Source organism: Phaethon aethereus (assembly GCF_964289735.1).
Source record: "Phaethon aethereus genome assembly, chromosome: 13".
NCBI lineage: Eukaryota > Metazoa > Chordata > Aves > Phaethontiformes > Phaethontidae > Phaethon > Phaethon aethereus.
Genome location: NC_138589.1, coordinates 1,976,518 through 2,112,204, shown reverse-complemented (window position 1 = coordinate 2,112,204; position 135,687 = coordinate 1,976,518). Strand labels below are relative to the sequence as shown.

General features: G+C 56.6%; 7 protein-coding genes across 7 annotated transcripts; 4 read left to right on the top strand and 3 right to left on the bottom strand.

Annotated features, from left to right (window-relative positions):
- Positions 1-4,570: 4,570 nt before the first annotated feature.
- Positions 4,571-12,138, bottom strand: CFAP263 (cilia and flagella associated protein 263; the record flags this gene model as incomplete). The annotated part of the gene is made up of 9 exons (XM_082005486.1): positions 4,571-4,633; positions 6,165-6,320; positions 6,874-6,981; positions 7,623-7,778; positions 8,315-8,395; positions 8,829-8,984; positions 9,997-10,158; positions 11,496-11,622; positions 12,074-12,138. The coding sequence occupies 9 exons, from the start codon at positions 12,136-12,138 to the stop codon at positions 4,571-4,573; spliced, it is 1,074 nt and encodes a 357-aa protein (XP_081861612.1).
- A 5,402-nt stretch (positions 12,139-17,540) lies between these two features.
- On the top strand, positions 17,541-41,658 carry CSNK2A2 (casein kinase 2 alpha 2; the record flags this gene model as incomplete). Its single annotated transcript, XM_082005803.1, has 11 exons — positions 17,541-17,644; positions 17,855-17,966; positions 28,900-29,001; positions 29,859-29,909; positions 36,181-36,240; positions 38,399-38,482; positions 39,610-39,720; positions 39,931-40,032; positions 40,354-40,454; positions 41,148-41,296; positions 41,498-41,658. 11 exons carry the CDS (start codon positions 17,541-17,543, stop codon positions 41,572-41,574), a joined length of 1,053 nt encoding a protein of 350 aa, XP_081861929.1. The 3' UTR covers positions 41,575-41,658.
- A 9,697-nt stretch (positions 41,659-51,355) lies between these two features.
- Positions 51,356-61,779, top strand: CFAP20 (cilia and flagella associated protein 20; the record flags this gene model as incomplete). The annotated part of the gene is made up of 6 exons (XM_082005633.1): positions 51,356-51,439; positions 57,947-58,026; positions 59,110-59,221; positions 59,571-59,759; positions 60,771-60,881; positions 61,774-61,779. The coding sequence occupies 6 exons, from the start codon at positions 51,356-51,358 to the stop codon at positions 61,777-61,779; spliced, it is 582 nt and encodes a 193-aa protein (XP_081861759.1).
- Positions 61,780-69,343: 7,564 nt separating this feature from the next.
- On the bottom strand, positions 69,344-73,853 carry MMP15 (matrix metallopeptidase 15; the record flags this gene model as incomplete). The annotated part of the gene is made up of 10 exons (XM_082005713.1): positions 69,344-69,807; positions 70,058-70,173; positions 70,291-70,441; positions 70,682-70,820; positions 70,946-71,169; positions 71,291-71,452; positions 71,663-71,970; positions 72,080-72,202; positions 72,421-72,569; positions 73,728-73,853. The coding sequence occupies 10 exons, from the start codon at positions 73,851-73,853 to the stop codon at positions 69,344-69,346; spliced, it is 1,962 nt and encodes a 653-aa protein (XP_081861839.1).
- A 2,273-nt stretch (positions 73,854-76,126) lies between these two features.
- USB1 (U6 snRNA biogenesis phosphodiesterase 1) lies at positions 76,127-80,055 on the bottom strand (the record flags this gene model as incomplete). Its single annotated transcript, XM_082005700.1, has 7 exons — positions 76,127-76,231; positions 76,528-76,611; positions 77,486-77,591; positions 78,768-78,821; positions 79,337-79,520; positions 79,704-79,855; positions 79,958-80,055. The coding sequence occupies 7 exons, from the start codon at positions 80,053-80,055 to the stop codon at positions 76,127-76,129; spliced, it is 783 nt and encodes a 260-aa protein (XP_081861826.1).
- Positions 80,056-95,230: 15,175 nt separating this feature from the next.
- CNGB1 (cyclic nucleotide gated channel subunit beta 1) lies at positions 95,231-125,205 on the top strand (the record flags this gene model as incomplete). The annotated part of the gene is made up of 32 exons (XM_082005632.1): positions 95,231-95,441; positions 95,805-95,862; positions 95,980-96,109; positions 96,336-96,378; positions 96,549-96,630; positions 96,719-96,800; positions 97,184-97,223; positions 97,570-97,720; positions 97,827-97,902; positions 98,462-98,498; positions 101,767-101,941; positions 103,604-103,634; positions 104,478-104,596; positions 106,648-106,771; positions 107,068-107,110; positions 109,275-109,410; positions 114,902-115,000; positions 115,963-116,120; positions 116,279-116,458; positions 116,839-117,047; positions 117,919-117,969; positions 118,053-118,139; positions 118,450-118,514; positions 118,920-119,042; positions 119,932-120,073; positions 120,318-120,477; positions 121,100-121,197; positions 121,283-121,366; positions 121,772-121,890; positions 122,506-122,652; positions 123,086-123,272; positions 124,990-125,205. The coding sequence occupies exons 1-32, from the start codon at positions 95,318-95,320 to the stop codon at positions 125,203-125,205; spliced, it is 3,576 nt and encodes a 1,191-aa protein (XP_081861758.1). The 5' UTR covers positions 95,231-95,317.
- LOC309409672 (uncharacterized protein) lies at positions 103,905-104,252 on the top strand (the record flags this gene model as incomplete). The annotated part of the gene is made up of 1 exon (XM_082005871.1): positions 103,905-104,252. A coding segment is annotated over one exon (348 nt), but the record flags the coding sequence as incomplete, so codon positions are not given.
- Positions 125,206-135,687: the final 10,482 nt, after the last annotated feature.

The following is a 135,687-nucleotide window of genomic DNA, read 5'->3' as shown; positions in this document are numbered from 1 at the left end:
TGCCCTGCCACAGCTGCTGCAAGCAACACCCTCAACGGTCTCCATGTGTGCTTTGATAAAAAAGCAAAGTTTCCATCCAGAAATGTATTCAAGCCATGGAGCTGGATAAGTAAGCCATGCAGCAGATCTCCCATGCAATAGCGCTACTTGCCTGGGGTCATTCACTACTGGCCACACAGTCCCAGGCCATGTTCTCTGAGGATGGCAAACACCATCGTCTCTGGGTGTTAGATGGGTTTGCTCACGTGTGCTCACTGTCTGCTATCTGAAATTAATTCAACCAAGAGGAATGTGCTGGTGGCCTCATTCTGCTGTGCGTGCTGGTACCTGACCCATCCAGGGCCGTGCACGCCTTCACCATGGGAGCCTCCAATGCAGCTGCTGCCTCCAGCACAGAACCAAAACCATCCGTCATGGCACTGGAAGTTTTACATGATTACTCGGAGATGGTTCAAATTTTGCCTTGAAGACAAATCTTGCCTTGAAGATTTGTCTCCAAGGCAAGATTTGAACCACCTGTGAGTAATTCTGTAAGACTTGAAGGCACCAATGGCCAAAAGTCTTTTTCTTGCAGAATTCCTCAGCAAAAGACAAGGTGCATCATTCCTGATGGGCACCCAGCCAGAAAGGCTGTCACCAGAAGCCAGGAGTCAGGACCTTAGTGCTAAGCCTGGCAGCAAGGGAAGCAGTGTGATCTGGAAACACAAAAGGAGAAGCACAAAATCCCAAAGAGATGGCTTAAGAGACATGTTGGTGCACAACAGGGAACCAGGCTTGGGGAAGGAAGCGGCACTTGGCTCTCAACCATCTCACTGCTCTTTGGTAACTCAAGCTTTAATCAAAGCCCTTGCACTGGCAGTGTTGTAAGTACCACACAGCGTTTGTTCTTCTAGGTGGTAAAGTGAATGAACGTGTCTCAAAGGCTGTGAAGGTCATGCTGTACAGACTGGTTTGGCTGGGTTGGTGTTTTACTGCGGTCAATAGATTTTTATCAGATGTTTTTACTTGTTAAATTTTCCTCAGTGGTGGGAACAATCCAGCAAGCAATATAAATGATGGAGCACCAGGAGACATGCAGCCAAGGAGATCACTTGTTTGGCTGGATCCCCTCCTGCACAAGGGAGGCTTTGTGCAAGCTCACAGAAGCACTGTGTTCAGCTTGCTGTGGGCAGAGCTGGAGGCAGGCTTTGGGCTTTGTCTCTGCGCAGAGTCAGACCAGCTTCGTTCACGGGGCTTAAAACGCATTAGTTCCGAGGTCGCGGCCAGGCTGCTGGGGGGCTGTGGCTCCTCACGAGAGGTGCCCGTCTCCCAGCAGCAGTGGCAAGGAGGCAGCTGGTCCTTTGGGCAAAGGAAGATGCCTGGGCTGTCCTCGGGGATGGTCCCATGCTGCCCGTGAGAGCTGCCACGGGGGTCACGCTTCTTTGGCAGTGCTGACCTCCTCTGAGACCTGCAAAGCAGGAAGGGGCCAGTGTCACCAAGCTGGCCGACCCACAGCTGATGGGTCAAGGACATGGGGTGGTCACGGTTCCACCAGCACCTGGTCTCATGCAGGTTGTCTTTGACCCCTGTGGGTTCAGATAACAGGAAGTAAGTCAAGTCGTGGTCACAGTGAGGCAAGTGCCAGGCACCTCCAGCTCCAGGCAGCGTCACTGTCAGCTGCCAGCGTCACCTTTGGAAACGTTCTGTTTGTGGTGATACCAGCATCACGTTGGAAGAGCCCAGCCTTTGGTAAGGCTGCCACTCCTTGCCTTGGAGTGGCACCCCCATGGGGAGGGCAGGGAGAAACCCACCTCTCAGATGTTTTCCTGGCTCTTGCAGGGTTAAGTGGCCCCTTTTGGCACAAATCAACTACAAACAGGCCTTGGGATCATCAGCTGCCTCCCAGCTGATTCCCATGGCATTTCAAATACAACATCACAAGAGCCAGGGATAAACACACGAAAGGCCCTTCTCAGTGGGACAGATAAGCACAAACAGACTTATTGCAGGAACAGAGAGAGCACTGAATTTGCTATGTGCAGGATTGGCTATATCTAGGGAGAAGAAGACAACCATGAACAACGGTTTCCCTGGGATGCTGCTGTCCTAAGCATACCACGGTGTGGACCTGCCCTCGCTAATTTTGCATATAATAAACATGAATTCAAATGCTGGGAAGAAATCAGTTCAGCTGACGCTGCCCTAGTCTGTATGCAGGTTTAAACATGCGCTGAAACCTGGATTTCCCTCCAGCCTTCTCCCAGCACTGTCTCCTTTCCCCTCAGCTGTCCTTATCCCCAGCATTGCAGAGGGCACCCGAGGGGTTGGTCCGGGCATGCGCATCCACAGCCACTGCACAGCTTGCCAAGGAGAAGACCCATCCAGGGATAACCTGCTGGGAGCGTCAGCCCTCCAGGAGCCCCAGTGCCTTTGCGTTCTGCATCTCGCCGGTTCCTTTCACCCATGGCTGTTAATTAGTGCGTACAAGGGGTACTGTAATTTCTCTTTCTCAACAGTTTTCTCATCCTTGATGGAAAGGAGGAGGTTCACATCCCTCATACCATCCCACCTTCTCTGTCCTGCTCTCCAAAGGCACACTTGGCCTTTCAACGAGCTGGGAAGGGACTTCTTGTCCCCACCGGGCCCTCCCCGCTGGAAAGTGCAGCCACAGGCAGCTTTAGCCGGGTGATGCCCCTGTAACGGGTCCTGCTACCCTCCAGGTCCCCTAACCACCACCCGCGTGCGCTTTGGGGTCCTTCCGTTTTTTATAAATCCTGTGAAGCAGCACCAGAGCTCCTCCTGCCTCCTGCTGCTCTTGCTTCTGCCTACAGGGCAGAGACTCCAGTGGCTGCACAGAAAGGGAAGCAGCAGCACGCAGGGCAGCAGGAGCTGCGCCTCAGAGATCTTTTCTGTGCAGGCAGATGCGCTGCAAGAGCCTCGTGCAGCCCCCTCTGCCGTGCAGGAATGCCAGCAGGGTCCTGTGAGCTCACAGCACAGCTTGTGCCCACATCCTGCTGCCCGTGCGCCGCTGCAGCGTTGGGTGCTGAGCAGTGCCTCCTCCCCGTTCTGCTCGACTCCAGCTCCAGGCTGGGAGAGCAGCCAAAACACTTGTTGGGCTTCTCCTGCTCAGTCCTTAGAAGAAATGATCCCTTCCGCGCAGCTTGCGAATAGCAGGCAAATAGCTCAGACGCTGCCTGAGCGTGTGACACCCATCTCTGCACGAGCTGCAGGGTGACCATCTCCCTGCAGGCCTGCGGGCACAGCCGCTAGTCCCTGCACCTCTCCCGCTGCCAGGGCCTCCAAGGGCCTTTGATGTGGCCAGGGTCAAAGATGCTCGGGAGGCAACACCGAGAGGGGTTCCTTGTGGTACATACCAAAGGATCAGGAGAGGCGCTGGGCTGATGGGGGCACGGGCAGCCACAGGGAGCAATGTCACTTCATCCGGGGCACGCAGGGACATCATCAGCCCAAGGCAGACAGCCCCCTGAATCAGTGGTGCGTTGCTGCCAGTGATGATAAAGGACCGAACTGTGGTGATCTGCCCTCCTCTCACCCCGGTGAAGTCCACGGCCACTCAGAGCAATGGCAGGAGGGACACTGCTGAGACATAACCCTGCCTTTTTTGTCTCTCAAAAGGGTGATGCCGGCAACTCCATCACGTGACAGATTAGAAGGACTCATAAATGGTTCCTGAAAGGCATTCTCAGTGAGGGCGGCATGAGATGCTATGGACCATTCGTGTACACCCCAGTGTCCTACCACAGTGACTGGATCTTGGCCACCACTGAGAATAGTGGACCACTCACATTGCCCACACTAGTCAGGGCACCAGCTGATCTGCAGGCTCCCCCCAAAGACTGGGAAGAGGATTCCAGACCTGTGCTGAGAATATTTCAGGCAGTTGGTTTCAACCCCAAGAAGGAAAAGACAGACCTGAACTCATCTGAGACTGGGCCATCTGAGATGATTTATAACTCCTGCAGTGGGAAAATGCTTCCCATCTCCAGGGGACACTTACACTTGCCCCAGGTGCTTGGGAAAGGGGTAGCTGCTCCCTTCTTGCTGTTCTGTTTCTTTAGGTAAACGAAGTATCAGAAAGCCCGCTTGGTTCATGCATGCCATGTTGACATGATTTGCCCTATATGCTCACACTGCTCCACTCTTTTCTGTTATTGGTGCACGCTCGGAGGTGTTTAACTCCCACATCTCCCAGGGAAGCCCCTCTGGTTCTTCCTGCATTAAGTGATCATGAGGGCTTGCCCAGAGAGAAAGGACAGTTCCTGAGAACATGTCAGATTTGATCACTGCTTGTGGTGATGGAGGGAGGGGTGAGCACGCAGAGCAGAGCTGGCTGACCTAGCAGGGCCTCCGGAGGGGACAGCCAGCAGAGACTGGTGGAAGCTAGCACACGCTAGGACAGACCAAAGAGATGGCCTCACAACAGAGCCATGGGTTTCTTTATCATTTCATGCAGAAGTGGTTTCATCTCTGCAGCTTGCAGGGTGCTACATTTACCCACTTGACAGCAAGCTTCCCCACAGGGTTGGCTCCTCTGCAGCTTCCACGGCCCAGCTTGCAGCATCAGACAAGCCTAGTGCTGGTTACCAGGCATCTTGACCTGGTTCCATGCTCTGCGGTAGCCTTGCAAGGACATCTGCAAGAGGAGAAAGGAGAAGGCCTTAATGTGTTCAGACAGCAGTGCTATGTTGTGGAGAAAGCTGCAAGACTGGAATCTAGCCAGGCCTGAGCTGATATATTGCTTGCCCCTTCAGCCCCCCCGGCTCCCATCTGAGATCAGTGCTCGCTGTGGCATGCTGAGGAGAGCTCCTGCAGGTCTGCACCAGCTTTGGTTTCTCCCGAGTGCCACATGAAGCCTGCAGACCCCATGCAACAGCACTGTATAGAAACCTACAGCCCCTTGCATAGCAGCGGGGGTGTTGGACATGCCCTGCCACAGAGGGGCCAGCAAAGAAAACAGGTTTATAGCCTCACTCTTATCCCAGGGACAACGACAGGTTCCTACTTTAGCCCCTTGAGCCCTCACTGCTCTCCAGCACCCAGAGGCTGGCAGGACTCTCGAGCACTGCTGCACGGACAGTATGCAAGCCAGAGCCTGGGTCTCCTAGTCGAGGGGAGCAGCTGGCTGAGAAGGGAAGTGCTTGTGCAAAGACAGGCCTGCAGGCAGGCTGCCCACCGGCTCTGAGGTAGCCACAGCCAGACCCCTATTTTTGAACTCACAGCACTGGCACTGATGGGTCAAGCCCAAATCCACACACTTCTGACCTCTGAGAAAGGCTGGAGCACATAAGCCCTGTCCACTGTGGACTGGGGTGCTGGGGCACTAAGTGCTGAACAGGCACAAGCCCAGAGCCTTCCCCATCCCAGCCACAGATAAGCCATCTCCACTCGAGGACAAGCAGGGTGTCAAGGTAGAGGATCACACTATCTGTCCCATCCAACCCAGCCACTTCTCTCCCCACACTGCTGTGCACACAAACATCCTGCATGGGACAGGGGTACAGACATGTCCTGCTACCTCCAGGCTTTGACTGTGCTCCTCTGTGTAATCTCTCTGTCTCCTCCCAGCCTGCAGGAGTTGGGGCAGGAGAATAGCCAAAGATATTCTTGCAACTTTGCCATGAACTCATGTTTGGATCTTGGCTAGCCTTTCCTTATCAGGGAATAGTCAAGATACAAGTGAGTAAGAAATGTCTGAGATCATCAGAGAGGACTACAAACACTGGGGAGCCATCAAGGGGACTCTGGAAAAGGCCAGTGCAGGTTACATAAGCCAGAGCCAGAAATGAGTCGGGCTGCCATACATCCTCTTCTCCTTACACACCCGACAGGTTTCAGTATAGCAACAGCCCGATGGTGCTTCCTGTCAAATTACAATCTGTGTCCTTGCCTTGGCTTCCCCGCTGAGCTCAGTCATTAAAATTCAGCCTCTGCTCTCAGGGTAGGGAGCGATCACTGCTCCGTAAACAGGAAAAGCCTCCAGCTCCGCCAGGCACCGGTGAAACCACTGCGTGAGAACTCTCGCACGGCTTCCCGGTGGATCAGGAGCGAGCACTCTGGCCCCCAAGGTGGCTGCAGGTGGGCAGGCACAGATGTGGGTCCACCAGGACCCAGTGCCTGGCTGGCACACATCCAGGCTCCCACACACACACCCCGGTCTCGCTCACCTCAGCAACTGCCACCTTCCTCTCCCAAGCCTTGAGGCTTTTTTCGAGGTCAGTAACAGCCATCTTCTTCTGAACGTAACTCAGCACAGGGGGGACACTGTAGTCCGAGAGCTGCTTCCGCAGCTTCTGATTCACACTCTCAGCTTCAGCTCGTTGCTGCCGGAGGAACAGGGACAGAGGGCAAGGAGATTGCAGGGAAATGTCACTCTGACAGCTGGTAGCCAGTCCTCCAGGAGAGCAGGCAGGCAGGATAAATTAAACCCCTGGCACGGCAAGGGAGCAGGGGAATGCATCCGCTGGTGCCTCAATCCCTGCCAGGCAGCACCACTAGGAAGCACCTTGAACCTGCTTCCCAAAGCTGTGGTGTCCCTGCCAGGCTATGTGCACCCAGACTGGTAAGACAGCAGTGTCACTCCTCCCTGGGGAGGACACTGCTGATGAAAAGCTCAAGGTAACAGAATTTCAGGAAGCCAGTGGCAGGTCCCTGTGGAGCCAGGGCCAAAATCCACAACCTGGCCTGTTCTGCAAACTTGCCTGTGCCCACTGGCACCAGCAGGAGCTCCAGGACTTGCTCAGAGACAGAAAGGCACACAGGTATCCAGCTTATTACCGGGCCTTGAATGGGCATTGGTAGCCAACCTACCACAAAAAATACCTCAAAAGAGTCCTCCCAAGTGAAGCCTCAGGGCCTCCAAAATCACTCTCTTACCTCCTCCACGAGAGCAGCTTCTCTTTCAATTTTCTCCAGCAGCTCTTTCCTCTGGGAGATGCCTTTCATCAGAGACATGGATGTTTCCATGGCATCCTGCAGCTTCCTCTGGAACATGAGAGCAGGACAGCATCAGCGGGCACAGCGGCAGCTCCCAGCCACCTGCAAAGCGGCCCCTCTATTCCTCCGGCTTGTTCTCAGCTGGCAGTGCAGGAGCTCTGCTCCCAAGGGTGCTCTGCGGCACCACCTGTCCCCTGCAGAAGGCAGCGTCATGCCCTGGTCACGCAGCTACTGCTTCCTTATGTCCTCTGTGTCACTGCAGCACAGCTCACGGCACAGCAATCGAGAAGCACATATACCCAGCCGAGGACTTTTCACTGATAAAAGCAGAGACTCAAGGGTGACGGCTACAGCTTATGACATCTTTTCAGATGTCACAGGTTATGTAAAAAATGTATTTTCCTATGCAAGTCAGCACCAAAGCCCTTTTCTACTGGAATTTTCCCCTGGGGTGTAACATAACCATGCTGCAAAGCATGAACCCCATCATCAGGCTGCAGCCAAACACACATGAGGGCATCGCTGCTTTTGGTGTGCTGGGCAAACCTCCCAACCAAACTGTTAAGTCAGTGGGAAGGCAGAGAGGTGTTCGGCATCCTCTGACTGAGAAAGGGAAGGATGCAAGAGCTCATGTGTGACCCTTGGAAACAGGAGAAAGGCAAAACAGAGGTGCTGGGAGGTTCACTCACTTTATAGAAGTTGAGGGCTTGGACGGTCTTCCCTGCGGTCAGTTTTAGCTGCAGCAGCTCCTGGTTCTTCTCATGAATCTTCTCCTGGTATTGGGCATTTCTAACCTGCAGCTGCTGCAAACGGACCTCATGGAGTGTCTCTCCCGTCTGTTCCTTCTGCAAACCCCAAGGAAGCAGAGCTGTAGTATGTTGCTGACCAAACCTGCATCCCAAGCTGCTTTGCTCTGTGGGGAAAGCAGACCTAAAAAAGAGGGGCTGCAAACCTGGGGCTGGGGGACAAATGCGAGACCCAGTGTGCCACTGAACCTGTGTCCTCACTCAGAGAGTCCAAGCAGTGCAGAGAGGTCGGTCCCCTCTGGCGAGGCTCCTGCCATACCAGCAGCAGCCGGTCCCCACGGAACGGCTCTGATCCACCATACATCTTTTCCAGGGCACAAAGGGCACAAAGAGGTATGCCAGCTTCCATTCTGTGAGACTTCGGGTCTCATCCCACACACACAGACATGTGCCAGGTCTGAACCTTTGACAGCACTGGCTGTCAAGCAGCAAGGCCAGGAGCAAAGGAGGAAGGGGAGGAGGAGGAGGGCCATGCATCTCTACGCAGAGCAGGCCCTGTGTCTGCACTGGGCTGTACACCTTTTGTTCTTGAAAAGGCCAGCTAGTCCCTGCTTCTCCTCAACTGCGACACGCACCTGTCTGACCTGCTGCTGCAGCTTCTTCCTGTAAGCCTTGAGCAAATAATTTTTTAAGCGCAACTTCTCTCTCAGCAGATCCTAAAGAAAGACAGCAAATTATAGTAGAACAGCAGAGCCTGGGAGGAGAAAGAGCACCCAGACCCCACTCCTTATGGTTCCCATTCATCTCATCCGCACTGCAGCATTTACTGCTGACTTAGAAAGGAGCCCAGAGAGAAACACTGCTCAGCATCATCCTGCCCCAAACGGCGGGGCATGGCCGGGCACCTTCCCAGGCTCCACAAAGGGCCCTGAATCATCTGTGCTCCCAGTTGTGCTACAGCTCAGCAGCCTGACGAGCACCCGGGCGAGTATCTAACTGACAAGTGTGACAAGGGCTGTCCAAGCAGACTTGCTAAGACAGTCTGAAAACGTGATGTAGGCCACACAAGAGTACAGGAACTAGGATTTTCCCTAACCAACATACTTGTCAGATGACAGACCAGCCTGAAAATTTGCCAGATGCACTGACCCTCTGGCGGTTCTTCTCCTCCATGTATCTCAGCAGCTTCTCAGAAGCTGTGATACTCCCTTTCTTGCTGGAGATGGTGCTGATGATGTCTTTCTCAAAGTCACTGATGGCTTGCTTAACATCAGCCCACCAAACATCTGTTTCTTCTATGACTGCCTGTAGAAATAAAGTCACGTAACAGTCAAGAGGTGCTAACTTCCCTTATTCAAACAGCTTTGTGAACAGGGAACACCAGAAAGGACCAGGCATACGCTCTGATGGTGTTACTAGCATCTCTCCTGTGGGAGCGCTGAGTTTCACCTTGTGCAGCTCCGGGCACATGGTGCAGGCTCACACAGCAGTGCTACTTCACTAACTCAAAAAGAAAAAGAAAAAAAATCTGTCATGTGCCTGAGCTTCAACATCTGTCACTCCATCGTGACCTACAAACATTGCCAGTCTGACTAAGCCAACACAAGACAAAAAATTACTACCCTTCATTTACTGCCTATGCCCTGTGGCCACAGGAGAGGGAAAGGCTGCCTGCTTCATCTCAGCCACTGCAGACAGCATCCGTGGTCTGAACCGAGTGCAGGGGTCTCTCCTATCCCAAAAGCTGCTGAGCATCTTAGCTAGGAGGAGGTCTCAGCAGCCAGCACAGGGCAGGCAGAGATGGTGATACAGCCACAAGGAGCCTGCAGCAGGAACACGGTCTTGGAGACTCGGAGCATGCTCTGAAGAAATCTCAGAGACAGTGGAAAGGCAGACCCCAGAGAGGACCGCATGGAGCCCAGCCAAATCAGGAAGCTTCTACGAGCTACAGGAATGAAATATATGTCTGGCACAAAGGGCACACCTTCAAGAAACTGACAAAAATGAGATTTTTCTTTTGAGCGTCAACTTCATCTCACACAGCAGATCTGAATTGCTCTACCTAAAAATCTTACCATCACCTGTTACTAGTTCCTGACATAGTAAGATCCATCTTTGGAGACTGAGCACCTCTGATCTCTGTTGGTGTACTTGCCTTCAAGAAAGGGGTGAGGCAAGACGACAGTTCTGGCTCCCACTCTCAACTCAGGACCACAAGTCTGCCTCGCTGCCTGAGGGATGGCATGTTGAAAGAGGTGTGAAAAGTAACAACACTGTTTGACACCTTGGTGATTGTAAGGGTCCTGGAGGGCCATACCTCGAGGTTCTGCAAGGTCTGCTCCGAGTTCTCCTTCATGCTCTGAATCTCATCCTTCAGCTCAGTCAGCTCCTGCTCAGCCAGTTCACATTTCTGCTCCACTGTCAGGCCTACAAAATAGTCCGTCGCACCATGCAACTTGGATTTGTACCTGCCACGTGTCTGCAACAACCAAGGAACAACGCAGATGCCGTTAGAAAGGCAGCACTGGCCAACTGTTGCTGCATTTTTCTGTATTCAAAGAGAAAACAATCTCAATGGTCATGTTTGCAGGATTCCAGCTTACAGCAAGGCCTCTTCAGAGCAGAGGTAACTCAGCGCCACACTTGGGCTGACCCCATCCGTCCTCTCATCCACCCACAAAACCCTCCTATGCAAGCACTTTCAGTTCAGTTCAGCAGGCAAATCCAGGGCTAGAGGTTAAAGCCAATGTGACTGCTTCACATGGGCAGGTAAAATACCTCTCTGTAGCAAAGATACTAATTGTTGTGTAGGACAGATGAGGTCTCCTACCACTGCCTGGGTGAGACGCCCTGAGGAGCTGAGCTTACTGCAACGCAGGCAGGCTGGAGTACGCTCTCAGAAGAACTGACACCACTCAGGAGCAATTCCCAGTTCTGTGGGGACGCAGCAAGGCAGGTGCTGCTTTGCAGAGGGCAAGTGCTCGCCTGGCCAAAGGCAACGTTTCCAAGGGCTCAATCTGGAACTAACCAGAAAGCTGCTACTTGGGACTCAGGCAGGCGCTAACACCCAGTGCAGGGTGATGGCTGAAAGGAGCTCCACCGCAAAGGGTCTAAGAGCTCCTGTTCTCTGTTTCTCTGGTGAGACGGAGACACTCGGGCCAGGTAAAAATCTGCTCCAAAAGCCTGTTCATGGCTCCAACAAGAAGAGAGCAACACACACTCAGCAGAGGTACTCGACTGTGGATGCACGCAGGTCTGAGCCCATGTGAACTTCCCCACAAGGAAAGAGAAAAGAAGAGCATCCCGTCAGAGACCTGGCATGGCCTTGGGCAAGTCTCCTGCTTTCTTGGCACCAGTCTCCCTATTTATTTAACTTCAAATTATGCTGTGCAGGAGTTAACCCATTCCAGATCTCCCTGGCACTCGCTGTTCAGGAGGGCACAGTGCTGTCATACAGGGAAGAGACAGCATCCGCTGGAGGAAGAGAAATGAGAAGGCAGCCTGGCCTTCACACTGAGCGTAGGAACAGCAAGGCAGCCCAAACTCTTACACTACAAGACCAGCAGCACCCTTCTGCAAGCAGATGTCGAGGTTATGGGCTCATCACGGTGAAGCCCAACTGCAGTGGGCTGTTGGGGGACTTTCTTCACCACACTTCAAACCGGGGAGCTTGCCTGCTGACGTCCTGTCAGATGAGCACTGAGATCAGGAGGTCACAGGGGCTGCAGAGGGAGGAAGGGCCATGGCTCTGGTAAGGTGCCAGCCAGCCCCAAAACACAGTGCCCGCCACCGCTGCTCTGGCCCCGGAGCAAGTACCTGCGTCAGCTCTGGTGGGGCATCGTGTGTCTCGGACGGCAGCCAGGGCGACAGTCCGCACGGCTCCATCTTACGGTACCGTTTCTCAAACATTTCCACCTCCGTTTGGAGCAGGGTGTTGGCGTGGCTGCGAGGAGGAGGGGGTCGGGCTGAGCCCTCGGCCTTGCTCAGCACCGCGCCGGGGAGCGCCTGAGCCAAAACAGGCGATCGCAGGGCAGCGCAGCCAGCCCGAGAGGGCCAGAGGGCCTGCGGTCACCCCGGCCGGGACACAGGGGCTGGGCCAGACCCGCTCCTTCCCGGGCCCGGAGCAGCCGGCAGAGCCTGGGGCAGCGGCTCCTCCCGGGGCCCTGGGGCGGCAGAGCGGCCAGCCCGGCTCCAGACCCCGGCCACGGCGAGGCGGCGCCCGGGGCCCAGCCGGACCACCGCGGCCCAGCGCGGGGACTGCCGGGGGCGCCTGCCCGGCCCTGCGCTGCCCGTTCGGCCCGGCCCTGCCCAGCGGCTCTCCCAGCCCCGGCCCCCGCAGCCCCCAGCGGGGCCCCGCAGCCCGCGGACCCCCAGCCCCGCCCGGCCGCCGGTACCGCGCCTCCCGCAGCTGCGCCCGGAGCTGCGGCAGCGGCAGCGCCGCCAGGCCCCGCTCCGCCATGGCCGCCTGCGGGCAACGGCGGGAGCGGCGCGCGCTGCCGGCGGGGCGGCGGCGCGGGGCGACACGGGCGGATGTGGGACACGGGGGACGCAGGACACAGGCCCGGGAGGACGTGGGGACACGGCGGGCCATGGGGGGGAAATGGGACACAGGGACGCCGGCGGACACGGGACGCAGGATGTGGGGGCACCCGCGGGCAGCGGGCACGGGGGGGGCACGGGAAGAGGGGGCGGGGGGACGTGGGGGCACAGGGACGGGGGATATGGGGACACACAGGGGCACAGGGACGGGGCATGGGGACACCGGTGGACATGGGACACAGGAAATGGGGGGCATGGGGACAGGGCATGGGGGGACACGGGCACACGGACACAGACGTGTGAACACACATGGGGTCTTGTGCACACACACGTGCACACATGCCTGGACACGCATGCACACACGCTGCCACAAGGTCACACACGCTGCCACAAGGTCACACACGCTGCCACAAAGTCACACACACCCACAGGCAGCTGCAGCTCGGGCCCTGCTTCCCACCCACGTGGGGCACCGGGGGGTCCTGCAGGCCTCTGGGCTGCGGAAAAGGGGCTGCTGGAAGGGCACAGGGGGAGGCAGCCCCCCAGTGACACAGCTGGTCCTGCCCCAGGGGCTGCAGCTCGGGGGGATCCCCGAGCCCCCAGCGAGGCGTCTGCACCGCAAACGCATCTGCAGGGTGTTGGCCAGAGCGACACGGGGGGTGCGATGCTGAAGGCGCAACCCTTCCATGGGTCTCCTGCGGTGCCCATCGCTGCCGCTCCCATGGTTCCCATCACTCCTGCGGTGCCCATCGCCTCCACTCCCGCGGTGCCCATCACTCCTGCGGTGCCCATCACTCCTGCGGTGCCCATCACTCCTGCGGTGCCCATCGCCTCCACTCCCGCGGTGCCCATCACTCCTGCGGTGCCCATCACTCCTGCGGTGCCCATCACTCCTGCGGTTCCCACCGCCGCCACTCCCGCGGTGCCCATCACTCCCGCGGTGCCCATCACTCCTGCGGTGCCCATTGCCACCGCTCCTGTGGTGCCCATCACTCCCGCGGTGCCCATCACTCCTGCGGCGCCCATCGCCGCCACTCCCGCGGTGCCCATCACTCCTGTGGTGCCCATCACCGCTGTTCCCACAGTGCCCGCTCCCAGAAGCTTCTGTTTAGGAGCTGCCTCCTGGCTCCTCCTTGCCAGATGTGCCAGGCAGGATCTGTCCCATCAGCTGGGCAGCAAAGCCTCCGGAGGGGTGCAGGCAAACGGCCCCCAGCTCAAATTTCGGATGCATCTGCACCATGGCTGAGTTTCTCTGCCTGTGATGCTGCAATCTTCCTCTTACAGACTCTGCTTTATCACGGTCTGGCTGTAGAACTGGGGGGAACAGCAGCACTAGTCCTGAAGGCAGCTGCCCCCACAGGCGTGCCTAATTTTAGGAGCTTTGTGAGGGTGTGGAGCATCATGCCTAAGTGTCCCTGCTGCCAGATCCAGACCATGGCACAGCGATGCGCTATGACTTCCCTGTGCTGGATGCTCAGGACCAACAGCGGCGGGTGGCAGGTCTGTTTGAATGTGCATCTCTGCCCCGAAAGTTGATGATGTGGCCAGTGATGCATCTCCACAGCTTTTCTGGGATGAGGGATGCAAATAAACCCAATTTAATAAACAGGAGCAAAATCAATGCCCTGGCAATGATGGTCCTATTTCTGGCCAGAACATGTCAAAACTCACTTCAAAACACATCTTGAGTCATAACTGCATCCAACCCTTGGGAGGAACCACGCTTCCAAGCCTCATTGGGTGCAGGGATGAACACCCCTCATTGCAGGATCTTCATCACATACATGATGTGATGCCAGAAATCACTTATTTTGAGATGAGGAGGAGGGGACAGCATGTATGTGACACAGCCTGGAGGTCCTCTTTGCTTGCAGGGTGGGACGGGGATCCCATGAAAAAGCTTAGCACGGGGTCATGAATTAAAACCTGTGTTAAAAGCAGTGCTTGTGTGAGCTGGCTGATTAAGACCGCGGAGGTAATTATAACACCAGACTGTCGGTCTCTGCACCAGCCCATGTTTTGTGATGCTCCAACATGAGACAGCCAGTATTTCATCATTTGGTAGGATGGGGAGAGGCAGCTGAGTGACCCAGGAGAGCCATGATGGGATGGTGGGCAGGGATGGCATCTCTAGAGGATCTGGCAATGGGTTTGCAGCTGCAGGAATGTGGAGTGCAGGCTTTAAAAAGTTTATAGCTCTGTCCAGCTGCACAAAGCTTTTCAGAGGTCACCAGGAGATGCAGCACATCTGTGCCAGAACATTTGTCCATTGCCAAACGCCAGGCTCCAGAGCTCTGAAGTACCTTCAGAACAAGATATCCAGGTGTTTTTAATGGTCAAAACATTATTTCCCTGACTTTGCTCTGGGAAAGAGCTGGACCTTTCTGCCCAGATTTGATGATGATGATGATGATAACAACAACAAAAGCCGGCTCGCTAGCATTTCACAGAAAGTAGGTAGAGCTTGGCCAACTTCCCTGTAACTGCAAACAGGGCTTTTCGCTTTGGGGAGCGCCGGGCAGCACCAGAAACGAGGAGGCAGCCCCGGTTCCCGCAGCCGGGCAGCCGAGGCGTCAGCTGGAGGAGCTGGCAGCACAGCGGCTGGCTTTCCTGCCAGAAACCAGCCTGGCAAGCTGGTTCGGTAGCCTTCCTGTGTCCTGCTGGAAAGCACAGAGGAAGATGTCACTGGTGATGAAACTGCTGACAACCTGGTATACTCTACTGGCAAAATGATCCTTCAGAAAAATGTTAGCCAACTCGACGTTTGAGCGCCTATGCTCAAATAGCAGCACCCTGTGAAATGCAAATCTCCCTTTTAACGCAGGATTTTATCCTGATCCCATGCAGAATTTACTGGAAGAGACGAATGTCTCAGCTGTGTGGCTGCGCAGGTCTAGCCGTCTCACTCTGCAAAAAAGCCATACGCACACGCTGGTATCACAGCCCCGCGTTCAGCCTATGACTCAATGCCTTTGCATATGCTGTCATAAATTCTAGCTTATGCAAGGGTTGACTGCTTGGCTTATGCATTTCTGCATCTCCTCCGGGTCCTAGGAGATGATGTTCACCCTTGCTCTGCGGTCCTGGTAGGAAGAGGCCAGTAAGCTGGACTCTGGATGTGGCAGGCTTCCCCAAGGACAGCTGATTGTCCTCTCATTTTGCTAAGACAGGCTTAGCAGCAGTGGGTGTCGAGCTTGCTTTCTCTCTTCATTGCCGAGTGCCCTGGGAGAGCGAGCATTTTGGACACATCCTCCTTGTTTTCCAAAGATCCTGTGAAAGTCTTGCCTGGACTGCGCTCGGTCGCGACCCGAAGTATAAATTGATAAAGTCTCGTCGGGTTTTCTCATCGTTCAGTCTCAGGCACCTGGAAAGCTCAGTAGGTTTTGCAGCACGCAGTTGACTCCATGTGCTTATCTTTCCAGGGAGACTTTCCTTAGGTTTCTTCAAAGCCTCAAAGCCCAGCATTCACATCAGCTCTAGCCCTATGAATCGAGGACCCTATGGGCCCTTTTCCTTTCTTAGCACCCAAAGGAAAGGAAAATCGTCTCTCTACTTCTTCCATCAGAGAGAGAAGCCCGAGGCTTATCTCCTCGATTTACCAAGTGCCGCTTTTCCCATTAATAACAACACCAAGAAGTGTAAAATCTACACACAGCTTGAAGGCTCCAGCCTCACCTTGGTTTTGACTTGGAAGTGCACACCTACAGCAAATGAAGGACAGTGGTGGCCCTGTGACCTCACGGCTGGAAAGGCTCCTCAGCAGCTAACATGAAAGTCTGGAACCAAGTCTAATTTCCAGCCGAGCCTAAGCCCAGAGGGTGGTGATTAGTAGCATGAAGTCCAGTTGGAAGCCAGTCACTAGCGGTGTACTGCAGGGGTCAATACTGGGACCAGTCCTGTTGGGAAGCTGCTTTTCTGAAAAGCACCTGAGCGTCTTGGTGGACACCAAGCTGAACATAAGCTGCAAAGAAGATTAATGTTGTCCTGGGCCGAATTAGGCAAAATATTGCCAGGAGGTGGAGGGAAGGGATGCTACCCCTCCGCTCAGCAGCAGTGGGGCCACCCCTGAGCGTCCAGTGCTGGCCTCCTCAGTACAAGAGAGACAGGGACATACTGGGGAGAGCCCAGCAAAGACCCATGAAGATGAATGAGGGACTGGAGGGAGGCTGCAAAGAAGAGTGAGCCAGGCTCTTCTCAGTGGTGTCCAGTGCCAGGGCCAGAGGCAATGGGCACAAACATTGGAGGGAAAACAAACACGGGCACAAACACAGGAGGTTCCTCTGAACATCAGGAGACACTTTTTCACTGCGAGGGTGACCGAGCACGCACAGGTTTCTCAGGGAAGCTGTGGAGCCTCCATCCGTGGAAGCATTCAGAAGCTGTCTGGACATGGTCCTGGGCAACGGGCTCTGGCTGGCCCTGCCGGAGCAGAGGGATTGGACAAGCTGGGTCTCCAGAGGTCACATCATCCTCATATGGCTGCACTCAACCAACCTGTGGTTCTGTGAAGTCCCTCCAGAGGAATGTGGAGCCTTTCCTCCATCCAGGGTCCCACCTTGGGAGTGACAAGAGGTGATGGGGTGGCAGGGGCTGTGGCAAGTGACGATGGGGGTGACGGTGTAACAGGGGACTGACCAGGGCTGTGACATGACCGAGGTGAGGTGACAGGGGTGGCAGAGGTGACAGGGCCTGCAATAGGGCTGATGATGGTGTGAGAGGGGTGTGACTGACAGGGTGTAGTGAAGCCAGGATGGGGCCATGAGGAGATTGTGCGGGTGACAGGACATGGGGAGGGTTTGGGTGACAGAGCCGTGGCGGGTGACGCAAGGCAGGCTGAGGACGGATGACGGGGGCCTGACGGGTGACTGACGGTTGCGATAGGGAGGGGCGCGTGACGAGGCGTGACGAGAAGTGACGAGCGTGACGAGGCGTGACGAGGCGTGGCGGCAGCAGCCCGGCGTGCGGGCGCTGAAGGGGACCTCCGCTCCAGCGGGGGGCGCTGCGCGGCGGACGGCTGGGCGGCGGCGAGCGGGCGCCTCTCGCGGCGGCGGCGGCGCCTTTTCCGGGTTGGCTGCGCGGCGCTCGGGGCCGGCCCAGGCTGCAGCCGCCGCCGCCGCCGGCACCGGGCCCGGGCCTCGGCACGCTCCGCGCGGGCCCCGCGCCCGTCGCCCCCGGGCCGGCCCCGCCTCCGCCCCGCTCTGCTCCGGCCTGGCCCTGCCGCCGCCCGCTGCCGCCCTCCTGCGCGCCGCACCCCGCCTCGCCGGCCTCCCGCGCCGGCCCCGCGCCCTCCTCCTCCTCCTGCAGCCGCCGCCCGGCGCCGCCATGCCCGGCCCGGCCGCCGGCAGCCGGGCGCGGGTGTACGCCGAGGTGAACAGCCTGAGGAGCCGCGAGTACTGGGACTACGAGGCGCACGTCCCGAGCTGGGGGTAAAGCGCCCCGCGGGGACCCTCACCCTTCCCCGGGCCGCCGAGCGGCCCCGCACCCTCCTGCGGGCCTCAGCCCACGGGGAGGGTTCCCTGCCCCCCCTCTCCGTTTTGGGGTGTCTCCGGGGGGCTGGGGGGGGCTGGGAGAGGGCCTCCCCCCCTCCCCGGCCTGCTGCCCTGTCAGTTATCCTCTCCTCCCCTTGGTGCCCGCAGCAATCAGGACGACTACCAGCTGGTCCGCAAGCTCGGGCGAGGGAAGTACAGCGAGGTCTTCGAGGCCATCAACATCACCAACAACGAGAGGGTCGTCGTGAAGATCCTCAAGGTGAGTGTCCCGTTGATGGCGTAGGGGGCTTGCAGTGGCTGGAAGCGAGGGGCAGAGGAGCCGGGCTGGCAGGGCCGAAGGACTGTTGGATCTCCTTGTTCACCCCAAAACTTTGTTTTCTTGTTAAGGACAGTGGAAATTAGGAAATTGATTTGGTGTCCCGCGTCCTGTAGTGACGTTTTGATGTCTCTACCTCTCCTGTCCAGCATAGCTCTGGGCTGAGAGCTCCTCTGGAGGAGGAGGGCTGCGTGTCCTGACATTTGAACAGCGTTGCATGTGCTGCCTGCGTTTGGTAAATTGTATCTGGCAATGCCCGACTAAAACAGCCCAGGGACTGCCATGTCAACAGGAATGCGAAGCCTGGAGGGGAGAATCCTTCTGTTAACCTCTAGACAGCTGGTACATGGCCTTTTCAGAGGCAGACTGTGGGATGCTCAGCAGTCAAAAAAGCTGGCAAAATTCAGTCCTTTGGAGGATCTGATATGGAAGAGAACTTCACCACAGGCAGGCTAAAAACACTGTGGAAACTTGAGGAGACTGAAGGAGGCTGTCTGAAGTTTGGCATCGCTGGTGACTTGTATTCTGGTGTGTTGGCCCTAGTGGGGTCAGGCTGTGGGGACCTTCATGTAGCAGTAACAGGTTGTGGTTTGGGATGGCTGAATGCATGGGTTAGCCACTGCAGGTCACACCTTACTGTGTTTGGTACTGAAGCAGCATGCTCACAGCAAGCTGTGGTGACTGTCCTAGCAGCAATCTATGTTGGTGATCTGGGGGTAGACAGGGGTGTTAAGCAGAAATGGAAGGTTAGAGTTGAGGTGCTTTTGGTTTGGGCTTGGCTTACACGTGTGGCTGTCACTTGTTGGACCAGCAACACTTCTCCCCAAGAGCACGTGGGAGCCGATGTCTGACCGTGGGTGTTCTAAGAATTTGGGCACACGTTGATCTGCCGTGTGCAGGGGGGTCTGAGCTTAACCTGCCCTTGCAGCCGCTGGGACTAGCAGCTACTGCAGGGCTGTAGCCTTAAGGCATTCGCTAGATCCAGTCTGATAGTGTGGCTAGCTGCTTCGTCTTTGCTGATATCCCCACTCGCTCCCTGTGCCTGCTTCCTTGGGATCTTCCTTGGCTTCCCAGAGAACTTGTCACGGTTTGTCCAGCACTGCTCCTAGGCAAGGTGTGATCTCCTGGCTGCCTCTGGGAGGAGGTATGCACACCTCTGTTTTGTCTGTGGTCAAGGTGGTGGCCAGGTGAGCCATTCAGGAGAGCCCCAGTGGCTGAGCCTGACATCAGGGCAGAGTGGTGAGGCTCACGTGTCCTCACCGAGCTGAGTTCCTCTGGCGTGCTGTTTGGGCCTCCCCCTCCTTTGGATGCTTTATGTGGCTTTGTTTTTTGTTTTTTTTTTTAAGTAGGGGGAGGCGTGAGTCTCTGCTATAAGAGGGAGTAGTCAGAGGTAGCCAGTGCACAGCTGGGTTTTACAGCAAGATGGCTTGTGGGTAGGCTGAGGAAACTGCACTTCTGCATGCTGCTCCGGAGCCCCTGGTGGTCTCATCAGGACTGCTGTGGTTTGTTGAGACCCTAGGTCTTGTCTTACATAGAAAATCACTACGAGGCTGAGAAGAAATTGCAGGGAAAGTCACCATAAGTCTTCCTCTTTGCCTCTTCCCTGCCTAAAGAGCCTCCCCTGGAGCGATGCTCCTCTCCCTGTGGCAGCTGAACTCTGTCATGTCTAGGGAGCCTGTCAGCATCAGACTGTGAGTCAGCTGGCAAGAGTCATCTGAGGGCGGCTGGGTGCTGCTTCTCCTTGGGGCCTGAATCTGTTGCCTTAATGCCCTGCGAGCAGGGGACTGGATTGTCCCAGATTTGAAGCGGATGGTATTGCCACCAGTTCCGCTGGCTCCCCCCACTTGCATTAATATGCAGACAGCATTCCTGTGTGTGAGCAAGGAAAAGCAGAAAGTCCAGATAAATAACGATGAACTTCCTTCTCAGTGAAAAGTGAGTTTCAGAGCACCATGTAGCGTACATTATGAAAACCTGTGAAGTATTGCAATAACATCACTCTGATCTGTGGAAAGTGCTTCTGGTTTCCTGTAACTAGACTCAAAGTTAATTGCAAATGTAATTACATGTATCTACAGTGGAGCCTTAGGAAAGAGGCTGGGTCTCTCTGTTCCTCCTAATTCAGGCTGGATCCTGTGAGATGGGAAACGCAACCAGAAGTCTTCAGGTTTTTGTGTGGCTGTAGGGGTGAGACAAAGGGGAAAGACTATTGCTGGCTGATGGATGTGGCTGTTTAGCACAGTTGCTCCTTTCTCCTAAGGTTTTTTTGAGAGGACAATTTATGTATGTGTTAGAGTGATTTTTAGCAAGAGTCACGGTTTTAATATTTGTACCTTGTGGGAGGTCACTGGTGTCTCTTCCCAGCCTTGCTCTTTGAAGCAGTTTATCCTTACTGAGCTCAAGTTAGCATGTACTTCCCCTGCCTTTTTTTCTCCCCTCCTTTGGTGTTGTGCTACCTGAACCATCTTGTACCCTCCTCAAGAGAGGTCAGGAAATTTTATCACCCTTTCTCTGATGCGGAACTGAGCCACAGAGACTTCCTGTGTGACTTTGGGCAAGTCCCTTAGCCTCAACAAAGTTGAGACTAGAGCATAGGTCCTCGTATAGTGCTGCATGAACCAGATAACTGCTCTTCCTCTTCTGGCAGCCGTTTGCCTTGTTTGTTTAAGTGCCCCGTGAAGACTTTACCATTGGACAAGGCTAGGGATTGGTTTCACAGTGCCCCCGGCCTTTTGGGCTTGCGTAAAGCAAAATGCCCTGTTTCTCCGGCCAGTACCCACCATTGCCTTTCTGTTCTGCTACCCCAGATGTGGGATTGGGCATAATCCTGCAGGAAAATGCGATGTGCTCATGCTGCTGGTTGTGGTCATTACATGTGTCAGCAAAGGAGCAGAATTAAGGTCATGTAGATGACCATAACATTACCATTTCCTGGGTCAAGTGCTTGTCTTTGCAAGTATGATGCTCTTAATGTCACTTTTTCCAGGAAAATTCTATAGCTCTCCTAAAAAAAAGGCAAATGAAGCAAGCAGGTTGCTTCTCACTCCACTGCAGCAAGACATCCGGACGCGCCCTGTTCCTACAGCCCTGGTTTGCCACACAGACACCTCCTGCCCAGTGTCTTCCAAAAGCTTTTGCCTTGAGAAGCGAGGCAAGAGGGCAACTCCCCACCTTTTCAACCTGTTCAGGGAGCAAAGATTCAGCAAAAAAAGCTGCAGGGCTGAAGTCATCTTGGTAGGTAGTGGAGGACTCTGCACTGTACTGACCTTCCTACCCCTCACTGGTAGTAGGGCATGGAGTTAGCCAGCGGCGGTGCTCCTGCAGAGCCTCCTGCACCAGCTAGGGACTTCTTGATCTGGCTGGCCTGGGTACAGGTGTAGGCATGCTTCCTGCATGCTTGGGGGAGGGCCAAGCCAGGAAGAGGGAATAGGTAGATATGTCCTGTACGTGCTTTTTGTGTCTTGCTTAAATTTGATGCTAAGGTTTGACTCCCGGGATGAGGTCTGATATTCCTCAGCATGTACAAAGGAAGTTTAAGACATCTTTGTTTCCAGTGAGTCACGTATCATCTACATCCAATGCTGGTATCTAAAGCACAGCTCTGCTTTTCGTATCTAACCACATAGATTTAGATTTTTGGTGAACTGCTGAGGTCAGCCTGCAACCTTTGTGCTGTCTCTTTGATGAACATCTCATTTTGCTTTCCTGCTAATGCAGCTCCAACGCACCTCCCGGTCTCCTCATATGCCTTAAAAGTGAATCCTCTGGTCTGGGGTAACAGTGTTCCTGGGAGATGGGAACAGCATTGCGAGCTGCCGCTCTAAAAGCCAAAGACGAACTTTACACATTGCTTGTAACTTTTGTGGGTGATTCTTTGTGGTGAGAGTGCTACTGTTAAAGTTACCTACAGCTATGGCTGTCGGTGAGCTTCAGCTGTACGGCAGCGTCCTTCACAGCCCGTTCTCTTGTACTGATTACTGCCATCTGAGTGTCCGTTCAAGGCGGAGATTACAGCATCCGTATTGTCAGGTCTGTGCAGGAGTCCTGCTTTCCTGATGCACGTATGTGTCTGTGTACACGCTACTTGTCTGTAAGGCATTAAACCCATCACATAAAGAGACTGTTTTGTCTCCTCGTGTGGTTACTATCTGCAAAGGCACAACATGCAGGCAGAGGTTAGGGGAAGAATGCAGCTACAAGGAGAGGGACCAGTGAAATGGAGGTTCTGCAGCAATAATGAAATAGCCCCTTTCTCCTTTGGTGGCTTTTGTCCCTCTGTGCTGAGTCCATGAACTGGAACTTTCAACCATGTACGTGGTTTCACAAGTGCATTCTTGTTTGTTTGGCTTTGTTTTTCCCCCGATCCCCCTTTTGGGCTGTGTTAACCCTCCAGAGCTGCTGCTCGTACCAGGCACTGCTGCAAGGTCCTTACTGCATTGAACTCAAATTATTACTGTAGTTGCTAGAGAACCATTTGAGGGGGTAAGCCTGGCGGCTCTGGTAAACTTTCTTCTGTCCCTAAAAGCTTTAGAACCCATATACATCAGCACGTTCTAGATGGGGGATGAAATGACTCCCTGTGCAGAAGGGATTGCACAGGGAAACAGGATTGGGTGATGTTGGTCCCTCAGGCTGGAGCTTTTGACTGCATCAGTGACCTTCCACCAAAGCCGTTCAATGCCTGCTCCTGGTAGTTATCTGTGTCTCTTGCTCCTCCTGCATTTGCATGCACTGAATCAGCTCGGCCTGGCCCACTTCCTCCTCTGGCAGTCTTGAAATGAGCCCTTTTGAAAGACAGCCGGGTACACAGCTCTTCTCTTTAACACCAGTTGCCCACACTGAGTTTGGTATGGTTGGCTGCTGGAGCCCAGCCTTGTTTGGAGCTGAGACCAACTGAGATGGTACTGAGTGTCTCTCAGAGGCCTGGAGATGCAGCTGATAACTCTCGCAGTGGTGTTCTAGCACCAAGGAACTGGTGAGCTGTGAGGAGGAGGGTGAGTTACGACACTCTGTCTGTTCGCAGTGGCTTGGGGCAGAGCCCGAGTGAGTGATTCTCATCCCTTGTAATGGCAGTGGTGGGGATCAGGGCTTGGTCCTTGTGCGTCTCCCTTTTCGTTGACTGCAGAAGTCTTCATGCGTTGTGGGCAGTTCTAAAGCCCCAGGAGGGCTGTTTTGGGATGCATTATGAGGGGAGGAAAGGCATTCTGAAGGAAAGAATGGCACTGCCCTCAAAACACATGCTAGTATATTCTACTGAACTGAAATAAAAAAGCAAAAGTGCTTTAGGAGTTTCAGGGTAGGTTTTTTTCCCTCTTTTCTAAAATTGAAGAGCAGCTCAGGAAAGTTTGAGTTCCCATAATGGAAGTTGTAAGATGCAAACAACTGACAGAATATTAACACAAGTGGGCTCCTTGAATTTATAGCTCTTTTGAATACAATTATTTGGTTTCCCAGCTGATGTCTGGCAAAATAAGCACTGCTGCTCTGAAGCCAATTTTCCTATTGAGCAATTGGCATCAGGCTTTATAGGCCGATTATTGTGATCCTTTCGATAATACTTGCTAGAGACGAATGAGCTTCTAGTGCCAGCTTTTAAATGTTTAAAGCCTGTCATAAGGATGCTGCTCAAACCTTTTGCTAGTCCTGGACGTTGTGTGTTGAGATTTCCCTGCTTGTTCACTGGAAGCATCGTGGTGTTTCCGCGCTGTTCGGGTTTGGTGAGCAAAAAAGAGATCTTTTTCTTTACGGGGTGGTGGACTTTAGTTTCTCACGGATTTGTATCTTTTGACTGTTTAACCTTCTCCCCTGCTGCGCTAACCCCAGTTCTTTTTCAGAGCACCTGCTGGGCAAAACCCAGCACCTTCTGTGACTCTTTCAGAGCAGCTCATGTTCTCGGCAGCTGGCAGTATGTGTGTGCTGCCTTCTTTAGTCTAATGTAAAATGATTTTTATGCTTTGGATTTAGCTCGTATTTCACATGCTTTCCTGGTCACTGCTTGTCTTTCCCAGTGTAGAAATGTGCAGAGCACTTTGGGTAACAAGCTTATTTTCCCTTTGCTTGAATTAAAGCAGTGGGTCCCCAGGTTGCTGGGGAAGGCTGAAGGCTGGGACTGAAGCATCTGACAGAAGAGTGTACTCCCCTTGCTTTAGAAACCAAGCAAAAAAGGTGATTAACCAGGCAGCCATTTATCCGTTCAAGACAGGAAGTGATGGTTGCAGCCTTGTATTTAAACCTTTATTTTGGCAAACAATGTTAATTCTCCCAGCTGGTGTTTGCTGCAGCTGGACTCCTTCCCTGCTTACGAGTTTACACGATCTCACAGAAAATGACCCAGGATCTGATCTCTTAGTCACAGAGAGGTGTTGTCTTGTGCACCTACCTGACTGCAAAACAACTACTTCTCCCATGCCATTTCTCGCCTCTGCAGAGGGCTGGCAGCACGTGATCCTCCCTGATCTGTGGGCAAAGGCAGCTGGGATAGCACTGGCCACTGTCACTGCCTCTTCTGCCTGACTTTGGATTGAAGCATCCTCATGGGATTTCTTTGGCTGGTAGGGTGGGAAACCTGCAGCAAAGGGTGGCTGGCTGGGGACAGTAGAGTGAGAGCTGCCAGGTCCAACAGAGACCATCCTCCTGCGGCTGGAGGTTACCTTGTCCCTCTGCTCTGGGCACTCAGTGTAGTGGAGAGCTGAGAGCTGCATGTTTTGTCTCCACCATCTACAGCCACGTCACTTCCAGTTTGCCTGAGGAAGGAAGCAATTTCCTGGGAAACTGGAAGACTGTCTTGTGCTAGACAGTCATGTTGTTCTGCGGGTGCTGCTGCAGTTGAAGTAATTAAGCCTCACCCAGTGTAGACATGGTTAAATTGAGACATGTCTTTTAGCCTGGTTTCCTATGGAAACGAGCCTTATGCAATCCTGCTGTCTGTCAGCCTTTCTCCCTCTCCGCCCCCCCCCAGTAGTTTTTGCACTGCTCGGCCAATTTCAACCGAATGCAACAGAAGTCTCCAAGCTGACAAGTTTTTACAGATTTCATGGAAATAGGTGTTCGCATAGAGCGGAGGGTGTTTCATAGAGCAGAGGGACTGTGTCGAAGCCTGTCTCAGAGGGAAAGGCTGCAGTGAGGATTTGACTCATACTGGTCACTGGAGTATCCCAGCATGGAGGAAAGCTTTGGAATGCCTCTGCTATGGGAACAGATGGAGTTGGAGTCTGCACCTGTATAAAATGTTGCCTTGTAAGCACAGCAAAATCTAACTTGAGAGCAGTTAATTTATGTCTAGGTGCCTGTTCCATTCCTGCGCTGGAAATCCCCGTCCCAGGGCAAGGGGACTGAAAAGTGTAGGAAACAACCTGAAATGCCACTGTTCATAGCCTGGTTTAATAAAATTGCTTTAAAGGAGTACTGTTAACATACTCTGGCTCCAAGGGCTGGTGTTTTAGAAGCTATTCCTGCTGGGAGAGGCAGATGGTTGGAGGCCATAATAGCTTCAGTTAGTTCACATTTAATCCATGTGTGTTTGGAGTCAACATCCTTGGAGAGACAGATCGGGTGACTCTCAGAGACAGTTGTAGCCACCCAGACTTAATCCTGGTGCTTGGAGGATATGCTGCTGATTGCCTGTGGTTTCAGCAGTACTGGGGTTTGGGGACAGGAGGGAAGTCAGCAGAGTTTCTCTAGTTTCTCCAATGTGTTTTTTCTAGTTTCTCTAATGGTTAGCTCCAGTGCAGTACTGGGCATGTGCTGGAGTCATCCGCACCAATGCGTTTGACTTGCCAGCTGCAAGAGCTTGGGCTTGGGATCAGTTACTGGGCAAAAACTGAGTCCCGGTGATGTGCTCTTGGGTAGTAGATGGTGTTTGCAGTTGTGGCTGGAGCAATAGTGTGGGACAACATGTGGGTAGGAGGTGGCGTGTGGCTGGGTAGGCTGGTGAGGTGACAGCTGAGCAGCGTGGGCTGGAGGCCAGCAGTCGCCACTGTTTTCTCCTGCAAATCTGAAATGGAGAAAATACGCTGTTCCCCTGCATTGCTCTCTGAGGAAACTTCCGGGCAATAGCTTTTCCTCTAAGACGACATTACTTCAGCGCATGGCATTTCTCCCAGCCTCATCCCTATTTACCTAGTGGTGGAAAACCCTGTCCTGACCGATGGCTGCAGGCAGGGAGAGCGCTCTGACGATGCACTGCTTACAACCCTGCAATGAGCGGGGCTTCCTGTACCCCCCCTGCCCGGAGGCTGGCGAGGCCCTTGCCCAGGCTCACAGCCGACATGGAGGTCGTGTAGCCATGTGCGGACAACCTGGCCTGAGCTCTGCGCTACTGCAGCTTAGCAGGAGAACATGCCAACAGCGAGTGGCTTTCAGCTCTCCCTCTTGCTGAGACGATGTTTGCTAGAGTGTCTTCCCTCAGGGATGTCGGAGATGCTGCTGTTGGCAATTATCTGTAGGCATTTAATTAAAAAAAGACCAACTTTCTTCCCTCTTTTTTTCCAAAAAGTCGCTGATTCTGTCTGCTCATGACTTTTAATAAGTGTATTGTGTGTGGGGGTAGATTTCTGGTGGAGATCACATAGGGCATCATTTTCCCATCCTGAAAAAGGTGGAAATGTGGAAGTGACTGGAAGACAACATCTTCTGCCCCAGTGGGAGTGGCGGTTGCTATGGCGGGAACGAGGGAAATCTCAGAGGGATATCGTCCCCTACCTAGCTGATGCAAAAGGCCCCTGAAATAACTACAGTACAAAGGAAAAGATATTTCAAAGTGGGCTTTGGGTCCTCTTAGCTGCGTCCAGGCACTGTTCCAGTTCCTGATCAGGTGCAAGTGTTGCAGCAGACAGGCTGTGATCCATGTCTGTCGGTAGCCAGGCCATTCAGCGAGTGCCTTCAGGACAGCAGCAGCTCAGCTGCCTCTTTGAAGTTCCTTGGAAAACAGCTTGCGTGTGCATCCGCCTCGCTGGACGAGCAGTGTAACCGAGTTACATCCTCTAATTCCATCGTGGCCTTCTGGTAGGATCAGTGCATGTGGGCAACGCAAGGGTGATATCTGTCCCCGTGCTGACATAAGTGAAATTAGTCTCTAATGAAGCATCTTCCACTCAGGTTCAGAAACGTAGCCCTCGCTTCTGCTGTTTTTGTCCCCCTGCTCTGACTGCTTCTCCCTGTCTATCCAGTCTCCCACCGGCTCCAGCCGTGTCCGGGCACTGCCCTGGGGGTGTTGGTGGCCCCTCCCCAGCCAACCCTGCCTGGTGTCGCTCCAGCCCTGGCTGACAGCTGTGGTGGCTTTGCTGCCATTTTCCACGGTGGCTTTATGAGGTACTGATGCTCCCTTGTGCCGGCATCGGTGTTATTTTTGGCACTTTGCTTCAGGCAGAGATTCTCATCTTTTGGCTTGGAAGTCTAGCTCCTGCCTTTTAACTTGGAAAAGGAGAAGGGCAGGAGTCGAATATGAAGATTTCAGCCACCTGAAGAGCCTAGAAAGACAGCATATTTTCCCACTACATAAAAAGCTTCTGTTCCTTCTCCCGTCTGCTCATACATTCCGGGGCGGGGAGGGTGTCTGAAACCAGGGATTGCTTTGGATTCACCTGTAACGGGAGTGTGAGTTGCCTCATGGGCACTCTGCAGCCATCATCGAAGTGGGAGCTGCAGCAGAGGTGAGGCAGCGAGCGTGAGCTCTTGAGCTCTTTGTGGCTCCTTGTCCTTCACGTAGGTGTGTGATGACATGTGTCACTTTGGTAGGGTGCCTTGTACCTCTGCCGTTCCCCCTTACTCCCCTCCTCACGCACCAGGCTCCGTGCTGGATGGTGAATGGTTTAGCTAAAAGTCTGGGGAGGAGTGTTTTCATCAGCAAACCTCACAGACGGGGCAAGGGGTTTACCTGCAAGATGTCTCTGCACCCCTCTGCAATGGTGCCGGTGGTGCAGGAGGGGATGTGCCAGCGCTGCAATGAAGGGCTGCTAGGCTCAGTGACTCGCAACCGGTGATGCCCACACCGGTCACTAGCCAAAGTTTGTTGAAGAAGTCTCACCTCTTAGCTGCTCTAACCTGCCTTTCCTTTCAAGCAGGCATAGAGCTAGAGTTGTTCTGGGAGTGGATGAGTTACAGGAATTATTTTTCCTCTGTGTTGAAGTGAACCGCTGGATCAGCAGAGTGTAAAAGATAAGCCAACTTCCAAGCCCCTGCCTTGGGAGCAGCTGTTCTTTGTCACTCTCTGCAGGCTGATGTCCAGAAAAAAGCTTACTTTGCAAAGGGAGTTCCTGGGACTGCGCAGGTCGAGGAGGAGTCAAAAGCTCTTTAAAATGTCTGTAGGCTTTAAAAATAATCATAGTATATGGATGGGATGGCATGCCGTGCAGTTGGGTCTATGTTCTTGGGTAGTTACGAAAGATGTCTGCGTAGCAGTGTCTGAGCTTACTAGAAATCTTGGTCTTAAAGACTCTCAGGTCGTCATTTCATTGGATTAAAGTGGATGGGAAATGGGTTGGGATTAAGGAGTAAAAAACTGGTTTGTGCTGGTAAACAAAAGCATGGGATCCACCATGCTCGTCCTGTGGCTCTAAATGTCATAACATAGAAATCTCAGCACACTCATTCTACATAGCAGTCCAAGGTGCTTTTAACCACAGTTACTGGAGTCACAATTATGTTTATCTGCAGTGGTTTGACTTTTCCCCCCATGAGTGGAAAGCTTTCACTGATGAGAGGGAAATTCAAGTTCATGCAAGGTGTTTGTCTCCTCTTTGAAGCTAAAAATGTTCCCTTTGTGAGGGGCGGAGCAGAGAGGGGAGGGGAGGTGATGTGATCCAGTCAAAATCGGTGGCAGAAATCAGTGATAATTTCTGAAAGGACTCTCACTTCTAATTTCTTTTGTCTATTTAAGCCAGTGAAGAAAAAGAAGATAAAACGTGAGGTTAAGATTCTGGAGAATCTACGCGGTGGCACCAACATCATTAATCTGATTGACACTGTCAAGGATCCGGTGGTAGGTGCCAGCATGTTGCGGTGTGTGTGGTGGGCTTGCCTCCCTGCCGGCTGCAGGCATGGGGCAAGCACTGCTGCATGACTTCTGCTCTCAGCTCAGGTTAGGTGCTGCCTGTGCCTTTGTGCCAGCCAGGGGCGAGCAGTGTCCAGCTCATTAGGGTCTCCTGAGGTGGGTTGGTTTTGATGAGCTCATGTTCCTCTCCATGTTCCCCAGACTCTTTTACACCCCTTCTGTGTCTTCTATGAATTTCCCATGGCTGATGGGGGAGAAGATTTGTAGCCCTGCAAGTTTTCTGTAAGAAAGCAGAGCCTGTAGTCTTCCAGCCTCTGTCTGGCCTCTGGAACATAGGTATCTGCCAGGCAACTGGATATTAAGCACTTTTCATCCTTCTGGTTGCTGTCCTGCCCAGTGACCAGAGGTCATATCCTTTGTCTGCATTGCCACAACTACCCCATTCCCAGGAAGTTTTCTCTGACTAGCAGCTGGCTGAGGTCTGTGACTCCCAGCCTGCTGGCAGCTACGGAGAGGAAATGACGCTGCCGTAGCATTTGGCAGTCCTGGCTGACCTTCCTCCTGCGATGGGCTGCGAGGCCTTAGCCCCTGGTGACGCCTTTTGACTTGCCCAGTGCTGTCTCTGCTCCGTGGCACGGGGAGGAGCAGCACTGGCCAAAATGCCCTGTTGGTGCTTGCTGCATGGGGTATAAGCAGCGCTGTGGAGGCAGGGCTGTATTTCTCTCGCTGTCCTGCTCCCGCTCGCTGCAGTGAAGGTTGGGCAGGAAGCAAAAGCTTTCTCAAGTCTCTTGGAGCAAAGAAAGGTCAAGAGGGTGTTTTAACCCATGACTCTCTCTCTCTTGCAGTCAAAGACCCCTGCTCTGGTGTTTGAGTACATCAATAACACAGATTTTAAGGTGAGTTTGCCTGAGTGTGGAGGGGGGAGGCAGAGGGGGTGGCTTCCAATTTCTGTTAAGAGTGCTGTGATCTTAGGTTGTCAGATGCTCCTTGAGAGCCGTGGGGGGAGTTTGGAGTTTTCACCTGTGTCAGCTTCACGTTCCTTTTCCCATGTAAACCAGAAACCTGTAAATAGGCTCTAGATGAGAAGGAATAAAAAGCTTGTGTGCTGAATCTCCTCCCAACTTTGACGAGTAAGTTCAACAGGTTAGATATTCTTACTCCCTTCTCAATTTAGTAATTACTGCTGTGCTATATATTCAGCCCTGTGGTGCGATGCTCTATTTACAGCAGGGCAGTTGATGGAGCAGGTGACACCGATTTGTGCTGGAATCCTTCAGTCTTGGGGCGGCAGAGGCTGGGGAGCACATCTCCCACTGCCAGTGGGCTTCGTAGCAAGGGACTGAGCAGTCTTGAACCCATCTTAAGAGCTTTTCTGCTTGCCTGAGGCTGCAGTGTATTCCCTGGCTCTTCTGATTTCTGGGGAGCTCCAAGTGGTATTACTCCTTCCCAAAACAGGGGTCTTTCTGTCTGAGTGCAGCTACGACTGCCTGTGCTACTAAAATGCTTCTGGCTAGCAGCAGCAGCAAGCGGATACGCAAAAGGGATATATAATTAACAACCACAACTATTTTAATGGTATCTTTGCTTCCCCCATGTGAATCTTTACCCTAAGTCATTAAGTCGGTGGTGGAGAATTAATTAAGCAGTTGTCATTAGAAAGCCAGCAGTCAACCTCTCCTGCACTGTTCAGAGATCCCTTTCATTCCATATTATGGGATGGTGCTTTTTATTTCCTGTCTGTGCTGGAGCATTTATGTAGGTACACACGTTGTAGGATGCAGCTTCAGCAGATACACCAAACACCCAGAGAAGGACCCTGGGTTGGTGTCAGTGGAAAGGAGGGAGCTTGTCAGCTGGCCCACGGACTGTCTCACCTCCCGCCCCGCAGGCTGCGCGGCAGCACGCGTTGGTTTTGTCCCTCTGGGGTTGGTCTGGCAAGCTGAACCCTGCTAGGTGGGACCCTGTGCATAATCAGAGCTGCAGCCGTGCTGGCAGTGGTAGTCTTAGTGCTGTTTAATCTCATGTAGAGACTTAACTGCAGAGGCCAGAGTAATAGTAACTTGCCGCAGCGTCTGCCCCGACAGCTCTGGGCGGGGAGGTGAGTGTTGCCTCCATCAAGTAAACAGCCATGAGAGGAGGAGTGCTATGTGGTGACCTTTCAGGGCTAATTAAAGCAGACTTGGTTTGGCTGGCTTCATCGACATCGGCTTGGCTGTTCTAGTGCTGCATTTACATTGGGAATGTGCCCCTGTGCTTCTCCTGGTGACCCAGGGACTCTTCATAAAGGCTGATCTGGGAAGTTTTTAACTTTCTATTTAGAGATTTTTTCTTTTATTTTTAATTTTTCCTTTTACTGTATGGCTTGAGGTAAAATAGGTTGCTAGGGCAGTGGCACACCTTGCTGAGGATCGCTTTGTGTGTGTCCTAGCCAAAATGTGATTAACACCACTCTGTCATGTTCTTAGAGGAAAAAAATATCAAAGATATCACCCAGGAACTGAAATATGCTCACGAAGTGGAGCGTAAAGTTGCAACTTGAGGCTGGTGGCCAACAGGGACTCTTAACTGAAAAATGCAGGGCTTGGAGTACATGGTAGGCAGCCGTCCCAGCCATGCCGAGAGTCGTCGCAGGCACTGTTGCAGGGCAGTAAGGCAGCATTGGTCTGTCCCCAGCAGAAGTAACAGTGCTCAGCTCTGGTCTGTCCCCAGCAGAATTAACAGTGCTCAGCTCTGGCTGTTCCAATAGAAACAACTATCCGAGTTTGCAGCAGATCATTTCTAGGCTCCTATGAGAAAGCCTGGCTCCTTGAGGAAGTCCAGATTCACAGCTGTTCTAGTCCAAGACAGAAAGTATTGATGCTTTTGATGCTGATTGGTACAAGGCAGGAATAACTTGTCTTGGGAATGCAAGCGTGTCCCCCAGGGCATCCAGCATGGCTGTTTGTGTTCAGAGCTTGTTTGTAACCTGAATTTTACTAGCTATGTGTGTGGCCTGTGGGTTATTTGAGCTACACTCCCATGAGCTCTGCTGCCTGTTTGGGTAGGTTCTTGGGGCCGCAGCTAACTGGCAGATTACAGAGCTGCTGCTACGCACAGGTGCCTGTGGATAACTTCTATACAGAGGCTGGCTGTCTCTTCTCTTGCTCTGAAGTGCCCTTGCCAAGCAGAAAGCGCACAGAGTAGATGACACCACTTGTCTTGGCTTGCCCTATACATGAAGCAGCTGGAGAGCACCCAGTCATTGTCCCCTCTGCTCCACAGTCCTGATCTCTCTGGGCAGCCAAATTCTACTGGAGTTAACTGCTACATGAGCTAATCCTGGTGATGGGGACCTCTTCCCTTTGTTTTGAGGTGGCTATTGCTGATCTGCCCATCTCTGCATTGACTTCTGGATTCAGCAGTACTGATGAGTACCGTGCACCTCGCTGGCAAACCACCTTCAGGGTGTGTGAGGGGGTTCCCAGGGCAGCTTGTGTCCAGCAGGCAGTTGCTGACTGCTTTACAGGGTTGTGTTTCTCTCTGTCCTGTTGGCAATAGTTGCTCACAAGCTTGGGTGTTTCCTCAGTTGTCTCCTTTCTGGCAGTTTCTTCCCTTCAGCATTATTATTTTTTGCTTAATGTTAACACTTTCACTCCTTTGCCCATTCAAATGGCAGGATACTGTTCATGTCTGTGCACCTATGAAAATGGCTGCTGTGTTTCCTCAGCTCTCTGCATGGGCAGAAACTGCAGTTCTGTAGGACCTAAGCTGTGGCTGTGGACTGTTCCAGATCAGAAGCACAAGCTTCTGTGTTCCACACAGTTTGCCTGTTTTTAAATGACAGTATAAACAAGAGACTTAGGTGATACCTCCCTAGAGCTGATGACATTTTCTTAAATTATCTGGCTGGGTCCCTTCTGAAAGTGACGGCTCTGTACTCGCAGAGATGATGAGTTGGAACTCCGCTAAATGTGTATTCTGCTGTGTGGGGACGGCAGCTTGTGTATTGTGTTTCTCTTCAGACCTGTATTACTTGTCATCTGTGAGCACTCAAGCTACCCACGGTCATCTGCCTTAAATGATAGCTGCACTGTAGAGCCATGCAGTCAACTGAGTAACCGTCAGTGAAATTAAATGTCTTTTGCTAATTGGTTTCAAACTAGAAACGAGATGCCTGTCCTTCAACCACCATCCACTGTCACGTATTTCGTGTAGCCTGTGAGCATACCTGGTACTGTTCCTTTCATTGTCCCGAAGAGGCAAATCTCTCTGGAAAGAAGGGGGCAGAGCCACGTCTCCGGGAGCAGTGCTGGGTTGGGTTTGCTATTGCATTCCTAAAATTAGCAAGTTTGCAGCTGAAGAAGAGGAGATGGGCCAGAAAGACGAGCAATGTAAAGTTGCTTCAAGATGTTCAGCCTGTTGGAGTAGTGGGGACAGAGGGCTTTTGAGTCAGATCTTCCACCTTGTGTGCACCTCAGTGAATTTTCTGTTGCTGTGAGGAAAGTGTGTGTCTGTGTTTTATCCTTATACATCCAAGGTTAGTTTAAAAAATAGTTGTTGCCCTGCATAGGTGATGCAGAAGTATGGAAGATTCTCCTCCCTTGTGTCGCTGCTGAGGCCAGGATGCTTTGGGAGCTGTTTCCTTCTCTTTTGCTGCTGCCTGCCCTGCACCCCAAAGCATCATCCCTCTCCTCTGACAGCTCCTTGCAGCCACCCTGTTGCTTACAGATGCTGCTTCCTGCACATAGCCAGCTGTGTTGCTTGCTCGAGGGAGAAGAATAAGCGTTTAACTCCTGTCAGCCCCATGGAGAGGGGAAGCATGTCTCTGCCTCCTCAGGCACTAATGGGATTAGTTGGTTATGTGATGCATGCCAAAATATCACCAAAAGCTGGAGAGGGGCACAGGCCGCTTGTGGCTGAGTTTGGCCTTTCCTCAAGCTCTGCATGGAGAAGGGAGACCAGCCCAGGTCTCCGAGGCCTTGTGTGATCCTGAGTGCTGGCAACTCAGGAGCAGACGTTTGAGCTGGGTCTGAGTGATCCCCGCATTGATGTTTTTAATAGTTTTACTCCAAAGAGCCAGCTGTAAGAGCAGAGCAGGGACATGTCTGTAAAGGAGGTGTGTCCTCTCTGCTGCTAGGCTGGGCAAAGGGATTTGGAGCACACTATGAAAGCCTTCTTGGGGCAGCTGCTGTGCAGGACCCACTTCCAGTGGAAACTCCGTCCTTCAAAGCCTTCTGCATTTTCTGGCTGCCTGCAGAGGGGCTGAGCACACTGCTGCAGGGATTGTTCTCCACAGCAAGCAGAGCCTGGGCACTGCTGGCCACGCTGTTGGCCTTCGCACAGCAAGAGGGTCAGAGGTGCTGGGTTTCACAGGCAGCTCTTCTAGGGAAGTCTGTTGGAGGCTGGTTGCCCAATGGATGCCTCTGTTGAAGGCTGTGAGTCAAAGAAGGAACAGCATTGTGGGCCTGGGAAGAAGGGCATCGATGACCTCCCTTCCATCCCCTCCCTGCTTACAGACAGCGAGAGGCAGAGGAGCCAGGGAATGGGGAAAATGGGGTCTAGCTTTGTTCTGCCACTGCATCTCCTGCCTTCCTCCTTCCCCAGGTGCATTGATGTTGCTAGGTGAAGTTGAACAGGGTGGTGATTCCCAGAAAGACTTGTTTTAAGCCTCTCTGCCCCACCCCCCGTAGTGTTTGTTACCTAAGCAAGCCATTTAAACAAACTCCTGGAAGGGTTCAGCTGTCCTCTGCTGGCCCTGGGTCATGCATCAGAGCCGTGCGCAACTGAGTCAGGAAATCTATCCCTGCTGTAGCTTGTGGCTACGTCTTTTTTTTGCTCCCTGCTCACTTGTCTGCTTCAGTGGGTTGCTTCGAAGTGTTAGGATCATCCCAGCTCATGAGAATACAGTGCAGCTTGTGTCCTGGAGGCTGTTAAAGCTCTGTGTGTGTAAGTGACACTTGTATGTTGTCAAATGATTTCCCAGAGCAGTGTTGAGGGTGGTGGGGATGTTTGGAGCTGGTCCTAAGTAAGGCAGGATCCTGAGGATCTTGGCATGGGCCTGGAGCAGATCCAGGGCCAGAGTTGCTTTCTTGGAATGTGAATTTCAATCCCTCGCTCTGGGTTTTTTCCTGAAGCTGCCAAGTGGTGCCCATGATGGGCAGCTGGCTCCAGTGCTGATGCAATCGGTGATTTGACTGAGCTGTGATATGATCCTTGTTTGTTAGAAAGGGCAGAGGGGTCTGTTCCTGCTGCTGCCCTGTGAATGTCCTTCCTTGCCCTGCCCTGGTGTCTCGCCTTGCTTTCCCTGGACGAGAGCACAGCCCAACAGGGTCGGGTTGGCACCTCTGCCAGTGACAGATATAGAGCAGAAGGCAAATTTGGGGCCAGTTGTGACCTGGCATGGGAGCAGCAGAATGATGAGTTCTCCAGTGATGGTGCTGGTGGCACACTGCAGGTTAAAGTGCACCCTGGAACTTTGTGACTTCTGCATGAGTAGCCACAGAAGGACACAGAGGAGAGAAGGATGGCAAACGTGTGCTGGCAACAAGCACTTCCCTGGGACTCCAAGCTGTGCTCTCCTTGGCCCCACAAGCATTTCTGTGCTGTTGAGTTGCGTTAGCCTTTATCCTAGGATAGAGGGGAGCCTCCGTGGCTGTGAGGTTGTCTCTACCCTTTGTGCTTCCCCACCCCATGCTCCTTTAGGTTAATGTTCTCCTCTCCCTGCCTCACCTTGAGCACTTGGAAGCCTTGTTCATGTGTTCCCAGCGTGCCTGCTCTGAACACTGTTATCTGTGTTGTCAAGTCACCGTGATGACTTTGCCTGTGAACAGAGAGTCAAGATCATCCATGCCAGCCCCAGCATGCTCTGAAGGGCTTGCTGTCTTTTCTTTGGACAGACAGCCTGCCTGTCTCCTGCTGGAAAGAAGTTGTGACAGGTCTGAATGATCCCAGTAGCATTTCCTGGAAGCTCTTGCATCCTTTCTGGATTTCCTAGTGTGTCTGGATTTCCTAGGCAGGTCTGAGACCAGGACAGCCCTCAGGAGTGGCAGTATTTGCAGGGGATCTGGAATGGGGTTAGTGATTGGAGGCAGGTGGGGTGTGGGAAACGAAACTAATCCAAATCTGGAGTATTTATTTTTGTTTCTCTCTTTTTTTTTCTTCCCCCTCTCCCCCCCAAATCTGTTTCAGCAACTGTACCAGATCCTGACAGACTTTGATATTCGGTTTTATATGTATGAGCTGCTGAAGGTGAGTGGCATTGCGTATGGCAGTCTGGCTGGGAAGACCAGGAATGAGAGGCAGTAGTGGGGCTCATGGGGCAGAGCTACTAAGCAGTTACTTCTCTCATGTTCAATGCAGAATCCATGTCTCATAACCTGGGAAGGTTTGGGAAGAGATCTGGTTACCTGGCTTGTTGCTGTGAAGTATTACAGCCAAACTGGGGACTTTTGGTCGCCTCCAAAGAGTCTGTGACTCTCTGGGGTCTGTTCTTTCCCTGTGAAGCATTTGTGATTGTTAGTAGCCAGGGAGGGCTGTGCTTGATCTCCCTGCGTCTGTAGCACCATTGGGCTGCTATGAGGAAAATCAACTCCCTCCCAGCCAGACCCAGTACAAGCATTTGCAGGGCTGGAGAGCCTGGGACTCCTTAGCACGCATGGGAGAGTGGAAGAGAGGGATTTCCAGCTCCAGGCTTTGCTGCAGTATTCAAATGCAGCCCCAGAAGGTGACTTCTGCCTACTTTGTCTTAGACCCCTCTGTCTCCATGTGGGGGATCTAGGACACTTCAAGAACAAGCTGGCCAGCTTGGTACACTGTGGCCACAGAACCCCATGGATGTGGTCTTGAGGAATGAAGTTTATGGTTATGCTGGCTATTACATGTTGACATAATACTGGTATTTTCCTTTGAGACCTCCCAGCCAAAGCTCTCCCTGCCCTCTGACAAAGGGCGAGGAGTGCCCTAAATACTTCTTAACTAGCCTAGCTTGCACCTCCCCGTGGAACTGTTCAGAGCCATATGGCAGATCGGTGAGATCAGCTACGCTGCCTCTCTGGGGTCTCCGGCTGCAGGACACGGGAGGCAGCATGGCATTAGGGAGAGCTTACAGGTTTCGTCTGATCCCGGGGCTGTTCTGTGCTGACCTGCTAGAGCAGCAGCTTGGCTGTGTCAGGTCCTAGCAGGGCCTCGGGATTTCTGGGCTGGCACTTTGCAGGTCCCCTGCCTCTGGAAATGAGTGGGACAGGCTAAGGAGAGCCCTTAGTGCTCCAGGACTTGGTGACTGCAGGAGACTTCCTGAAATAGATCTAGTGAGCTTGAGGGAGACTTTCTTCTCTGCACCCCCAAGCTTGCTGCACCTGTCTGCAAGGGAAAGACCTTCCTGTTGGAGGGAGCCTGAGGCAACCCAGGATTAGGGTGGGAGGGGTGATGGGGTTTAGATGATCCAGCCTCGGGACCAGCAAGACGCTAGAACAGCTTCATTCCTGGAAGTGGTTTGTCCAGCCTGTTACAGATCTCCTGTACTGGAGATCCCAGGACCACCGTTTGCTGCGACTGCTGTTGGTTGCAAGGCCATGTGTCACTGCAGGGATATTCCCTGAGGCCTTGCTATGATGGAAGCTGTTGCTGCCTTTGTTTCCTGCTGCAGCAGGGGCCCGAGGACAATGTTACTTCCCTGGCACTGATGTCTTGGATATTGAATGACTGCAGGCTGTACCCTCCTTCTGTGCCGCTGGAGATCTCAGAGCATCTGATAGATGTTGATGGATGGATCTCCCTCCCCCTTGGAGATGAGAAAACAACATTCTCACCCCCTTGCTCAAGAGAACAGCTGCGGGGGGGGTGGCGAGTGGTGCAAGGTCATGGAGCTGGAGAGCTTATATGTGCTCCTGCCTTCAAGCTTTAAGCAGCATCGTTCTCCCTTGCACGCTATCGCTTGCCTTTTGTAAGTGCAGGTTTGGCTTAAATGAGCAGGGCAGAGGTGACTTTCTAGCTTAAGTGTATTTTGGACACAGGTGGGAAGCTGCACTGGAAGGCCATAAAACTGTATGCATGTAAGAATCATCCTCTTCCGGGGAATAGAGCGTGACCTAGGAAGCACAGGGCTACCCAGGTTGGAGCATTGGGCTTGCCACCAGGTGGGATGCCTCTCTGCATTGTGTTCTTCAAAGACTGTACAGGGAACATGGCTCCAGGACCTGTGACTGCAGTAGGACGTGAGATCAATATAGTCTTGTTGCCAGCTTGTCACCTCGTCACATGCAGCATAAAAGCTGAAAACACCAGTTTCTTGTGCTGGTGTTGCAGCACTTCCTCATGAACTCCCGCTCCTGGCCGAGAACTGTCTGTTATATTGTTAATGCTGTGGCCGTGGTTACAGACATGTCTAATGTGTGTGTGTGTCTGCCAGGCCCTGGATTACTGTCACAGCATGGGGATCATGCACAGGGACGTCAAACCCCACAACGTCATGATAGACCACCAACAGAAAAAGGTACTGTGGCACCAGGGCTTACAAGCAGGCTTTTCCAGGGAAACTAGAAACTCTGCCACCTCTGTACCCGTAGCCTGGGCAGCTGTACTTACCCCTTTAGCCTTTCTTGACTGGCCGCCCTCCGCTTGTGCCTGCGTCAGGAGATGGCCAAAGTCCCACTGGGGAGCACCGCGGTGGGAGTCCGTGGCTTGGTGGCTGCTCTTCCCGCCAGCCAACCATGCTGGGATTCTTTGCTGCGCGGAGCAGGTCTGGGCCGTTTAACCTCCACCTGGGGAGGTGTGGGGCAGTGGGGTGCAGAGGCCCTGGCGAGAAGAAGGGTGGCCTTGTCTGCAACACACGTGGATGTTTGTACCTAGGGAACATAAGCTCCTCCTGTAGTACAGCCTGCTCGTCCCACAGTGGCTTCCTCGCTTCTGGGCTGTGCTAGTTAGATCACAGGAAGCATTTGTACCCAGCTGGCTACCATGGAAATGGGCAGCACAGGGTGCTGTGTGTACCTCTCTCCCCAGGGACCTGCGATTTGCAGCAGCAAATTAGTTGCTGGTCCACAGGTCCCTCCCTGTCAACTGGCCGTGGCTGTACAGGCAAGGTTTATAAGGAGGGGGAAGTCTCTTACTAGACTGTCCGCTGTCCTTCAGTAACACGGCAAGTTGTCCATCCCTGTGGCTGCAGAGGAGATGGTCTGCCTTGCAGAATGTGGTGGGCCCCCCTCCTACCTTGTTTCCTGCTCTCAGCCCCCAGTTAAAATCAACACTGCCTTTGGCCCAGCCCCTCTAAACGGCGGGATAGCACAGCCGGGTTTTGCCCGTTCCCTGGTATGCAACGACCTGTCCGCTGTGGCTGCTGGTGCTGGTAAGGAGCCAGCTGCCCAGCAGTAACAGTGCTTGGACTCAGGAGCAGAGGAGCTCTTTAAGCTGGGCTTTGCCCCCCTCAGCTGGTGATGGGGGGAAGGGAAGAGCCTGACCAGAGCACTGCTGAGAGCATCTCCCATCCTCAGAGGGCATCCCTGCATCCCGGGCTCCACACTAGCATCACAGGATTCAGAGGTTTGGCCAGTGTGGCTTCACCTAATGTGAAGTGGCTCGTACTGAGGCTCCTGACTCTGTGTCTCTTTATCGCATGTGCAGCTGCGGCTCATAGACTGGGGTCTGGCCGAATTCTACCATCCAGCTCAGGAATACAATGTCCGTGTGGCCTCTAGGTACTTCAAAGGACCGGAGCTTCTTGTGGACTACCAAGTAAGGGTCTGCCTCCTCCTTGCTAGCCAGTGATACCGCTTGTGATTGCACTTTGGCCACCTTTGGCTTGCTTGCTTTTGCCTGCCAGGGCATTGCCTGGGTTGGAAAGAGACTGGCTGTGAAGCGAAAAGGCTGAGGTTGCCTGTGCGGTTGGGGAACCGGGCTGTGGTGAGCATGCCTTTTCTGACAGCTTCTCCTTTTTCCCCTCAGATGTATGACTACAGCTTAGACATGTGGAGTTTAGGCTGTATGCTGGCAAGCATGATCTTCCGAAAGGAGCCCTTCTTCCATGGCCAGGACAATTATGACCAAGTAAAGACTTTGCTACCTGGCTTATTTCATGAGATGTTTGTCACTGCCTCATCTTTGTGTGTATAGTGGGGAGGTTCTGGGGATCGGACCACCAGGCTGGGAGGATGTTGCTACATGCTTAGTTAAGCCACCTGGGATTATGCTTCATTGCCTTCTGTAGGAGACTTGTTTTCTGCACGTGTTGCAAAAACAAGTTTCAGGGGAGATATTCCTTCCATCTGGGAGATTTCCAGAAGGAGAGGTCTTAGATTTGGGCAGCTCTGCCTCTGCAAGAGTGGAATCATGCCCTTCTGCTCGCTCTCAACATGCCTTTCATTCCAGCTGGTTCGCATCGCAAAGGTCCTGGGCACAGATGAGCTGTATGGGTATCTCAAGAAGTACCACATAGAACTGGACCCACACTTCAATGATATCCTGGGCCAGTAAGTGGAGAAGTGGAATGCTGCCTTTTTTCCTTGTAACACAGAGAGGGAGCGAAACTGATGTCCATCTCCTTGAAGGACTCTCGGCAAAGGCCTGCTTTGATCTTCTGAGTCACAATGCTGCTTGCAGCCTCCCTTCTGTCTGCTCATGTTATCTCAGGAGGTCACTGAAATGCAAGTTTTTTTCCTTTTGCCTCTCCCATGATCCACAAGCCATCCTCTGTTTCTTCCTTCTCCTGCTTGTTGACATCCTGGAAGCGGAGATGTAGACACTGGAGTTGAGTGTGGACTGAGGGGCTCAAAATCTCCCATCTGGGATTTCTGAAAGGGACGAGATGTGGATGGGGTAGCGAGGACAGCTTCTGTGAGGCTGTCTGGCAAGCCAGAGCACTTCTGGTCCCAAGGGTGTTATCCTGCCAGCTGTATGCTGTTGTCTAGTCCCTGTCGACAGAAGGGAATGTGCAATATTGTGCCTTTCCCAGGTGTAGGACGTCCACACAACTGTGTACCTAAAGAAGAGGGTTTTCCCTCTTTGGTAAGTGCTTGCTGAGCAGTAGCTTGTGCAAGGAAAAGCTGTAGGCAGTGTCCATTGCAGCCATCTCTTCTCAGAAGAAGTGGCAGGTGATTCTGCCGGGACCTCTGGGTACTGCTGTGCTGAGCAGGGCTGGGCAGTGACAGCTGGTCCTTTTGCAGGCATTCCCGGAAGCGCTGGGAGAACTTCATCCACAGTGAGAACAGACACCTGGTCAGCCCTGAAGTCCTAGACCTCCTGGACAAGCTGCTGCGATACGACCATCAACAGAGGCTGACTGCCAAGGAGGCGATGGAGCACCCCTATTTCTGTGAGTCTGTGGAGAAGCTGGGGTCATCTGGGATGGAAAAGGGTCTTGGGTCGTGGGGGCAAATTTCAGCTCCCTGCTCTGTGAGAGCCTTAGCAGCAATGTGGGTTTTGAGGGCAGTTTGTCTGGAAGGGTTTGTCAGGGTGGAGCTTCCGCTTTATTAAATGCTGTTTCCCCTTCCTGCCTGGTCTGTGTCTCCTGCAGATCCAGTGGTGAAGGAGCAGTCCCAGCCCAGCTCAGAAAACGCTGTGCTCTCCAGTGGCCTGACAACAGCACGATGAAGACTGGAAAACGACGGGTAATTCAAGATGTTTACAAATAAAAGCAAAACCTTCGGTCACACAGTGAAGGGAAAAGAACCAAGGACACCCCCCCCCTTCCCCTCCCCTTTATACTCGGCAGAAATCTAACCTGGGGGGGGGTCATAAACCTCAGTTCCTCTCTGGTGGTTGTGGTTAATGTAACTCTAACCCTGTGGTACCAAAGCCCTGGGCAAATGGTCTTGAAAGAGCTAAACGTGTAGTGATATCCCCAGGGCTCAACACAATTCTGGTTCACATCTCTATGGATCCTTCTCTTCCTTCTCAGTCCAGCCGTCCCCACCATGCTGGTGGGGACAAATTGGTCGTTCCACCATCAGCCCTTAGCATGCCTCTTTCTAAACATGCCTTTCTGACTTGTAGACTCTGGATGAACCAAATTCAGGCTGGGGGTCAGCAGGTGCAACTCTTGTTTTGAGGTCCAAGTCCTACTGCTCACTCTGGGTTTGAATTTGGCCCTTGAATTCCAGTTTCAATTGCGAATGCCGGGGCGGTTGGGGGGAGGGGGGAGGCTCAACAAAAAACAGCCCACAAACCCAGCAGCATCTCGGGATTGGTTTGGAGCATTAAAACGAAGGCGCTGATCCGAGTTGCTGGGGAGAGGCGAGATCCCCCCTCCAGGTGTGTTTGACAAAGGCTCGCTCTGAGAAGAAACTCAATAGACCTGCTTTGGAAACTTGTGAATGTGAGGGCCGCTCTTATGGCAGGAGCGGGGAGGGACTGTCCAGACTTTCTCACCGAGCTCAGGAAAGTCAGTGTTGCAAGATTTCTTGTGATAGGTGTGCAACCACGTACCTCATGACGTGGCTCCCATGAGAATTCATGCCAGACGCAGACTTGTGCCAGAGCAGAGCTCTGGAGCGGTTCAGTCCAGCGCCGCAGGATGGAGGAGTGGAGAGGAGGCCAGGGAGGAGAGCCCAGGGAGGGGGAAGGATCAGCAAACGGCAGTGTGGTCTGTTGGAGCAGGGGCTGTGCAGCTACTGATCCAGGACTTGGGATCCCATGTAGTGTTTTAACAAAGTCAGCCATTTGTTGAATTCTGGGGTGCCGATCCTGTTGCGGGGGGTGGGGGGTTTGTCTTGTGGGTTCTTTCATCAGATCCCTCGATGGCTTTATGGCCCCACAATTCACAGTTGCCTCCTCTACTTGTTCTGTGCGTAACTTCATCAAGTGGTTCTGGTGACACTCAAACCTAGAAGCTGGAGATAGTGTTTTCCCACCAGCACCTAAACACAGAATTTCCTTCTGCGGCATTGTCGAAATAGTTAATTTTTTATAAGGTTGCAATGTTTCTATTTGAAACATCTGTTTACATTCCATATTCCAATAAAGTTCTATTGGCATTGATAGCAGGTCAATCCATTTGTATAATTCACTGAAACCAATAAATATCTATACGTCTGAACGTCTGCCGTCTCAAATCAATGGGATAGCCAGAGTGAGAGCTGAAGGCGTTGCCTTCTCGAGGAGGTCAGGCTGGCTTTCCCTGCCCCTCTTGTCTGAGTATTTTGTGATCTCTTAGTCTTTGGTTGTAGTTCTTCACCTTGTCAGCCCTGAGAGTTTCACTGTGGCAGATTGTCTCCACTTCCACCGGGCCCCAGAGGAGGTGCAAGGTTTTGGGTGCAGCCTGGGATTCAGCTGTTGTACTTTGGACTCAAACAGATGGTGCCCAAGGTTGCGGTCTCAGCCTGTCTGTCCCGTGGCTGGTCAGGGGAGAAGTCACTGATGCATGGCTGGAAGCTGGGGGTTCTCTATGTGTCTACCCCCATGCACGTCTCCTCTGAGCCTGGGCGGACGGCTTTTTCTAAAGATGTGCTGAGCAGGGAGTAGCTCTTCTTTCCTCCCACCATGGGATGTGACTGGTGCATGAGCTCAGTTATCGTTGTCCGGGCTGAGGAGCCGTCTGTGGTGTTGCTGCCATGCCCCAGGGCCCTTGCTAACATTAACTCTCCTGCAGATGCTGCTGAAGGCTTTGGCGAGTGTTTCCAACCTTCTGTCCTTCCATCTGCCTGACCTACAGGCTGCCTGGCCTGCGAGGCATGGGGATCTCTCGGGCTCTTAAGCTGTGCTAATACCAGCAGGGTTGGTTTGGGGTTTGAACATCAATTTCTGAACTGATTTTAAACATGACTTGAATTGCTTTATTGAGAAGAGGCCCAAGTGGATGCTTTTCATGGCCTGTCCAAGTTGCTGTGGGGGAAACTTTTCCATTTTCCAGCTCTTGTGTGTTGGCATTTGCAGCTTCCGGAGAGCCAAGGCAGAAGAGGCATCAGGGAGAAGAATGGGTTCAGTGCGGGAATTCTGATAGGTGAAAAACGTTGATCGTTGTATATCAGTGCTTGACAGTGTCCAAACCTGATGGTGGAGTTTCAAGGTGGTGCTTCAGGAAGTATCAATTCTGTGAAATTTCTGAGTCGGAAATTCTTTCCTGGTGCCCTCGAGCAGAGGAAGAGAGATGCTCTTCCCAGCAAGTGAAATGGGTAAATGGCTTCCCTGGCTGCAGTAACCAGAGAGACTGGAACAACCTGCCCCATATCTCCCCACATCCCTGCCCCAGCTCTAGGGTAAGATGAGTTGTAAGATGATAGTCATCCCGGAGGGAAGCACAGCAGCTGAGCAAGCGTAGCCTGGAAGCAAGGAGGCTTTGGAGTCTCCTGATCCCAGGGTGGTGTGGATGCTTGGCTGCAGCTGGGGCCAGTTCCAGCACTTGGAGCAGGAAGCCCTGCTCTCCTCTGGACCTTAGCAAAGCATCGTCCTGCCTGTAGGGACAGCCGGGAGCTGGAGAAGGCAGCGTCTTGTCCTTTGGAAGGAAGGAGGCTGGGGAATGTGCATCTTCATCTGCTTTCTCCTGGGGAAAGTTGGGACAGTCCTGGTATACATCCTGGCCTTTCAGCTGGCCTGGCCCCAGCTTTCTAGCAGAGGTAGAATACAGGTGTGGCTGAGTGCCTTGTAAGAGGAAAGGCTTAAAACCAGAACCATGGCAGCCATTGAGGGATGCAGTAAACATCTTCCCCAGCTTGTCCATGCCTGTTGCAAGGGTGCTGTGGCATGATGGGAACCTGTGGTGGACCTAGCGGAGATGTTTGCAGCAGCAGCAGGAGACTTCGTGCAGGGGTTTGGGGATAAAACGGTCCAAACTTGTGTCTGGTTGCCCGTGAAAGCACTGCTTTGCTGGACTGTGTCTCTCCCTTGCCTTGCTTGGCTCTGCCTTCCCCTTTCACCCTGCCACCCCTTCGCAAGCAGGCTGAGGATCCCCCACTGTCCCTGCATCCAGAGGGGCACGGAGGGTGCTGCCAGGTCTGGCTGGGAGCAGGGTGGCAGGATATGGGGCAGTGTGCCCAGCCGTCTCCTTGTCACCTGGGGCCGGAGGAGCTCTGTGTCGAGCTGGCAGTGCCCTGTGACGCTCATTTCCCTCCTCCCGTCTCTCCTCAGGTCCGATGCTGTTGCTCCCAATTTTCCATAAGCAGAATGAGAACCAAATCAAACGTCCTATCGGCGCGTGTAGAGCGACAGCGGGCAGACTGCGCGGCGCGGGCAGGGCTGAGAGCGGGGCAGCATGCCTGGCTGGACGGCGCTTGCCTCTTTATGACCACAGCCCTTCCCTCCGAGTGTTAAAAGGTTCTTCTGCCTTTGGTTCCTTGTTGAGCTCTTCCTGACCCAGAAAGCGTGGAAATGTGAAAGGTGTGCAAAGCTGTTGTTGGTTAGTTGTTCCTTCCTCCGTTCTGGCTGTTCCCCCCCAACCTCTGACGGACCACGGTTAGCCAGCTTGCACCCACCTCTGCCAGGGCGCAGGGGTGGCAGTTGATGTAGTATCACGATGGACAGTTCTATATTATAATTAAAAGAATTCTATATTGTTGAATAAAAGTTTTAAAAGAAGCACACGAGGAGGAGTATTCAGTGGGGAGGGAGCTGTGGGGCAGGACTGGCCATGCTGGAGGGTGTTGGCAGTGTGAGCCATTCCCTGTGCCCTGCCAGCACAGGCTGGGCGAGGAGAGCAAGAGGAACTAATTGTACAAAATCATCGTGGGCAGAAGCAAAGGAGCCACTTGCCACCTTTGAGGGTGTCCCTCCTTAGATCCCCACACTCTTCTGGAAGTGCCTGCCTGGGCGGTGGCCTGGGTGCTCATGCTAGTAACTGCTTTTCCCAGCCTGTGGGGCTTGGGCATGGCTCTGTCTCTGCAGCCCAGGAACTCCCATCTCTTCCTCTTTCTTGGGCTAAGGCTCTCCTCCTCCTTCCCAGCACCGTCACTGAAAAGCCCTGAGCTCGGAGCTTCTGCCTCTGGGCCTCTGCATGGCAGGAGTTCCCCTGCAGATGTGGTGCTTCACTGGCAGCTTTCAGGAGAGCCTGGCTGCAGCATTGGTGGTTGTCCAAGCTGTGCTCTGGTCTTAGATGTTCTCGGACCACATGGAACTCTGGTCTCAAAACTTCTGTATGACTGTACACGGTCATTTCTTTTCCGTTGTCCCATTTCCTTCACTGCCCATGTGTTTTTCCCTACGCAGTAACCCCTATACTGACGCTGCCCAGGCTAAGGGTAGCTCTGAGACAAGGCGCTTGAGTGGGAAAGATAGACCTGTCACCAGTTCCCAGGGAGGGGAGCCGTGGGCTCCTGCCAGCACAGAACCACGCGGCGCTGCTCTCACCCAGCCCTGGGCAGCGGCCAAAGTGGAAATGCAGGAGCGAGTCCTCACACAAAGCCTGTGAGTGGTACAGGTGGAGATTTGCCGACGCCGTCCTTGTGTCTCACACCTGGAGATGTGCCAATGTGGGGCCAGATGTGGACATGTACATGTTGGGTAAGTTCAAGCTACTGGTGCTGTAAGGCAGGGCTTGGTTCATTGCCAAGGCACGGCGTAATGATAGCCCTGTTATATCCAGGACTGGGCTGATCTCTGGTGCCTAAATTCAGTGAGACTCTTGTTTTTTGGCTGATGTAGATCTGGCCAGTGGTGAGAGCCTGTCCCTGCAGGGAAGAGCCCACGGTGGAGTCCACCCGAGGTCCACATGTGCTGGGCAGAAGCAGTGCTGGAGGTCCCTGCAGCATGGTGGCCCATCCCAGCACTGTTGCTACCTCATCTATCCCTCTCCTGACACTGTTGGAGCATGGCCCCCATTCCCGCCTGCTGCAGCCCAGGTCCTCTCCAAGTCACCAGCTTGTCTCTAAAGGATGCTCTCAAGGACTTTTTTTTTTTTAAAAGTGTTGTTTGTCAGAAATAAACTCTTTGCCTGCCCATTTTTTGTTTTCAGTTTGTCAAGAGTCAGAAAGGTTTTGTTCATTCTTGCCCCTTGCTCCACCATAACATCCACTGCACGGTGGTCCCGACAAGGCAGCGTGTCCTGCTTCCTTGACGTTCTCTGCCAAAGAGCTCCAGCACGTGCTGGCACTGTCTCCTTCTGCACCCACTGATGTTTACGCTCCCCTGTTCTCTTCTGATCGCTTGCTCAGCAGCCGCCCAGCTTCCTTCTCCTCCTTCTGCGCTGCTTGGGGTTCAGCCAGCATGAGGTCCAAAGCCTTCATGCAGGTTCTCTCAGCACCCAAAGCCACTTTAGCAGCTTGCCTCCCCTTGCATGTGGTGGCTGTGGGTATGCTGCCCAATTCCATTTTCAATTTCCTCATTACAGCTGCCCTTCCTCCAGTCCCGCTCCCATAGGAAAACCCAGGCTGGGAGAGATGGCTGGAGTCATCTGGACAAATCCCAGGATCTTGCACTCCTTGCTGAAGTCACTGCTTTGTTCTCGTTTTGGCCATGCAGTGAAGGCTTTTGGCTCACAAAGGTGCCGACTGAATCTGGTTTTCGTTTTTCTGGTTTTCCCGGTCCAAGCAGTGTCTTTTCAGCTGCCACACTGGGCCATGCAGCCGTCTCTTGGCACCTGCTCTCCAGCGACGGCTTAAGGCCATTGATGTGATGGTCCAGGTTAGGATTTCCCAGGCTGTGAACCTGGGCTGTGTGCTGCAAGGCAAGCACAGACTTGGTGATACTGGAGAGAGCTGCTACGTTTTGCTCTGGTCACTGCACCCAGCAACGTGAAACTTCAGAGGAGCAACATTTGAAGGGCTTCCTGAAAATCTCATTCCTCTGAAGGCCTTGGATCGCTGGGAACTCTGACGGGCAGGAAATGCTTTAGTGGACAGTTATTTCTGGAGCAGGCAACCTCTGGTCACTTCTTGGACCAGATTATTCTCATAGGATGGGTCCTTTCTTCCACCTGCTGCCCAAAATCCAGTCCCTCTACACCCTGGGAATTTGGGGATGGGGGTGATGTCACATGTCACACATCTTCCTAGCGATCTTGCAGGTGGATGACATCAGTGTGTGAGTCCCATTGAAACACATCTCCCAGAGGCCTCTTTCCCAATGCCAGCCTCAACTGTTAATACGTGTTAACGTCTCATTAGGCTCCTCTGCCCCTGCCCTCTCCGTTAGCCTGCACGTGTCTGGGGAAGGAGAGACAACGGGTATTATTTTTCATTGAGAAATAGGGACAGTTTGAAACCACAACATATTTCCATCTACATCACTTGCAGCAAAACATGACATTAAAATGGTAAGCGGAGAGTGTGTGAATGAGCAGGCTGTTCAGGAATGGCAGCTGGATATTTGTCCCAGTTGTCTCTTACCATCTGATTAAGGGAACGAGTTATTTAATCGTGCCATATAAAGTGTACTGTAACCCACTGACTAAATATAGCTGATCATTTCCAAATAACGCCTGGCTTTTTGTGGGCTCCACTCGCTTGTGCGAGGACCTGGAAACACAGGAGAAAGTGCCGCTAACCCGGGTGCTGCGGGGGGCTGTGGGTTTGGGGCAGTTGGAGTGTTTTGTTGCCCAAGTGAGAGACACGCACAACTAGCAGGCGATGTTGTGGTTGTCAGCGGGATTTGGATGGGGCGTTAGTTAGCAACAAGAGCTACACAGGGGTCTGGAGTTAAACCGCAGGACCATAATGCAGACGCAGGATGGTAATTTTTACGCTGCTTAGTGTCTGCACATTGAAAATAGATGCTATGAGTGTTATTACAGCAGGAAGAAATGTAATATGTTTCAGTTTAAAAATGTAATTTCTGTAGCCCAGGCTGTTCCTGTTAAGCCTCTTCAGCTGTGCATGAAGGCCCTGTCTATACGTGAAAGCATTTTTATACCACTAAAGCCATACATCAGCTCCCCATTATAACGCCAAGGTACTGCATCTTATCCCAGCTCACAAAACGAAAAAAAAAAACATTTATTTGCAGCAAGAGACAAGGGTTGTTGCCAGCACAGTTATCTCAGAGCACGAAGATGAATATACTCCAACAGATAAAGCTTTCTACTGGAGGCTAGGCGAGAGCTGAAAGCAGTAATAATATAAAAGGGGTAAGTAAACAGCATGAAAAATTAGGGTTGTAGAGTGTGCTCTGCCTATTCTTGCTCACGCTCAGATAAGGGCTGCTTCTGAAGATGAGTCCCTGTGCCGCAGAGGTTTCCTGGACAAATAAACAGTCCCTTGGCAGCCGGGCGGCAGCTGCAGCGGGGCCAGGGCTCTGCCCACCTGTGTGCTCGTGTGCAAGAACTCCGGGCTTTGTGAATCCTGATTGCAGTCCCGCCGCAGTTATGCGGTATTCCTGGGACGGGACTGGTGCTTCTCCAGGCGGGCAAAGATGCCTCTTTCCGCTAATCCAAAAATCCAGATGGGCACAGATCAGCACCTTCCTGCTCAGAGAAGCCAGGCAGCTGGAGCTGCTGCCCCTCTCCCCTGGGAGGAGACCCTCGCACAGCACTGGTGTCCCTGCCTGGCTTAGGGCATCATGTAGAAGCTGGAGGCATCGCACTGACGGTGCTGCTGTGCTTGAGAGCTTTCCTGCTCCTTCCTCCTACCGCATCCCGTCTGCCTCATGATGGGTATCTCTGGTGCCAGTGAGTGCAGATTCTGGCCCATTTGCCCATGAAGATGGAGCAGTTCTGGCCTGAAATGCTGTCCAAGGAGATGCCACTGTGACAGCAAGCACGACGCAGTACTGGGCCAACCTCCTGCACCGGCCGATGTGCAGGAGGCTCCCTTGGAAAGCGTGGATTTGCAGATGTCCCCGCGGTTTCTGACCCAATGAGGCAGCAGCCTCTGGCACCAGTGTGTCCCTCCTGTTAGTGCCACATCGGCGCGCGGCAGAAGCGGAGAGCTCCAAGCACATGGCTGCAGTCAGCTCCAGCCTGAGTGGCATCAGAAGGCTGGGAAACGGCTTGCCGGAGGGTGGGACATGCCCACTGCTGGTGAGTGACCAAAACGTCCTTCCCTTCCAACTCCCATCAGAGGTGTTTGCCTTTCCCCTGGCCACAGAGGTACAGGAAAGGGCCTGGCCACGTCTTGGAGGACCTGAGTCAGGAAGCTGCTTGGGAGGGACAGGACCTGCTTTTTGGTACTCACACTTGGCGGTAGGGCTACCCAAAAACACAGGTCCACAGACACAGGGCTAAGCTGTGAGCATTTGTCGCTGACGTTTTAATGGAGCCGCTGGCATTAACAGTCACGCAGGATTTCCAACAGGCGTGCATACCTGCTGGTGTGCACCGGCTGCTCCGAGCAGCACCAGGACTGGGAGGGAGGGAGAGAGGGATGTCATCTGCTGGGGCAAGTGGAGCAACTTGGGAGCAAGACTGGGGCTAAATGAAGCAGCAAAGCGGAGCGAATGCTGTCGGGACACTCTGGTTTTATAAAACCAGTACAGAGAAGAACAGAGGCCCCTAGGAGAAAACAGTGGAGCCCAAACTCAGCAACACTCCATGAGCAAAATCCATCACTGGATAAAGAAAACCACAGCATTGCCTTTGCCTGATGGTTGTGAATCACAGGGGGAGAATTGGGATGTTTTAAAAACGTACCCACAGAAGTCCCAAGAGTTCTGTAAATGTAGCACCAGCCATTTCATTAGCTGCAGTGGACTCATGATGTGTGGCCTCGCGTGGTCTTGGCTTCATAACGCACTTTGCTGAGGGAATGAAGAGCGGCGACAGAGCCGGCGCTCGTGGACTCCTGCCCGGCGAGACCTCCAGCGCAGCAGCCCCGGCGCTCGGCAGCAGAGCACGGGGCCGTGCCCACGCCGGGCCGTCACCGCGCCGAGGAGTTCCTGCTGGCCAGTGTCTACTCCAGCTGGCGTCCGGTGCTGCGGCCACACCGGACCCGCCTGCCCCACGGCCCGCGCTGCCAGGACAGCCTGCGTATGCCCGCCTGGGCTGGGAGCGCGGCCTGTCGAGGCCGGCCCTGACGAGGATCCCCTCCCGCACACCGGGCCCACCGGCGGGCGGGAAACCCCGAAGCCCAGCGCCTGCGGCCGGCGCTTTGGCAACCAGCACTGGCGCCGGGTGCGGGAGGGCAACGAGGCGCGCCCCAGCGCTCGCCAAGGCCGCGCACCGCCGCCGCCCAGCGCCGCTGGCCAGGCACAGGGCCCGGCAGCCGGCACCGGGCAGCCGGCGACCGGGGCGCGCCGTGCACCGGCTCCGCCCCGGGCCCCGCCGGGCCCCGCCCGGCCCCGTTGTCATGGCAGCGCTCTCCCACAACACCCCATCCCTCAGCGGCGGCCGGAAGTAGATCCGACGGCAGCCGGGAGGCGCGGAAAGTAGTTCCTTGGTGTCGGCCGCGGCGCGACCCGGAAGCGCGGGTTCGCGCAGCGGAGGGATCTGCGGGAGCCGCCGTGTCCTTGCGCAGAGCGGAGGCCCCGGCGGGAGAGCAGCGCCCGGCCCGGCCCGGCCCGCCGCGGCCCCGGCATGTTCAAGAACACGTTCCAGAGCGGGTTCCTCTCGGTGCTGTACAGCATCGGCAGCAAGCCGCTCCAGATCTGGGACAAGAAGGTGAGGGGACGGCGGAGCGGCGCGGCCGCGCGCCTCAGCCTCCCGGGGCAGGCCCGGCCTGGCGAGCCGGAGGGCTGCGGCCCACCGGGAAGCAGGCCGTGGGGCTCGGGCACCCGTGGAGGCCGCCGGTGCCTGAGCCGCCCGGGCCGGGTTACCGGTATCCCCCCCGGTTTGGTTTGTTTGGGTTTTTTTGAGGGGAATACGTTATTATAAAAGTGTCTTATTTTCTGCCTTTGCTGAGCAGCAGAGCCACCGGCCAGCCCGGTGTCAGGAGATGCGGCACTGCAAGATGCTACAAAAAATGTCAAACACTGGACATAGGCGGCAGGAAGCAAACCCACATACAGCAGCTTCCCCATGGTAGCTGGATGTAACTGAGATGGGGGTCTTCTCTCGTGTGTGACCCATTTTTTTAAACAGGCTTGATAAAAGTATTTAAAGGTAGGCTGTGTGGCAGCTTTTAGGGCATACAAGGAGTCGTGCACGTTTCATCTGTTTGTTTTTCCTTCCTCTCTGTTTCTAGAGTGGTTATGTTGAGGGTCCCATGCCTTCTCCTGGGTATCTCACGGCAGGGAACCCTTACCAGGATGTTTGGAGTTGTTGAGACCTGCTGCTTCCTTCCCTTCACAGACCACCCATGGTTGCATTGCTAACTAAAAGTGATTCTGCAAAATGCTTGTTGTACTCTGTGAGAACAGGTTTCCCTCTCTGAGCTTACAACAGGTATTCAGTTACTTGTGCTTGAACCTAAGCTGAATTTCTTCGGGCTTCAAGCGGGAATGAAAGCCTTCAAGGCAGTTCAGCAGACAGAGGTGTTGTTTGATCTCCGTGGGGTCGTGTGAGCATTTGCAAGTCATGGGATGAGGGACAGGCAGCGCAGACCCATCCTGTTTCCCAGCAATGGGGTATCCATGCAGCTCTGTGAAGAACTGGGTTGCCCCAAAATACCCTGGCTGCGTGCATGTGCCTGCGTTAGGGCTTTTGCACAAATATTCATGACTTTAAAAAAGGATCTGCAGCTTATTTCGATGGTGTGAGGATGGGACTCATTAAAGACTCTTAGACAAAGGGTTGTAGCATGCCTCCAGACTAGATAAAACCATGAGCAACCTGGGCTGACCCTGCTGAGCGGTGAAGGCTGGACTGGAGACCTCCTGAGGTACTTTCCAACATGAATTGTCCCATGCAGGGGAATACCATTGTGATTGTACAGCTTCTGGGGCGGCCAGCAGGAACTCTGCTTGCAGGGTGGACATAAGCAGCGGTCCGTTTGGATGCAGTAGTTGCTGGATTGGCCGGAAAGACTGATGAAAAATTAGCACTGCTGTTCCCAAGAACAGAAGCTGGGTGTGTAGCCTGTTTCCATCGTGTGCTGTAAGGCTTGCATGTGGCCGGGCTCTTGGGACACTGCCTGGCAGCAGCAGCCCTGCATCCTCGTGAGCAGCAGGGCTGTGTGTGTATGCTGTTCCTCGCTCAGAGCTCTGTCTGTCCTGAGGAAGCGTGGTGAGCTTGCTTGTGAGGATTGTCCCGCTCACAAAGGTGTGGCATGAAACCAGAGTGGGTTTTCTGACTTCTTTGCCTGTGGGTATCAGCATGGCTCACTCTTTCACCTTGCTTTTCCATTTAAAGGAATTGGTGTGGTGGGTTTGTAATAGTTTCGGCATACCTGATCCGACGCCCTTGGTGTGTTCACAGCACAGGAGCTGAAGGGCAGCACATGGGGATCTCGTTCCCTTGGAGGTGAGAAAGAGGGACTCCTCAGGTCTTTACTGCACCATGCATGGGTGTCATCTCCCCTGCTCAGCCCCTTCAGAAAATCCTGCTCGTGCTGTTGACTCACATGTTGGGCGGCGCAAAGACTGCATGAACTTACAGCGCAGAGAAGTGCCACTGATGGTTTGGGTGCTGCCAGCCTGCTGCAAAGAGGGAGCTGGGTGCTAAGTTGCTGATGGAGCCTCACTGGCTCGATGCAAGAACCTGGCAGGCTGGTGTCTGGTTTGAGCAGCACCTTCATGAAGTGAGTAAATGTCCAGAATTGGTGAGGGCTTTTTCCAGTGGGTTTATTTATTGGAAAATACTGATCTGTCCAAACCCAGACATACCATGAATGTTCCAGCTCTGGCATCACCACAGGAGAGGGTTAGAGTTGGGATTTCTGGAAGGGGAGAAAGCAACCAAAACTTTGCAGTAAGTGATCACTGCTCTCTTCAGGGGTGCACAAAGTGCACCTGTACTTTTGGTGAGAATTGGAAACAAGAGGTTTGATGTTATCCCATGTCCTCGGTGAATGTCCTGATTGCTGGATTCATAGCTGTCCTAATGTGGACTTTCTTATCTTTGCAAAAAGTACCAGCAGATGGTGGTTTGTTTGGGGTTTTTTGGATCTTAGGGAATCTCAAGGTTTTGTGACATGGGGAAAACCATTTCTTGTTCAGCCCTAGTTAGGATCACAGGATCACAGAATCATTAAGGCTGGAAAAGACCTTTTAAGATCATCAAGTCCAACTGTTAACCCAACACCACCATGCCCACTGAACCATGTCCTGAAGTGGCATGTCTACATGGTTTTCTTGAACACTTCTAGTGATGGTGACTCCACCACCTCCCTGGGCAGCCTGTTCCAATGCTTGACCACTCTCTCAGTAAAGAAATTTTTTCCTAATATCCAATCTAAACCTCCCCTGGCACAACTTGAGGCCGTTTCCTCTCATTCTATCGCTAGTTACTCGGGAGAAGAGACCAACGATGTGCACTGCTTGTGCTGATGGAGACAGTGTGAACCCTGCAGGCAGAGGTTCCTCCTTCAGCCTTGTCTGTAGAGAGCCGGTAACTGCTGGGCTGTGCTCTCTTCTCCTGCCTTCCAGTGCTGCATGTGCCTGGTTTGGAGACCTGTTTGCAAGGTGGTTTCTGTTTGCCTTGCAGCACTTCATTGTTCGGAGTCCTCTGTTTATTCCTGCAGCATCCTGCCACCATGGTCCCTCTGTCCACACACTGACCAGTCTCCAGGGAAGTTGCTGATGCTTTTCTGCAGAGCAAATGGGAACCATTTGGTGCAACTTGTTAAACCTATTGATCCGCTTGCTAATTTCTCCATATTCCTCCTGCTGACTCATCGACACAGAATATCATTAGTGATTTCAGATGCTGTTGGGGGAGGATGCAGGGTCGGCTAGTGTTCAGTACCTGTCTGAATGTTGATTGCGTGCTCTGCCACCAGGATGCAGATAGCAATTTCCCTGATGAACACGGACAGGATTGAGTCCCTGTGAATGCTGTGTCGGGGTCCTCTCTTGCAGCCCATCTCTGACCTGTTAATTTTCTCACAGAGCATTCTTGTCTGGATTGCCCTAGATCTCTGCATCTCAAATACAGCAGTCCGTGCTGCTCATTCCTCCTCGCAAACCTGTGTGCACCAAGTGCTACAGCACAGCCAGCTAGCTTCTGCTTTTGCCTCTTGTTTTGCCTCCTCTCCCTTCCTGGGGGAGAGAGGTGGCACAAGGGCCTCGTGCCTCTTCTGGACCCACAACTAGCTTTGAGAAGTACTGGCCTGCCCGGAGGCAAGGGCGTACCCGTGCCTACGGTAGTCTGGGCGATGGCACCGGCCACGTTTCAGCTTGCTGTTGTTGGCACAAGCCCATCACCTAACGACGGGGTGGCCAACAACGATGCGGGAGCGAGCCTCCAGAGGTCGGCCTCGGACCATGGCGTCCTATCCACTGGCAGGTGGGCAGCTGGGCCTGGGGAGGATTGCTCCGTGCTGCTTTTCCTCTGGTCTTTGTTACGTTTGATTAGTGTTGCTAGCAGCACAGGCAGTGTCAAGAAATAGATATGTTCAGACACAGCTGTCTGTGAAGCTGCTGCTCCCTCCAAACCCTGTGAGATTTGAGGCTTGCATCTGCAAAAAAAGCTTTTTCTGCTTGTCTTTAGACAGTTATCCTGGTTCAGAGGATATTCGGCATTTGAAGAACTTTTATTTCTAAGAGGACTATTACCCTTTTTTTTCCAGCTTCAAAAATCCAGCTTCTTAGGCTTAAGATGGCTAGAAAATATTGACCAAGTAGAAATGTGAAGTGTTTTGTTTAGCTTTCTAAAATTTTCTGCAACCTTCTCTTTCTGAGCTTCTGTGGGGTAGGGGAAAGCCCTGAAGACTGGGAGCGCTTGCTGAGTAGCCAGTGCGAGCACAGCAGGACTGTTCCTCCCACCTGGCGCTGCGCAGAACTGGTGTCTGTGCCTGATGGAGCTGGAGTTGCCTCTTGGTCTCTGTGAGCCCATTGGGGAAGGGACCCCCAGATCTGGTGGGGGAAGAGAAGTGCTCCTCTGGGCTTGACCACAACATGTCCTCTGGCAGGGAGGTGGTTCCTGAGGCAGACAGGAGGCAAGCTCAGCCTCCAGCAGGGATCCGGGCTCTGGAGCAATCGGAGGGGTCTAGCTGGGGCGTTGGGCCCCTCCAAGCCCCGGAGGGCAGCACTTTGAGCCCCGGTTGGTGGTGAGCACTTCTGATGCTGTTCAGCCTTATCTGACCGAAACGGTGAGGTTGCTTAGACTTCTGATCCAGCCGGTGCTGGATGTCACGCTCCAAATGTCTGTGTGTCTGTCCTGCCAGTGCTGGCTGCAGGCACATGCAGACAGGCTGGCTTTCGTGCAGAAGGGTGCCTGCACGACCTGGCCACTGTCTCCCTGCAGCTGGGCCGTAGTGCAGCTCACAAAAACGTATACTGACCTAGGTAGAACTGGGAGGAAGGGCTCTGCCGCAGTCTGGCCCTGTTCTGTACTTATCTCCTCTCTTTTCTGCTGTCTTTCATCCTGTTTCTGGCAGCACTGAGGAGGAAGAGTTGCTGCTTTTTATTGTCCCTGTAATCTGGGCAAGGAAAGCCTTCACGGGCTAACGAAGGGGACCTGGTTGCAGATAGAAACAGTGATGACGAATTGGTTTAAAGCATGTTTAGCTGTTTTCTCTGTTACTGTCCTCTCCAGAGAAGCCCAAACCTGAACCTTCTCCCTTCTGTGGAGCCATAAGCTACCCTTGGTGAAAGCTGTCTTACATGGCGTGGAGGCAGGCTTTGTTGTGCACTACTGTCGCCTGCTTAGGCAGGGTTATTTCCTGGTGTTAAGTTCATGTACTGTATCCCTGTGGCTTCCAGGATTTAATTTCCCATATGCCAATTGCCGCTTCAAATACGGAGAGGCACATGGGGCTTCTGCTGAGCTTGTCATTTAAAAAAAAAAAAAGAGGGGAGGGAGGGAAAGTCATCCAGACCTTGTGCACTTGGTTTCCCTGAACAGACCTATAAATCCATGGGAGTCGCATTTGATGCAGAGGAGAGATATGGTTATCCTTTAAAGATCCTGTCTCTGAGCTTAATGTTTTCTGGAAGTATCTGTGCAGGCTTGAAGCAGGGTTAAGAGCAGCCTGGCAGGGCGAGCTGCACTGTGGCGCTTAGCAGCAGCAGCTGGTTGATCCAGGCTGAGGTTTCTTGAACCTGCTTAGTGCAGAGACAGGCCGGGGGGGGTGGTCTTGTCTCTTTTCTTCCAGCAAATGTATGCAACATCACCCAGGTAGGTCCCTTGGAAGAAATGAACTCAGAAGATGAATTGCTAAACCTGTAAATCATTTTGTAGCTCATGACTGGAACCATCCCATTAGAAGCTTAATGTATCTTATATATTAGCAGTTGTCATAGGTGCTAAAGAAGTTAATTCATTGAGCCGGAAGGAGCATTGCAATTCGCTGATATAGCATTGGGGAAGAGCAGAGGGCTTAATTAGCAAAAGTGCCTTTTAAATGGAGATAAATTTGATGGGAAGTGAGCTGCTTCATTAAAAAAATAAATCCTTAGACCCTGGGATTCATCCATGTTGCTTGTGGGGGAAAAATGAATTTGTGTTGGCTCTTGGTTCCAGCCCTGGCCTCCCTGAGCTCTGTGGGGAGCTGGCTGCATGTGAGTAGCCAAATCCCCGTGCCCCTCAGCAGAGCAGGCGATGGCTCTGCGCTTGCGTGTGCTGTAATTATGAAGAATTTTAACCAAGCTCTCATCTGGTCCTGCTGTTCCACAGAGGCAGTGAGCCATGCCCAGCAGTAGAGACTAAGACCCTTTGGTGACTGGTGGCTGGCTGGTGGCTCCCTTTGCTTGCCCCTGTATAGTTCCTACTAGTTTTTACCCCTTATCCCACTCTAGTTTGATCTTGCTCTGACACTTTTATGTTTGTTTATTTGGGCCTCTAACATGAGGCTTGAGTCACTTGTGCTCACTGTAGCATGTTTTGATAGATTGAAGTCTTGCTCTCGGTGTCCATGTAGCATGGCTGGGCCATAAACTCTTGCTTGGAGTGCTGGCACCCTGGGCCGGTGATCAAAGCCTTGTAAACGGCGATGTCCAGGACAATAGGAGCCAAGCGAACATAGATGGGTCCTTCTGGGATCTTTTTCGCCCTCTCAATGGAGCTGTGGGTGCCTCTTATTTCCCTCTCAAGTAAGGTCTTGTGCTGTCTGCCCCACTTTTCTTGCAGGTGCGCAACGGCCACATCAAGCGAATCACCGACAATGACATTCAGTCACTGGTGCTGGAGATTGAAGGAACTAATGTCAGGTAGGAGAAGGCATCTTATTCTGCCATAGTGTGCCCTAGGGGCTTGGCTCTGGAGCAGAGTGAAAGATGTCAGCGCCCAGCAGACATCTCCTTCAGACTGTACTGCAATCTCTTTGTCAATAAATTGAGGAATATGATCTGGGGGTCAGATCAGTGAGACCCCTCTGTGGCACTGTACCGTGCTTTTGCCTGGATGTGCTTGTATAGCTCTCTGTCATTCTCAGTGGGGCTAAGGGATAAAAAATAAAGATATAGCCCCATTATTTTTCCATCACCTGGGGGGAAAAAAGCTGTGTTTGCTGCCCAGTCCCCAGTCGGTGCTGCCAATTACTGAGAAAGCAGCACTCTGTCTTCTGCATCTTTTATTGTCTTAGGCCTGCTCTGCTGCTCTCCCCACGTGACAGCCGCTCTCCCAACAGCAGTAAGATCAAAGGGAGATTTATGAGGGAAATTGCTTTTGGTGCTTCGCTTAGCAACCTCGTCTCCATCGACTGGGGAGAGAGACGCCAGCTCCGTGAGCGGGTTCGGAGTCTCCAAGGCTTCTCCAGGGGTGATTCGGAGCAGGGCGCTCCTTATAAGGGCAGCGGAGACTCCTCTCCTGCAGACGGGCTGAGCCAGCGCTTCTCTTCCTCCCAAGATGTGTTGATACAGAACTTGCCAGGCGTGACGTGTACTTCTAGGGCTCGTGACCTCTGTTTTCCCAGCCATATAGAGCACACAAGGCCTCTGCTGTGCTCTGGAGGGTTCTACCTGTTCAGTCAAGGGTAGGAGGAGGTTGTGCTGTTAAGAAACAGCACTGACGTGGCCTTGAAACTGGGGAGGTGAAGCTGTCCAGGAAGGTGTTTCATGCCCTGGCTGAGAAAAATGGGATTTGAAATGCATTCTTTGGGCCTTCTATCTTGTTCTCCCTGCAGCTACCTGCTCCTGTTATAGGAAGTCCTGGTTGTTTGCTGAGCCCTTATGATCACAGCTGTCTTTTCTGCCTGTCCTCCAAGACTGCTTTAGGTTAAGGGAAAGACTCGGGAGTCAGGCTGTGAGCTTTGTGCCATGTGAGATCCTAAAGCGTTTTTCTGTCCCTCTCAGTACAACGTACATCACGTGCCCTGCTGACCCAAAGAAGACCCTGGGCATCAAACTACCTTTCCTAGTGATGATCATCAAGAACCTGAAGAAATACTTCACTTTTGAAGTGCAGGTGAGGAGCATGCAGCGGTGAGGCCCCTCCGGGGACCAGTGAGGAAGGTGCCAGGGAGCATGCACTCTTATGTTGGAACTTGTCCCAGGCAGCAAGTGGTCCCCAAAACAGTTTTGCTTTCTTGGCCATATGATGTGTCAGATCTTCTGCTATGAGGGCATCAAGTCAGCTCACAAAATGAAAATGTGTCTGTTTCCTGTGTTAAAAATTCTTCTGCTGTGAAACGGAGGGGCGGGAGTAGAAGAGCCCTCTCTCGGACATGGGTAGAGCCAGAGTCTAGAATGGCTGCTGTCTTGGAGAGCTTGGGGCCCCTGACACCTGCCTCAGCAGCCTGCCTTCCTTGCCCCAGGTGCTGGATGATAAGAATGTACGCCGGCGTTTCCGGGCAAGTAACTACCAGAGCACAACTCGGGTGAAGCCCTTCATCTGCACCATGCCCATGCGGCTGGACGATGGCTGGAACCAAATCCAGTTCAACCTGTCGGACTTCACGCGCCGGGCTTATGGGACAAATTACATCGAGACCCTGAGAGTTCAGGTGAGAAGCAGGCATGTTCTGCCCACAGAAGCCAATGGCTGGTAATCTCCCGGCTGGCTGGGACAGCCTTGCTGTAGACTGGGAATCCAGGTTTAGACCTGACTGGTTTCTTTGCTCCCCTCCTGCAGTGCTCTGCAAAGAGCAGGACTAGCAAAGGCCTGACTGAGGCAGCACAGGTCTTTGGTGCTGCCTCACTTCACTGGACTAGACTGGGATGAAGGAGCTCGTTTCCATCTTTTTTTCTCTTGATGGCTCTTGGTTAGAGTAAGAGTTGCAGTCCACCTAAAGTTCCCTACGGTATGCCATGCATCCTGCTGGTTGTAGGTCTGCTGGGAATTAGCCGTGCACTGCCTTACTGTCCAGATATGCCAGACAGTGACCGGACGGGTGGGAGCCTGGCTGGTAAAGACCCAGGGTGTTATGGTCCATACATATCCTTGGTCAAGCTTGTTTCCTAGTGCGGGTGGAGTGACCAACACTCACCAAGCCCCTTGGACCAGAGCTGACACAGTGTTTGTTCCTGCTGAGGTTTGTGAAACTTGTTCCATATGCTAGGGATTCATGTTCGTTGTGTCCCGTGGCATGTGGAGCATGCCTCTTAGTATGATGGGACTGCTGCAGTTCCTTGTGGGATTGCCCTGAGATGAGCAGGCAGTGTTAAAAATGCGGCAAGCTGAGGCTGAGAGTGTTCTGGCAAATCCTGACGCCAATGGAGAAGCGGTGGGTTCACAGCAAAGAACCGTCTGAGCAACTAAGGCAAATCTCAGTTTGCAGAGGTGCGAGAGCTTGGCCAAATCTCTTGAGCCAGCCCGCATCACTGGAGCGAGCCTGTAACGCATAGCAGAGGCATGGGCCAACGTTTCTTCTCTGATGTCCTGTCAGATTCAGAGAGAGGCAGTGAGGCCTCTTCTCCAGCTGCTCAGCCAAGGAATCCAGGCCGCTGCATGACAGCGAAGCTGGATGCGGAAAGAGCGTATGGAAAATGGACTGACTCTTTGTTTTGACTCTCAGATCCATGCCAACTGTCGCATCCGACGGGTGTACTTCTCTGACCGACTCTATTCAGAGGATGAGCTCCCAGCTGAGTTCAAGCTGTATCTGCCTGTCCAGAACAAGGCCAAGGTGAGCTTGTCGTGGGCAAGGAGGGTGGAGCAGCAGCTGGGCCAGGCTAGCATTCCTCTTCCTCCTCCCGCTGCCTTCACAATGCAGAGTTTCTTCTAGCAGCAGAGCTCTTACCAGCTTTGGCCGTCAGCCAGGGAGCACCCTCACTGTTGCCAGGGTGAGCCGTCTGTCAGGGCTGCCTTGCTGAGGCTTGCTTGCCAAAACAGATGGGAGTTGTCATTCCCATCTAGGAGCAGGGTGAGCTGTGCAGCTGCTACCCATGTCCTTCCTGTTCGTGGTGAAGGACCCTGGGCAGGGTGGCAGCCTCCCGGCACCTCTGCGGAGCTTTCACCCATGACTCAGCACAGCAGCTTTGCTCTTCAGAGCTGGCTGCAGCTCCACACTTGTCTTCCAGGAGGGATGCCGTTTGTGCCCCTCTAGCCCAAATTTACTCCCGTCTGATCTCCTCCCTGCCCAGTGCAGACAGTGGTGCTATGAGGTGGGAAGGGGATAGGCAAGGTTGTGGCTGCCTAACAGGAGATGCCAAGCTCTGCTCTTACAGTGATGGGACAGGAGTCCCTGGCATATTGGCAGCAGTCTTCAGGCTTGTGAGGAAGCACCTTCTTTTCCAGTGCCAGCCTGTCCCAGTGTGGATGCTTCTTTTAGCAGAGACGTTTCCTGGGCAAAATTTCAAGGAACTGAGGGAGGATGTCGAGTGCTGATCTTAGTGGGAGGTAGAAGGCAGTGTTAACAGAAGGTAACACCTCTGGGGAACCTGTCACTGCCTTCTGGGCTGTAGCAGCCTCCCAGAGGTGTCTGGTGTCTGGGGAATGCTTGGACCACTCGTCTTACAGTTGTTTTGATGCTGCCAAGTCTTAAGAAGTGTCTTCTTTCTTCTCCCTTCTCTGTCCAGCAATAACACCATATTGGGAAGAGATGCAAGAAATGTTTGGGGTCAGCAGGAAAACAAAAGCAGGCGGAAGAGAAGGCCCTGCTGAGACCAAGTTTTAGATCAGCTCACCTTGCCTAGGGTAACTTTGATTCAACTGGTATCCCTCTTCTGGACAGGACACAATTAACCATGTAACAGGTCTGAGACTATGTTGTTGTGCGAGTTGTACTGAATCAGAGTTTTCCTAGCTATTCCTGAAGTGCTGAGCCTAAACACTGCAAATGGCCTGGTACCTGATCTTGTGTTGCACTGAGGCGTTGCTCAAAGTGGCCACTGTGCCTGTGAAGAGGGGATTCAGGAGGAATTACGGGGTTAAGTGTGCCCTCTTCAAGATACCAATTCTATTTTTTTTTTCTTTCCTTGTTTTCCATCTCTTATTTTATATATGCTCTAAATATGGATGTGATACTGACTTTCCAAGAGTGATTAAACATTTGAGACTAAGTCTGCTCCTGGCTTCTTCCTCCTTTGATGGATCCTTTAACGTGGACATGTTAGCGCTTCAGAAGTGCTGAGGAATTCTTTAGGAACCCAGATGTTAGGATTTGCCTCTGAATTTGACTCTGATTGGCGGCCTCACTTTGTAAGGGATAGCACAGACTTCAACAACAGCAATCTGGAGAGAGCAAAAGAATAGTAAGGGTTCCATAGAGGAGACGGGATCTGTCGCCAGTCCATGGGGTTTGTCATACTCTACCTATGACAAAAACTCACGCTGTTCACTCTTAGTATGTGGAAATGTTTTTTTTCATTCCTTTCTTACTTGAAGCCATTTTCCCAGCAGTGACAGATTGGTCTTACCTGCCCGTTAGGGCACAGCTCTGTTTGCTGTGTAGTTAAACAACTCGCTCCAGCTCTCAACCAAGCCTTTAGCAGCTACTTACAGCAAGAGGCACACAATAGTCTTCTAGCTGCCAAATTGTCTCTTTCCCCAGGGATCAAAGGGGAGGCTTAGCAAAGCGGCGTAACAGGAGCGGAAGTCTTTTCCTGTGCTGAAGCTGCCCTTCCCTGCCTCAAACCAATCTGCCTTTGTTGTGGAAAGGCTTGCGGAGGGGAGGCCGCAGACCTTGGCCAGTAACGAGAGAGTTACTGGGAGTAGCTGATGCCTTTCCTCCCTAGGGCCAAGCCCCCCACAACTACTCAGGTGCGTAGGTACCTAAGGTGGGTCCTGATCCTTCCCTGGTGGTGGGCTGTGCAGTGAATTGGCAAGACAATTAAATTAAAAATTTAATTAAATTAAATTAAAACAAAGTTGGTCTCTCCCAGGAGACAGAGAACCTGTTGGGGGACATCTGCCCCAGATTTGGGGTTTAGTCCTGACTGCTGCCTCTCGACCTGGTTTAAAGGTTTGGCATGTCTGTGCACCTCTGTATGGACCCTACTTTACTTCTGTGGCCAGTTCTCTGAACATCTATAATGCAACTGCCTTATTTGCACCTTTAAAGCTAACAGGCTTTGAACTGGAGGTGCGGACCCCATGCTGCCATGTGGTGCTGGATTGCACTTGCGGAAGGCTTTCTGGAGAAGACCCTTCCAATTTTTAAAGCAGTTGAATAGCTTGGTAGCTCTAAGGAGCCAAGCCAAGGACGCCCACATGGGAAGGCACCATCCATCTTGCTTTGACATCTGTCAAGGCTTGGCTGGAGTTGAGATTTGTTAAGTGGAATCGCACTGTGTCGTGTGCCAAGGACCGGCCTTAATGAAGTCCATGGTGAGGTTTTCCTGCCATGTTTGCAAAGCCTGCCAGGGCTGGAGGAGCTGCTGAGGGAATCCATTAGACCCCATCAGGGTAAAGCGTGCATCCTTTCCCCCAAACCCTTGCTCACGAGCATGTGTTTTTGGCAGTCGTTGGTGACCGAGCACTCACCAGGAGCTGCTGCTGCCTTTCCCTGCCCTGCTGGGGCCTGGGCTGGAATCACCCCTTCCCCTTGAGGAGTCGGGCTTGCTCTCGGTGAGTGACCATAATATGTTAAGAGGGGCTGGGCTCCCCAGGGCCCCGAGCTGGCTGCCTCGCAGAGAGATGGGCCCTGCTGCCAATTCCTGCCCGACCTCTATGAGCTTTGCCAGCAGATTTGCTGGAATAAACTCCCAACCACAAACTCTTACACCCATGTGGACCCTGTGTGTATTTTTTAATACAAAACAAAATATTGAATCTTCCTATTTACATGCTGCACAAAATGAAGCATCATCAGGTGCTGGCTCTTTTCTTTAGGGACAGATGGTGGTGGATTTACGTGGTGTTCTTCAAAAATCTTGCTCTTCTAATTCCCCACAAAAATTCAAATCTTCAACCGTCTCGCTGAAGGTGAGCGAAGTTTAGATGCTGTCCCTGCGGGAGGAGAGGGTGCTGCTGGCGGATAAGCCAAAACGTCACGGCCATCCTGTCAGCAGTCGTTTCCTAGAGTAAATGTGCGCCAGCAAAACTGCGATGAAGTGCCCAGCTTCTTACCACTTTGGTTACGGCTCTTGACCTGCTGGGACACAATGTTCTCCTACATGGAAAGAGTGGAGGAAGGCAAGGAGGACGTGGGTGCAGAGATGGGAGTCTGCCCTGAGGACGGCTACTGCCTGCGTGCTCCCGGGGCAGCCCCAGCTTGGTGTGAGGGGTGAGCAGAGGGGTGGTCCTGGTGCAGCGCAGGCAGCCTGCGGAGAAAAGGTCTTAAATTCTGATTCACCTTTCTGTGGGTGGCCTGCTCCTTCCTTCCTGTGTAAGTCCTTATTGCAGTTCGTGTCCAGCGGGAGAGAAAGGAATCTTTCTTCGCGGGGAGCCTTGGACTCAACCCGGGGTGGAGCAGGGCCCACCCAAAGATGAGTTTTCCTTGCCTCTGCCGGCTTTTCACCTTCCGCTTCCATTGGCTGGGGCAAGGTCCTGCGCTTGGGTGCTTTGATCGGGGCTGAAGTGCTGTGAGCCTGCTTTCTAGATCAAAGGCAAAGCTTCCCTTTGAAATCTTGTCCGCTGAAGGACGGCAAGTGCACGGGCTGCAGCACCTCGGAGCAAGGGATGGGAGAGCGACCCTCCCCAGGTTGGGCCGGGAGCAAGACCCACTGGGACGGAGCTGGAGCAGCTGGCTGTCGCTGTGCGGTACGAGCCAAGCCGGGACACCCTTGTGCCGGTGGGTCTGCCCGGGCAGGTGGCAGCAGCTGGCAGGGGAAGCAGATGACGGGGTTTTCCTGGAAAGCTTTCTGTCTGCTGGCTCTGCAGCTGGGGCAGAAGCAGTCTGGGTGAGAGTCTGGCCCAGCGGAGCGGCAGGGCACTTGTACGGGCTTCTGTCCATGCCTTCCCCTTACTCTTCGTCTCCTTCCTATTAAGTGGATCCTGACACAGAGCTCTGATCATGCAGGTGATATGCAGGAATCAAAAAAATCTGAGCCCAGCTCTGCTCCTTGCCCTCTCTGCCTTCTGTTCTGCATCTCCCTGGATGTCTTGGGCCAAATGTTGTCGACTTTGCAGAGGGATTACACCTCCAGGGTGATGCTAATCCTCTGCAGCTGCTGCCTAGCCTGGGGCGGGCACTGCTGGAGGTGAGGGAAATATTTATTTTGAGTTTTGCCATTGGCCACTGCCCAGGAAAAATGAGCGACCGTACTGGGGACTTTAGCCACTTCTGCACGGAGGGAGGACTGATCTTCCTGCCCCGCTGGTGCCTGCAGGAGAGGGGTGAGAGCTTCCCCCAGCAGGCTGCAAAATGGGACCACACAACCAAGATTTTATTTGGATGAGGGAGTGGCTGTGCGCCATGAGAGCGACCCTACCATGTGATGGGGAATGCCTTGGAGCCGCTAGAGGTGAGAAGATGATGGATGTGCCAAGTTGTGCTGAAGTAGACCTGCAGACCATCGGCTCCACCATCCCTGCAGCCCCAGAGATGACTTTCCTTCCTGTGAGATGAAGGGTCTGGTGCCACGCGGAGCGGGGCTTGGTGGGTGCGAGGGGAGGTGACAGGCATGAGCAGCACATGTGTGTGCCGAGCTCAGTGTGGCTGTGCTGGGAGGGACCCCTGCCCAGGCAGCACCCAGAGCCTCAGCCCTGGCTGCAGTGTGCACAGGCAGCAGGTCCAACCTCTCCCAGGGCCCCGTGGCTCTTCCCTCCATCCGCAGCGTCGTTTCCTCCGGCCTTGAGGCTGGCCGGTTGCTGCTTGGCGTATCCTGGCCCCGGTTCTTCCTCTGGGCCGAGCCCAGCTTCCTCTCTGCTTTCCGGGTCGTCTCCTCAGCAGCGCAGGGGGGATCGTGCCCTGGCTTGCAGAGGAGGCGGCAGGAGGAAGCGCAGTTTCTCATGTGATGGTTCTAAGTGGGCAGAGAGCTGCTGCCAGCGCTGGTCACCCGCATCACCCACACTCCAGCAGCGTGTGGAGCCCCATCCCGCAGCGGCCAGCACCGCCCCGGCACGGCAGGGCCTGGAGGACGCTGAGCTCCTGGAGTCTTTTCCAGGTCGGCCTTCTCCAGCCTATTTTTGGGAAGCTGGGAGCTGCCTGGTAGGGGTGGATCCTGGCAGGGCTGCCTGGTGCCTGCCAGGGCCGGGCTCAGCAGGACTCGTGCTCCTCTGAGCCACCAAAAGCCCTGTCACTTGCAGCAAGTGCACCTCTGTCCTCCCCGGGGTCTTGCATCCGTGGGTAGCCGGAGCCAAACCACCCCCGCTGTGGGCATGCAGGGCAGAGCAGGAGCCTCCAGCGAAGGGCCCAGGCCCTGCTGAAACGCCTTTGTCTCTGTCGGGGTCCCTCGCTGCTGTCCGTGAGCGTTTCCAGATGGCCCCAGGCTCCTGGCACGGGCTCTGCCGCAGCATCCGGGGAAAAGCGGGAGGGGGTGGGAAGTGATGTCCCAGGCAGCCTGGGCCTCTGCTCCCAGCGCCGCTAATTCTCCCTGGGGAATTGCTTCCCAGATCCTGTCCCACCCGCAATCAGCAAGAAGCCCCCTCCCCTGCCGTGGCAGGGCCGCCCAGGGAAGGGGACGCGGTGGGCATCCTTGGCCCGCTCAGCTGGCTTTCCCCCTGAGCCAGGCCCCTCTCCAGGTACCAGCTTCCCCCCTCCGCCGCATCCCGCCGAGCCCTCAGCACCCCTGGGAGAGAGGGGAAGCACAGCTGCCGTGGGAAATAAATCTCCTGTCGGAAATGCATCTGCCCTGGGAAGTGCATCTAGTGTGGGAAATGCATCTGCCGTGGGAAATGCATCTGCGCCTGCTCCTGGAGCCGCCTGCGCAGGGGCAGGGAGCAGCAAACCCCGGCCGCGCTTTCCTCCTGCCTCGCCTTTTGGCCAGGTTCGTGCCTGCCGGTAACTCCCGGTACCGGCTTGGCCCTGGTTTGGGGCAGGCTGGGATGCCAGACCTCCAGGTCCCACGGCTCTGGGGAGGACCCACGCAAGTGCAAATCTAGGCAAAATGGTCAAAACTGAATTGGAAGGATTTAAAAGCCAAGGAATGTGACCCAGCACAGCCTTGCCAATGGAATATAAGAGCCTGGAGCCACGTGGAGACCTTCCCCCGCACCTCCTTCCCTCCGATTCTTCAGGGTTTTTCTGTCCCCGCTTTTGGCTCCTCGCTTGGCCGCAGCGGCGTGCCGAGCCCCAGCCAAGCGTGTTTCCCAGCGCATCAGCTAACGGCTGGGAATCGCTGCTCAGCGTGGGCAGGGATGGAGGCCAGGGCCGGGGACGGGTGGCCCCGGCCGTGGGGTTCCCCCACCCCACGCCGGCAGCCCTGGGAAAGCGGGGCAACAGCCAGCATTGGTCCTGCCCTTTTAAAGTAATTAGTGGCTGACGAGTGGCGGGCGGCTCAGGGTAATTTAGTGCCGGGAAGCGGCTGCAGTGGAGGCTTGGGCACTGAGCCAGCAGCTCTGGGGCCTGGGGAGGATGAGGGGGGCACGAAGGAGGCACAAAGCCTGAGGATGGGTGGGAAGGGGATGCTGGCTGGAGTCCAGTCCCACAGGGTCGCTTCCACAGCTATGGGTCAGACCCACACAAGCCCCTGCCCAGCCCGCCTCCTCACCGGGGTATTACCTGTGCCAGGCCTCTGCCGCCCACCCCAAGGCTGGCCCGGTGGCTCTGGAGCACGCCAGGCGGGCTGGGCCCCGCCGAGCATCGCGGCAGCACCAGGGAAACCGCTACCTCTGTCCCGGCTGCAAGCCGCTCCTGCTGCCCCTGCTCCTGCTGCCCCTGCTCCTGCTGCCCCTGCTGCCCCTGCTCCTGCTGCCCCTGCTGCCCCTGCTCCTGCTGCCCCTGCTGCCCGCCACCGCTTGCTTTTCCTTCCCATTAAAGGCTGAGCAACGTTTTTCCCTGGATAAAGCCAACTTCCCCCGCCTGGGTCTGATCTTTCCCACTCCCACGATTATTCCCCCGATCTCTACAGCTCCCGCTTTCCTCTGCCGAGACAGCGGCGGTGAGACGGGATACGGCTGCCTTCGCCCCAGGAAACAGGCCGGGGCTGGGGAGCCAAAGCACCCGGTAAACCAGCTCCCGGAGGGAGCACGCGCCGTCCCCCGGCTGCCGCAGCCACCAGCCCCGGCCTGGGGAAGGGAGATGGCCACCCCGGGCTGAAGCGGGGTGCCGGCTGAGGGAGAACAAGGCGCGCTGTGTTCCGGCGAAGCCATCGCCGCTGCCGTGGGAGCTGGTGAAAGGCGGCTCTGTCCGCTGCTGGGGGGGCTGCTTTTGCTGACACCCCCCTCCCAATAGTAGCCCCAGGGTGAGGGCCGCTGCGGGGGGCATTGCCGGCCATGCTGGCCCCTTCCCCACATCCCCAGCATGGCACCCAGCCCCTGTGGGTGCCGGGCAGGGTGGCACCCCCAGGCGAGCCCCGTTACCACGAAACCTGCCAAACCTCCGGTGGGGCTCCTGCCCCTATCCCGCAGCAGAAAGGACGGCACCACGGCTCTCCCCACGCCCAACCCATTTAATACATGTACAAGACAGCCGTGCCCGCTGCTCTGCCCACGGGACCGCGTGTCCCCAGGGCTTCACCCCACAGCTGCAGCGGGGTCTGGGCTGCGCTGAGCCCACAGGAGGGTGGCGAAGGCAGTGTCTCCCCCCTCACGCTATCTTTAGGCACCACATCCTTGTAGCCCTGTGGTACAACAGGAAACGTGGCCACGAGCTCAGCCCTCCCTTCCCCTTGCGCTTCCCTCCCATTGCAGGTGCTGGCAGCTGAGACCTGCCAGCTCGTAGCACTTGTGAGCATCCCCAACCCACTGACCACCCCATGCGGCACAGGCACAGCCACAGCGGGTTCACGGGGGACAAAGGGACCCTGCTGGGACCTTGTAGCAGAGGTGGGTGCAAGACAATGGGTGGCAACCTGAGGGTTAAAACCGGGGCGGGGGCTGGCGTGGGGGAGCAGGCAGGACCTGGCTGCCCTCCAGCCCCCGGTTCCAGCCCGGCTGCTCTGGAGGGGCTGGGGGGTGGGCATCCCCCCTTTTCTGAGGCTGGAGCCATTCAAGCAACAATGGGGCAAGACAGGGCCGAGGCCGTGGGGAGGGGTAAGGGGAGGGCGAGGTCAAGTCCATCGTTAGCACCATGGTGGTGGGGGCGGTTTGGGGAGGGAGCCGGGGTCAGACCCACTCCTGCAAGGAGCGCTTGCAGTACAAGAGCATTCGGGGCGCGCCTTTCCTCTGCATCTGGACGATGACGTAGATGAGGCCGAGGATGCAGAGCAGCAGCACCAGCAGCACCAGCACCATGACGACGCTCATGGTGCGCGTGTACTCATCGATCTGCACCACCACGTCCACGTCTCCGCCCGGCTGGCGGCCACCCTTGCCGTAATCCTCCTCGTCTTCCTCCTGCTCCTCCTCCCCCTCCTCTTCCTCCTCCTCCTCGCCTTCAGCCCGCCCGTCCCCGTCGGGGTTGAAGGGGGGTCGGTCCCCATCGGGCCAGCGGGGATGGGGCTCTGGGGCCAGCTCCGTGTGACAGCCCATGAAGTCCCGTAGGATGGATTTGGGGTAACCCGGCTCCGTCTTGAGGCGCTCGTTGTCGAATTTCCAGTACTTTGTGCCTCTGTAGAAGTAGGTGGAGGCTGGGGGAGGGAGAAGATGGAGATGAGGGGTAAGTGGGCAGGAGCAGGGCACCCCACAACCTGGGCACACCTGCAGGTGCCCAGGGCACCAGGTTTTGCTCTGGGACCAGTGAAACCTTTCAGAAAGGGGGTCACTGCTGACTCCCGGGCACCCTCCCGGCCTCCACCCCATGTGGCCAGGCCACTAGAGGGGTGACCCCATCCCCTCTGGTCCCCCGCCTGCTGCCCACCCCTCTTCTCCTCTACTTACAGGCATCCGGGCTGAGGAAGGCACCCTTGGGCGAGGGAGGGATGCCCACCCAGACGGAGATGGGCTTTGGGTACCCGGGGTCCACGGAGCGGGTGTCCTCGTTAAAGCGCCAGTATCTGGGGGAGGCAGGCAGTGATCAGGTGAGGAGCTCGGGGGTCTCCACCACCTGCCGTGCCCACCCCTGCCAGGGGCCAAGGAGGCAGCAGAGCAGGGAGGACCCCAGAGCCACTCACCTGTCCCCACGGAAGAAGAAGGTGTGCCCCGTGGGTTCCCACCAGACGGCCGTGTCGATGCTGTCGTAGGGAATGCCCTGCCCGTAGGTGACCAGGGGCTGCGGGTACCCGGGCTCCAGGTTGGCTTCTCGGAAGAGCCAGTACCGGTCACCTGGGGGGCAGGGAGTGGAGAAGGGGGCTGAGGCGGCAGCGCCCAGCTGCTGCGGCGGGGGCACATCTGCGCAGGGACCGGGGTATGATGCCTGGGGCCACCCCATCCCTTTGGGATCAGGCAGTGGCTCCGGCTGCGGAGGGGGATCAGGATGAGATGAAACCAACCAGCCCTCAGCAGCTTGGGGGGCACTGGGGTCCCCGCTCCACCTCGGCCCTCCCACCCAGCTTCCCTGCTCACCTTTAAAGAAGACGAACCTCCCATCGTGCCTCTCGTAGGCAGCATCGATGTCCCCAGGGAGGCCACGCCAGAAGTGTCCAATGGGCATGGGATAGTTGTCCAGCACCCGGTTGTGCCGGACCCTCCAGAACCACCGGCCCTGGTGGGAAACGGAGCATTGACAGAGGATGGGGGGGACACGGAGACCTTCCCGGGGGATCCTCCCCATCCAGGGACCCACCACCATGTCCCTGGGAAGAAGGCGGCAGGGGTCCCGGCAGGTACCTTGAACACAAACATCTCCCCACGCAGCACCGCCACCGTGTCGAAGTTCCCGTCGCAGATGTCGGGGCCGTACTGGTCAGGTCGGTCTGGGCCGCCAGGTTTGGGGGGTCGCTCCGGTTTCCCCGGGGGGGGTGGTTTAGGGGGTCTCTGGTCTGGCCTGCCAGGCCTCCGGGGTGTCACGGTGGGCAAAGGCCTGGTGGGCTGAGGGTGCCCATCTGCGGTACCTGGATCGGGCGGGCAAGGGAAGGGGTGGGGTGATGCAGAGCAGCAGCACCCGTGCCTCAGTTTCCCCAAGCACATGCCCAGCACCCCACCTCTGGGCTGATCCCCCACCCCGCTCCTCACCGTACAGCTGCTGGATGCCCTTGAGGTCATCCTCAGGCAGCTGGAAGTTCTCAGTGTCCATCCACTGGTAGAAGGGGGCCATGATAGCGCTGGGGTTGCTGGAGTGCTCCAAGCCCAGGGAGTGCCCCAGCTCATGCACGGCCACCAGGAAAAGGTTGTTCCCTGCAGGGAAAGGCACCGTCAGCAACGCGGGCTGGAGGACGTAACACATGGTGGGGGTTCTCGGCCCCAGCGCCCTGCAACGAGGGTGGTCCAGTGGGAGCTGCCTGCATCACCCACGGTGGAGCTGCTCCTGCATCCCCCCGACCTCAAACCCAGGGGCCCACCAGGCTCCTCTGGTTGCCTTCGCGACCTCCTTGGCCCTCAACTCACCAGACACGTCCGTGTTCTCCAGCGTCCAGGGCTCATCCGAGTCAAAATGCGTGTCCCCCCCCATGCCAGGACCGGGAAAATAGGCGTGAGCCAAAAACCCCCCGACGCCATCGAAGGGGGAACTGTCTCCGTGGAAGCCGGAGGCGAAGAGCACCATGATGTCGGCCTCCTTCTTCCGCTTCTGCCGGATGTCCTCATAGGGCACCTCCCGGAAAACCAGCGGCGTGGCTTGCTCCCACACCCGGAAAGCTCGGCGGACGGCCTCGTACGAGTGGTACCGACCCAGCTTCTCCGTGTAGTTTTGGATGCTGGGGGTACAGAGCTCACTGGGGATGGCCCGGGACAGTGCTCGCTCCCCGAGGGGCTCCACGGCCCTCCACGGGCTGGGGGATGGGAAGCCCTGGAGATGTGGGGTACCTGAAGGTAAGATGGCTCTGGCTCCAGCGCCGCCCTGTCAGCGCGTACCGCTTCCGCCGCATGTTGGACTTCATCCGTGTCCCAAACTGGTCCGGGACCCCGCAGCGGGGGCGTTTCATCCACCTGCCAGGAGGGCATCGAGCCAGGGCTCAGCCCACCGCGGCCAAGGCCCCTGAGGGGCTACTGCAGCCGCGGACGGCAAAAAGGGGAGATGCAACTCCCATGGCAGACGGCACCCGCGTTTCCAGGTGCGGCGGCGCTCCGGGGCTGGCAGGCAAAGCCAAAAGAGCCAGGGAGCAGAGCTGCCTTCTGCCAGAGCAAGAGGACGCGGAGAAACTCACGCCTTGGTCTCCTCATCCAGGACGCCGGTGACGGCGATGCCGTAAAACTTCTGCATCTCGGCGAGGGCCGAGGAGAAGGTCTGGGCCGAGCGCATGGTGGACATCTGCCGGCTGGGCTGCGGCAGGTAGCCGTAGAGCCGCAGCCATGCCTGCGCCGGGGAGAGCCGAGCGTGAGGCCGCGGGCGGGACGCGGCCCGGGTGGGGGGACCCAGACCTCCCCCGGGGAGACGCAGCTCCCCGAGACCCCGGTCCGGCCCCCCCGCCCGCTGCCACCCCAGCCCTATCCCCCCTCGCGGGGCGTCCGCGCCAGCTGCCAATGCCGCGCCCAGGCAGGCAGGGCAGGCAGCACAGGCAAGCCGCAGCACGCGGGCAGGGGTTGGGAGGCAGGGAACGGAGCCCCGGCCCTGCCCCGGGCGGTGAGGGGGGGACCCTCCGCTCTCGGGGGGCTGTCGGCCACCCCGGCCCCGAGGCGAAGGCAGCTGGCAGGGGGCCAGCCTGCCCGCGCTGCCCGCCTCCCGCCCTCCTCCGGAGGTGTCCCCCGGGAGCCGCAGACGGACGTGGGGCCGGGCACCCCCCCCCGCCTTCAGCAGCCCGGGACCCCCGCCCCGGCCTCCACCCACAAAGGGGCTTCTGTGCTGCGGGGCGGCAGCCCCCGGGTGCCCGGCGGGGCAGCGGGCAGGAGGGGGGGCTGGGGCGCGCCGGGTCTCTTCCTTCCTGCACCAGCCTCTGCGTCCTCTCGTCTTTTTAAATTACTTTTTAAAAATTATTTTTATTACTTTTAACTTTTGTGTTTTATTTTTAAGTTTTTTCCCTTTAAATTTCAGTTTTCTGGGTTTTTTTGCTTTTTCTTTTCACGTTTCATTTTAAAAACTTTTTCCTTTTTTCTCAATTCTTTCTAATATTTTTCATTTTCCAGTTTTGAAAAAATGGTTTAATGTTCTCGTTTTGAAGAACGTTTAATCTTTTATCAATTTTTCTTATCGTACAGCCCCCCCCACCCCCCGCAGGGTGGCGGAGCAGAGACTCTGTCAAAGGCCCTTTCACCCCCTCCCCCGCCACGGCCTCGCGTGGGCACAAAGCGCTTCCTCTCCCCCGCGGCGGCTGCCTGGTCTCAGCCCCCCTCCTGCCTGCACCCTGCCTGCACCTGCGGCCAACGGCGCTGCCCGCCCCGGCCCGCGCCCCAGGGGCAGGCAGCGCTGGCGGCCCGCAGGTGCAGGCAGGGCGGGCAGTACCGGCAGGGAGCAGGCAGGGTGCCGGCAGGGTGTCCCAGGGAGCCCCCCCAGTCCCGCCCCGCGCCCCCCGCTCACCTCTGCGTTGATCTCCTCGCCCGCCGCCCCCACCAGCAGCACCAGTAACACCAGTAACGGCGGGGGGCGCCCGCCCGCCCGCAGCGTCCCGCCCGCCCGGGAGGGGGCGTCGCCACCTCCTGCCATACCGGGCCGCGCCACCGCCACCGGTTCGCGGCTGCCCCCGGCCGCGCCGGGCCGGGCCGGGCCGAGCGCGGCGGTGTCGGAGCTACGCCGCCCTCATGGCCCGGGGCCGGGCCGCCGCGGGGGGCTGCGCACGGTGCATGGGCGGCGCTGCCAGGCGCGGCCCGTCGCCTCCCGGCCCGCCTTTGTGTGGAATCAGGCCGGCGGCGCACGGCACATGGGCGGCCACGACGGCGCGACACGGCACGGCTCGGCGCGGCGCGGCGCAGCGCGGCTCCTCTGCCCTGCCCGCCGGGAGCGGCGGCGCGGAGCGGAGGGACGCGGGCGCGGCGGCAGCGGCGCGGCTCGGCGGGGAGCGGGCGGGGCGGGGCCGGGCCGGGCGGGGGGAGGAGCTGCGGCGACGAGGGGCGGGGCTGCGGCGACGAGGGGCGGGGCTGCGGCGACGAGGGGCGGGGCTGCGGCGACGAGGGGCGGGGCTGCGGCGCCCTCCCCCCGACAGCCGCTCACACGCGTGTGCGCAGCCGGAGCCGCGGCCCGTCACACGCGTGTGCGTAGCCAGACCAGGCCCTGCCCGCCACACCTGCCCGTTCACACCCGCCCTTCGGGCCGCGCCGGCGGCCGCCCATCCCCGGACTTCGTCCCCACGAGCCTGTTGCCCAGCCCGGCTCCGTCCCCGAGCGGGATCCCCGACCCCCGCCGGAGTTACAGAACAGGGCGATGTGCCAAGCCGGGCCGTGCCGAGGAGGGAGCAGGGCCCCGGGTTGTGCATTAACCTGGCATTGCTGGGCTTGGACCACGGGGAAACCGGTCGTGCCAGAGCCAGTTTCACCAGAAGTCCCCAGGGGCTAAATATATCTTTGTTTGTTTTTCCTTCCCCCAGAGAAAACTCAGGGTGTAACTGCACGCCTGATCGCGCAGATCCCCGTCCCAGAAGCCACCTGGCTACAGACTTAACAGAATTTTGTTAAGGATTTTGAAAACCAGCTTTCGCACGGGTCTTGGCAGACATGAGGACCTGTGCTGAGATGCTCCCACGGCCGCGGAGCCCCCAGGCTCGCTCGTGTGCAAGGTCGGGCAGCGCAGCACTGAGCTCACAGAACCACTTGCGGGCATCGCCTCATCTGAAGTCTGGGGGGCCTGGGCACGTCTGAAAGGGAATGGTTAAAATATTCCACGAAAACAATTTTATGACACGAGGAGACAGATTTTTACTGCTCAGAAGTCCCGAGTCTTTCACCAGACTGGCGTGGAATGAAAGATTCAGGGCAGCACATCGGCATCCTGCTCTGAATACGTGAGAGGCTGCAGCCAACCCCCCTGCAGGAACAAAAGGATTAAAAAGGAGCTTCTCCCAAGGGACAAAGTCCAGCCCGCCCCGTCCCCAGGGTCATCATTGCACCAGGGGTGCTGTTCCCACGGGGGAACAGCGTGGAGCCTGGGCAGGAGCTGCCACCCCTTGACTCACCCGTGGGCACTGCCCTTCCAGCGCAGGCAAAAGCTGACACTGCCCTCTCTTGGGCTCACCCACACACGGCGGCAAGCTTCTCGGGAGAAACAGCCCACCAAAACAGTCCCGGGCTTATGGCACACACAATCTTAAAGCAAAGCTCTTCCTTTAGACCCAGCTTGGAGCACTGGTACACAAAGGGGTTTCCAACTTCTCCCCTCCAGATTTAACTTTTGCTCCTTGGCAAAAGGATCGGATACTGGCATTTCTCTATAGAGGAGCAGCAGTGTGAGGGACACAGAACATGACCCAGGAACTTGTCCGAGCTGGTTTACAGCAGGGAGATGCTCTGGCAAGAGAGTCCAGCTTCATGTCCTTGCATCTTGATGCTCAAAGCATGCTCAGAGCCTCCTGACAATCAGGCAGTGCTATTTCCAACCGTGTGAGACACTCTCCCTTTAGCAACAGCTTCCCACACTACCTTCTTCCTCCTTCCCATAAGGCATCTATGGCTTTTATAGAGATTTTTTTTCTGTTTTTAAAAAAATCAGCAAAATTAGTGACCGTGGAACAGCTGAAACCGCCGGTGCTGACTGCAGCACATACAGCAGCAAGGATGAAATCTGCTACAAACACACATTTCTTCAGCCAGCAACTCAAACTTGGAAGTAGCCCGACTTGAGGCCACAAACACTCCAGAGATGCTGAGCAAGCAAGAAGAGCGTGGGAGATGCGTGACAGCCTGCATCACTCAGAGCTGCGCTGCAGAACGGTCCTTGGTTGAACTTCAGGGTCTTGGAGGCTCTGAAATGCACAGCCCCACCGGCCCCTACCTCAAGGGGAAGGAGAAGTACTTGTTCCCAGATTTGCAGCGGATTTGCTCCCATTGGACACGCAGCAGGAGCGCTGAGTCCTCAAACCCGTCCACGATGTCCTGGAAAACAGATTGCAGGAGTCAGTACCAGGCGGGCAGATCTGCCAGAAGAGAGAGTCGGCAGCTCCCTCTCTCTGAACCAAGTCAGAGATGAGGCTGTTTGTGGCTGGAAGCCTCTGACTTCCCTCTGGAGAGTGATTTAACTCATGCTCCCCCCAAAAGCTGCTCTTTTTTCAACCCAGTGAAGTTTGTCTTGCTCAGTGAAGAGAATTTCCCACTCTCTGCCCTCAGCAGGGAGACATGGCTGGACACCAGCTCTGCTCCTCCTCGGCTCTCCACGCTGCGTGGGGACGCACCTGGAGCTCCCGCAGACACTGCCCTTCCAGCCTGCCCGACAGGTCCCCGACACACCAGGCCAAGCTGATATGGAACGATGGGTCCTGAAGACAAAACAGGGATCAGATCGTGAGGGTTAAAGGGAGCTTTGTTCAACGCACACAGCCGCAGTGGGAGGTCTGGTGTGATGCTGCCCTGTCTGGGATCGGCAGAGGTAGGAGGATCCCAAAGCTGGGAGCCCCCTCTGCCAGCTCAACAGTTCCAAAGCCGATACGGACAGTGCAGGAGGCGAGAGGACTCCTGGACTCCCCACTCCAGCCTTTTCGGACCAGTGGGCAAGGCTGCCTGGTTCCCAGCCTCCCTGTGATCAACTCTGCAGCAGCTTTTCCAGCCGCACGGAGAACCTCTCACGAACAGTCCTGGAGCAGGTACGTGGGTCACGTCTGAATAACCCACAAGAGCCTGCTGCTCAGTTCTGGAGACACAGAAATCAGGGTTTGGCCCTTCAAAATCCAAAACCTGTCCCCAAACCTAGTACCAAGCAACGAGGCTGGACCGATGCTCCAAGAAACTACCCAAGGATGAGGCACAAGCATCGCCCCGAGTCCCACAGTGCTCACCCTAAGCCCATTCTTTCCTAGGGCAACCCTGCTTCCGTGCACAGCAGGGCGGTGACCGTGACGTATGGTCCGGCCCTTCACCCTGGAAAGCTGATTCTCACGAGGCCACCAGATAGTTAACATCCTTACTCTCCTGCACAAGATGTGATACAGAAGTCATAGACTTGTGCTAGTCCCGTTCTCAGCAAGATCGTGTTCAGGGTGTTAGGTTTGAGCACCGCTGACCAGGCCAGAGGAGTCCATCTCAGAGTCTAACCTCCCCACTCCTGTTTATTCGGGGTGACCATTTCATGGGCCTCTCACAAGGAATCAGCTGGCATCTCTGGACAGGCTGGGAAGTAAGTGGGAGACACCTCACCTTGTAGAACGTGGGAAGGTCAAATTCCTCCAGAACCCTGTCCACCTCTGAGACCAGCTCCAGCAGTTGGAAATGCCCAGCGGAGACCTCCAAGCCAATAAAAGTCCTAAAGAAAGACAAAGAGAGACAGCAAGCACCCTTCCGTGCCGCAGAAAGCACAGCTGTAAACATACTTAACCCGGCATTCCTACCAGGCAAATCCCCTACCCCCTAACAAAAGATAATTTGAGGAATGCCAGGCTTAATCATTCAAGGATGCTAACCATATTCTGAAAAACAGAAACAAACATGTGGTAGCAGGGAGAGGCAGGACTGGATGATATACCACATAGGTTTACTAGATAAACTCAGCACCTTTTGGGACACGAAAACTCATTTTCCAGGTAAAGGATGCATCCGATGGGTATTTCAGCAGAGCGCGTGCCCCTGCAGGAGCTGCACTCAAAAAGCGGAAGTTGCCGGAGGGGTTTTATGGTGGGAGAGGAAGCAGGGAACGGGAAGTACCAAGCTGGAGAGACGTGACAAGGAGATACCTCCTCAAGGACTGTCTGGGATGATGCTTTCTAGAATCCAGGAGGGGAGGGGAAGACTTAAGTCTCACCCAGGATCTGCTTCGTCCCGCCCATGACTATTGTGGGCTGACATTCCCGCTAGATTCATCAACTTCTCACAATTTTAATCACCTTTGCTTTGACATTTAAACTACTTAATTGTGTTCAACTGGAATCAGGCTTCTGAGCTGACACCCGGGAGAATTAGCACCATCTAAGCTGTTTCTCTCCAGCTCTTGGACGACCTGCACTACAATCTCACAACCGGCACTGCTGCCAAAAGAGGCGGCCCCCCACTCCGCTCGCCCCAGGCTGCTGCAAAGCCGCAGAACAAACCAGATGGGAGACAGCAGTGAACGCAGCTGCCTCCTTTAGCTGCTGTGAAACCATAGCATGACTCTAACCCCAGCAGAAAAGCCTGCCTCAGGTCACGTTGTGCGCAGATCTCTCCTCTTCAGAAGACTGAAATCCTGCAGCCTGAGGTTCACCCACTACTAAAATGAGACCAATGGCTTGCAGAGAATCCACACTGAAGCTAAAAATTTGTGCAGGTGGCTGGGGAAAGGTGTGAAACCTCTGGAGACAAGGTGATCGCGTGCTGCTCCGTCGCACCGCTCTGTCACACGGCTCAGCCTGGTCACTGTGGGACAGGCAGGGTGACGCTTCCCATCCACCCAGCCCCTTGCCCAGCCTCCTCCCCAGGCAGGCAGGCTGCCCCGCTGCTTGCTCACCTGGTTTTATTCTGGTTGGTGTAAACCTTCACTTGGTCAGCCACGCAGAAGAACCTGAAATAAGAAAGATCCTATTTCAGCTCATGGGAAAAAAACCCAAGAAAAATAAAACCAGAAGATGAGGAGGGGACAGGATTTCTACCAAGCTGTGGAAAGATAAAGGCAAATGCATGCCACAATTGGACCAAATTAGTGCAACCAGAGCCCTTCTGGGCTCAGATTAATCCATTCCTCCCCCCGGTTTCCAGCCCTCTGAAGCCCGGATGGCGACAGAAGCCCTGAAGCAGCTGGTGCTCAGCAGGCGCCTGAGCCAGATGTAAGCAATGAAACCACCGGTGGTTTATGGGATGGCACGGCTCCGGCCTCGTCCTTGAAAGCCGAGACCCGACTTGTCTGGTGCCGGACCCTGAGGCAGAGAGGGAAGCTCCCCAAGGCTCAGCACCAGCTGAGCACCCACGGTGCAGCACCAGCTCCCAGAGACGATCAGGGGTGCGGATGCTGGTGCAACTCCGAGCCGAGGGAGAGGGAAGGGTGTGCGGAGCGCTCTCCCGGGGCTCCGCCGTCCCCACCTGTCGAAGGAGGCCAGGCGCTCCCGGAGGCGGCGGACGAAGGGGTCTATCCAGTGGTAGCGCAGCACCACGCACTGCGAGAGGCTGAGGTGGAACTCCTCCATGGCAGCCAGCGAGGAGACGTAGGTGCGAGCGCGGGACACCAGCAGCTCCAGCAGCTCCAGGAATTCCTCCTGGGCTCTGTCTGCGGGGCAGCGCGCTCAGAGCTGGCTCCCGCCCCGAGCACCGGCCGCGGATCCCCACCGGGGACAGGCGGGTCCGCCCGGCTCCCGTCCCCGCCGGGGTCCCTGCGGCCCGTCGGGCCTCACCCGGCTGGGCCCGGCCGCGCCCTCCCTTCGCGGTGCCGCCCCGGGCCGCCGGTACCTACAGGGCAGGTAGACGTGGGTGGCCCAGCTGCCCCGCTCGTGGGGGAAGCCGCGGACGCGGCCGCCGTGCCGGGAGCTGTCGTCGCTCACGGCCTCCTCCGGCTCCAGATCTCCCGGCAGGCCGGCGGGGACGGGCAGGCGGGGGCGGCCGGCGCTGCGGGGAGGAGGATGAAGAGGAGGAAGGCCGTGCGTTCCTCATCCGGTCCCACTCGCCCCCGCCGCCCCCCGCGCGAAGGGCCCGTCCCGCCGCACCCACCTGGCCCGGGGGGGACCCTGCGCGCCGCCGCCCCGGCGCCCCCCTGCCTCCTCCTCCTCCTCCTCCGAGCTGCTGTACGCCACCAGCGCGGCGCTCATGGCCGGCCCGGCCCCGCTCCGGCGGCGCCCCCGGCCCGGGCCCCCCGCGCCGGTGCCGGTGCCGGCAGGCGGCGGCGGGGGCGCTGTTGTCGGCGCGGCCCGGCAGGGGGCAGCCGCCGCGGCCCGCCCCGCCCCGCCCCCTCCACCGCGGCCGGCCCGGCCCGCGCCGCTCGCTGCTTCCCTCCCGCCGCCCGCGGCCGCCGCCCGCCCGCCCCGGCACCGGCGTCCCCGTCCCCTCCCTTCCTCCCGGCTCCCGCCGCCACGCCAGCGCGGGGCTCGGGCGCAGCGCGCAGGCCGCGGCCCCGCCGGCGGCGAGCGGGCTGACAGGGGCCTCCCGCCGCAGGTGAGGGGCCCGGCCGCCGCCGCCGCCACCCTTTGTGTGGGCCTCGCCGGGGCCGGGGCGGCCCCGGCCGGGCAGGGACGCCCCGCCCCACCGCGGCGCCTCCCGGCGCGGCGGCGGCGAAGGCCTCGGGGCGCCGTCGCCGCGTTTGCCCGCAGGCCGGCGGGGCCGCAGGAGCCGTCCCATGGGGAGAGGCGAGCGGCGGGCCGGGCCTCGCCGCGGGCTGCGGCGGCGGCGGCTGGCCTCCGAGCTCCCCGGCCGCCCCCGCGCCCCGCGGCCGCGCCGCGTCTCTCCCTGAGGCGGCCTCGGCCCCGCTGCGGGAGGCCCGGGAGGCGGGAGTCGGACCGGGCCATGCCCGAGCGGGCCGTGCCGGGGGCCGCTTCTCCGGTTTGAAAGTACCTCTGCTTTCCCCTCTTCTCTCCTTAAATGGTTGTCGCTTCCCACCTCCCACGGAGGGATGAGTTAGGCTCGGAGCTGGCGCCGACTCGGCTACCCGTGCAGAGCCCTCGGTAAGCCAAGGTTGGTATTTCTTACTCTTCCGGGCTGGGGGCACACAGGCTTCCCCGCCCCCTTAGGCCGGATGGTCGGGGGGCCGCCGCCGCTGGGCTGCTCCTGCCGTGGTTATCCGTGCCTGTGGGGGAAGGTGTGGGCTGGGCTGCGCTGAGGTTGTGTGTCCCGTGGAGCTGGGGTGCTGGGTATCTCAGCTGCGAGACACGAAGGGATCGTGTCGATGGTCAAGGTGAGCTGCGTAGGAGAAGGAGGAGATCCCGCATACTGGCAGGGCTGCGATGGGGCCTTTGGGCATTTTACCACCCGAAACTGTGCCGGCGGACAAAGTAGTGCAGTGTCCCTGTAGGCGGGAGCGTGGTCTGGCGCTGCCCAAGCTGTGGGGCACAGTCCGGTCTCAGCTGAGCACCAGGGGAGGTGGGGACGCTGGGAAGCGGGTTTCTCTGATGCTCCTTATCGCTTAGTTTTAAACACTACAAACATCTTCCTGGAAGACCAAGGTTTTACTTAGCCAGGGTAATGGCAGGCGGTTTGACGCAGAAACGTGTGTGCTCTTGTGGGCTTAGGGCGTCGTGGCACAGGAAGGCTAGCTGCTGCTTCTCACCAAGGCCTGGACCCTTCCTCTCTCTTGAGGTGTGTTGGCACTGCTGCTCTCTGCTGCTCCCTTGCGGGTTTTATTCTTCTCCACATTGGGGTTCTATTTGGGTTCTACTTGACATCTCAAAGACTGGAACTTTTCAGCGAGCAGAACTCCTGTGATGCTGTAAGGCCAGGCAGCACCTCTGGTGTAGGTTGTTTGTCTCTAGTGTACTTCTGTTCCGTAGTTTGGTAGGTGGTTTGGCCGAGCCACTGCTTTAACACTTCTTTTATCTTCACAGAGAGTACTGCGCACAATACCTGCAGGTTCTGTGTTTTGCCTGCAGATAGGATAACGTTGAGGGCAAACCTTCCCCTGAGCTCTCTGGCTCTTCCTAGTCTACAAGTGCTGCCTTGGAGAGGGGGAAATCTCTTTCTTACATCCCTTGGGTGACGTGCCCGATACCCGAGCTGCAGGAGGAGCAGAAGTGCTTCATGGAGGTGTTTCAGCTGGGGCGGGATCACGTTGGGATTTGCCTTGGTATCTGTAAAATCTAACCCAGTAGCTTCTTGGTACACAGCATTTGGTGTACCTCAGCCTGTATGCCCGGGGGGGCTGGGAGATCCGGTATGGGACAGCGTACGGGGCAGCGGCTGAGCTGACTGGGACCTGTGCTGCCTCTCGTGAGAGCACGCGGCTCAAACGCGTGCCTGACTGCGGCCGGGCAGAGCCTGACCCTTTCCTGGCTGAGCACGCCTTGTCCCAGGCCCTTTGCACAGGAGCAAGGGGGGCTCCAGTTCTGGTTAGCTCCCCCACACTGGCTTCCTGGTAGCTTTGCGGGGACACAGGAGAGTTTTCAAAGTGAGCCATGGGGGGAGGTTGACTTGAGAGTTGCCCGTCTTTGCTCTGAGACCTGACATGACCTGTGTTCTTCCTTGCAGAGAGAGCTGCTCCCTGCGCTGCCTCCCTTGCCCTTCCCAAATGTGAGCACATCACAGCCAGCACGGAGAAGGACCTCCTCTCGTCTCGAAGGCACTTGCTTCTGCCTCCTGTTCCTTTGTCCAAAAAAAGAAAAAGCCAAATCAAATCAGTCCACAAAGAACTTGTGCTGATCTAAGGAGGAGGCTCTGGAGTCGCAGTCACCTCTTTACTTCCCAAGATCCTGGCTGTGGGCTGGATTTTCTGTCCTCGACTTCAGGGGATCACCTACGGGGAATCGGGATCTTGGATACTTTCAATTTTTGTTTTTACTTGAACCCTTTCAACCGAGAAGCTGAAGCTGTCACTGCTAAAATCCCGTTTTTTTTTCCCAAGCATGTCAGAAAGCTGGCAGCAGCAGCAACAGCAGCAAGCACAGCAGCCGCCGCCACCACAGCAGCACCACGCTGGGGCAGCCGCCCTCCCAGAGCACTCCATCCCGCCCAGCCCTGCTGACAACCCCTTGGGCTGCGCCGTCTATGGCATCCTGCTCCAGCCGGACCCCGGTCTGCAGCACCACCAGCACGCGCCCATCCAGGCTGGAGAGCCGTCCCACAAATGCGGTGTGTGTGGCCACGACCTCGCTCACCTCTCCAACCCCCATGAGCACCAGTGCTTGCCAGGCCATGACCGCTCTTTCCAGTGTACCCAGTGCCTGAAGATCTTCCACCAGGCCACCGACCTCCTCGAACACCAGTGCATCCAGGTGGAGCAGAAGCCCTTCGTGTGTGGCGTCTGCAAGATGGGCTTCTCCCTCCTGACCTCGCTGGCACAGCACCACAATGTCCACAACGGCAACGCCATGAAGTGCTCTATCTGTGAGAAGACCTACAAGCCTCCCGAGGCAGAGCATTCGCAGCCTCTCGACCCCTCGGAGAAGCCCTACAGCTGCTCCATCTGTCAGAAAACCTTCAAGCACCTCTCAGAGCTGTCCCGGCATGAGCGCATCCACACGGGTGAGAAGCCGTACAAGTGCACGCTGTGCGACAAGAGCTTCAGCCAGTCGTCCCACCTGGTGCACCACAAACGGACGCACAGCTCGGAGCGGCCCTACAAGTGCACGGTGTGCGAGAAGACCTTCAAGCACCGCTCCCACCTGGTGCGCCACATGTACGCGCACTCAGGGGAGCACCTCTTCAAGTGCAACGTCTGCGAGCTGCACTTCAAGGAATCATCGGAGCTGCTGCAGCACCCCTGCACGCCCAGCGGCGAGCGGCCCTTCCGCTGCGGCGAGTGCCAGAAGGCCTTCAAGCGCCCCTCGGACCTGCGGCAGCACGAGCGCACGCACAGCGAGGAGCGGCCCTTCAAGTGTGACCTCTGCCAGATGAGCTTCAAGCAGCAGTACGCGCTCATGCGCCATCGCCGCACGCACAAGGCTGAGGAGCCCTTCAAGTGCAACCTGTGCGAGAAGGGCTTTGTGCAGCCCTCGCACTTGGTCTACCACCAGCACGTGCACGGCATAGAAAACCTCTTCAAGTGCAACGTGTGCCAGAAGGGCTTCAATCAGTCCTCAGAGCTGCTGCGGCACAAGTGCGTGCAGAACGCAGAGCGGCCCTTCAAGTGCGCGGTGTGCAACAAGTCCTACAAGCGGGCCTCGGCTCTGCAGAAGCACCAGCTGGCCCACTGCGCCGAGAAGCCGCTCAAGTGCACGCTCTGCGAGAGACGTTTCTTCTCCTCCTCCGAGTTCGTGCAGCACCGCTGCGACCCGGCCCGTGAGAAGCCCCTCAAGTGCCCCGACTGTGAAAAGCGGTTCAAGTACGCCTCGGACCTGCAGCGCCACCGGCGCGTCCACACGGGCGAGAAGCCCTACAAGTGCCCCTCCTGCGAGAAGGCCTTCAAGCAGCGCGAGCACCTCAACAAGCACCACAGCGTGCACGCCCGGGAGCAGCAGTACAAGTGTATGTGGTGCGGGGAACGGTTCCTGGACTTGGGCCTGCTGCAGGAGCACAGCGTCCAGCACACGGCCGAGGGTGCCTACCAGGTGGCTGCCTGCTTGCCGTGAGCCTCCTGCCCCTCGGCAGCTTTCAGCTTGCATGTGACGCTCCTGAGCCTCGGCCTCCCCTTCCCTCTCCTCAGTTGTAGATGGCCTCCAGGGAGTTTGGGGGAAAGGGGAGGTACGGTGGGTGGGCAGGTGAACTTTCCTCTGGCCTCTGTGGTTGATATGCCACCTGCATCACAGGGGCGACGGACGACGTGAAAAGCTCAAAGAGGTGGAGAGGAAAGGAGGGAGGTGGGGAGAGGAACCGACGCCTGTAGTTGCCTGGCGTCCCCTGGACCGTAGTTCACGCTGTACCTGCAGTTCCAGCGCTGGGAGCTCAGCTACCGGCTGCGGGCACCGGCCCTTCGCACGCGGCCTCTTTCCCCCGCGCTGCCTGGTGCGTTCGGCGGAGAGGGCTGGGTGACTCTCCTTCTGGAGAGGGCTCGGGAGCGAGGCAGAGCCAGCCCTCCCTTCTCCCAGCTGGTGTGCTTCTCGGCAAGCAAGTAGCAGGTTTCCGCTGCTGAGATCTCCCAACTTTCTCGGTCCAAGCTCAGTTGAGAGGACCATTTCAGATCATTAGCGTTGATGTGACTACCCTGACCTCCCCTGCTCTCCCTCTTTCTAGAGTGTAGAAAGGGAAAAGCCATGGGGCTACACAGCTCCAAAAAGCACTTTGGCATTGCTGCTTTTGCAGTCGCTGGCTGTCACACTCTGCATGGGTTTGAGCGAGCCTGCCCGCTCCCCCGTCCCTGCCAGCAGCACGGGGAAGAGTAGCAAGTGCTGCACTGCTACCGGAGAGCGTGGCGAGGAGAGCCTCCATGCCCTGCTCCTGGCTGAGCGCCTGGCGTTTTAGAGCTGCTTCCTGAGGGACCTAGCTCTCCTGCCAAGACTTGTCCCCAGGCCCCTTCCCTCTTTGCATAGCTTGGGCCGTTAGCGTACCTCCAGGGGGGTCGGGCAAAGGGCCGTCCCCGCGGTTTGAACACTAAAGGGTGAGGTGAACACTACTAATAACCTACAGCTTCAGAGCCGTTACCGTCACCGATGGAAACCCGCACCATGTGCCAGGGGCTTGGTGTCTGATTTGCTGGAGGGGAACCAGAGCAAGCCAGGACAATCCTTCCTGGCCTGTGGGCTCAGCTCCACGGGGAAGGGAAGGTTAGCAGTGGGTGAAGGAGGAGTGTATTTTTCTCCCCTCTTGCAGGAGTCTTGTTTTACCCCTCTACTCTTTCTTTACCTCTTCTGTATTTTTCAGGTTTTGCACAGTTCTTGTAAACATCACTTAAAAATAAATTTCCCCTAGCAAGGTCAACACAGCCTCAGGTGTTTTCCTCTGCAGGATTTTGCTGGCTTCTGATGACCAAGAGACCCATTGCATGCCAATTAGATGCCTTGGAGGTTGAAGGCGTGCTTACTAGGTTTCCCACCAGCCTTCCTCTTGCCGGCTTTGGAGATACGAAGGTGTTAAATATCCTTCTGTGGAGATAAAGCCCTGACTGGATGCGGTCCTGGACCACCTGCTGTAGCTGACCCTGCACGAGCAGGGGGTTGGAGTAGATGATTCTCCAGAGGTCCCTGCCAACCTCAGCCCTTGTGTGATCTTGGCTGTCCCTCGTATGAGGTAGGAGCGTTATGACGAGCTGTAATTGGTGAACAGCAGCCAGTAAGTTGCCCGTGTGCTGCACAGATGGTTAGGACAAGTTTAATAAACGTTGTCCTTGGCAAGTATAGACAGATTAACCTTGCAGGGAGTTGGGCTGTGCCTGCTTTGCTGGTAGGGAATGCTCATCTAAAAGGTGGAGAGAGGCTTTTGTTTCCGTTTCCAGCACAGTGAGGGGGAACGCCGTGTGTTTTCAGGGGCTGGGACAGTTCATTGACAGGTCTGACCCAGGGGCTAAGTCTTCCTTACGCACAGCTTTGAGGAGGTTAAAGCAGACCTTGCTCTCTGCTGCCCAAGGAAGAGGGCCCGATGGTTATCTTACTTCATGCTGCCTCAAAGATGTAGAACTTCCTACCGAGTTTTCTGTCCATGTTTCTTTTTTCTTTTTTCTTTTTTTTTTTAAACAGTTTGTTAATATTAATTAAAAAATACTGTATAGTTTAACTTGATGTCACATTGGATCTTTAAAAAGAAAAAAAGAGATGTGATAACTTGTTTTTTTAAAGATCTCTTTGGTTCTAGGTAGCTGGTTTTGCTGTTTAATATGTAGTAAGTTCTGTGTATGCTTTACTGTAGGAGTAAAAATGAGGAGTAAAACCAAGGAAGGTTAATCCTGTCTTTACAGAAGGGCTTGGTGGTGATGGAGGCTGCGAGCATGGGACCGGGGCCAGCCGGGGAGCGTGACACCCACCTGAACCCTCGCTCCTGCCTTGGGCCGTGGTTAGCTCTGCTCTTGCCCAGCGCAGCTGCTGCAGGTCCTACAGACCTGACCGCGTGAGCACGGCACCGGCAGCCAGGTTCAGTGCCCAGAGCTGGGAACTCACACAGAGGGTCATCTTTAGTAAGAGGAGGCTGTGAAATGGAGGCTGCTGGAGCCTCCAGGGGCTTTTGTGGCTGTATTTCTCTCTGGGGCAGCTGCTGGCTAGAGGAGGAGTTTGGAGAAATTGTTAGTGTGGCCCCCGGATGGCTGTGCCCTGCTCTCTTCCCTCCCCGGGGGCCTGAGCGGCTGCCAGGGTGGCTGGGCAGCCTCGGGTGCTTGCGGGGCAGAGGAGGATGGCAGTGGGTCCCGGACACAGCTTCCCACTGTGCGCTGGACGTGGAGCTGCTGGACCCCATCCCCTTGGTACCAGCGGGGCACAGGGTCTGTTGGGGAGCGCTTCCCTCGTGCTGAGCAGCTGGGAAAGCCCTCGGGAGTCCCAGCGAGGAGCTCCGGCTCCGCTTAGGATGTGGAAACGGCCAAGTAAGCACCGTGGGCAGAGAGAGCATCGTCAGGGCTCTGCACTCGGGGGCTGTGCCTGGGGCAGAGGGGTGCTGTGGGGAGCTCGGCGGGGATGAGCCCAGGTCCAGGTCATCAGCCAGTGAGTGGGTGCCTCCAGGTTCGAAACGTCTTGGTGCGGCATTAGAGCATCATTAAGTAGGACTGGCTGTGGGCCCGTGGCGACTCAGCCTCTTCATCTTGCTTGCTGCCCTGCAGCAGCCCAAATCCCGCAGAAGCCCACGGTGGCTTCCGCTGCCAGTGGGTGGGCTACCCGTGCAGCTGAGCGGCCGCTGAGAGCCTCGGTTATTTTTTTATAGGGAGATTGCCTAGTTGGAAGCAGCTGTGTTGCGTACAGGCGGGCGGGGGAGCAGGTTGATCTCTGTTGCTGTGCCTTTAGGTCATGTTTTGTACCGTGAGGTGTGATGGAAATAGCAGGAGGTGCGTGAGTGTCAGGAGTGTGGCGCTGGGTGGGGAGGCAGGGGCTGGCCTGGGGGCCGATGGCCTGTGGGCATCACACCACGAAGGGTGCTCTGCCAACTGCTGGTGTTTCTTTTTCAAACCAAAGAGCAGTTGTGGCCAAAGCCTGATGGCAGTAAGAGTGTTTCTGCTCTGTGTTGCGCTTCGCTTCTGACGTTTATTTCAAGAGACTTTCGGGCTTCTTCGCGCTGCCTCCGCTTGGCCTCTCTCATCGCTTCTCGCCCACGGCACCCAAGAGGGTCGCCGTGCTGGAGCTGGTGTTGTGTCAGCAAGCGGCAAGTGCTCACACATGTCTTCAAGACCTGGTTGCCAGACTGTCTGAGGAGGTCTGGAATAGGGGATGGTCCCTCCCGAAGGGTTGTCCCCTTCGGCAGGCAGCTTGAGCATGGGATGCTGCTGGGGAGGCAGCGGGGAGGGTTAGGCTGGCCGAAGACGGTGTGCATGCTGTCCAGGAGATAAATCCTGCTCTCTAGGGATGCTGTCCCTCTGGCTTCCTGGTCCAGGAAGAAGGTAGTCTGTTACCTGGGCTTTTTTCCGATCTTCACTTCCCCTTACCCTGCCTACAGGATGTCTTTAGCTGCGTCTCAGCCCCTTCCCCTCCACAGCTATTTTGCTTATATTTTTATAAGATCTAGGCTTCTTTGCCCTTTGTTCAGTTCTTTAGTTGTGAGCAGCAGTTTGGTTTTCATCCCTTTTTCCATTTTGATTGCAATGTCTCTTCTCCCTCTCCTTCCCCTGCCGTTCCTCACCCAAGCTGGATCCAGGTGATACCAAACCACTGATGTCAGGTGTTTGGGACCCGAATCTTGCTGGAATTCAGCGGGTGCTTCTGGTCCTTCCCCTGGGAGGTCGTCCAGGGCACGGGTGATACCTGCGACCTGGCAGCTTGGCTCGACTGGGTCGTGTCCGTGGTACAGCTGGCTCTGGTGAGCAAGTCCGAGCCAGGACCGGGAGCCAGGGCAGAGCTGTAGGAAACGGGCACTGAGGTGAGAGTGGCCGTTTCAGTGATGGGTCCCTTTGCCACATCTCCAAGGTTGGGGGTTTTAAGTCAATGAAGGGCTGTCAGACGTTCTTGGGGAGAAGTCATGGTGCTGGGGTGGGGTCGGACTGCTCAGTTCCCCTGGGAATGCCTGCGGAGCGGCTGTCTGCATCAGGCAGGCGGCTGAGCTGAGTTAGCCGTGGCGTGGACACCCCAGGACCACGGATATGCCCAGGCAGCCCTGCCAGCTCTCCAGGGAGCAGATGCCATCCCTGCAATCTGGGTGGGAAGATGTTCACGCGCTGGTCTTGGGGCCCACGTGCTGGAGTGGAGGACGAGGGGGAAAGCATCTTCTGACAGTGGTTTGGGACCATCTCTGGGCGCTCAAACCTGGCCTTGCACTGTTAGGAGGGAGGAGAGCACTTTCTACACTTCCCTTGGGTATTTACCATCAAATCCAGGCTGCAGCCAGAGCCTGGCTATTAATAATAAGCAAAAACACTCGTTCTTCGGAGTTCCTCTCTTGGGTGGCAAGTTCACCCTGGGGGAAGGTTCCTGCACACGCAGGTGTAATGCTAAGATGCAATAACGGCAGGCCGGCACGGTTTGGGGATGGCAGCTCTCCCCCGGGCCCTGGTGAGCACGGCTTCTCCCCAGCTGCCAGGCTCCCTCTGCAGCATCTCCCGGCAGCCGCCTCCACCGCTTTCTGGATGTGAAGATGCTGCTCTCGCGGCGTGCCCAGGATGCTCGGCGGGGGGAGCAGGACCACAGGTGGGAGCTGGACCGTGGGCTTGTCTCCGAATGCCTCCGAGCCGTGGATCCGAGGGATTTCATGGCTGGCGAGGTTCTCAGGCTCCTCCTAACTTGGGCTCATGCCTCCGGCAGTGGTTTCCAGGGCTATGGGAAGTTGCGGCCAAGGATGGTGAGGTTTGTGTGGCTTGCAGTGCCTTTAACACTGCTCTCCGTGTGTTTCTAAGATGATACTCCATGTATGTGTGTATATATATTGTATTAACAAATCCCGCTCTTCTGTGTGAGTGTCAAATGGTTTTGCTTTACTAATAAATTTATAGTTATTTATATCTTCCTGTGGGTGTGTAAGATTTCTGGAGCGGAGGCTGTGTGCTGGGAACTGCCTCCCCTGTCTGTCTTTGTGCTCTGTCTGTCTCCGCTTGATTCCCCCCCACACACACGTTTTCTTTCTTTCCCCTGAACTTTTTTGGTGGAGAAATGATGTTTTGGCTGCCTGGTAACCAAAAGTCAAGACACAGGATACGGGCAGGCTCCCAGGAGCCAAAAGCAAGAGCCAGCAGAGTCTGCAGCGTGGTTTTGCCCCTTGCTAGAGGTGGACGGCTCCCTCCCCAGGGAAGAGCTTGCTGCTGGGACTTCAGGGCAGGGGCAGGCAGGATTCTCTGTGTGCCAGGAAGGAGTGCCTGTTTAAGGAAGCAGAAGCTGATGCATGTTCTGCTCTGAGGACCGCAGCCCCACGCACAACCGTTTCAGCTTTCCCAGAGGGTTTTTTTGCATCCCCCCCCATCCTGTGATAGCAAGAGAGGAGCCCGCTAGCCGCAGACAACCTGGCTTGCTCCATCCCATGCCCAAGGGCAGGTGAGGTGTGTGTGTGTCTCCGGATCACTGAGAAAATGCTTCTGGCTGAAGGTTTGGGAAGGGGATGGGATGCAAAACCGAGGCAAGAGTGGGGACGGCACTCACCCAGATGTCCTGGGAGACATCTCAGCCTCCCTTCTGGCTGGCTGCTGCATTCAGAACTCCTTAAATTACAGTGGAGAGGTGCTCAGGAGGAGGGGGAGGGATGTCCATGTCTCGGGGAAGGACCCCCTTCCTCTTTGCTGACACGGATACCGGGTCACCGGTCCCTCCATGGCAGCTGTGCTGAGCCCTGGGAGGGTGTTAGTGCCACTGAGCAGGATCGTGCCCGGTGGCAGAAGGGCGATACCTTTCCCAGCCACCCTAATTTCTCATTCCCAGCTGGATGATTTCCATGGGAAGATGAAAAGTTAAACCGCAGCTGATAGTCCTGCACTGTGCCCTTGTTTGAACTTTGTGATTTGAGGAAATACTCCGTATCCTCAGGGCAGGCAAGCAAACTGCATCAGTGCTGCCGGTGCTTTGCACAGGCTTTTACTTTCTCATCTTTGATTTCCCTAAATGGCAGCGGAGCTGCATAATTTTTGCACGTGCCGGAGCCCCAGGCTCTGGCTGGGGGAGGACCAGGAGCAGTTGGTAGGAGCAGGATCCTCTCGGCACCTCATTAAGAGCCCCTTAAGGTCTGGTTGCTTTTCCAGAAGACCTTACCTACTTGGCAGCTGTTTTCCATGCAGGTGTCATCACCGATCCCTCCTGCCTTACCCCATGAACATAACAGCTCGGGATGCACATGAAAGGACAGCAGAAGCGGGTGGAAAGTAGTTCTCCAGCAAACGTGCCAGGAGCAGTGGCAGCGTCGCCCAGGTGAGAAGCTGAACCTTCCCCTTCCTCCCTGGGGTTCCTCCTGGGCATTCTCTTGCAAAAATAAGTCAAAGACCTTTGTAGGCAGGCCTGGCTCGAAGGCGAGGTGTCTCCAGAGTGTCTGCAGAGAAGATGCAGGTTTAGCCACCAGCAGTTGCTGCTTTTATTTGAACCCCTCGCTGCAGGATTTCATGAGCCTCAGCCAGAAGAAGTCCACTTGAAAGAGTCCCTGCGTCGCTTTGCTCCTCTGGGCAGTGCTGTCTTCTCAGGTGGGACCTGGGCAGCCTTTTGCAAGGTGGGACCTGGGCCAGGCTGCACCCCGAGGGGTGCAGGATCTGGGCCTGTGCCGCTTCCACTGCTGCTGCCACTTGCAGGGGCAAAAAGTGGATTCAACGCTGCGCCTGTCCAGGAGCCGTTGCTGCTCCCCAGGAGCTCGCACGTGGGGCTGTTGGACCCACCACAGCTTGCTCCCTTTGCCGGGGGGGTGGTCCTGGTGATCCAGGGTTTTCAAGACGTTACACAGCAGCCCCCGTGCCCTCCTTTCAGAGCTGAGGCTCCCCTGCCACCCCCAGCCCCAGCGCAGGAGTCGGCACCCATGCCCCAGCAGGGAGCAGAGGGTTTGCCCCCCTGCCTGGAGGCGCGCATTTGGGGCAGCTGAAGTGGCTAACAGATTAAACTGAGGCTTTTTTTTTTCCGTTCTGGGTGCTGGCACATCTCCTGCCCCAGCGCTCGGTGCCCCTGGCCCCTTGCAGCCTGGTGGTGGAGGCAGCATCCCGGTGGCAGCCGTCTCTGGGCTCGTCCCCCTGCCAGGGCAGGAGCGGCGCGGTGGGCCTCCCGCTCCACGTGACGACGGCGCACGCATTCGGCGCTTCGGCGTGCTCGGGGATGCAGCTCGCCTTGCTCGCCCCTTGGGACCACTGGCCAGTGGCTGTGCCAGGGCTGGAGGCTGGGGAGGTGAAGGGGTGCTCGGGGGCGACCCCGATTCCGTCGTGCTACGGGGGCCGGAGGTTTGCGAGCAGATGCTGTGCCAGCCGCGGGCTGGGGGTCTGAGCCCACCCCCAGGAGGGGGAAACCGGCATGATCACATCTGCCTGGCCTGGGATGGGAGGCCTGAACTCCTCTCCTGGCCACCGTGGAGGGTTTGCTGCCGATTCCTGCTGGGGCAGGGACAGCTCTGCTGGCTGAGTTCACGGGGAGCAAAGTGAGGAGAGCTGAGGCTGGGTGATGGTTTTGGTAGCCATGAGGCCAGGGACAGTGTGGCAAGCACCTTTGATTCATGTTTCTTCCATTAAAATCAGTGGCCAATTCTGAGCTGTAAGCAGTCATCATTCTGCTTCAGAGTGAACAGTATCTCAGAAATACAGGGATGCCTTTTGGTCGGCTTCCCTGGGCCTGGCAGGTGGGGGACGAGGTGCGATTTGGAAGACCTCTGCTCTGTGCCTCAGTTTCCCTAGCTGTGAATCAAAGCTGCAGAGATGCTGGGCTGGGGCCAGGATGGGTACTTGTTGCTCACCAGGCTGGGACACCCCCGGTGCAGGGGAGGAGGAATCGGGCCAGCGGGTTCCGGCGCTGCTCCGGGGAGCTCTGGCCAAAGACAGAAGCTGGGGCTGGATGTCGCGCCGTTGAAGCCGTGCCGGCACCAGGATTGGGGGCGATGGGAAGGGCCGGCAGTCACACGGGGCCGGAGGTAAACGGATCAAGCAGCAATTGGCAGGCTCAGCAAGGGGAGGCTTAGCTCAGCCCGGCACAGATTTGCCGCCTCCTGCCCCAGATCCTCTGGGGCTGGGGCAGAGCCGCGGGTGGAGTATCCTCGGGCACATCGCCCTCGGCACATCTCCCTCACGTCACCCCATGGGGTTTTGGCAGCCCCGTGGCTGCTTGTCTGCCCCTCCCCGTGCCCACCCGCACCTGGGTGAGACGACAGCCTTCCCTGCAGCGCTGCTGGGCTTGCACCCGGCCGCTGAGTGCCGAGGTAGCTTTGGCAGCTCCAGGGATTTTGAGGATGCTCAAACCTGCCTGATTTTTGGGTTTTCTTTACGCTGTGCTGCACCAAAACCTGGCTGGCTGCTGGGAGCCAGGGCGTTCAGGACAGCTGGGTGCTGGTAATCCCATTTGTGGGCTGCGCTGGGCTAATCCCCGCAGAGCCCTGAGCGGATTGGGGTGGGTTTGGGGGGTCAGTGGTGAGCCGTGGTGGCCGAGGGAAGCCCACACATCCCAGGAGTGGCTTCCCGGGGAGGTGGCGGCGAGCGTGTGGGGGTAAGTGGCAGCGACGGAGGTGAAGGACGGGCTGGGGTTTCTGCGGGGTCACTGCTGCACATGGCGGGGGGGTTTGGTGATCTGAACCGGGGCTGGAGGACGAGCCGTGGTGGGGGTGCAGAGCCGTGGCGGGGGAGCGATGGAGCAGGTCCGTGGCGACGGAGCTGGGTGATGTGGAGGGGTTTGATGTGATGCTGGAGGGGAGGGTAAGGCCATGGTGCTCCCTGCTCCGAATGGGGATGGCGGGTCTGCGTCCCGCTTCTTGCTCTTGGAGGTTGGGGCCCTTCGCCCGCTGGTGTGAGCCCCGTGGAGCTGACACGATGGGTGGTGGCACCGGCAGGTGCCTGCGACACGGGGGCATTGCACGTGGCTGCCTGCTCTTCGGTGCCGTCGCAGGCAGATCCTGGCTGCTTATTCCTCTTTCTTCCAGCAGCAAGTTTTTTGGGGAGCCACAAATATTTCTGCTCCTCTCTTCTTCGGATGTGCCAGAGGAAGGGCCCCAGCCCTCCGCTTTCCTTCCCGAGCTGAGGACAGGCTTAAGCTCCAGGCTTTTATAGCCGTGCAAGCTTATATCGAGGGAGGAACCTCGGCTCATTAAGGTTTAAGATGCCAGGCTTTGGGCAGCCCCCGATGAAACACCTCAAGGGGTTTGAAGGTGTTCGGCGTGCCCGAAAGCTGAGCGAGGGGTTAATGCCAAGAGCCCAGTGCCGAGCAGCTTCCAGCCTGTAACCTGCTGCTATATGGGACTGGGGCCATATGTTAACCCAGGATCAAAACTCCCATGTGGTCTCCTGGCTGGGCTGGATGGAGTTCAGGGATCTGCTTTCTCTTGCCCTTCGTGGGTGTCTTCTGCGAGCAGCAGTGTGGGGGCTGCCCGAGATGCTCCCGAGCCCCTCACTGAGCAGAGCAGGGCTCTTTGGAGGGGGCAGCAGCAGAAGACATCCCCAGCTGGAGCCGGGCAAGAGCCCCCAGCCCTTGTCCTGTGCCCAAGCGTGGGAATGTGCAGCATCGCTCAGCTCGCTGGTGCTGCATCCCAGCCCGGAGCCACACCGGGAAGGGGTGGGGGGACCCAAAAAGACCAAGGAAACAGAGCTTGAACAGCTGAATCCCTGGTCTGCAACATCTTATTTTTACCTACCCCATCAACATCTTGGCAGCCACAGCGAGTGCCTTTGCTGCCCACCCCAGGCAGGTACCTGCCCCAGTGGCCACCATGGCCCCAGGGCCGCGGCTGAAAGGCGGTGGAGCAGAGTTGTTCCCGAGGGGCAGAAGGAGTCGATACGTGTGTTGGGACGTGAACCTGCTCATAAACAAATTCCACTCAAATTAATGTTGTTTTTCACCCCTCAAATGAAAAACGAAGGGGGGTGTAGAGGACCCTGAGCAGAGCATCATGGTTTCTGTGATCTATCTGCTGTGGCTTCATGAGTGCTTCTTGCGCGACCCTAGCCGTGGAGGGCTGTGCAAAAAAAAACCCCAAACCCTAACTGAGTGGTTACATTTAGGAAAAGCAAGTTTAACCGAGCCTGTGAGCTTAAAATAGAGGGGGTAGTTTGCTCGTGATAACGGTGAAGGTCAAGGGTTGAGCCGGGTTTGGTCTGGCCGTGCTGCAGGGCCACGCTGCTCAAGCAGGACGCGGAAACGGAAGGACGCCAAGGACCTTTTTGGGCTGCCCCGGGGACGGCGTGAGCAGCTGGCGCACCCCGGGGTTCCCTGGGGAGCCTGCACCGCTGCTGCTGGCCTCTCGCCGGCTGGACGCCCCTCCTTGCTACCCGCAGGCGGCGGGATGCTGGGCTGGATCGAGCGGGTGGTTCCCCAGCCCCCAGTGCCCCATCTGACAGAGGAGACCCCCCCGTCCCCAGTGCGGGACCCGGAGCCAGCTAAGGTGAGCGGGGAACCAGTTTGGGGGGGTACCAGGGACCCTGCGAGCACAGCGGGGAGACGCCCGGTGCCCCTGCGTCCGCGCTGCGGCACCCAGAGCTGCTCCGCAGCATCCTCGGGGAGGGATGGGGGCCAGGATGCGTCCCCGCTCCGCGCTGCTGGGAGTCTGCAGCCGGCTTTGAGCAGGGGACGGAGTCCCCGGCGCCTCGTGCTGACACCTTCTGCCTTTTACCCTGAAGGCACCGACGGGAAAGGCCGGTGGCTGCGGGGGTGCCGCTGAGCGCCCATGCGTGGAAGGTAAGCCCCCTTGGCGGGGGTAGCCCTTTTGCCCGGGATGCCGGGGGCTGGCGGAGCGGTGACGGAAGCTTTCTTTTTTCCTGCTGCCGTTGAAGAAATGGAAAAGAAGGTGGGATTTGCAGTCCCCGAGGACACAGGCTCTGTGTTTGAGAGGTATTTGCTCTTGCACCCTCCAGCGTGCAACATGGTTTGCTTGGGATTTTGCTTTCGGTTGGGGACTGGCTGCCGGGGACGGGGGGTCCCAGCCTGACTCCCTCCCTTCCCTGGCAGCATGGGGAGCAGTGTGCTCTCCTGGCTCTCCCAGGGGCTGGAGAAGGTAATTCCCCAACCGGTCCCAGCCCCAGGGATGCTGCAGGCGCTCGGGAAGAGCTTTGAGACGAGCATCGACATTCCCGATCAGGTAGGTGAGAGTTCCGGGCAACAGTCTGGTGTCTTTGGGCTCTTTTTACCTTTTTGTCTTTGTTTTCCTTCCTATCGCTCTCCCAATGCTAACTGGGAGCACTAAACCTGCTCTGCCTGGGCTTCTGCCTTCATCCATCCCTGGGGAAGGGGCAGGTTTCCCTTCCCACCTTGAGGGATGAGCCCCACCTCGGCTGCTGGGTGAGACGGTCTGTTTGGCTTTTCAGACAGAGGTCCAGATCCTCAGGGACGAGGAAGAGGATGCTCTGGGTAAGGAGAGGTGGGAGCCCGCAGCTTGCAGCATCCTGGGGGCCTTTCTGGGACTCCCACCTCCCTGCGCGGTGACGCTGGTGCCGTTGTCTCCTTGAGTCGGCTGATGGGAGGACCAGCAGTGGAGGTCCTGGCTCTCCCCCAGCCCCACGGCACCGCTCTCCTTGCAGAGATAACCCCCTTCGATCCAGAGGAGGACGAGCTGGACGGCTGCGAGTCCGAGGACGGCTCAGATGCTGGCACGGCGGATTGGTGGGTCCCCGGGGAGGCTGGCGGGGGATGCGGGCGGGCAGGAGGGGCGCAGGATGAGCTCCCCGACCGCGGCACGCTCTCCCCGCAGGGCAGGAGCACGGGTGCTCAGCTGGCTGGCGCAGGGCTTCGAGAGGATAGTGCCGCAGCCAGAGATGCCGAAAAAGCCAGAGGTGAGCACCGCCCCGCCGGGGCAGACCGGGGGGCTGCCGGGCAGAGGTGACAGTGGAGCGGGCTCCCTGTCCTCGTCCTCGGCTGGGACCTTGGGGAGTAAAGTCCCCGGGGAGCTCAGCAGAGCAAAAGAGACCTTGGGGTGCCATCCTGGTGCTCCCTGGCCTGGCTGCGTGCTGGGGGCCCCCTCTGTTCGGGACCTGCTGGTGCCAGCAATGCTGGGGGGTCTTGGTTTAATGGTCCTCATCAACGAAATGGGGCCGAAACCACAGTGGAGGGTGTGTGGGGCTCTGCATGTGGGTCCCCTTGGGGTGGGGGACATGCCTGCCCAGGGTGACGTGGGGCTGCAGACAGCGCTTTGCCACGTCCCTCTGTCCTTCCGCAGCCGGAGCCGAAGGAGCAGAAGTGCAAAGCTGCGGTGGGAGGTGAGCGATCCCCATTCCTGGAGATCCCCCCCTTTCAGAGGGGACACCGCCTTCGAGAACCTGGGTGCAAGCAGGCACCAGCACCGGGGCTGCGCTCCGTCCCCGTGCTGCGCGGTACCGACTGTGCCGGGTGCCAGCATCACGGCGCTGCCCCTACGCCACGTCTGTCCCCAAACCGCCTGTCCCCTCGTCCCAGGCTGGGTCCCCGGGGGAGAGGCTGCCAGGGAGCTCCCCCAAGCCTGTCCCTCGGTGGGAGGTGACCCTTCCTTCCTTGCTCCCTTTCCCCAACAATTTGTAAGGTGACTGCTCATTGCCTATCCCCCTTCTTCTGAATAAACCTGAGCAGGCACAAAAGGGACTAAAACCCAGGGAAAGTCAAAAAGCAGCGTTTCAGCCGCCCAGAGCATCCCGGGAGCAGTGGAGCCGGCAGCAGCCGAGGGGCAGCTGGAGCCAGTGGCCACCCTCATCCCTCGGTCCCTGGCCGGGGACAGCAGCAGGTAACCACGGCGGCAGCTTCTGCGTGGGTACCGTGGCCGGAGGGACTGGCTGCTGTGGGAGCAAAGGCTCTGGCAGCCGGGTCTAACGGTGGTTTCTGGTCCCCAGGGTGTTTGCCTGGTTGGTCCAGGGGCTGGAGAAGGTGATGCCGCAGCCCGTGACCAGGGAGAAGCAGGACACGCAGGTATGCTTGTCTGCTGGGTCAGCAAGCGGCGCACGAATGCCATGTCCCCGGTGGGGTGGGCGTCCCCTGCCATGCAGATGCCAGCAGATCGGTGCCAGGACCTGCTGTGGTTTGGGCTGTCACCCAGCTCCTTCAAGAAAACAAACCCCCACAACCCGCTTAGCTGATGAAGCCGAATCCCGGTTTTCTAAGCAGCAAGAGAACCCGTAGCGTGTGCTTGCTTTCCCATTTCCTCGCCTTCCTGTGGGGCACCAGCTGGTATTTGGGCCCTGGCACCTCACCAAGGTGCGGTCCAGCTCCAAGGAGGAGCAGCAGCAGCTTTACGTGCTCTCTTTTCCTCCCCTTCCACCCGGGCAAGCTCACTGACGTGCTCCTGTGCTTCACCGTCACGCGTGGGGATGCTCGTGCCCGCGGCCGAGCCATCCAATACGCCCCGACAAATCACACGGGGCATTCGGGGTAAAAAGCACACGTTTACTGAAAAACAGGGCATTTAGGGTAATACTTCAGGTTTACTGAAAACGGACAACATCTCATGTTTCCCTTTTCCTTCTGGCAGGGAGTGGCCGCAGCAACCTCGAGTCCTGTGGAAGAAAGTGAGTGATTGCTCCATCTCACCGTGCCGGTTAGCTTGCCGAGGTCAGAGAGGTTATTTGGGAAGAGGGACGGTGGCCTTTATCCCCTGGTCTTCCCGTGGGTGCCGGCTGGGGAGCGCCCGAAAGCCCCGGGGAAGCCACGAGGGGCTGTTGCCGCTTGAGAAGCAGGAGCAGATCCGGCGTCGTGGCGTGGGCTTGGTAAAACTCGGGCCGTGGGAGTCTCCAGGCGCAGCATCCCACATCCCCGAGTCCCGGGGTTTGAGGTTAGTGCTGGTATCAAGGTCTGTCCTCAAGCTGCGCCAGAGGATGTTTGCCAAGCTGGTGGGATTTGGTCAAAGGGTTATGAGGGAATTCGAGCCTGTCCCCTTCATCAGCCCCTTTGGCATGTTTGCTGGACGGTGTTTGCCGAGCCGGGGGTGAGATGTCTAGGGAGGTACCTTGGGAAAACAAAATCCCGGGATTAGATGCGTTCTGTGTGAGTCTGCGTGGCCGCAGGAAAACAGCGCGGGGTTCGCAGCGCTGCTTGCCTGCCCGTGGAGGGGAGCGAGAGCCGGCTGCGTGGGCGGATGGGCTTGGCTCCCCGTGCCAGCCGCGCCGCGGCGTGCTGAGCAAAATGCGGGGCCCGGCCAGGAGCCACGGCTGCCTCCAGCGATAGACCGGGCAGGGGCGACGGCACGCAGCCCCGCGCAAGCGCTGTCCCCGGGGAGGAGCGGTCGGTCAGGCTGCGGGAGCCGCCGATGGGAGCGGGGAGCTGCCGCGGCACACGGAGGCCGTGCGTCCCTCCGCTGACGTGCCGAGAGGTTGCTCCCGCCGGGCCGGCAGCCACTTGGTGGGATTTCGGAGCGGGAAATCCCGCGGGGAAGGCGTTTCTCCGCGTGTTTGTACAAACTGGAGACGTGAGCGCTGCCGTGGACCTTGGGAAGAGGCAAAGCCCGTGGGATGCGGTCGCAGCCTGCGCGGGCGGCTGGCTTGCGTTACAGCTCGCTTTGGTGCCTTGAGGCACCTCAAGGTCACTTAATCTGCCCGAGGAAGGGAGCGATTGGGTTGAGCGAGAGGTTTGCCCCGGCACCAAACTGCCAGCACGCTCATTAATGTTTTCCTTCTCCTTTTGTTTCAGGGGGCAAAGGGGCTTAGCGCCTCTGAAACAAACGGAAAACGGAGACCGTGGCGAGCCAGCCCTTCCCACAACCAAATGAGACCAACCCGAGGAGAAAGCGTAGCTGGGGAGGAAAAGCAAAGGGGAACCTGCAAACGGTCTCTAGCTCCTTCCCAGCGGGGCGGCGGGGCGCCGAGGCTGGTGCAGGGATGCTGGCTGCGTGTCCCCAGTCCCAGGGCTGCCCCCCCGTCCCGGCTCCCTCTTGGCTCTGGGAACCCGAGCTATTGGTTTTGCAGGATGATGTCTATGAGACAGGAGCTATAATTTATAAGAGGGTAGGAAAGCACCACTCAGGACACCTCAGGGGATGAAAGCCTCTTGCTGCAGCCTCCCAGCAGTCCTGGCCCTCTCACACCCCGCCCCAGCATCCAAATATTCACCCCTGAGACCTCCAGCTGAAGCCCACAGGCATCTTTTAGTCGACTTCTGCCTCCGAGACGTCATGTTATAAAGCTCTTTAAGCTCTCATCAGCTTCTTATTGCTTTTCTTCCATTAAGTGAGTGTTTTCTACCAGCAAGTGGCGAGGGCTCTGGTTTGCAGCAGCAAACGCAGGCGGGCGAGGTTAATCTCTAGGTGAATAGGTGGGAGTTAATGGTTAAAAGCCTTTGCCCGGGCTCTCCTTATGGGAGAACTTACCCCAAACTCTCCTTACCCCCAGCTATGGCTGCTCTCTCCCAAAGCTCACAGCTCCTCGGATGCAACTGCGGCAGCAGGAGTGTTCTGGCAGGGAAGGGAACCTCCAGGAGCTGTCTCCAGCCCGGAGGGATGTGGGCAGGCGCGGCCAGTGCGGGCGCGCTGGGCTGGATGGGGTGCGAGCCCCTACACCCCAGGTTTTTAGTGCGGACCATAGAATCACGGTATGGTTTGGGTTGGGAGGGACCTTCAAAGGTGATCCGATCCGACCCCCCGGCCACGGGGCAGGGCCGTCTTCAGGTTGCTCAAAGCCCTGTCCGACCTGACCATCAACACTTCCAGTGACTGGGCATCCACAGCTTCTCTGGGCAACCTCTTCCAATGTCTCACCACTCTTACTGTACAACGTTTCTTCCTTATGTCCGATCTAAATCTAGCTTCTTTCGGTGTAAAACTGTTGCTCTTTGTCCTGTCGCTACAGGCCTTGGTGAAAAGTCTTTCTCCATCTCCAGTATAAGCCCACTTGATATATTGAAAGGCCATGATAAGGTCTCCCACTGCCTCATTGCATCTGTTTAGGATGATCTAGGCAGCCAAAACAATGAGTCATGAGCCAAGCGACCACCCTGAGCCCCAACCCCAGTGTTTATAATGAACCTGCTGGTACCAGGCTACGATTTCAGTATTTATTTGCCCCGTTTTCATGTAACGTATCCAAAAGTTGTGATGAGTTTTAAAAGCCATGTCCCTGGTTGCTGTCCTGGGTTTCAATGAATGGAGATCTAGAGGGAACGGGCTAAAGGCGGTGTGGGCTCCGTGGGGTGGGTGAAGACGGCACAGAGCCAACCGTGGGTAGGTTTCCTGCCTTTCTGTAGTTGAATTTCAACGTTTCTTATTAATTTGGCTACGCACATGTAAGTGTTGTTGTTGGGCAGACCTCAAAATAAACTGGTTTTACAGTATGTGGAAGCGCTTCCTCCTCCTGCTTCTCCGGTGTGTGCCTGATGTGGTAGGACGGGTACCCCTGGGAGGTGCAGAGGGTTGGTCGTGGGTCAGACCCACGCTATTTGCTTTGCAAGAGGTCCAACAGCCTCCCCAGGAACGTGCCGTGGGTTTTCCCCCGGTGATGCTGGGAAGCGGCGGGGCGCGCGGGATGCTCCCCAGGCTGTGGCCGGGGACGCATTCGGGAGCGGACGCGGCGGCGCGCTCGGGGCGTTGCAACGTGGGTCTTGGTCTGCAAAACCTCGGGCTGTGCCGGCGCTGTTTCGCTTGGGGTTGGCTAAGGGAAAGGCTTTGGGCTCTGCGTACAGCCGCTGCTGTTGGCGAGGAGAGCCGGAATGTGGCCTGGAGGTGGGCCAGGTGGTCCGTACCTCGGCGTCGAGCAGCCGAAACGCGGGATCTGCCCCGGTCCGACTCCCGGCTTCTTGACCATGTGCCACTCTCGCTTCATCCCCTCCCTTTCCCTATTCCCGTTTCAGTTCGTATCGTCCCTGAGGAACCTGAGGAGACCGACCTTGTCATGGAAGAGATCGATGACGACTGGATTAACGAAGCCGCGTGTGAGATGATGGCCTGGGGTCGTGAGGCTGAGCCGGTGGCAGATGTTCGTCCCCTTCCCCCCATACAGGAGGAACCTCAGGAAGAAGAAAATAGGTAGGAGAAGGGAGATGCTGCTGATGGGCAGCAACGCGCGCTCTCTGGCCACCATGGTGGCCATGGGAGAGGACGAGCATAGAATCATAGAATCTTTGGGTGGGAAGGGACTTTTCAAGGCCATCTACTCCAACCCTCCTGCCATGAGCAGGGACATCTTCAACCGGAGCAGGTTGCTCAGAGCCCCGTCCAGCCTCATCTGGGATGTTTCCAGGGATGGGGCATCGACCACCTCTCTGGGCAACCTGGGCTGGGGGTTCACCACCCTCATTGGGAGAAATTTCTTCCTTACATCCAGTTGAAATCTCCCCTCATTTAGTTTAAAACCATCACCCCTTGTCCTGTCGCTACAGGCCCTGCTAAACAGTCTGTCCCATCTTTCCTATCAGCCCCTCTCAGTCCTGGCAGCTGCACTAAGGTCTCCCCGGAGCCTTCTCTGCTCCAGGCTGAGCCCCCCCAGCTCTCCCAGCCTGTCCTCCCAGCAGAGCTGTTCCAGCCCTCGGAGCGTTGCTGGGGCCTCCTCTGGCTCCGCTCCAGCAGGTCCGTGTCTCTCCCGTGCCGAGGGCTCCAGAGCTGGATGCAGCACTGCAGGGGGGTCTCCCCAGAGCGGGGCAGAGGGGCAGGATCCCCTCCCTCGCCCTGCTGGCCACGCGGCTTTGGGGGCAGCCCAGGACACGGGTGGCTTCTGGGCTGCGAGCGCATGTTGCCGGCTCATGTCCGGCTTTTCACCCACCAGGACCCCCAAGTCCTTCTCCATGGGGCTGCTCTCCATCCCTTCACCCCCAGCCTGTGCTGATACCGGGGGTTGCGCCGACCCAGGTGCCAGACCCTGCACTTGGCCTTGTTGAACCTCATGAGGTTCACACAGGACTGGGCATCCCTCCTTGCCAGTGGTGGAGCTGGCAGCGGGCAGCCACGGTGCCCGTTTCCAAAGACGGGGGCACCAGAAGGACCCAAAAGGCGTTTGAGCAAACTGCTTTTCCTTTGGCGTTGAGATTTGGGTTGGGGAAGGCGGTGGCAGAGCCATGAATGCAGTACTTCACGTTGCCCTGCAGAGGACAGCTGAAGGATGAGTTGTTTTAGGCTTCCCACAAGTAGATTTTGGCCTTAAGGCAAGAGGGTTTGTGCCTCGTTCCCATCAACTACGCGTCAAGCTGTCAGGACAGTTGGAAATGGTTGTCGCCAACACGGTGATGCTCGACCGTGCTAAGCACGAGCGATGCCCAGAGCCACGTTCGCTCAGCAGAGCTCTCATCTGCTCAGCCATAAAACACTGGATGTGTTATAAAAATTTTTTTTCAGATTTTTTTCCCACCTCGGTATACAAGCCTGAGAAGCTGGGGGCAGCACGCACATCCTGTCCTGCAGGGTGGGTTTCATGAGCAGGGACGTTTTGGTCAAAATCAGCAACGAGTGACCCCTAAGCACATCCTCTCCCTGTGCCGTAAGGGGAATTTGAAGGCTCAAGGAGTCTGGTTTGGCATTCCCAAACTTTTCCCGCTCTTCCTCCCAGCCTGCTGAGTGTGTCCCCCCCCAGGATGTTGGCTGGGGAACGGAGGGCGAGCATCTCTGGCCAAAGGGGGTGCAGAGACTGGCAGTGCTCCGCTTGTGAAGTTCAGACGTACTTTTTTTCATTTCACCTAATGAGTTTCTCCTCCCCAGGCTGTGGTTGTGCTCCCTGAGTGCTGCTGAGGAGGAGGAGGAAGAGGAAGAAGAGGAGAAAGAGGAGAGGAAAGAGGAGGAAGAGAAAGAGGAGAGGAAAGAGGAGGAAGAGAAAGAGGAGAGGAAAGAGGAGGAAGAGAAAGAGGAGAGGAAAGAGGAGGAAGAGGAGGAGGAAGAGGAGGAGGAGGAGGAGAAGGAGGAGGAGAAAGAGGAAGGGGGGAAGGAAGAGGAGAAAGAGGAAGAGGAGAAGGAGGAGGAAGAGAAAGAGGAAGAGGAGAAGGAGGAGGAAGAGAAAGAGGAAGAGGAGAAGGAAGAGGAGAAAGAGGAAGAGGAGAAGGAGGAGGAAGAGAAAGAGGAAGAGGAGAAGGAGGAGGAAGAGAAAGAGGAAGAGGAGAAGGAAGAGGAGAAAGAGGAAGAGGAGAAGGAGGAGGAGAAAGAGGAAGGGGGGAAGGAAGAGGAGAAGGAGAAGGAGGAAGAGGAGGAAGAGGAGGAGGAAGAGGAGGAAGAGGAGGAGAAAGAGGAAGAGGGGAAGGAAGAGGAAGAGAAAGAGGAAGAGGAGAAGGAGGAGGAAGAGAAAGAGGAAGAGGAGAAGGAGGAGGAAGAGAAAGAGGAAGGGGGGAAGGAAGAGGAGAAGGAGAAGGAGGAAGAGAAAGAGGAAGGGGAGAAAGAGGAAGAGGGGAAGGAAGAGGAGAAAGAGGAAGAGGGGAAGGAAGAGGAGAAAGAGGAAGAGGGGAAGGAGGAAGAGAAAGAGGAAGGAGGGAAGGAAGAGGAGAAAGAGGAAGAGGGGAAGGAGGAAGAGAAAGAGGAAGAGGGGAAGGAGGAAGAGAAAGAGGAAGAGGAGAAGGAGAAAGAGGAAGAGGAGAAGGAGAAAGAGGAAGAGGAGAAGGAGGAGGAGGAGAAAGAGGAAGAGGAGAAGGAGAAAGAGGAAGAGGAGGAGGAGGAGGAGAAAGAGGAAGAGGAGAAGAAGGAGGAGGAAGTGGAAGAGAGTGTGGGGTGAGTGGCTCCTCTTGTCTTTACGCCTTTGTTGGAAAGGCGCGTGAAGGCAGTTGTTGTTTCAGCTGTGTTCACAAGCCGGAGAGGCTGAAACACCCGCGGACGAGCGAGCTCCTCGTGGCAGAGCGGAGCTCCCCAGCCTGGCCGGGCTGCTTTGGGGAGGGGGGCGCGTCGTTGGGGAGGGGGCGCGTTGTTGGGGAGGGGGACGCGTTGTTGGGGAGGGACACGTTGTTGGGGAGGAACGCATCGTTGGGGAGGGACATGTCATTGGGGAGGAACGCATCGTTGGGGAAGGACATGTCCTTGGGGAGGACGCGTCGTTGGGGGGGAACACGTCGTTGGGGGGGAACACGTCGTTGGGGAGGGGGACGCGTCGTTGGGGGGGGACGCGTCGTTGGAGGGGGCTGTGTCGTCGGGGAGGGCTGCGTCGGGGCGGGACGGACGCTCTCACAAGCCGGCTCCCCCCGGGCTCGCTGCTGACGCGGCACCTGGTGACAGGCGAGTGTCTCCTGGCGACACGCGCTCCATCTCCATCGCAGCCACCCGTAGCAACCGCAGCCCCGGCTTGTGCCTTCGTCGGGAGCTGGGAGTGGCCATATCCATATATAATATATAATATAATTTAAATAACGGTCCACGTTATTTAAGACCACACCCGCTAATGCAGGGCGGTCGGGATTATCGTGAGTGTTACAGAGATGAATTTAAAGACAGGATTACGTGTTGTTCCTGCGAATGCTACTTAACACAAGTAGGTATAATTTTACGTTTTTTCCCGTTGTAGAAAATCGCCGGGTTATTTTCAGCTGCGGCAGGTGATGCCTTTGGTCTGGATGGTATTTAGAAAAAATCTTTCTGCTTGGTCTAGTGCTTTGCTCTGACATGAGATAAACGTTTAGGCATTTATTTCCTAGTGCTACAACATTATTCTCTGTTAATTCCTCTGAAGTAGCTAGATTTTCAGGAGGAATGGTTATTCAGTGTTAAATATCTCTTTATTTCATCGAAACCTGTTCCTGGAGCTCCGCTACGAAAACTTGAGCTTCAGTTGTTGAGTGAATGAGATGCTGCTTCACCCTTCAATCTGTACGTGCTTTGTCTGTGGGAAAAGAGAGACGCCGACGGGTTTTCTAGATCAGGATGAAAAGACTTGCAATTGCATTTGGAGGGAGCCTAATTACAAAAAAATTAAGCGGGGAGGAAATTATTAAAAATAATTTTACATAGACCTTGGAAAAGAACAGTTTGTCAAGACGAGGAGATAAAAGAGAAAAAGCACCTACTGCTTGTTACATAAATCTTCTGGCTTAGGACCTGCCAAGGATGCAGAAAGGTGGTTTTTCAATTTTCATGCATTTAGCTGTTGTAAATTTTTTTTTCATTATCCCAAACCTTTGCTTTGTGTCTCTCGCCAGGAAAGAGCAAATTGAGAGATCAGTGCACAGAGCAACATGATGAGGATTTTTTTTTTTTTCCTAGTTGTAAAGTTGTATTAAACCCTTAAAATCGATCTTGTGAGCCCCTTTTGTCCGAATGGGGGAGCTGAGGCCCGAGCTTGCTGCTTGAAGGAAAATGGGAATTCTGTGTCCTGGTGGTGTCTTGCAGGGGCAAACGTGGGATCCGTTTGGTGCTTGTGGGGCAGCCCTGCCTGGAAATTAGCCTCTCAGCTTTTTATCTGGCAAATTTTAATTATCTGAGAAATTATTATGCACAGCAGGAGAGACATACTGCCTGTACCTTTCTGCGTATGCCTTTTTTGCTTACGCATGTGCAGTGCCCTGCATTATTTACGCACCCCTCACCTGGTTTCCCACACAGTATTTTTTCCAAATCCCTTCTAACCTAAGCGGCGATTTTTTTTTTTTTTTTTTAAATTTTTTTAACACTGCTTTAACACAACGTATTGAACTAAGATTGTTCGCCTGCCTAGGGGGCTTGCTGCAGACGGAGCAGCGCTCCCCAAAACTGGAAAGAGCCGGGCATCGTCCCCGCCGACGCCGTCCCCCCGCCCGCAGCACGCCCACCCTCTCCGCTTGCTTTGCCCCATGCAGACCCCGGCCCCGGGCGCCGCCTCTCGCCGCGGGCGCGGATGAGGTCGTCTTCGCCGGGGAGGCCCTCAGGCTGGAGCAGCGGGAAGGAGCCGAGACGAGCGACCTCGAAGGCGCTCCCGCGCGGGTACGGCACCGCGCCCGGCCCCGGGGCCCCGCATCGCGCCGCGGCTGCCGGGCGCGGAGCCGCTCCGAGGGGGGGGGGGGGCACGCAGCGCCCTGGGCGAGGGGCAGGGACCGGGGCGGGGGGGGGGGTGCACCGAGGGAGGGGTGCGTTCACCCTAAAAACAACAAGCCGAGAGGCGGGCGAATGCTCGGGGGACGTGGGGCACCCAGGCGGGCTGCGAAGGCTGCTCTTTTACCGCCGGAGCAGGGCTTTTTCTCCTGGAAAATGGCTTTTTTTTTTTTGCGTTTGTTTTGAAGGTGGAAGAGGAGAGAGCTGAAGCAGCTGAAACCGATGCCGAAGGTAGGATGCACGGGGGCGTAGCGTGAAATTAGGCTGGACCAAAGCAGGCAGCGCGACGGGGAAAATGCAGCTTCTTGTCTGGCCGCGGAGTTTCCTGCAGCGCGGGCAGCCGGGGCTTTTCGCCGGCTTCAAGCGTTCCGTGGAAACGGTGGCACTGATATTGCCATCAGCTGGAGCCAGCTCTGAAAGGCCGGCGCTTACGCTTACTTACTTAAGCCTTGGTGGTTAAGCGATGGAATAGGAGTTTCTCCTTCAGCTGGAGAACGCGGGCGCGATAAAAAGGATTTTCTCGACCGCTTTGCTCAATTTGGGGAACGACTGGTGGCATAAAGTGCATTTTAATATAAGCTCTGGGGAGGCAACGGGTCGGCCCTGCAGAGCACCCCGACCCTGCAGCCACGCTAGAGCAGGACCCGGTGGGACGCTCGCCCCCGCTGCGGCAGCGGGAACCCCGGCAGCGCTGCCCCCCCCGCCCCCCCGGCGCCGACGCGGCCGTCCCGTCTCAAACCGTCCTGTGTTTTGTTGCAGCTTCAGATGCCTTGCCCTTTGCTTGAAAGCACCTCGGCGCCGAGCAGCGTGTCCGCCCGCGCCCGAGGCGTCGAGCTAGACCGGCCGGCGCACGACAAGCCGCTCGGTGGCGGGGACGCTTCCCCTCCCGGCCGCGACCCGCTAGAGCAGCTCCCCAACGTCCCCAGCCGCCGAGCCCCTGCTGCCGCCCGCGTCCCCCTCCCTGCCGCCAGCAAGCCGAAGGCTGGAGTTGTCCACCCCAATTTTTGCGACGAGGAGCGATCCCCCTTAGGTATCGGAGGCGTCGGCTTCGACGATGGGCTTAAGGAGGGGGGGGCGAGGTGGTACTCCCGGAGTAGTCACTTCTTGTCGCTTTTTTTTTGGGGGGGGGGGGGGTAGGGCAATAAATAAATAAAAAAATAAAAGCGTGCTTCGTGTTGCAGCACAGAGGCTGAGGAACAAAATTCATGTTTTTTCTGCTTCCGCCTCATCACTACGTGCCTTTTTTAGCTGACCCCTAAAGAGCGTTTGCACGTACCTGTAAATGATGTGCTCTACGTTTTGACCCGCTTCGGCCAAAAACTCTCCCAGAGGACCTGCAGGCAGAGGGTTAAATACCCGCCGCGCACAGTTTTCTCCTTAGCACTCATGCAGCCCGCTCGTACGAAGGGGACGGTGAGATGGATGTTTGGTGTTCACAGTTTTTCTGCCTTTCAACCCAAGAAGTACCAACGATGTCGCTGCGGCTTTGCTTTCCTTTGCTTTGCACGAGTGAGCCCAGTTCCGCTGCTTTTTCTTACGCACGGTCGGGCTTTAACTGCAACCCAAAGGGGCTTTTTCTCGGTGATTTCGTTGAGCCCCTCTCTCGTCCGCTGGTCCCACATCAGCGCAGGACAGGAGGGGAGACACCGGGCTCTTACGGACGCGTGAGAACTCCCCTTAGGGGGAAACCTGCAGGGATGGATCGCGTTTTGTTACGTAGCTGAGGAAAGGAATGCCGCTTCCCAGCCTGGGCGGTGGGGTCTGGCGAAGAAGATAACCCCTCGCCCCATTTCCTTGCCCTTTCCCATGCCCTTGGGCGACCGGCATCTCTCCCTACCCGCCGCCAACCTCCGACCTTCCTGCTTCTCCCCTCGCTTGTGGCAGGCAGCACTTTTTACCTCCGCAAAAAGGAGAGGCTGGAAGGGCTTATTTAAATAGTGCCGCCTTCTGCGTGAAAAGCAAACGCTTGTGTAATCTGGAGTTCGCGGGATCCGTGCGTTCACGTTCGGAAGACCCAGGGGATTTTCCAGACCCTGGGAGGCAGGTTTGCAGCTGGAATGCCTGGGTTCCGGCGCGACGCCCGCGGCTGGTAATCCCCCGCTCCGTCGTTTTCCAAACCGCGGGGACCCGACGCTCGCGTGGAGCAGTCGCAATCGCTGCGGGGCAGTGGGGGGGAAGCAGAAGGGGAGCAGGTGGCACGTCTTCTAGTGTTAAAAACTGGCAAAAAAAAGAGAAAGAAACGCTCTAAACTGTTAGGAGAAAGGAATGCCGGGCGAGGAGGGAAAAGGAGAGTCCTTCCAGCGGGCTGGGGGGCTCCGGGGCAGCTCCACGGAGGCGACGGGGCCGGGCCCTGCGCCCCTCTCACCTGCGATTATTGTCCTTCTCCGCGGGCCAGGTGATGACCCCACCGTGGACATCGAGGGTGCAGACGGCGGAGGCGATGCTGCGGAGAATGAGGGTACCCGCTTACCGGCGCCCGCCGCCGCTCCCCGCATGCTGGCAGTGCCCGGCGCGGCACCGGCGTCCCCCAGGTACGGCTCTGCCCCGGTGCGCTCCCCGGCTCCTGGGGGTCTCGCCCACCGCCCCCCCCCGTGACGGTGCCGGTAGAGGGAAATTTATTCAACCGTACGGAGCAGCCCGTTTCCGGCAGGCTGGGATGGCGAGCCGGGCGACGTGCGCGTGCCGGGCGACGTGCGCGTGCCGGGCGTCGCTCCCGCGCAAGGCGGGGGGGATGGCAAAAGCCTCGCCCCTTGTTTGCATTTTTTTAATTAAGCGGTTGAATTTTTATTCAAAGCTTTTGGGGGATGGGGACATCCCTGTCTGTACATCCTCCTGGAGATGGGCCCGCGCCCCAGGTCGTGGTCAGATCCCATTTGTCTGTTGACGCAAGCCCCTGCGCTCCCAAATTCAGAGCCGGGGGGTGTGTGTGTTTCTGTGTGCTGGTTGTGGGTATTGATCCTAAAACCCAACAATTTTCTTCTTGTGTTTTTGCTGGAGGGGTTTGCAGCCTCTCCCCCCGGCTTCGCGCCTTTGGATGAAGGATGCTCGGAGAGGGGGAGGATTAAAACTGAGCTTTAACATTGAGGCTGGAGGAAGCTGATGGTTTTTTGGTTGTTGGGTTTTTTTGAGGCTCATTCTTGAAAAGGATTAAAAATAAAAACCCAAGTGTGTTTTTCTGTGCTGCAAACCAGGTGTTACATCCATCCTCACTTAATAATAGTTTGGATCTTTCAGTAAACAAGCTCCTGGAGGAATTGAAACTAAAACGGCTGTAATCCAGGCTGTTGAGCTGGGATTAAACTGGGAAAGCAGAGCCCAAGGAGCCATACGAAACAGCTGCAGTGCACATGCTGACCGCGTTAAGAGGCCAGTGATTTAAAGCCTGCGGAGTCTCGCTGCCTTTTTTCTATTAGCCTGGCGAGGAAGATTTTCCTCTGACGAGAAGCTCGTCACCGGAGCGCCCGGGATCAGCCTTCGGCAGTCGCTGCTCGGGACGCGTTTTTCTCCCTCCGGTCAGTGAACAGGACAGGCTTATTTTTCTGAGGCAGAAAAGTCCACGTCGTCCGGTCCCCGCGGCCGCTCTCGCCGTGCCGGCGCCGTGCGCCTGTCCCGGCTCTCCCCGGTGGGGTGCGGAGGCTTTTCTGCGCCTCCCTCTTCAGCAGCATCTGGGAGGTCCCCCAAAAGGCACGGGGTGCCTCCGCTTGGGCGCCTGACCCAAGCTCTCTCCGTTCTTGTAAATGGGATAATTCCCAAAATTGGCCTCATTCTTTGCGATTATTCCCCGTCACGAGAACATTGGAAGCTTAGGTTCGTCCTTCTCTCCTGGCACGGCAGACGAGGCCGTGTAACTCCCCTCTCCCTGGGATGCGTGACGTTGCTGCAGACCTTCATCCCTCTTTGAATCAGGGTCGAGGCGCTCGGCTTCCTCTCGTGCCTTTTTTCAACCCACGTAGAAAACGGACAACAATTCGGATTAACGCCCACGTCGTGCGTTCCAGCACGTTTTAGGCCTCTTTGGAGTCTCAGGATCCAGCAGCCCAAAGGCACAAACTTAAGGTTTTTTTTTTTAGATCCACTTATCTACGTGCAATTCTGTCCCCACCGTCACCTTTTATCAAGTCTTTTATCCAGACCTTATTGCAGCCTTTTAATACGTAAGGGGAAGCTTCTAAGAAAGATGGAGAAGGACTTTTTAGCAGGGTCTGTAGTGACAGGACAAGGGACAAGGTTGTTTTCAACCGAAACAAAAGGGTTGTGAGACACCTGGAAGAGGTTGCCCGGAGAAGTTGTGGATGCCCCGTTCCTGGAAGTGTCGAAGGTCAGGTTGGACGGGGCTTTGAGCAACATGATCTAATGGAAGATGTCTCTGCCCATGGCAGGGGGGTTGGACTAAATGACTTCCCACACCGCTCGAGGGGGTGGCCTGCAAGACGGGGACTGGAGGAGCAAAGTCCCTCCTGCTGTAAGAGAAAATCAGGTTCGAGACCACCTGAGGAACTTGAACATGCACAAGTCTCTGGGACCTGACGAGATGCATCCCAGAGTCCTGAGGGAATTGTAGTTGCCAAGCCACTCTCCGTGATATTTGGAAAGTCCTGGCAGTCAGGGGAAGTCCCTGGAGACTGGAAAAAGGGAAACATGGCACCCATTTTGGAAAAGGGAGCAAGGAGGACTCTGGGAACTACCGACCCGTCAGCCTCACCCTCTGTGCCTGGGAAGATCCTGGAACAGATCCTCCTAGAAGCTCTGCTAATGCACACGGAGGACAGGGAAGTGATTCGAGACAGCCAGCGTGGCTTCAGCAAGGGCAGGTCCTGCCTGACCAACCCAGTGGCCTTCTAGGATGGAGTGACCACACCAGTGGACAAGGGAAGAGCGACCAATGTCGTCGATCTGGACTTCTGTAAGGCCTTTGACAGGGTCCCCCACATCCTCCTCTCTAAACTAGAGAGATGGATTTGATGGGTGGCCTGTTGGGTGGATGAGGAATTGGTTGGGAGGGTAGTGGTCAACGGCTCAATGTCCAGATGGAGATCGGTGACAAGTGGTGTCCCTCAGGAGCGCGTTTTGGGACCAGGACTGTTTAATATCTTCAACAATGACATGGTCAGTGGGATCGAGTGCACCCTCAGCAAGTTTGCAGGTGACACCAAGCTGAGTGGTGCGGTCAACATGCCCGAGGGACGGGATGCCATCCAGAGGGACCTGGACAAGCTCGAGGAATGGGCCCGTGTGAACTTCATGAGGTTCAACAAGGCCAAGTGCAGGGTCCGGCACCTGGGTCGGGGCAACCCCCGGTATCAGCACAGGCGGGGGGTGAAGGGATGGAGAGCAGCCCCATGGAGAAGCACTTGGGGGTCGTGGTGGGTGAAAAGCCGGACATGAGCCGGCAACATGCGCTCGCAGCCCAGAAGCCACCCGTGTCCTGGGCTGCCCCCAAAGCCGCGTGGCCAGCAGGGCGAGGGAGGGGATCCTGCCCCTCTGCCCCGCTCTGGGGAGACCCCCCTGCAGGGCTGCATCCAGCTCTGGAGCCCTCGGCACGGGAGAGACACGGACCTGCTGGAGCGGGGCCAGAGGAGGCCCCAGCAACGCTCCGAGGGCTGGAACAGCTCTGCTGGGAGGACAGGCTGGGAGAGCTGGGGGGGCTCAGCCTGGAGCAGAGAAGGGTCCGGGGAGACCTTAGTGCAGCTGCCAGGGCTGAGAGGGGCTGATAGGAAAGATGGGACAGACTGTTTAGCAGTAGCGACAGGACAAGGGTTAACAGTTTTAAACTACAAGAGGGGAGATTAAGATGGTGACAAAGGATGAGGAAAAGGCTGAGGTACTTCATACCTTCTTTGCCTCAGTCTTTAATAGTAAGACCAGTTGTTCTCCCAGTACTCAGCCCCCTGAGCTGCGGCCAGGGAGGAGGAGCAGAATGAAGCCCCCATAATCCAAGGGGAAATGGTTAGTGATCTGCTACACCACTTAGACGCACACAAGCGTGTGGGGCCAGAAAGGATCCATCCAAGGGTACCGAGGAAGCCGTCAGAAGTGCTCACCAGGCCACTTTCCGTCGTTTATCAGCAGTCCTGGCTATCCGGGAAGATCGCAGTTGACTGGAGGTTAGCAGATGTGATGCCCATCTACAGGAAGGGCCAGAAGGAGGATCTGGGGAACTACAGGACTGTCAGTCTGACCTCAGTGCTGGGGAAGGTTATGGAGCAGATCGTCTCGAGTGCCATCACAGGGCACATAAAGGACAACCAAGTGATCCGGCCCAGTCAGCATGGGTTTATGAAAGGCTTGGCTAATCTGATCTCCTTCCATGACAAGGTGACCCGCTTAGTGGATGAGCGAAAGGCTGTGGATGTTGTCTACTTAGACTTTAGTAAAGCCTTTGATGCCATTTCCCATGGCATTCTCCTGGAGAAACTGGCGGCTCATGGCTTGGACAGGCGTATTCTTGGGTAGGTAAAAAGCTGGCTGGACGGCTGGGCCCGAGTTGTGGTGACCGGAGTTAAATCCAGCTGGTGGCCGGTCACAAGTGGTGTTCCCCAGGGCTCAGCACTGGGGCCAGTTCTGCCTAATCTCTCTATCAAGGATCTGGATGAGGGGGTCGAGTGCTCCCTCAGTAAGTTTGCAGATGCCACCAAGCTGGGTGGGAGTGTTGATCTGCTGGAGGGTAGGAGGGCTCTGCAGAGGGATCTGGACAGGCTGCATCGATGGGCTGAGGTCAGTTGTATGAGGTTAAACAAGGCCAAGTGCTGGGTCCTGCACTTGGGTCACAACAACCCCACACAACGCTACAGGCTTGGGGAGGAGTGGCTGGAGAGCTGCCCAGCAGAAAAGGACCTGGGAGTGCTGGTTGACAGCCGGCTGAACATGAGCCAGCAGTGTGCCCAGGTGGCCAAGGCGGCCAACAGCATCCTGGCCTGTATCAGCACTAGTGCGGCCAGCAGGAGCAGGGCAGGGATCGTGCCCCTGTACTCGGCACTGGTGAGGCCGCACCTTGAATCCTGTGTTCAGTGTTGGGCCCCTCACTGCAAGAAGGATGTTGAGGTGCTGGAGCGTGTCCAGAGAAGGTAAATGGAGCTGGTGAGGGGTCAGGAGCACAAGAGGAGCGGCTGAGGGAACTGGGGTTGTTCAGTCTGGAGAAGAGGAGGCTGAGGGGACACCTTATCATTTGGTCTACACGCACTGCTCTTCGCTAGCTATGCGTCTCTTCGGTCACCTCATATTGTAGTAGTTGTAGTTTGAAGTCTTCATGCATCAGTGGAAAAAAATCTGGGGTTTAGTGCCATTCTGACCAGCAGGCTGGAGGTCCTGTCCCAAAAAACATCCCTTGCAGCCGGACTGTATCAAAAGACCAAATGTTTACCAGGGGATTATCACATGGGTTCCCTTTTCTTCCATGGATGACTGAGAAAATTCTAGACCTGCCAGGGTTTTGGACTTAGGGTTGCGCATATATGAAGTTCTCCACGGGCCTGAACGTAACATCACAGCTTCCCTCCGAGCCCTTCACCCACCAGTTTCCAAAATCCGCTGAAGTTGTGTTGCTTTTTGGGTGGCTCTTGCTCCTTCTCATGTCTCTGCTTAGCACACGAGTGAGCTACAGGCACCACAGAACAGCAAAGGGTGTTTCCTGCACCTCTGGATTTACAGCCTTCCTGGGGACCTTCATCTCCTTTTATGTCTCTCCAAGGGCATTCACCAATCTGAAGCAAAAAGAGGCATTTTTTTTCCCAGACGGATGCTGACGCACGGAGCTTCGCGTGTAGGCGGAGGGTGACCACCTTGAACTCTGTGGCCTGGGGGGACCCACGCCACAGGCGAAGAGGGGGGACGGCAATACCGGCTCTGCCGGGTCCCCCTTCCAGAGCAAGAGGCCATTGGGCCATCGATGCAGGCGTTTTGTGGGCTTGCTCACGGGTGAGGGTGGGCTCGGCTGGACTTGGCTGCAGGTTTTCAAACCGGTCCAGATTTTTGCCACGATTGTCGTCTTCGTCTTCCGATCTCCTCCTGCGTTTGTGTCCACAGGAGGAAGCCGCTGGCCCCGGAGGATGGCCGGGGCAAGGGACCAGCGAGCCAGCCGCCCGCCCGAGCACCGCGAGGCTGGGACGAGGCGCGGAGGGAAAGGTGCGTGGCGGGACCGAGGGGCTCCGGATGCGCCGAGCTCCCGGGGGCGCGGGTCCCGGGGCTCGGGTGGAGATAGCAAAGATCCTGGACGTGCTGGGCCACCAAAGGGCGAGGGAGCCCCGCACACAGCGGGTCTAGAGCTGCTCCAAAACCAACCATCACGACGCTCCCCGCAGCGGAAACTGCTCTCGTGTTCTCCCCGTAGCCAGACAGACACGTTCTCCTGCAGACTTAGGTTTAACCACGGAGAAGATGCGCCTTTGGTCTCCATACGCTCCAGCTCTACGGGGGACACCTTGTTTTAACCGATTGCGGAGAAATAACCCTTTCCTTCCGCGTAGGGAGTGAGCACCGGCTGCGCATCACGCGCCCCGCGTCCCGGCTTCCCAGCCTCGGAGGGGGCTGCCCTTCCTGGGAAGCAAAGATTTGGGGGGGGGGGGGTCTGCACCTCCACCTCGTGGAGCATTTTGCCTTCTTCCCGGGCAGAAATCGTGGTGCCAGTTACCACAACTGGAGCCAGCCTTGGAGCTACAGCAGCCGAGCTGGTTTCTGTCCTCCCTCGTGGTGACGCTCCTCAGGCGTGCGAGGCGACGCATCCCGGCCTGAATCCCTCAAAGAGGCTAAAAAGAGACGCTCTAGTTTAGAAACCCGGGGGATAGGTGCACACTTTCACCCCATAGTTCTTCCCCAGCCGTCTTCTCCCAAGCACACGCGGCCCAGCCTGGGATTGCGGTGCTTCCCGAGTCCCTCTGAGGGCGTTCCGCACCCCAGGGCAAGGATGAGGCTCAGGCTGGCGCTGCTGGACGGTATTTTACCGAAACCACCTTAACTTGTGTTCTTCTGATTACACAATAGCCAAATAAAGACTATCCAAATAAAGGATCCCGTAGGTTAAAAAATGGGTGGTGAAGCTGCCCTCGGGCTTTCCCGCCCGGGTGAAGTGCCCGACGGTCTCCTCGCAGCCCGCCCGAGCGCGCCGGCTCAGCCGCCAGCCTGAGCAGTGCCACCGTCAACAGCCGGCTGCAGGAGCTGGTGAGGCTCTTCAGAGAGAGGACCGAGAAGGTGAAGGAGAAGCTGACCGACCCCGACGGCACCTCGGATGACGAGAGCCCTACGGCATGTGAGTTCAAGTGGGGCTGGGAGCGTTTAACCGGTGGGTCCCCACACAGGCTGTGTTTTTCAGGGAGACAGCTGCTTTACGGGCAATTTAAAGACCGTAAAGCAAATTACAGCAAGGAGTTTTTCTGCCTTTTGAAATAACTGCGTGGCCTCTCCCAGCCCCGGCCAAGCCGGCGCCTGCGGCAGCACCGGAGCCTCCCGCGGGAGGGGAGCCGGAGGGGGACAAGCCGTCGGGGGACGAGCACTACTGCGAGATGCTGTGCTGCGCCTTCAAGCGCCGGCCCTGGGTGGACCGCCTGAAAAACTACCGGTTCCCCGGCAGCATCGACCCCCTCACCGGTGAGTGACGGAGCACGGCCGCGAGCCCAGGCTGGGGGCAAGCTGGTGGGACCGGAGGAGAGGGGGTGAGGAGGGGAGAGGGGGTCCGAGATGAAACCCTCAGCTTTTCCCAGGCTTTTTGCTGGGCAAAGGCTGCCCCTGTGCTGTGGACAGCCCACAGCTGAAATAAAAATCAGAAAAGAAAAATCCGCTGTCCCTGTGGACGCCCCACAGGAGCCCAGCTCCTTCCTTAGCCCTTGCTGTTACGCTGTCGATAAAAGATCTCCCGCAGGTTTCCTCCTCGCGCTCGGGGCGGGGATGAAAACCCCTTTGCGCGGCGGTTTCGCGCGGGCGAGGGCCGCGCGCGCCCGGCCGACGGCGGTGCGGTTCCCTGCGCGCAGACCTGACGTACGTGCTGTGGCTGTTCGTCGTCGTGGTGGCCTGGAACTGGAACTGCTGGCTCATCCCCGTCCGCTGGGCTTTCCCCTACCAGACGCCGGCAAACATCCACTGCTGGCTGCTCGTCGACTACCTCTGCGACCTCATCTACCTGCTGGACATCGTCGTCTTTCAGACGCGGCTGCAGTTCGTCCGGGGGGGAGACGTAATAGTGAGTGGCGGCGCGCCGCATCCCGCCGCGAGGGACCAGCCGCGGCGACCTCCCGTCCCCGCCGCCCCCGCGGCGTGGATGGTGCCGGTCACCGACCTCCGAACCGAGCTCTCCGAGCTGCCCCACCACCGCTGCGGCCGTCTCCGCCCTCGAAGGACCGCGCGCATCGCCGCCGCCGCCGCGCGGCGGATACGCTGGCGGTCTTTTCGGCGGTTTTTTTGTCTTTTTTCCCTAAGGTCGATACCAGCCCACCTCGAAGGCGTGTGCTCCGTGCCGGGTGGAGATGCTCGGAGGGTGCCGCTCCGTGGTGGCGGGGCGCGGCGGATGCCAACCAGCCGCGGGGCGGCCGTACGCCGCTAGCCGTCAGCGGACGGCGTGACGAGCCCCGGGTTTAATTTTCGGGGGCGCAGCTAGGCAGAACGCGCTAGCAGCATGACAAAAACGATTGCAATCCAAATGCCTAGGTCACGCGCCTGAGGTCAGTGGAAGCCCTCGGTTCCGTTCCCGTATCCCATTAAATAAGCCGTGGAAAATAAAACCTTGAGGGTACAGCCTTCCCGTCGCCCACGCAAGCGCTCAGACGGGGAGCTTTCTCCCGTGAAGCCTGATTTTTGCCTTGCTCGCACCGCGAGGCGGTTTCTCTGGGACGCAGGACGCGCGGGGGGATGTCCCACGGCAGCACGGGAAGACGGCGTGCGGCCGCCTCTGCTCCTGCTCCTCTCGCCGCGCTCCCCTCCGCAGGCACGGGGGAAGCGTCCTCGCTGTTGTGGTGCAGGAGAGGGAAGCCGGGCAGGACCGTGTCGGCCGCCGCTTTCCTTTCTGCAAGCAATGACCGGTCTTCTATCTCTCTCTCCCTCCTCTTCCCAACCAGACGGATCGCAAGGCCATGAAAGAGAACTACCTGCGGTCGCGACGCTTTAAGGTTCGACGTCGTCGCGTTCGCCCGTCTGAGAGAGGAACCTCAGCAGGTCCCCGCTGAGGTTCCTCTCTCTGTACGGGCTTCAGATGGATGTGGTGTGCCTCCTGCCCCTGGATCTCTTCTACTTCAGAGTCGGCGTCAACCCGCTCCTGCGTTTTCCTCGCTGTCTGAAGGTGGGTCGGCGCCCACGCCGTCGGGCGGGCGACCGCTGGCGGCGGGCGCGGAGGAATCCCGCGCCGGCTGGGACGGGCCGGGGCTCGCCAGGCTGGTCGGCGATGGCGAGGGGGCTGGGAGACGGACGGGTGGTCTTCTCCCGAGGGCTCTGCGGGGGTCACACGCTTCGTCTGGGTCCTCGCGCGCGCTCGCGTTTGAGGGGAAGGGAGCCGGGTTTGTCCGCGGCGGTTCGAGCGGCGTTTTACGGGGGCGCGACTGCCGGCGGGGGCTGCGGGAAGCTGGAGCACGCGGCTTCCCCTCCTCTCCCAGTACCCGGCCTTCTTCGAGTTCAACGGCCGCCTGGAAGCCCTCCTGAGCAAGGCGTACGTCTACAGGTGAGGGCCAGGCGCGGGGCCGCGCCGCGCGTTCCGCGTTTCTGGTTTATTCTCCGGCTGCCGCGGGCGGGACGCGGGGGTCCCGGCGGGAAGGGTCGCCTCGCCCCGGACCCAGCAGGGACGGGGGTGCCGGCGCTGAGGAGGAGCCCCCGGCGGACAAGCTGCTTTTTCCGTCCCTTTTCCGGAGGCGGGGGGCTGCGGCTGGGACGCGCGGCTGGGCGCTCTGCGGTTCCCGCGTTGGCCGGACCTCCGCGGTCGGCTCTGGGCTCATCGCTTCGAAGCTCCCCGTGATGCCGCGGGGGGGATCCGAGGTGTTTCTCCCAGCAGACGCGGTATCGCCTCCCCTCCTGCTCTCTCGCTCTCTCCATTTTTTGGGTTTTTTTTTTTAATTTTTTATTTTTGCAGAGTGATTCGGACCACTGCCTATTTACTGTACAGCTTGCACGTGAACTCCTGCCTCTATTACTGGGCATCAGCCTACGAAGGACTGGGCTCTACCTCCTGGGTCTATGACGGGGAAGGAAACAGGTACAAGCCAGGACTTGGGTCCTGGCGTAGCACAGCTTGCCGTGACGAGCTGGAGCAAGAGGAGAGGTGTTAGGATGCAGCTGGGTTCATAAAACCCCCCTGAAGCGAAGGGTCGGGGGTGCCAGGAGAAGACGACGGGGACGGGAGGGACGGGATGCGCGGTAACGGACGGCGCTGCAGGACGACGAGGCTGCGGCTGGGCTGCGACGGGAGGCGACGCAGGTGGGGAAGCCGAAAAACTGGGGACGTGGTGCCGGGAAACAAGGCTGGGATGGCGGTGTCAGCCCTGCTTCCGCTCGCCACGAGCGGCTGTCACCCCAGCAGCCTCAGTGCTGGCGTTGCCTACTCTTGGAGCGCCGGGCTCCCCCGGTTCACGTCGCTGCTATATAGTCATTCTGTGTGATATACATACCCGTATCTCCCCGTGAGTGTAACGATAACATCCCAGGGAGTGCCCAAGATGAGCGAATCAAGAATTCACTTGACACCTCCCGACTCCCACGCCAACAATTTGCTCATAAACCCTTTTTTCTGCCCCCCCCCCCCGACTATTTCTAAAGCGTAAATGTTGCTGAAAATAAGTTGCTGGTTTACGGTAGCGGGGCTGAAAGAAGCAGAAAATGGGAGTAGGCAGAGTAGCTGAGCCTCCTGCAAGGAAGTTTCTGGAGGGTCCCAACGTGTGTCCCCCCCCCGCTCCCGTAGCACTTCCAGAAGCACCCGCGGGTGCAGCGGGGCGTCTGCCGCCCCTTAATTTTCTCTTCACCACCCATAATTACTCTCAGCGGGCCCTGGCTTGCCGTGGCCAAAGGATGTCAGCTTGGTACCGCGGGGTGAACCAAGCCTTCACCGCGGCAACGCCTCCGAAGCTGCCGCCTCTTTTTCTCCCCAGCTACATCCGCTGCTACTACTGGGCAGTCAAAACCCTCATCACCATCGGGGGCCTGCCGGACCCCAAGACGCTCTTCGAGATCGTCTTCCAGCTGCTGAACTACTTCACGGGCGTCTTTGCTTTCTCCGTCATGATAGGGCAGGTGAGCAGGAGCCCCGCGGGGTTCCCAGCCGCGGGTGGGGAAGGTTTCCGTGGGGTTGGTCCATAGGTTTGTATCTCCGGGTTGGTTTTTCCCGCGTTGAGGACCCGCTCGGCATCAGCGGAAGGCAGAAAGGGTTTGGCAGATACCGTCACGGCTCGGTGTACGCGCTCTGGACTGCTTAACCTGTGTGATGAGTTAAGTGGCAGCGATTAAAACGTCTCTTCCACCCCTTCCTCCCACGCAGATGAGAGACGTGGTCGGCGCCGCTACCGCGGGGCAAACCTACTACCGGAGCTGCATGGACAGTACCATTAAATACATGAACTCCTACAAAATCCCCAAAACTGTTCAGAACCGGGTGAAAACGTGGTACGAGTACACGTGGCATTCGCAAGGCATGCTAGGTGAGATCCAGCCGCTCCGAGGGTCAACACTTGCGCCGCACGCGTCTTACTGCGGTTGCTCCGTAGAGCCGGAATGTTACTGTCGAGTAGCCCCCCGGTTTCGGAGGTGGCTTATTTTACTCTTCGCTGTACGGGCTTGTTTGCCCACCTATAGAGTACATAGGCTGCGCCTGGGTCACAGCGCCGTGGTGACCCGGCGTCGCTCATGCCGCGCCAAGTCCAGCATCCCACCCGCTGGTCCCTGGGGAGGGGGCAGCGGGGGGCAATGGCCGGCCAGAGCGTGTCCCGACAGCAAACCCGTTAGCTGCCTGTACCAGTAAATCCTCCGGCAGGCCCCCCGCGCCCGCTCCCCTGGCCGAGGGGGTGCTGGCCTGGCCACACCGGTCTGTCCCCGAGAGCCGTCGGCGCAGGGGCAACGCGACGGGCGGCCCCTCCGGCGCCCGGCGCCTTTGGACCCGCGGGTTGCCGGGTGCGCAGGGGCTGGCGGGGACCCTTCCGGGCGATGGGCACCCTTCCCTTGCCCTCCGCCGGCAAAACGCGGGCTGCTTTCCCCCTGCCACGCCGCGGGCACGCTCTCGGGTCGAGCGCGGGAAACGGCCCGTTTTCTGCTTTTGTCTCGCAGACGAGTCAGAGCTGCTGGTGCAGCTGCCGGACAAGATGAGGCTGGACATTGCCATCGACGTCAACTACAACATCGTGAGCAAAGTGGCCCTCTTCCAGGTACCCCCCGCAGCGCAGGTCCTGGCTGGCGCAGCCCGGCGTGCCGGCGCGGGCTAAGGGCGCTGTCGGCTCCGTTTCGGCTCAGGGCTGCGACAGGCAGTTGATCTTCGACATGCTGAAGCGGCTCAGATCGGTGGTCTACCTGCCTAACGACTACGTGTGCAAGAAGGTAATGAGACGCCCAGGCGGCCTCCCGTGCCGCGGCCGGGCTCCGCAGGGCACTGGGAGCGGCGCGGAGCGGGGAAAGCCAGGCCTGGCCCATCACCGTGGCATCGAGCCGCTTCGTGGGGCGAGGGGGGCGGAATTCAGAGGAAAAACCTCCTCGGTTGCAGCTGGTCTTGGGCAAAGACTGACCTCTTCTGCTGCAGCCACGAACAGCAGGAGAGCGGGGAAGAGCCTGCGGAGCCGGAGGAAACTTCCGGAGGGTTAGATGAGGATGCTGGGGGAGGGGAGCACCCGCAGGACAGAGTGTTTGGCGAGCTTGGAGAGGGGGTTTCCAGCAAGGTGCAGGTTAGGGCATCCGTAAGGGCTCCCTGTTTCGGGGCACCCCACACAGCACCCATCTTCACCGCAGGGGGAGATCGGCCGCGAGATGTACATTATCCAGGCGGGACAAGTGCAGGTGCTGGGGGGACCCGATGGCAAAACTGTGCTGGTGACTCTGAAAGCCGGATCCGTCTTCGGAGAAATAAGGTGAGCGAAGCGTTGCCGGGGAACCCCGGGGAAATCCAGCTCGCAGGCTCTGGGCGAGGAGGGTGGGAGGTGGGGAGGTGGGCAACACCCCAATTCCCCTTTGTGATCGAGCGCCGCGAACGCCGGGCAGCGCCGGCGGCGCAAATTACGTTTTTTTTCTCGGAGCTTTTCGGCTGTTTTTGTCATCGCGCTGTTTTCCCCCCGGGGAGCCAGTGACAAGGAGCGGAGGTATAGGGAGGGGTGGGAGAACGAATACGAAAAGGTGTTTCGCTAAAACAGCCATTAACCCGCCCGTTTCGTGGGCGTGTAAAGTCCCGTACCCACCCGTAACGCAACGACGGAGTTTGCTCCCTCCAGCTCAGCGGACACGAGATTGGGCGTAAAACGCAGCATTTAAACTTTCAGACAGGCAAACCCTTTTTTTGCGGAGCGCTCCATGCCAACGTTTCCCAGCGTTCTTTCAAAACTGGGCTTGGGAAAATGTCATCGGGAGTAAAAATTAAACTCTGAAAGAGGGAGATGAGGGGACGGGATGGGAAAAGGGGGACTTTAAATTAGAGATGTCGTGCGGAGCCCATCAACGGCGGCACTAACGTCTCGCTCCGTGTCTCGCAGCTTGCTGGCGGCGGGAGGGGGAAATCGCCGAACGGCAAACGTCGTCGCTCACGGCTTCGCTAACCTCTTCATTTTGGACAAGAAGGACTTGAACGAGATTTTGGTGCATTACCCGGAGTCGCACAAGCTGCTGCGCAAGAAGGCCAAGTGCGCGCGGGGCCGCTGCTTCCTCTCCCGCGGGGTCTTAGAAAGAGCGGAGGTCGGGTTTCAAGGTCGCGGGGGAGATCTCCCTCCGCGGGAAAGCTGCCGCTGCAGCCGCCGGGCGTTAGGCACGCGTCGCCGCGGGGCAGCCGGGCACCGCGGGCGCCGGCGCTTGCCGCGGAGCCTCGCCGCTGAGGGAAGGGCGCAGCTGGGGAACGGCCGCGGCCACAAGCGCCCTGCTTTGAAAAATCTGTTAAAACACCCGCTTTTTGTTAAATCTGTTAAAACGACGCGGTTTTTGGCGTCGCCTTCGGTGTGCTGTCCTTCCCAAGGTGTAAAAAGTCCCTGTCCTTTTAAAACCCGATTTTTCCGCGTCATAAAACCCGGCTACTATAACAGCCCCCGGGCTGAAATCCTCCCTCCTTTTCCCGTGCTGCAGGAAAATGCTGAAAAGCAACGATAAGCCCAAGGATGAGAAAGGAGCACCCGGAGACCCGCTGATCATCCCCCCAAAAGCCGACACCCCGAAGCTCTTCCAGGCTGCCCTGGCCGCCGCGGGGAGGACGGGGGGCAAAGGGCCGCTGGCGCGGCTGCGGTGGAGGCTGAAGGCGACGCGGGCGACGCAGGTCGGCGCGGGGAGGACGGCAACGTGGCTTTGCTCCCTTGGGTGCCGAGTCACCGCCCTCCCGGAGCGGCTTCGCGGGGCGTCGCGACGGCGCCCGAAAGGCGCGAGCTCGGGTCGCGGGGGTCCGGCCGCGCGTCGTCCCGCGGGGGGTTCGTTTTGCAAAGGGAAATACGTTGACTTGTCGCCCAGCTGCGCTAAGCCTGAGCCTGGTTTCTGGATATATAGGTAGATATTCTATGGAGATGCAGCCAGCGGTGAACGCCTCTTCCGTGCCGCACCGACTCGTGGCTCATCGGCGAGCTGCGGCACGGAGGGTGACGCCGGCACGGCGCAGCCAGCGCCCGCCAAGCTTTCGCGGCGTGGCTGGGGCAGAGGGGCCAGCCGCCGGCCCCGCACGAGCTGCGGTGAAGTCACCTCGGCTTTTTTATCACGAGTAACTGAAAAAGAAAATGGCCCTGCTCTTTTTTTTTTTTTTTTCCCTTTTATTTTTTTTCCCTTTTCTTTTTGCTTTTTTTTTCCATTTTCTTTTTCCTTTTCTCTTTTCCTTTTCTTTTTTCCCTTTTTCTTTTCTTTTTCCACTTCTTTTTCCCCCCTTTTCCCCCCTTCTTCCCCCTTCTTCCCCCTTCTTCCCCCCTTCTTCCCCCTTCTTCCCCCTTCTCCCCCCTTCTCCCCCCTTCTCCCCCCTTCTCCCCCCTTCTCCCCCCTTCTTCCCCCTTTTTCCCCCTTCTCCCCCCTTCTCCCCCCTTCTCCCCCCTTCTCCCCCCTTCTCCCCCCTTCTCCCCCCTTCTCCCCCGTTTCTTGTTTCCCCTTTTCTTGTTTCCCTTTTCTTTTTTTCCCCTTTCTTTTTTTCCCCTTTTTCCCTTTTCTTTTTTTCCCTTTTCTTTTCCCCTTTTCTTTTTTCCTCCCTTTTCCCCTCTTTCCCCCTTCCCCCCCTTGTTCCCTTTTCTTTTTTTCCCCTTTTCTTTTTTTCCCTTTCCCCCTTTCCCCCCTTTTCTTTTCTCCCCTTTTCTTTTCCCCTTCCCAGTGTTCCTGCTGAACTCGTAACAAAGCTCGTGCCTCCGTGCAGACCAGCACGGAGCTACGCGGCGTGTCGCATCTGGGCGCGCGAGGGGAGGTGAAAGCGCCGCTGATAAGGGAGCGCGCGGTGACCTTGAGCCTCGGCAAACGTCCGGGGGGACGCGGAGCGTCACTGCATTCCTGCCGCCCTTCGCGCCGCGCGGCGCTCGCCACGGGTTAATAACCAGCTAAGGGCAGGAGCGGCGGCGGCGACAAGACCCGTCGCTGGAGGGTGCGCGGATTAGGAGCTAACCCCGCTAACGGGGTTAGTGGGACCCCGTTAGGAGGACATCCCTCTCCATGGCACGGCCGTCGGTGAGGCTCCCGAGGCTCCTCTCTAAGGAAGGCTTTGGCACTCCCTCACAACACCACGTCTGCCAGGCGTTTGCCGAGACGAACCCCTCCGGATGCTCCAGGAGCAAAGCAAGAGCAGGAGAAGGCTTCGTCGCGGCCGTCCCCGTGCGCGTCTCTCTCGAGACGCGCGGGATAGAATCCCGCCGCCCTTCTCGCCGCGGTCCCCTTTGGCGGCGATGCTGACGATGAGGTCCGGCGCGGCGCAACGCCTGCCCGGCTTGCGCGGCGCGGATGCCACGGTTGGGGTTGACGGACAAGGGTCTCCTAAGGTTGGTTGATTTCTTTGTTTGTTTGTTTGTTTATTGTAGGGTTCCAGTTCCAGTCCGATCCCACCGAAATCACCAGCGCACCGGAGATCGCCCGCCACCTCCCGCGAAGCACCCACCCACCTGGGAGAAGAAATATCCTCCAAGTCTTCTGACAGTTTGGTCACCGTTCGTGTGATTTCTGCGGCACGAGCGGACGGAGAAATCCTCGCCGCTGAGACTTCGGGGGAAGAAGGAGAAGAAAAAGAAGAGAAATGAAAAACAAGCAGGTCCCGGGGCAGGAGTAGGAGTGAGGCAAACGCCGGGGGTAGAAGCTCTTCGCCGTTAACCGCGTCGTTTCCGCGCAGTGGCTGTAGGCTTCGCTACGTGCTGCGGGTAGGATCTGCCTTTCTTTTCTGCCTAGACCTTCACCCGCTGTCGATAAAACCCTCTGCCACAGGACCCAGAACCGTACGAGGTTTCCGCGCGCTGGAGATCTATTTTTATTAAGCGTCTTTATGAACGTGCCCGCTCAATCTCGGGCCGGCTTCGAGATCCAGCCCTATGGAGAGGGAGCCCTGAAGAAATGGCTTTTTATGGCTCTGGGTGGTTAACGAGCGTTCAGATAACGAGTTATTCGCCTCTGACAGCTGAGTCACCGCTTGGCCAGGAAAAAAGGGCAAGAAAAACCCAACAAGGTTTCTCTGTCGGGCTCTCGAGGTTGTCGGCAGCAGCTGAAGGGTGATTCATCCAAAAAGGACGCGGACTGCGCTCGCCAGCCGAGCGCAGACCGAACCACGCCGTCACGAGAAGGCCGAGGTCCGTCGCGGTGCACGTAGGCTGGAAGGTGCTCGAGGGTCCCCGCGCGGTGCCGAGACCACCTCGGGTTTGCGGCTGGGAAGAGGAGTTTCTGCCAGCGGTCCGCCCCGGGGAAGTGGCGGGCTCTCCGTCACTGGTGGCTGTGACGGAGAGATTTGATGAGCGTCTTTCAGGGACGGAGAAGCACGATCCCGGACGAGGAGATGTTCCCGGAGATCCCTTCCAGCCCCGGGTTTCCACGGCTGCACCAACCCGCTGCCGCCGGCGGGATAAGCTGAGTGCAGGAAGGGAGAAGCCGTGGTGGTTTCCAGCTGGGACGGGGAGGAGAAGTGCAGTAGTGCTCTCCTCTCCCAGCCGGTGTTTCAGAGTCGGGCCAGAGCCCGTAGCGCGCAAACAAGCGTGCGCGAGCGTGCCGGTGGTCCCCTGCGCCCGTTGCCGGACCTCGGTGACCCGCCGCGTTTTCGGCAGCCGGTTCCCAGCCCCTTTCGGTCCCTTGCTTGGCTCTTGGCCACGTTTCCCGTGGAGAAGCCGCCGCCTCGCTCACCGCCGCGACAAGGTGCTTGGCGAAGGCGCTCTCCCAGTCGTCTGGGACCGGGCGCTGGGTGCTCCAGCTTTTTTTTCCCCCCCTCTGTTTGCATTTTCCCTGGAAAACAGACGGGTTTCAGCGGCAGGAAAAGGCAGAATACGCGTCGGCGTGAATTAACGATGGCTTGCTCTCTTTTGAACAAATTCCAGGAGCTCCAATATACCTCAGGAGGGTCCCGAAGCCACCGCTGCCCTTAACATTGCAGGGGAAAACCCGCCCAAACCTCCCTAAATATTTCTCGTACTCGGCCAGTCGCGAGTGGTTTCCTGCTGGGTAGAAGGTTTTGGGGTTTTTTCCCTATATAAATATTTAGACAATCAAACCAGGAAACGCGCAAAAGCCAAACCGGGGCTCTGATTTGCTGCTACGATTTGGTGTGGTTTAGAAAAAGCTTTTTAAATAAATAGCGGGCTGTAGTGGCTTTCATAATTCACTCCATCTACAATAAACACCACGTAGACTACCATCCATTTGCTGTGGATTTATTTCAAAATTCCAGTTGTTTTCCATCTTTTTCCTCACTGATGCACCGACGGAGCCAGGAAAGTCCCCACGGGCGGTTCAGAGGTTTTTCCAAGAACCTTTTTAGAGGCTCAGAGGTCACGTAATAATAGTAGTAGGATCGTTTCGGGGGTTTTTTTGATCACCGGAAGGAGGGGGGAAGAAGCTTGCTTAAACGGCAAATACTTGCGTGAAGATCTTCGTCTTCAACACGCAGCATTTAGACGCTGATGGACCCAACAACCGGTAATTCAGGAACCGCGGGGAGATTTGAAGTTACCGTCCTCTGCGATCTGTTGACGGCTTTAGTTCTTTAGAGAGATTATTCTTCAGGTAATAATTAAGGTCAAGGTTGGGTTGGGCTTGCAGGCTGCGCTGGCGAGTTGGGCTCAGATCTGTGGATCTCAGAGGAATGACAGGTAGGCTACGGAGGTGGGCAGCTCGTTTGGTGCCTCTTGGTTTGGGGGGTGCCATATCTTGGCTTTCTGCTGCGTTTTGGGGGCTCCCTTTGCCTTTTAAACATTCCCATTGAATATCCCGCAGCGTGCGCTTATCCCGGCTCTGCTCCTTCTGCTGCCCCTGTAACGTTCCTGACGGATCTGGCAACGCTCCGCGTGCCTTTACCACGTTTCTTAGTAGCTTTTGCTCCGTCTGCTTTGACGCCCTGAAGCGTTGGATCGAGCCGGTATGAGATCCTCCAAGAATATTAACGCAGGATTCGGGGGGTCCTGCCGGGCAGCCGCTCGCTGCCAGTCCAGCACCCCGGATATCCCGCGTTGCAGCCTTCCCCCCGACTTCTCTTTCCGATGGGCAGATTTCTCAGAGGTCCACGGTCACGGGGAGCAGGTTTTCCTGCAAGGGTGTTTTAGCTGTTGCTGCTTTCGAGTGAAATAAGTGGAACAGGGAACTGCTGAAGGGGGAAGCGGAGCTTGCTGTCGTCGGATCTGTCTTAACGCGTCGGGTTTTGCCTCGCTATCGCAAGCGGCATCGGTACTGGAGGCTTTCTACACACCGTTCTAATGCGTATAAATGCTCTTCTGTACGGATAAATACACATATAGATTTTATACTGGGGGTATATTCGTGTTCCTTGTGGCCTGTGCTGTTACGTCTTTCAGGAAAGCGATGCCGATTTAATGTTCTGCATGAAGGGAAGACAAACATCTCTGATGGTAGAAAAATCTACTTACAGAAGGAATAATATAACCCACCGTCGACATCTGACTGCGGGGGAAGTTGTTTTCCTCTGGTTGGAAACAGGGCAGGGAGCTTCTCTGTATTTATAGTCGGAGCAATCTTTTAAAAAGATTAAGTGCAATTGCAGGTTAATCACTGATAAAGTTATAACGAAAGTAAAAACAAATAAGCACGTTCGGGGATTGGACTCGGGTCTAGAAAGAAATTGCAGGAGAAACGGAAAGGCCGGTTAAATGGTGTTTAATTAAAAAGCTTGCAATAAAACTAAGCACTCCTAATTCTGGGAACAGTCCGTAAAGCACTTTTTCTATATAGAGATATTTTTCCATTGTGTAGACCTGCTCTGAGTCACGGTTGCAGTTAAATCCCCTTGAATCACCTCTTGCCTTCCTCTAAAATGGAGCTAATATGAGTCTGGTTCTCCCTGCCCTGGGCACACAGCTCCTTTTAAGTGCAGTAATGGTCCCACTGGAGTTAACATCCCCCAAAAAAAAATAGCCAGACCACCATTTGGGAAGGGGTCACACAGAGGTACACAAGTTGACAAGTGCCCAGGCCAGAGTTTATTAACGGCAGCTGCTTCAGCTTGGGCTGGATGACATTTTGCCTTTTCTCATTTTGTCTTCATTTACCCATTCTTATTTTGGGATTAAACTTTCCATCTTTGGTTGACACGCCAGGGTGAATGTCTTAGGGAGAGCTGAGCGATACGCGGCGAGTTGGGCGAGAGTCATCTGAAGAAGGAAATCCTAGATACCTACATTATTTCATGCTTTTTTTTTTTCCTGCTTTTAGAAGTCACTTGACACGTGGCAATCAAACGGTTCAAGTCTGAAAACTGGGATTTTTAATTTTTTTTTTTTTATAAATTGGAAGGAATTGGGGGGGGTAAATGTAAACAACCGGAGAAGCGAGGTAAATCAGGTTGTGGGGATGCTACGGGGCGGCCGGGTGATGTCCCCACCAGCTCTGGGCTGCGACCTCCAGGGGATGGCCCGGCCCGCTGTGCTTCACCCTTCTTGCAGACGCTCACGTTGCGAGCCTGAGCTCGCCAGGACGGCCACGGTCCCGCCACGACTGTTCTGAAACGGCCGAACAGTCTGTTCCGACTGTCTGGAACGACTGTTCCTCTGCCCAGCAAGGACCGCGTGCCGCAGCCCCGCGGGAGCATCCTTTGGCATTCGGCAACCTCCCGGATGTCCCTGCCGCGTGGGTCTTCCCCGGGATAGCCCGAATTCACCCCAGGTGAGCCACGTGGGGCCACGCCGCGTGGAACGAAGACCAGCCAGAGGAGTGACCCGTTACTGGAGAAGAGGCTCTTCTGCACTGCAAAAATACCGATCCCACGCGAAAATTTATCCGCCGCCGTAGCGTTGACAGGGCTTCTGGTCCTCCCTTTGCAAGGGGAAACTCCAGCCCTAAAAACGACGCTGTGCCCCGAAAAGGAGGGAAAAGGAGGGTGATGCCCGTGGGGGCTGCTTGCCCTCCCCGGGCTGCGCTGGCCGCGTCCGGCATTGCGACGGCCCGAGCTTGTCGTGTGCCGTGTCGCTGCCCGGGCACTGGGCACTCCCCCCTGACGCGTAACAACCCGAAATATTCTGTAAAAAGTGAGAAAATGGTGCTGCGGCAGAGACCGGCTCTGCCCCGTTTCCTGGTTTTCCGGCGTTCAGGAACGACTTGACCTCTTGGCGCTCGGGCTTTTCATGCTAACGCGCTTCTCATTAAAAGCGCTTTCCTGAGCGCTAATTAGGGCGGTTTTCCTCTTGTAAATTAGCCCGATACGATCTGTGCGTCTTGGCAGGCGCCCGCCGGAGCAGGAGCCGAGGGCTTTGCGTCTGATGGCTGTTTATTTGGCAAATCTCCCCGGTTTTGCTGTTCTAGCGAGTGCTGGCGGGTGGGGATTAAGGGGGGGGAAATGGGGCTTTCCAGCTTGCCCGCCTCAAGGATCCGGAGGGTTTGGGCACTACGGCCGATGCGGGGGGGGGCACACGGGAGCACTTTCCTCTGAGCCCCGGTCCCGGCATCCCCGCACGGCGTGTGGTGGAGGAGCGGCTCGGCGCTGCCCGCGCCGACCTTCTAACAGATGACCGGGGTGGGGACGGGGTGGGGACGGGGGGGTGTGAATTCTGTGCAGTTAAACCACTGCTTTTGCCTATAACCGATGCTCGGAGCGGCATGACCCGAGCGAGCCCCGACCCACCTAAATCCGGATGCCTGGGGAGGGAGGAAAGTCCGCCCCGGCTCCGCCTCGGCCGCCGGGACCCGCCACCGTTACGGACCGTCTCGGCAAAAGCATTTACCGGCCCCGAGCAGGAGGAGAACCGCCGGGGGGGGGGGCTTCACCCAGCGACCCCTCTTTCTGCCGACCCGCCGGCGCCGTGCGGAGGCTGGCACATGGAGGAGGAGGATGCCGAAAAATGTGCCTGGGGCCAGGGTTGGCCTGGCCAGGTCCCCAGGGGAGAGTTGGGGGGGTAGGGGGGGGGCGTGGGGGGTGTGAGTGGGGCAGGATCTGTGTCCAAAGCAAAGGCTGGGGATGAAAACCGGCAAAACGCCTCTGGGCTGGAGCTGTTGCCGTTAATCGCGGACGGGGGTCTGCACGCAGGCTCTGTATTGCTGCTGCTGCCGCTGTTGAGCAGCTCTTTTTGTCCGGTGGGATGAAGATGAAGATGAAGATAGCTGGAGAGAGACGTGCGCATCCCGCTCCTCTCTGAGGCACGTGCAGAAAAATACGGGTGTGGGTCCGCTCCCCTTCCTAAAGACAAATTAAACCTGCTCACGCAGCGCCGGGCGCAGGCGGCCGAGCCAAAGCCCGTGGCTGTTTAATAGTCCTCGGGCGTAGACGTAAAAGTTTTCTTTTCTAAAATAGCCTCGCACGTCGCTGCGCTGCTCCGTTTTCCCCTAAACCTTAGCGGGAGGCTGGAATTTAATGTTTTCTTTGATTGCCTCCCCAGCTTCCGCCGGCTTAGCCGACAAGCAGAAGACCTTCCTTGGGTGTAAAACCTGCTTTGAGGACGGTTCCTGGCACTTTCTTTGCAGTTTTCCCAATTCTGCCGTCTGCTGCAACAGAATGATGCCTTTGGGGCAGCGACACGGGAGCAAGGAACTACGCTTTTATTTTGAAAAATAAAATTTTTATTTTAATAACGCGAGACGCGAGTCTCTGCGAGAGTTGGGCATCTGTGTGTTTTCAGAGGAAAAAACTGTTTTCCCTGCAAAATTTTGGCAGGTAGAGTCATGGATCTCTCTGGCGACTCTTCCCATTAACTGAGCGCGGTTTTCTTCACCCTCTCAACTGCACCTTAGAAGAAAAAAAGAATTATAATTTGGTCCCAGTTAGATCCACAATAATTAAATCACCGTGAAATACGTCCCAGTAAGTTAAACTAGAAAGACCTCAGCCTTTTCCCACGTGGGAAGCCGGCGGGGTGGGCTCAGCGTGGGGTTTTACAGGCAGCTCGGCGTCGAGCGGTCAAAGCCGGTCGGCGGGAAGGCGATTCGACGCCATCAGGGAATATCCCACCTCGCTCGCGTACTCGTCTCGCAGGGTGCGGCTTTTGCGTCGCGGTTGGGACGCAGCTGAGCCCGTTTTGTGGATTACCCGCCGTCACGATATTCTCCTTTACATGCGTGCGTTTACTTTATGACCACAGGGGTAGTTCCCTCTTCCCTGCAGAGGCTCTTACGGATTTACCTGCATCCGTGCTTAAACTGGCTGGGTATTATGATTCCAAGAAATCCAAACTTAAGAAATTTAAACTCGATAACGTCGAAGCGTTCAAAGCACCAAAAGTTCAAAGATTTGCAAAACTGACAGTCGATCAGTGACACATGCTAAAACCTTATAATTGCTTTAGATTTATTTAAAACCTTATAATTGTTTCAATTACTAGTGAGCCCTGCATTCCTCCAGCCCCCCCAGCGCGGCACGGCCACTCACCTCAGCCCCAAAAACTCTACGCCCGACTTATTTAGAATTACTGCTTCCGCCTCATGTCTGCTCCAAAGTGAAGCACACTTTGGAGGGCACTAAAAATCAATGGTTTTGCTGAAAACAAGAATGTATTTTTTTAAAGGAGATCGTGCCCATCGCTTTTGCCTATCTTTGTGCACCCTGTTACCGGTGTCACCCAGCCAGGGTAAGGGGCTCGGTGGCACCGTGGGGGCTTGGTTTCAAGGAGAAAACGAGTGGCAAAAGTCATAAAACTCTGAAAAAAAGATCACAGTTGCCATCTTGCAGCTTCTATCTTCATACATTTTTCTAATTAAAACGAATTGCAGAAAGCACCCGAGGTCCTGAATGGAGAGTCCCAAGGAAGCGCTGGCCAGGGGAACCGCCGGTGGGCTCCTGCCAGACCAGGAGCTCCAGGACCTCCTGCTTGGGATGCAGCGATCTTCCCAGTACAGCCTTAATTTTTATTCGCTGGATAAAATGTCCTGGGTGGAATTTACTTGGTGTTAAGCAGCCCCCTCGCTGGGTCTGCTCAAGCCGGCACGGGCATCCCGCAGCCGATGGGGCCGTTTTATAGCCTCGGCCGGACACCTCGAGCTTATCCTTAGCCTCGTCTCTAAGAAGCGCTTTATAAGCAGGAGCCCGTATCAGTTAACGCCATGAAACATTAACGACCTGGCAGCTCGCAGCTCCGCGGCAGCCGGCGTGGCACGGGACGAGCCCGGCCGCGCTTTGCTTAGGGGAGGCGCAAGCGTTAAAGCCAAACCCAAGCCGTACCTGAAGCCAGCCGAAAAAGAGGATGAAGAGAAAAGGTAGGTAAAAGGGAGGCACGGGGGCTGAGGTTTTGGCTGGAGGGCTCTGCGACGCCGTCTGAGGTAGGAAATCCAGAGCCGCCCGTCCGATGGCTGCTACGCCTGGTGCCGCGCTGCGCGCGGGCAGTGCCGGCGGTTGCAATGGGGCTCGTGGAGTTTTCCTCTGCCTGAGTACAGCCAGTCGAAAAAGATATCGCTTTTATCATTTCCTTGATATAAAGGAGATTTGCACGGCGGGGGGGGACACACAGGCACAGCCGAGCCACGGCGTGCAGCAGCTCCCGACCGGAGCGGCCGGCTGCTCAGCTCTGGGCCGGCTCCACGCTGCCCCGGGGCTGCTGCTTGCCGCCCTGGTAGCCCAAACTTAGGGCTCGCAGGGTTTGGCCAGGGGGGCGGCGGAGCCCCCCACCGTCATCCGAAGCCGCTGCCGAGGCCGGCGGCATCCCAACGCGTCGGACGTAGGCAGCGATCCTTGCAACAACCAGCTCCCGCTCTCCACCCAGCTCAGCGCAACCCTATCTCAAGGATCGAAGCCTCCAGGTTGAATTAATTCAGTTGGTGAACTTTAAAACGAGTACTACATTTCTCAGGAGCATGCTAAGGCGTAATTAAAACTCCGATCTTTGCGCGAAACGGCGACGTAGGAGAGCAGGGGGTTCGTTCCTGCTTCGGCAAGCGTTTCACGTCAGCGTGGCGAGCCCTGCCCGCGCAGCACCGAGAAATCCCCTCGCCTCCTCAAGGAGGAGCAAAATCCGAGTAATGAGCTGGGTTCTAATTCATTGTGCTCTGGGGACACGTTCTCGCCACGTCTGGTGCTCCTGCTGGGAATTTTCTACAGGGAGCATATATACAAGAGGCTTTGGGTATGCTCCTGCCCGCGTTCCCTGGACTAGGTTGTCGGATTGCTCAAAGGGAGGGGAGGGGGAGTTAAGATTTTGCTGGGATTTGGGGCATTTTTTAGCTGTCTATGTAGGTTAAATATTTGCTCAGGGCAGAACAAATGCCTCATGCAAAAGGCCCCGCTCAGCGCCGTGTTTCGACTGCTGGAGCTTCCCTTCATCCAAGTGAAAGGCGAATTAACCTGCCTGACTTACCGGCGTCACAGCAGCGATGCCTTTTGGCTGCGGGAAAGGCTGAGCTGAAAGCAAACACCCGAACCCGCGCCGGGGTCACCGTCCCCCCGCAGCGAGCCCCGTGGCGGGCCGGTGCCACCGCCGGTGCCTTCCGCAGAGAAAAGGAGGACCGGTGCCTCGCTGGGAGATTATCCCAGCCAGCGTAGGTGAATCCCCGCGGAGAGAGGGGGTACGAGCAGGGTACCCACCGCCCGCTGCCTGCAGACCCCCAGCCCGCCCCGGTGGCAAGCCGGCATCCCCCGGGATTTGCAGCACTCCCGTGAGCTAAGTAGCGTTGCGGCCAAGGGAAACGGAGCTCGGCCGCCAGCGTGCGTCCGACCTGAATAACCCCACTTCTGGGTCCCCGTCCCCTGTGCGCTGGGGCTGCCAGCAATCAGCCCCACGGTTTGGGGTGTGAGGGGGGGGGGTGTTAAAAATTGTTAAAAATCGTGAGCATTGAAAAACGCTCGCAAGCGACTGCTTGAACGCAGCTGTTGGCGCGAAACTCTTTCCGCATCTGGAATCTTGCTCTGTGCTTATTCATCAAGTTACTTTCCTAAACCAGGGAATTCACGCATATGTCTGGTTAATTTAGACGTATTTGGTGTAATTGGTACAACTTGCAGGCACGGCGTAATTGCAGTACCATTAAAAACCTGAAGCATTCAAAAGCCAGGAGCTCGCTTACCGGTTAAAAAGCCATTTACCTAAACATTTATTTCACCCTTACAGCTTTTAAATGAAACCCGTGGTGAGCTGGCGTTACGCGGATGGCATGGGGACATGGAGGTGACCCTTCCCAGCCCCCTCGCCCTGGGGCGAGTGGCTGGAGCGAATTGTTGCGTGTCCGCGTCCCCCGCTCCGACGACTCCCCGTCAGCCCCCATCCATGGGGCTGGCGCGTGGGGCGGCGCGTCCTGCGAGGGTCTCTGAGGACGCCCGAGAAGGAGATGCTGGGGTGACAGGACAAGGCCGAATCCTGCTCCAAACCGGGCCAGGAGCGAGCGAAAGGCTGTGACGCAGGTGGGAGGCGGAGGACCCCCAGCCCGAGGGGAGCAGACCCCGCTGGCGGGCAGAGCCTTCTCCTTCCCAGCCCCTCAGGGCTGGCACCAAACCTGCATCTCCCAAGGGACCGCCACCCCGGCATCCCCGAACCCGCGCAGGAGCCGTGCGCCCCGCGGGCCAGCCCGACGTCAGGCGTGCGGACGTGAGCCATCGGCACGGGGCGTCCGCCACGGGTGCCAAGTCGGGTTTTGTTGTGGGAAATATCCGGTACTGCCAGTTAATTCCCATGAACAAGGTATGACTAACCCGTGTCACCCAAACCAGCCATTACCATAATGATTGTGTGTGCAATACGGACAGGTAGATACAAATCACACCCTAAAAATGCGTATAAATTATATTTAAAGCAGAACTTTTTATTGCCTTTCTGACACCAGGGCCTTTGGAGAGGTCTCGGGGCACGTCGCGCTGTTTTCTTCACGCCCACGGGTTAGAAACAGGTTGTTTTTCTGGTGAAATCTGGGGCCCCGGGCCCCGGAGAGCCTGGGGTGCCGGTCGGCATCGGTGCCAGCGGATGCACCGGCGTTTGGGAGCGCTGGGGACACGGCGGGGGGTTTGTCACCTCCGGTCCTTGGCACACAGGTCACCAGCACCACGGTCACCTTCTTGGTGGTGCTGGTGGCCCCGTCCCCATCGTCCCCCCAGGAAGAGTGCGGCCGCCCTGCGGGGTTTGGTGCTGGGGGAGAGGGGCAGGAGCACCCCAACGAGCTCTGCCCGGAGG